This window comes from Denticeps clupeoides, unplaced genomic scaffold, assembly GCF_900700375.1.
Source record: "Denticeps clupeoides unplaced genomic scaffold, fDenClu1.1, whole genome shotgun sequence".
NCBI classification, from domain to species: Eukaryota; Metazoa; Chordata; class Actinopteri; order Clupeiformes; family Denticipitidae; genus Denticeps; species Denticeps clupeoides.
The window spans coordinates 1-118,402 of NW_021629748.1; the positions used below are offsets into that span (position 1 = coordinate 1).

The 118,402-nt window shown below is 44.8% G+C and overlaps 17 protein-coding genes across 19 annotated transcripts; 2 read left to right on the forward strand and 15 right to left on the reverse strand.

Annotated features, from left to right (window-relative positions):
- Positions 1–20,679: 20,679 nt before the first annotated feature.
- Positions 20,680–38,144, forward strand: LOC114773256 (codanin-1-like). The gene is made up of 27 exons (XM_028965779.1): positions 20,680–20,802; positions 20,988–21,685; positions 21,758–21,961; positions 23,738–23,928; positions 26,115–26,222; positions 26,633–26,711; positions 26,778–26,898; positions 26,984–27,093; positions 28,314–28,403; positions 28,569–28,644; positions 29,725–29,930; positions 30,054–30,189; positions 30,368–30,511; positions 31,560–31,726; positions 31,806–31,884; positions 31,960–32,040; positions 32,502–32,556; positions 32,650–32,783; positions 32,881–32,984; positions 33,061–33,210; positions 33,948–34,011; positions 34,751–34,829; positions 34,986–35,161; positions 35,528–35,635; positions 36,810–36,873; positions 36,955–37,118; positions 37,489–38,144. Exons 1-27 carry the CDS (start codon positions 20,725–20,727, stop codon positions 37,654–37,656), a joined length of 3,834 nt encoding a protein of 1,277 aa, XP_028821612.1. The 5' UTR covers positions 20,680–20,724; the 3' UTR covers positions 37,657–38,144.
- A 944-nt stretch (positions 38,145–39,088) lies between these two features.
- LOC114773247 (olfactory receptor-like protein OLF3) lies at positions 39,089–40,033 on the reverse strand. The gene has a single exon (XM_028965768.1). It carries the CDS (start codon positions 40,031–40,033, stop codon positions 39,089–39,091), a length of 945 nt encoding a protein of 314 aa, XP_028821601.1.
- Positions 40,034–43,966: 3,933 nt separating this feature from the next.
- LOC114773248 (putative gustatory receptor clone PTE01) lies at positions 43,967–44,905 on the reverse strand. The gene has a single exon (XM_028965769.1). It carries the CDS (start codon positions 44,903–44,905, stop codon positions 43,967–43,969), a length of 939 nt encoding a protein of 312 aa, XP_028821602.1.
- Positions 44,906–50,574: 5,669 nt separating this feature from the next.
- Positions 50,575–51,513, reverse strand: LOC114773249 (olfactory receptor 51E1-like). Its single transcript, XM_028965770.1, has one exon. It carries the CDS (start codon positions 51,511–51,513, stop codon positions 50,575–50,577), a length of 939 nt encoding a protein of 312 aa, XP_028821603.1.
- Positions 51,514–54,282: 2,769 nt separating this feature from the next.
- Positions 54,283–57,048, reverse strand: LOC114773250 (olfactory receptor 142-like). Its single transcript, XM_028965772.1, has 2 exons — positions 56,379–57,048; positions 54,283–54,399 (listed from the first exon to the last, which is right to left on the reverse strand). Exons 1-2 carry the CDS (start codon positions 57,033–57,035, stop codon positions 54,283–54,285), a joined length of 774 nt encoding a protein of 257 aa, XP_028821605.1. The 5' UTR covers positions 57,036–57,048.
- A 2,567-nt stretch (positions 57,049–59,615) lies between these two features.
- Positions 59,616–60,575, reverse strand: LOC114773251 (olfactory receptor 142-like). The gene has a single exon (XM_028965773.1). It carries the CDS (start codon positions 60,573–60,575, stop codon positions 59,616–59,618), a length of 960 nt encoding a protein of 319 aa, XP_028821606.1.
- Positions 60,576–63,623: 3,048 nt separating this feature from the next.
- Positions 63,624–64,572, reverse strand: LOC114773252 (olfactory receptor 10J1-like). The gene has a single exon (XM_028965774.1). It carries the CDS (start codon positions 64,551–64,553, stop codon positions 63,624–63,626), a length of 930 nt encoding a protein of 309 aa, XP_028821607.1. The 5' UTR covers positions 64,554–64,572.
- Positions 64,573–66,137: 1,565 nt separating this feature from the next.
- Positions 66,138–67,101, reverse strand: LOC114773253 (olfactory receptor 51I2-like). The gene has a single exon (XM_028965775.1). The coding sequence runs from the start codon at positions 67,080–67,082 to the stop codon at positions 66,138–66,140; it is 945 nt and encodes a 314-aa protein (XP_028821608.1). The 5' UTR covers positions 67,083–67,101.
- Positions 67,102–69,337: 2,236 nt separating this feature from the next.
- LOC114773254 (olfactory receptor 142-like) lies at positions 69,338–70,621 on the reverse strand. The gene is made up of 2 exons (XM_028965776.1): positions 70,615–70,621; positions 69,338–70,306 (listed from the first exon to the last, which is right to left on the reverse strand). Exon 2 carries the CDS (start codon positions 70,280–70,282, stop codon positions 69,338–69,340), a length of 945 nt encoding a protein of 314 aa, XP_028821609.1. The 5' UTR covers positions 70,283–70,306; positions 70,615–70,621.
- A 956-nt stretch (positions 70,622–71,577) lies between these two features.
- Positions 71,578–72,754, reverse strand: LOC114773258 (olfactory receptor 142-like). The gene has a single exon (XM_028965781.1). The coding sequence runs from the start codon at positions 72,743–72,745 to the stop codon at positions 71,801–71,803; it is 945 nt and encodes a 314-aa protein (XP_028821614.1). The 5' UTR covers positions 72,746–72,754; the 3' UTR covers positions 71,578–71,800.
- Positions 72,755–76,457: 3,703 nt separating this feature from the next.
- LOC114773260 (olfactory receptor 142-like) lies at positions 76,458–78,020 on the reverse strand. Its single transcript, XM_028965783.1, has 2 exons — positions 78,011–78,020; positions 76,458–77,644 (listed from the first exon to the last, which is right to left on the reverse strand). The coding sequence occupies exon 2, from the start codon at positions 77,634–77,636 to the stop codon at positions 76,704–76,706; it is 933 nt and encodes a 310-aa protein (XP_028821616.1). The 5' UTR covers positions 77,637–77,644; positions 78,011–78,020; the 3' UTR covers positions 76,458–76,703.
- A 2,556-nt stretch (positions 78,021–80,576) lies between these two features.
- On the reverse strand, positions 80,577–81,518 carry LOC114773255 (olfactory receptor 10J5-like). The gene has a single exon (XM_028965777.1). It carries the CDS (start codon positions 81,516–81,518, stop codon positions 80,577–80,579), a length of 942 nt encoding a protein of 313 aa, XP_028821610.1.
- Positions 81,519–86,954: 5,436 nt separating this feature from the next.
- On the reverse strand, positions 86,955–88,091 carry LOC114773257 (putative gustatory receptor clone PTE01). The gene has a single exon (XM_028965780.1). The coding sequence runs from the start codon at positions 88,089–88,091 to the stop codon at positions 87,150–87,152; it is 942 nt and encodes a 313-aa protein (XP_028821613.1). The 3' UTR covers positions 86,955–87,149.
- A 2,024-nt stretch (positions 88,092–90,115) lies between these two features.
- Positions 90,116–91,115, reverse strand: LOC114773264 (putative gustatory receptor clone PTE01). Its single transcript, XM_028965789.1, has one exon. The coding sequence runs from the start codon at positions 91,113–91,115 to the stop codon at positions 90,171–90,173; it is 945 nt and encodes a 314-aa protein (XP_028821622.1). The 3' UTR covers positions 90,116–90,170.
- Positions 91,116–92,523: 1,408 nt separating this feature from the next.
- On the reverse strand, positions 92,524–93,597 carry LOC114773259 (olfactory receptor 142-like). The gene has a single exon (XM_028965782.1). It carries the CDS (start codon positions 93,595–93,597, stop codon positions 92,653–92,655), a length of 945 nt encoding a protein of 314 aa, XP_028821615.1. The 3' UTR covers positions 92,524–92,652.
- Positions 93,598–103,426: 9,829 nt separating this feature from the next.
- LOC114773262 (uncharacterized protein FAM241A-like) lies at positions 103,427–107,180 on the reverse strand. Of its 3 annotated transcripts, none has more exons than XM_028965788.1 (3): positions 106,816–107,180; positions 106,234–106,441; positions 103,427–104,329 (listed from the first exon to the last, which is right to left on the reverse strand). In XM_028965788.1, exons 2-3 carry the CDS (start codon positions 106,318–106,320, stop codon positions 104,084–104,086), a joined length of 333 nt encoding a protein of 110 aa, XP_028821621.1. In that variant the 5' UTR covers positions 106,321–106,441; positions 106,816–107,180; the 3' UTR covers positions 103,427–104,083. The 3 variants fall into 3 exon arrangements, with proteins under 3 accessions (XP_028821621.1, XP_028821620.1, XP_028821618.1); XM_028965787.1 differs by having other exon boundaries at positions 106,234–106,451; XM_028965785.1 differs by having other exon boundaries at positions 106,234–107,180.
- Positions 106,847–110,890, forward strand: LOC114773261 (eukaryotic translation initiation factor 4E-1A). The gene is made up of 7 exons (XM_028965784.1): positions 106,847–106,986; positions 108,560–108,660; positions 108,741–108,836; positions 108,932–108,995; positions 109,106–109,219; positions 109,294–109,433; positions 110,647–110,890. Exons 1-7 carry the CDS (start codon positions 106,969–106,971, stop codon positions 110,759–110,761), a joined length of 648 nt encoding a protein of 215 aa, XP_028821617.1. The 5' UTR covers positions 106,847–106,968; the 3' UTR covers positions 110,762–110,890.
- The last annotated feature ends 7,512 nt before the right edge of the window (positions 110,891–118,402 follow it).

A 118,402-nucleotide genomic window follows, 5' to 3' on the forward strand; every position in this document is an offset into this window, starting at 1 on the left:
AGGGACTCATCAGGGCGTCTTTACTGCATCATCACCGACTGTTAATTATGAGCCCCCTTTCACACTCTGATCCGCTCTTCTAGAAGGCCCTGCGCCTAATGATTGCTTTTCACGAATGAAGATTACAGGCTGCTTATGTGGTTATTTCCAAGAGCCGCAATTAAACTGTCCTCAGACCTTCCCTCAGGATGGAAGCGGCCCATGGACAGTGGTGCTGGGAGTCGGACCCTCCCTGGTCCCATCAGAACGCATATTTAACATGGTGTCTTCCTGTTAGCTTCTCCACGCCTGTCTACGTGCTGATGGAACTAGTTTTCAGTGATTTACTTTGATCATGCAGAGATTAAGGACTTATGATGGGATGCCAGACTTCACCCACTAGGTGAATGAAGAGAAACTAAAACGCTGATAATTATGGAAAACAGTCTCCCTGAGGACACGTCATCCAGCAGCAAGTGACATTACTTGGCTCTATGCGTATATATCAAACCTGATATTCCTGTCAGCCTCATTTATTTTTACTTTTACCCGTTTTTACCAAATTTATTAATGCAGATTATAGCAGAAACTTAGTCCGACTCAGGGTCCCCATCCTGGGCACAGGTCGGGTGACAGCCACACACACCTACAGGTAGTTCAGAGTCACCAACGGCGGGAGGAGACCGGAGAACCTTGAGAAAACCCACATCAGCACAAGGAGAGCATGTACACGAGGTCTGAGCTGGGATTTGAACTGGGTCTGAAGCTTCTGAAACTTCTAGGGATGATATCTGTCCTTCATAAAATGGGACTGCATAGAATGTCTGTAGAAGGTTGCATGAGTCTTGTTGTTGTGTCCGTTTATTAATCTGTGGATCTGTAATAATTTGCATGGACAGCTGGGCACAACATAAACATATCGGCTCTCACCGCACGCCTCAAATCTCCGCGCAGCCAGCAGGAAGCTGCAAACTGGCCCAGGTAGGGCGAGTGTTGACCAATCAGACACGAGATCCTGCTGCGTTCCAGTAAAACCTTTCTGACAGATTCTGGTGTCGAGTCTTCGGGTTTTTTGACACCGCGCACCTCATGGTGGCTTTACAGCAAAAAACCTAATAAGTCTTGCTGTGCGAGATCGCAATTTATTGCAGTTGTGCTCTCTGAGTGTGCTAATCAATTTTTCATGATGATTACCGGAGCATTAAGAAGCAGAATATTAAATTGCGCGCTTGCAACGCATGTTCTTTGAACCCGGCTCTGTTGAATTAATAGACCCGACAACAATATTTCTGCTTGTTATGCAGCAACTGTAACCCCCAGGGTCACAAAAATGGAGGCATTCTGAGCCACTCGTCACCAGACATCAAGCAAAAAAGAAAGTGAAGTGATTGTCACATGTGATACACAGCAGCACAGCACACGGTGCACACAGTGAAATTTGTGCTCTGCATTTAACCCATCACCCTGAGTGAGCAGTGCGCACCATGACAGGTGCCCGGGGAGCAGTGTGTGGGGATGGTGGCACCTCAGTGGCACCTTGGAAGATCGGGATTCGAACCGGCAACCTTCTGATTACAGGGCCGCTTCCTTAACCGCTAGGCCCCCACTGCCCCTAAAACAAGGGACGTAGATGTAGAAAAGTGCCATGGAACCCTTGGTGACACTTTCATTTCTGGTTTTACCACAGTTTGTTGTGACCTGCAACTCGCCAGAGCTGATAGTTCATCTAATTTTAATTTCGATGACAAAAATCCTGAATCTGTTTGCTTCCATTTTGCATTTTACAACATATTTGCTTTTTTTCTGTCCTGAGGTTCAATTTGAAGAACTGTTTAAAGTTCAGTGAAGACTGGGTGTTTTGAATGGTCAACCACTTTAAATGATTATAAATGATAATCCGAATGTCTATCCCCAGCCTCTCAAACTGACATGCTGGTCTTGATCAATTAAACAGTAAAAAGTCCATTCAGGAAATCTGGTTTATCTCCAAGCCGACCTGAAAAGTGGCTTGATTTAAGTAGCGATGTCATTAAGTTGATGAAAGGTGACTTATTAAGAAGCATGTTACTGTAAATCTTTCTAATCGTGTTCCTTGATGCATTAAAACTAGCCAACATTTAGATGCGCCCTCGGAATTGTCCTTCGATACATGATCACCTGACTAAATATGAGACTCAAGATAATACAACTCTACGTACTGGTGCTTCCGTATATGATACTGAATATCAGAATGAATGAAATTAAGCCAGTCAACTTTTGAACAGACAAGTGCTAAAAGGCATCCATCCATCCAGGGGGCGCCACAAACAAAAGTAGGAAAACGAAAAGTAGGAAAAAAGTAGGAAAACAAAAGTATTGGTTTCTTAAAACTAATTGGTATTAATATGTCTCAAAATGAATAAATGAAGCCCACCTCAATTTACCTGCGTAGCAAAGCCTATAAAGTAGAAGTAGTAATAATAATAATGAGCAATAATCGGTCGGTTCACGCGTATTGTTAACACCGCGTGGTCATGTGATCAGAAGGCCCCTCCCCTGTATATTGGTGCTGGTAATAAAACCCGGGGCTCTAGATTTGTATATTTCTGCCTTGATTTGTTACAGATAAACCCAATTTCTTCTTCCATTTCTCCACGCTTCTCACTCCTAGTTTGCAGGCAGGAACATATTAAATGAAGAGTCATGCCGAGCCGCAGCCTTATTTAAAGAGGCGCTCTCGGCGAGCCGCATACGGCAGCAGGGCACCTTCCTGGGGACCAGCCGCGGTGGTGACCACCTTTCAATCCAGGATCAGAGGGTCCCAAAGCACAGAGTCATAGAGCAAATGGGGCAAGAAGATAATGATGTTATAGAATAAGTTCTGTGGATTTTCCTCCCCAATGCACTTATTAGGATCCCATCAGACGTCCCGCTGTGTGACTTCTGGTGTGGCCCCTGACATTAAAGACAGTCGAGATGAATGGGAAGAAACGAGTCAAGCTGAGGGCTTTTTTTTTATAAAATACGTGTTTTCTTCTGTTAAACAGTGAAAGACTTGTCACGTGACGTTTCCAGGACTCCCCATGAAAGATCTGAGGTTGAAAGGCTTGGTGTCCTCTGGGGAGTGAAGTGGGCAAGTATAATATATATATATATTTTATTTTAAAACGGCAACTGCCAGTAATCACAGATGGAGAAAGATTCAGTTCAGTTCAACATTGATGTTGTCATTATTAATTATAGATTTTTTATAGTTATTTTTATTCGTTTTTGCTTTGTCGTCGTTATTATTATCATTTTTATCCGTAGTTTTCAGTGATCTGGCTCGTGTTTATTCCACATGATATTTCCTTCTGGTTTTCTTTCATGTGGTCCAGCTGGCACTGGATCTGCGTTTCTTCAACCTCACCCGGCTCCCCTTGTATCTACAGCAAATAAAATGGAAAGCTGCGTGCTCCCATGTTCAAATGCCTTCTGGGACGAAGCCGCGTTTCCGTACGGAATTTACAACAGAGGAGGCGGAGAACGTGGGTCAGCATCCCTGGTCAGGGTCACGTCTGAGAAGCCGCCGGAAGAGCGCTCGACACATGCCAGCGGGCGGATGAAGCCGTTTTAAATGACAGGTGTTGGACAATTATCCCGTCACTCCCTCCCCGTCACCTGTGCTGGTAAATCAATTGCTTCTAATTAGACGCGGATGATGATTGACAGCCGCGTATCCGCACTGTGACTTGCAGTTCTCTGGCTGTGATTAATGGTGCTGCAGTCACAGCGCAATAAATTACTCTACCGAGCCAATTCTGGCACATAATAACTTGTGAAAATCAATGGCACTCTGAGAATAATGTTAGCTTAATGTATGGATGTAGTGTGTCGATGAGCGAAGATGAATTCTGAATTCATTTATCATCATAAATAAATCAGTCAATCCCTGTGCATGAGGATGGTCATGAAATGCCACAAAATATGAAATCATGTAGGAGATTTGTCTACTAAAACACTTGCTTGAGTGTTTGGGGCAGCGGTGGCCTAGAGGTTAGAGGCCCTGTAATCAGAAGGTTGCCACTGAGGTGCCACCAAGCAAAGCGCCGTCCCCACACACTGCTCCCCGGGCACCTGTCATGGTGCCCACTGCTCACCAAGGGTGATGGGTTCGATGCAGAGGACAAATTTCACTGTGTGCACCGTGTGCTGTGCTGCTGTGTATCACAAGTGACAATCCCGCTTACTACCATCGTGTCCCTGAGCAAGACACTTAACCCTAAATTGCTCCAGGGAGACTGTCCCTGTAACTACTGATTGTAAGTCGCTCTGGATAAGGGCGTCTGATAAATGCCGTAAATGTAAATGTAAATGTAATCACTTTATCCCTTTATTCAACTCTCTTCTCCTTTGACAACTTGTCCTGCTCCATTCGACTAGCTGAGATGACCACCACCTTTAAGAAGCAGCTGAAAAGCCACTTGTGCACACACGCACATGCAGACACACTGCACAAAATAAAAAAATAAAAAAACTTCTTCGTCTAGCGAATTCCCAGCATGTTCTGTTTTCTGACAAGGTCGGACTTATCAGGGCTCTTAGTTTTGTAAACTCAAAATCTATAGAAATCGAACGAGAATTGCTGGTGCCTTCCTCTTCCTCGCTTTGGATAAAAGCGTCTGCAAAGTAGAGCAAAGTAAAGAAACTTTATCTTAGGGCTTTGTCAATATATTTGAAAAACCATCAGGAACTTTAGATGATTCATCCATAAAAGAGGTAGCATATGGAAAAGGTCCAGTGTGTGAACAGCGATCGGCACATGTTGCATCGAGAGAAAGAGAAAGCAGTGCAAACTGTGGCTGGTGTAGTTATATCTGAACGTAACCAGAGGCTGACTCAGTGGGGAAGCCCATTGCACGTCCAAGGTGGGGGTTTTTTTATGGAAAGCCTTTGTGTTTTGGGGCTAATAAACCAGAGGAGAATGGATGGATGCGGGCACACACAGATCCTGGAGGAATATGTGCTGCATGAAGCAAAAGAGCATAAGATTCATCTTCCAGCGGCACGGTGACCTCGTGGCTCGTGTTGGTACGTGTTGCACATGGAAATGGGAATGAGGACATTCGTTATGCAACTCTGATATGTGTCGCCAGCGCAGCCATACTGGATATTGGCATCTGTCACGTTGCGAAGATTCTGCTTTCATCGGCATGCAGACCCAGCCACAGATCTCAGTGATTGATGCACTTTTCAATTCTCCTCCTCATTGGTACACTTTGTACTACAGTGCGCTGTACGCTGTCAAAATGTTCCTCCAAAGTACTAGTCAGGGCTGCAGATACAGAGAATTGTCGAGTATTTAATTACTACTTGAAGCTTGTCAGTAAAGCTGCATTAATGAGATTTCCTTGGGGCGATGTTAAAACAGGAAGTACATTAAGAGAGCAGTTTAATATACAATTTAAATGGACGATTGTTTTATGTAGCAGGGCTTTATAACATCTGCATGTTAAACATTTTCAGAAGCTGCATGTTTAAAGATGTCTAAATGGGCTTTAGGATGATAATGAAGAACCTATGTGCTGCAGAGCTGAGAAAAATACACAAAACCGCATCATTAGGCTTTAACTCATTTACAAAAGATCTGTTACAAGGAAAGTAACAGGAACAAATACACTTTTCCCCGGAACACTTTTCAGGTGCTGCCTAATTGTGAACATGTGAGTTTCCAGAAGTGTGAAGTGATTGTCACATGTGATACACAGCAGCACAGCACATGGTGCACACAGTGAAATGTGTCCTCTGTATTTAACCATCACCCTGAGTGAGCAGTGGGCACCATGACAGGCGCCCGGGGAGCAGTGTGTGGGGACGGAGCTTTGCTCAGTGGCACCTCAGTGGCGGACCGGGATTCGAACCAGCAACCTTCTGATTACGGGGCCGCTTCCTTAACCGCTAGGCCACCACTGCCCACAAAACTGTGCAACATTGTCCCTGTCACTTAAAAAAAAAAGGCAAGAAAAAGCTCATCTGAATGTATAATGTGTCAAATTAATATAATGAAAAATACATATATATCAATAATCAATCGATCTGGCCTCTCGTCCACGGAGGCAGCTTTTCAGGGAACCCATGGGGTTCCAGAGTGCATTTCTGTTCCGCTTTTTTTGTAAAAGATTCTGACATATCAGCCCAACATGAACTTTAACCCCAAACGCGTCCTACACACAACGATGGCGGATAACATGTTCAACTACGAGAAATAGTCACTGTGCTGCACAAAAAACAACTACGCGGAGGACAACGGGGAGTTACAGCGCCACCTACAGGCTAAAACAGCGTTCGGGACGTTCTTTTTGGGGTGCTGGGTGCTCCTCATCAGTGACCTCCTGTGACCCCCTCCATCCCGCCATCACTGTCCCACGGAATCCTCCGGAACACTCGGTCGACAACCACCCCCGCGGCGGCGCGGCCGTACAAAGACATATCGACCAGGCGGTAAAGATGTCAGGCGGCTGTTTATTTACCGGCTGGCGCCCCGAGTGAGTGACGCGGGCTACAGAAGGCCCGTTGTCCCCGCCGCATCGAGACCTAATCGAATCGCGGCGCGCCGCCTCCTCCGTCCATTGATCTGATTCTCGGGGCGAAATTAGCCGGGGCCTCGCTCTAGTTATCATTCCTGGAGTGTGGCGCTCTCCCCCTCGCCGGCGCCGAATATCTGCTCCCCCTTAATGAAGTGCAGCGCGGGAGCATCGACGGCACGGCGGATTTACGGCGCCGGGCCGTGAATTTCAAACCGGGGTCGTTTACTCCGAGATGAAAGCGGCTTCTTTAATTAAACCCGCCGCGCGCGCGGCGCGGGTTCCGGCACGGGTGCCGCTTCTGTGCGCGTCGGGTGGGCCCGGGTTCCGCCGGGACGCCGCACCTGGTGTGTCCGGCCCGGCTTCGCTCGTTAGCCCGGCCGCCACGCGTGCAATCTGTGGCCCGGCCGCGCCCAAATCCATCTGCCGGGGAGAGGGACCTTTAATTGGGGGAGCGTCTCCGGGGAGCCCCGCGGCCCGGGCCCTTAATGAGTGCAGCGGAGCCGGGTTCGATACCGGGGCGTTCTTTGACGAGCTGCCGGGCCGGGCCGGGGCTCCCGGGGGCCCCGCGGGATGCATGCGGCGCATCTCATGGAATGGAGATGCTCGCTGGCAACATGCAGGCGCGGCACGCCGTGTTTACAGCCGAAAACGCCGACGACAACAGCGGCAGCTCCATGGCGGCCGTATTGAGTTGCGTAATGGCGGCTGGGGGGGACACGCCCACGTTTTGATTGCCTCTAAATTGCTGGGCAGGATCTGTAATGTTTGGCTTTGATTAAAAACTGCCCTCATTAAAGCACTCCCCTCGGTCACCAATCAAATGCGCCGACATCGGTGGGAATTGTGGATGTGGCGGCGGCGTGTTTCCTCCTGCAGGCTGCTGGAGCCCCGCCCGTTTCCTACCCGGCCTCCCACCGCCCTGAGATGCCCGGCAGCTCCTGCCTGCTTATTAATATCTCCGATTGAAGTTGGTCTGCAGCCGTAATTGACCTGCGGAACTGGGTCCCTCGGGTTTCCCGCCTCCGTGTTGCGTAACTAGTGAGAATTGCCGTGTTCACCAGGCGGTGGACACTTTAAAACTAGTTCCCTGTCCCTCAGATCACAGGCTGAATATGCTGTCTCCGGGTACCGTGTAGCCAGCGAGGTACGGCGCTCCGAGCCCCTAGTGATTGTGGCAACAGAAAAGTCCCGTAATAAGAAGCCTTATTAAGCCCATCCTACTGATTAATAATTTATAATCAAATATTTAGCTTTTTGCATCACTCAAGATATTCCGGCTAAACTGTATAAACTGAAAACCTCATATAATATATGTGTAAGATGGGACCCCATCTTACCCCCTTCACACCCAAATTTGTGAAGCGTTCCATATTTTTTAGGGGCAGTGGTGGCCTAGCAGTTAAGGAAGCGGCCCCGTAATCAGAAGGTTGCCGGTTCGAATCCCGATCCGCCAAGGTACCACTGAAGTGCCACTGAGCAAAGCACCGTCCCCACACACTGCTCCCCGGGCGCCAGTCATGGCCGCCCACTGCTCACTCAGGGTGATTGTTAAATACAGAGGACAAATTTCACTGTGTGCACCGTGTGCTGTGCTGCTGTGTATCACATGTGACAATCACTTCACTTTCTAATTGTTCCACGTTCAATGCAGCACAGCACACGGTGCCACGGTGAAACGTGTCCTCTGAATTTAACCATCACCCTTCGTGTGTGGGAACGGTGGGGAACCTTGGCAGTTCGGGATTACGGGTCCGCTTCTGCCTGACCATTAACGACCATTCATTTGGACAACACAGACCAAGTTTATCTAACGAAGAATTCACATGGACTAGTGAACATAGCGGGACAGTTCTGCAGCTGTTTGTGTGAAAATCGCTTTTCTTATTTGCTCCCAATGCTCCCAGGTCAGGAGAAGTAATTGTGGATCGGGTGCAGAGTGTCTAGTCCACTTTGGGTCCAGCTGTGCAGGAGTAGCTCAACGGTCAGTCACATTATCAGTTCTCGAATAGTTTCAGGTCCATCCAGACACACATGCAACATTTTCTGTATTAACTGGAAAAGATTTTATTTTTTTTTATTTATTAACCACTTTTTTTTTTTTTTCTTTTTTTTTGCTTGTTTGTTTTAAAACCTTGTTTAATTCATTTTTGGTTATATTCGGTTTGGTTATAAAAAAAAGGAATCAAATTATATTTTAAATATCTAACATTCTCAACAATAAAATGTTTGCAGCTCATTCTGTTGAAACAAGTGAATCGATATCGTGAATGGAATCAAAATGCATGTTGAGTGCATCAGTATAAAATAATGATTACTTTGCTTTAAAGAATAAGACGTTTGATGTTTCAAATGGTATAAACCAGACAGGAGTTTTCATCTGAGCAGCATTCTTATTCCCAGTCATGGTGGTCTGTGAATGACAGGTCAGCGTTTTTCAGAGACCAAGTCCACTGTTCTGCTGACAGGACTGAAGCAGTCATGGTAAGTTATGCTGTGAGGTGGGCAGGAAAGGGATTGTGGGTAGGCGGCAAGGGCGGGGGTACGTCAGGGTGGATGTGTTCCCGAGGCGTGGTGATCATCGCTGACAGCGCTCTGCATGGAGAAACTGAATATTTAAGGGCTTCTTCATCAGGACGATGAAGATGCAGGGAGACGGGGGTTCACGTTGAGGTGTCTCCTTTACTCCACCGTGATGGAGCAGCATGACCACACACACACACTTGGTGATGAGTCACACTTCCTTTTCCCTTTGGACCTGCTGCATGTTCCCACTCTTCCTCCAACACTGATAAGATCTGAAAAATTCTCACCACAGCAGTGACGCTGATTTGATTGGATGTTGCTGTTGGTAGTGGGCGTGGTCACGCTCACTGAAATTAAAAGGCCTGATAACCTGCATATTGGTGTTGGTAGTGGGCGTGGTTAAGATTTAAATCACTTCATAACCTGCATGCTGATGTCGGTAGTGGGCGTGGTCATGTTGACTGGAATTAAAGCGCCTGATAACCTGCATGTTGGTGTTGGTAGTGGGCGTGGTCACGTTGACTGGTATTAAAGCGCCTGATAACCTGCATGTTGGTGTTGGTAGTGGGCGTGGTCATGTTCACTGGAATTAAAGCGCCTGATAACCTGCATGTTGGTGTTGGTAGTGGGCGTGGTCATATTGTCCATTCTCTGGAATTAAAGCGCCTGATAACCTGCATGTTGGTGTTGGTAGTGGGTGTGGTCACGTTCACTGGAATTAAATTGCTGATAACCTGCATGTTGGTGTTGGTAGAGGGCGTGGTCACGTTGACTGAATTAAAGCGCCTGATAACCTGCATGTTGGTGTTGGTAGTGGGCGTGGTCACGTACTAGAATTAAAGCACCTGATAACCTGCATGTTGGTGTTGGTAGTGGGCGTGGTCACGTTGACTAGAATTAAAGCACCTGATAACCTGCATGTTGGTGTTGTAGTGGGCGTGGTCATGTTGGCCAGCGGGTCCCATTAGCAGCAGTTTAGCGCGCAATGTGCTTTCTACGTTCTACGTTCTATGTTCTGTACAGTAGGAAATGAGAGCAGAGTGTTCCCTTCAGCAGCCTCCTGCTGCATTCTGGGAAAAACAGCATCTGGACAACGCTTTCCCACGGGCCTGCCGTCCGCCATCACTTTCACCCATCGCCACCGAAACAAGCCACACAGCTGGCACCCGGCACTGTTAAAAATAGCAAGCAGGACAGGAACTTCCCTGCCAGGAGCTGGAATAAGTGTGTGTGTGTAGAGATGGAGAACTGTGCAGGGGGCGGGTTGGCCAACTCTTATGAAATATTCTATTAATTCCCATAATCGGAATAAGAAAATAACTTTGAATAGAATTTTTTTTGGATGCACAATGAATAACTATGTTTGTCTGGGACTCTGGGAACATCTCTAATGGTCATAAATTGCATGATATATAACGTGTATGATGGGGAAGATGATATCAGGTCCCGCATGTCCGTATCTCCTGCTGAAGTTCAGGAATTTCCTCCCACCATCTCCACTCGTGAAGACCGGGGCGGCAGGACACCGCTCCACTTATCCGGCTGTCATGTCATGCCGTGGAAAAGGGGGACACATCTCATCCATCACTCGAGTGGCACTCTTTGTCCTCTCGAGGTGTGACGTGTGGGTTCAAGGAGAACTTGAAAGAGTGCAGGTAATTGCCACGGCACGGGAAGAAAACAGAGAGAAAAACGACTGAGACAAACAGGCAGTAATTTCACTGCTAAAATGAAATTCCTGATCCGATCTGATCAGATCGGCCCCGTTACAGATTTGGGGTTAAACTGGCCACACGGGGCCCAGGATTAAATTGCATTTGGAGTGGGAATTTTTAATATTATTTATAGTCCAGTCGTGACCTTAATCTGTCGACAGAGGCAGGTCCCTGAGGTTTGTTGAAGGTGCACTTGATGTTTCGCTGCCTGTGTAAACATCAATTGCTCTGAGTGTGTGTGTGTGTGTGTGTGTGTGTGTAATATGTTGTATGAAATGAACACAACAACATCTAGTCCACTGCTTATAAGAATATTAATATTTTTTTAATGAAAATGCCAGGTCTGTTTCTGTTTACTTTAATTAGATGATGATGATGATGATGATGCCAGGAGTTCATCACTCTCTCAAAAAAAGGCATGATTGTCTGTTCTTCATTCTTTAAAAGGAAACCACTCTGTAAAGGTCATGCACTTAACTGCATTTCATTTAGCAGCGCAGACGCTGGATGGTGGAGAAGCGGCGCGGGGGTCCAGCATCGCCGGGACAACTAGCTGTGCGCCAGTCAAAATGCACCGCTGTCTTTATTGGGGACCCTGAAGAGCTGTTGTCACCACACAGTCAGAACGATCTCACCAACCTTCTACCAAGATTAACATTTCAATTCATTCTTTTATTATTCGCTACTTTCTATCTTTGACACTTTTATTGCATGTATTTCATTCACACGAAGGTGTTTATTCATGATTAGGATCATAAATCTAAACTGAATTAGTAGATAGTAGTAGATATTTTTATCTATTAGTAGATATTATAAAGTTTTGTGTAGACTGTGTGATCCTGTTTTACATGTGACAAATAAACTAAACAAAAAAGCTGCATTAAATAAATTCATCTATTTTATAAATTATTTGCAGCATTTAAGTAATACATGTGTAAATTGTGTAAAAATACTTTTCTTCAGTAAAAAGGATCTCAATTGTCAGTAGGATCATTACACTAATTCACATTACCGTAATATTACTATTAGCATGAACCGATGTTCAAATTCAGGTTAATTAGTGTAATTTCATTAGCATTAAATGAACTAATTAATTCAAACCCAGACACGCTCAGTTCAGGGGAAACAAGGACAGCCTCATGCCTGCGTGGTAAAATTCCTACCCGACCCATTAGCTGGTAATAGGTGTAATTCCTGCGTTTTTGGTTTGATGGATGTCCTGCGTCTCATCTCGCTCACGATAGCATCCGCTCACAAATTCGTCCTTGGAGGAACAATAAATCTGCAGAGAACAGGGATGCTCCAAAACTGGGCATGCGCCCCAAAAGCAGATAAAGCGAGAGAAAGAATGACACTGTCATTCCGGGGAAGAGGACATTTGATTCTTTATTGTCTACCTGTGGGTAAATTGTCCTGAATTGCGATTGTTACCCCAGCGTCTGCTGAGTGACGTGGGGGATGCAGCAGACTCCATTTGTGTCATGGCAAGGTTAAATAACCTCTGCACAGCCCCAACACTGCATCTCTGCGCCTCATTAATTTTCTCATAACCAGATGGGGGAGATACGCCTGCACATCTCCAGCCCTCTCCACCGTTCAGGACGTGAAGGAAGGTTCATTCCTGTAGCATGTGCAGGAAACCCCGGACCTGGACGAGGCTGGTTGTCAGGGGAGACCCTGCAGACGCCGAATAAAAGAATGCAATTTTTTCCGTTCATTAGATGAGGAGAAGGTACGGAGCAGTTTCACTTCAGTTCCTCATACATATGTTCTATCCCTGCAGTGCACATTGCATTTTATTCCCCCCGGTGGGCTGACGCATCCTCTCGCTACTACACACCACACCCATTTTCACACCCACCTCCGTCAGTCGATCATTTTATCATAATTCAGGCTAGAACACCTCCTCTGCCAGTGCGGCCGCTGTTTAATTCAGCCACCGTAACAGAGAGCTCTGGGTGTGGAAATGCCGGTTAGAGCATCTAACAAGAGGGGAAAAAGCCCTTCTGTGTAATTCCAGGAAAGGGATTGCAACAACAAAACTTTATTCCTCTCCTAATTGTGTGCTGAAAGAACAGATGCATTCGGCTAACAGCTACATTACCCCAACTCTTCCATACAAATAGGGCTTGTAATGGGACACCGAGAAAAGCGCGGTAAATTGAAGCCTGCGTACGGGAGCCAATCTTCTCTGTAATGAGAACAAATTCAAAACGGCTCTGCATAGGAACATGGCACTGAGGTGCTGAGACACTCTTTCTTTAAAGCCGCTCTTACCTTTTAAAAAATCTGATAAGTATCTTTAATAAGTAAACTCTCAGATATGCAATGTTTGCCATTTGTTCTGTTTATTCGGCTTTTCCATATTCATTGGCCGTTAAGTTCAGTTCATTTGTTTCTGTTGACACCTCCGTAATTGTGTTTGGCTCCTGCGTTCGCTCTGCAAATCCAAAACACCTTAAAAAGAAAGTTGCTGTGAAAAACTCTTTCTAGTGGCATTCGAACAATTGTGATTTACTCAGCCGGATGTTACGTGCACAAGTGGAGTTCCACAGGTTTCCATTATTGGTCCAATGCATTTTCTGTCTGTGGAATATACTGTACTCTCTCACAGATGCAGGACCAGGAACATCAAAGTGATTAAGGCCAAATCACAGAGCACTCAGGACTCCAGAGCATCAGGACCAAGGCCATGACCAAGAGACTCAGGAGGAGGCCATAAGGATGCAGAGCCACACCTCACCCCTCACACCTGAAAGTTCACTGTTGTCATCTGATCATCTGTAATCACCCTGCAATCTGTTTCTGCTACACTGGTCAATTCACAATGGACTTTAGTTACCACCAGTACTATTACCATAACCACACTACCCAATGCTGTCTGTGTCTTTTATTCTATTTATTCTGTTTTATTTTCCCCATTATTCTACTCCATAACTTTAATTCTTTGACTATACACAGCCATAACAGGACGGTTCAGTATGCATTTCTCTGCTTGTTGTACTATCCATGGGACAAATAGACATGTTGAATCTTGAACATATGCGAGCACCTCTGGAACATAACAAACGCACTTTATTCAATCAATTGCAATTACAAGGAAATCTACATCTTTGCAGGTTAGTTCATCCAATATGTAAAATAATTGTTAAGATTATGTAAAAACTGTATAATAGGTTTACTGACCTAAATACAACATGAGTGCTATAAATCCTCACCTGAAAAGAACATTATTCCAGATCTTTCTGAGCGAAGAAGTCAAGATTGATTTTATTTAAAGAGGCAAGATCCTTGAGGTGCTGAGGGGCATCGCCCATTTAAGGGGGCGATTTTAGTAATGCTCAGAAAACATGTTTTCCCCCTGCTATGAATGTTGTTGATTGATCCCAGCGCTGTTAGCTTTAAAATCCCCTTTATCCTACCAGCAGCCGAGAGACTCGGTCAGGCACTTAACCTTTCGGCCTGCTGATCTGCTCCATTCCATAACGCTGTAGTACTGCACTCGCATTACTACATTATGAAGTCATTTTCCGCAAAAAGAAACTGATATTCAAGCAATTTAGACCTGGTTTATCCCAGCTTTTCACACGTTGCACGGCGGTGCTGATGTTACATTGAGAGAAGCGAATTGGCTATTTAATCTTTGCTCGGTGCAAGATTGATTGCCTACAGGAATTCAATCATTTAATCCACTTAATAAGAAGATATTACTGGGTCCGCTGCGAACCTTTTCAGCAACAGGAACATACGTCCTTCTTTTAATTCTGTCATTCTGCGAACTAATGATGGGCTGAACCCAGTTCTGAGTAGCGTTAAACTGGTGAAGGGCGCAGCGGTTATTATGCTGTAAGTCTGCAGCCATTCAACATTCACGAGAGACTTAAATCATATGAAAAGGTCGTCTTGTCACTCGGATAATATCACCATTCTGCTAATGGAATGATGATTGTTTTATTTTGAGTAAAATGCAGATTGCTCGGTACGTGAGCCTGATTTGCATACGAACCGCTGCATAGCTTCTGTTTACTGTAACAGACGACGTGAAATTAAGATACCTGGTAATTAATCACTGCTGAACTTCCCAGGAAATGTGATGCCACGCTTACTATAAAGCAGTTAAGACTAAATATTTTTTGAATAGGGAGCTTCATTAAAGTACTTTGTAGTATTGGGCTTAATCCATGAACAGGAAACTCACCCTTAGTTTTGAAACTTTAGAAAGTTTGTTCTACTCTTTCCTCCCTGTTAGAACTTGATCTGTTGGATCCGATTCGTAGATCTGTGATTGGGCCTTACCAGTCCTTACCCCCAGGTCCGGACTGAGCCCCACAAGCAGAGCTTTTTAAAAGCCGACATTGATTGTGGCGGCGAAGCCAGCCAACCTGAATGTACCAGCATGCACTGCACATTCTACGAGTGCTAGACTTAGAGGTCAAGGAAATGAATGGGTCGGATGTAAATAGTTGAAATATGCATAATGAAATGTGTGTTACATGTGGATTAAACAGAGTTTAGTGAAAGTGGGAGGTTGGACACCGTCTCCATTGCTTGCGTCCAGAGAATAAGAGCAGCTGCGTTCTGGGTGTGTTGTACTTTTGACTCCCCCTACCATCAAAAATCTCTTATTCCACATTCGTGCTGATATCCTTCCGTCCGAACTGAACGTTGTAACCTGTAGTGTTTACTCCAGTTTCCTTTTCTTGAGTGCCAACTGTTTCCTCCTCTTGATTCGGCAGAGAGAAGCCTTCGTTTGACCTCCTCAGCTTCCATTTTCACATCTAAAGGTAGAAATATACTGGCTGTGAGCTACATATGTGTATCTGTACAATTGTTAAAATTTGTGCTGATATACTTCTGTGTGAACTGTACGTCGTAACCTGTAGTGTTTACTCCTCACCACCAGGTGTCAGTCTCGCACACCAAATAAATGAATGAATACCTGTATTTTAAAATAGTCATGTGTTGAGAGCCCCTAAAAAATAACGCAGGCATTGTATCCGTATCCGAGTACGTGCACAAAAACTGACGAACAGAACACAGAACATACGTACGAAGTCAACAGCAAGTATACTTCTGCCTGTACTCACGCTAATCAACCTGACGTCTCATTTACCTCGCAAGCCTCAACCCACCGGGTCCAGTCAGGTTCAGAGGTCAGGGGTCGTTTTACCGAAACATTTCACGGCTACCACATGTAACCCCAGACCAGATCTTGCAGATGGAAGCATATCGGGTACTGACACCACCACCCCCCCGTCATTTCTATAGTTTTGACCGTACTTCCTGGTTACGGTGCATAATACCGGTATACTATTGAAGAAACGGATACCCCTCAAGCTGTTTGGCAAAAGAAAAGAAGACCAATGGACCAAGCCGCTGCTCTGGCATCTTCTGCTCATTAGTTGACCAAATAGCTGAAGCGTCCCCCCTCCCCGGTAATCAGGTCCTCTCAGCCGAAGTCCGACTCTGTGCTCTCATTCATTCTGCGGGGCCGCCGGGCCCTGAAAGGGGGTGCCGAGTGATCTGAAGGTGGCGTGGTGCTACGGGGGGCTGCCAGGTGGCCTGACGAACGCAGACACTCATTTACCGCCCATCCCGAAGGCTGGAGGTGCGACTGGGGCCGCGTATCTTCAGATCGACTTCTGAGATTCTCGCACGAGTGTGGCTTATCACCGTGACAACACGCAGCTGCTAATTACCTGGGTTACGGCGAGATTGACAGGCCCGAGGTGGGAGGGTTGTCACCCTTCATTCCGTTACCATCTGTAATCTAACACACAAAGCGAGGACTCGTACTGTAGGTGTGTGTGTGTGTGTGTGTGTGTGTGTGCGCACTGCCTTTTCACTTCCGTCTCCCTTGAAAAAAGCCGGTGTCCTGGTGTCACCGAGTGTCTTGGCAAAGACACAGAATCTGGCAGAGCAAGTAATTAGAGAGGAATCTGCCTTCAGCACACACACACACACACTGAGAACCATGAAGCTGTTAGAAAACTAGTCCTGACTGGAGAGGATGAAGCTAAAATCCCATTAACACTCACAAGTACCACAAACACTTATGTGTTTAAAAGCATAATTTAATGCAAACGCGGGCTAATCCGAGTCAGAAAATATAAAGCCATGTGCCCCCATATCCATTAGCCAACTGAAATCAACCCAAAAGAGCATGAATTATAATGACAATATTCATATTAGCAACAATAATACCGTAACTGTTGTAAATCACGAGCTGTCTTGTCACAGTAAAATCAATTTTGAAATTTTGACACCAAATGCATACTTTGAAAGAGTAAAAATTAGTTCATAAAAAGAAACGAATTTTTGCTCTTTAAAAGTATGCATTTGGTGTCAGAATTTCAAGGGCCCAGGAATTAATTAGCCACAAATCCCTTTACTTCAATGTGATTCTGCTCAAATGCCACAGAAAATGGTTTGTTCCATTTTTTCTGAAGAGAATTGCTTTAGAATGTGTTGCATCACTTTGCATATTTCTCAAACTGGCCCATCTGCTTCCATCTCTGAGCCTGTATGAATGCATGAGCATTATACTTTATGAACACACACATTTCGTGTGGAAATGGACATGTTGTGGCTGTAGCTGGTCATGCACTGAGCGTGAAGCACGGCACACGGTGACACGGTGAAATGTGTCCTCGGAATTTAACCGTCACCCTGGGTGAGCAGTGGCGCCCGGGAGCAGCGTGTGGGGACGGTGCCTTCATCAAGGGGACCTCGGTGGCACCTTGGCGGGTCGGGGTTCGAACCAGCAAGCTTCTGATTACGGGTACCGCTACACTGATGTCATGGCAGCTGTCATTACTGTACTGTCTATGAAGGATCGAACAAATGACGTGCAGAAACGTACACCGACCTGCCCCTAGCTAACCGAGTCTGGCTCTGCAGATACATATACACATGACCAGAATTTCAGCTGAGCTTTTTACGTTTGGTAGTAGCCTAGCGGGTAACACACCTGAAGACCCAGGTTCAAATCCCACTTACTACCATCGTGTCCCTGAGCAGGACACTTAACCCCGAGTGTCTCCAGTCGCTCTGGATAAGGGCGTCTGGTAAATGCTGGAAATGTAAATGTAGGTTTGCATGTACCATTTAGGCCAGATTGGGTCTATTTCAAGGCCTCGGACCTTTACTATACTTACCAGCTAGTATATCTGGGGCTTCAGTCGTTTTGGTGGGACTGTCCTGCTGCATGAGGGTTTCTAGTGGGGGACCTCGCAGTCACAGACGTACCCGGAGAAGCTTGCTCTACTCCCTGCGGGGCTTTGTTTGCCTTCTGACGTTTCTCTGGCATAAAATATACACGCCTTGCGAGGAGCGACTGTACTAAACACTGGCGTCCTGCCTCCTGTCCTACCTTGTCAGCTTCACTGCTGCGTCCTCAACCACTTAAGCGAGCGGGCGCAGCCAAAAAATGCGTCTTCGGCCGGCAGCTGGGATCTGTCATCCTTTTTTCATGAACCCCCGGGGGCCGGCTTTACTTTATCTCACTCCTCAGGCCAAAAAACAAAGACAAGATGCCATATATAATAATGCCCTGTTTGTTCTGTCCCATTTCTTCTCTGCTTTCCAACAAATGAAACACAGAGGGGTAAATTATCCATGCAAATAAGCGCATGGATGGAATGCATGGATGGGAGGGCGGAGGGCTTGTAGATAAGCTGTTAAATGTAATAATAAGGCCCCCTGGCCGCTGCTGCAGGAATAAATGTCTACAATGGCGAGTCCCCCCTGCATGCAGTTGCGCTCTGGCCAGAGTGGCCAAATCCTCAGATCCCCTCAAGAAGCCTGAAGGGCAGCTCTCCAGATTTGGACGCCATGCCTGAGGGCCTACAGCATGCCAGGCCGTGGCACGTGGTGCCAGCATGATGAGAGCGCTGCCCTTGATGCTGCTGATTTGGCCCCACCGTGCAGCTGCATCTCAGCCCTCGGGGGAGAAGCAGATCGGCCCACCTGTGGCTCGGCCGTTCGGGCGGAATCAGGGAAACTCTTCGCTCTGCCGCCACCCCCTCATCAGTGCCCTAAGATCTGGTGGGCACCAGCGCCCCCTGGTGGTGAGAACATGCAGCATCCTTTAATTCACGATGTGCATTTCTGTAACAGAGAGTAGGTTTTTCTTTTTATCCCTTTAAACTTGAATCACACTATGGAAAATGCTACGTGTATCTAACAACAATCCATCCTTCTTTGGTGTTATGTTCTTAAATGCACCAGCATCCATGACTACGACCGACTACGACCAACTGAGACGTACCAGCTCTTTTTTAGGGTTCCTTTCAACTAACTAATAATGTTTAGTACAGGGCGTTAGTAAAATGGTCTAAACAACAGAGGGTGATCAGCTACTTATACTAGTCATACTAGTTCTACAAGGGGGCCTGGAAGTGCTGTGATTATTTCAACATGATGAAACCCTCCGACTTGTTCAGTATTGTTGCATTTGTATGTCTCACGTAGCGAGAATTCCGCCCACTTATTATGTCGCAGCGTATCGTGGGCCTGAGGCAGCACTGTGGAAGCGAATGAAAAGCGAATGAATGGCCTTTTCGATTAAGAGGTCAGCTCAGAAACACATGCCCCAGCTCTCTATGGTCAAAAGAGCGATTGCGCAGCAAGGCAGAGACTTCAACCAGTCCTTTCCGAACCTCTTCACAAAGACCAGAGTGTCATGCACTGAGCGTCAGACACACACATTTCGACAAGTTCACACGCCATGCATGCCATTTCTCAATGGTAGAAATTATTAGCTTTAATAATTACCGTAACAGCGTGCAAGAGAAGCGCGGCTTGGAAGTGTCAGCCGTGCAACGTTGGCCTCGGCTTAGAACCTGAGAGGAGCTACAGGCCCAGGGCTGTTTTTTGGTGTTCATATTAAACATTGAAAATATTGTATGCATCTTTTTAAGCGTACAGTAAAGCAAAATACTTTCCATATGAAAAAAGGGACAAAGGCACATACAAATTTAAAATTCTAATTTTATTTGTCCCATACACAGTCGTAGACGGTATGATATGCTGTGAAATGCTTGTGCAACTGCTATTGACCTCAATATTACAAATATTGCAAGTAATTACAAGTGTTAAAAATATGCAAATATTGCAAATTTATGTTTTTAAACATAAATTATATGTAAAGAGTAGACGAAGGTGTGCAAATGCGTAAAGTGTGTAAAGTGAAGCTGTGTAAATGACTGGGGGGATAGAGTCCAGAAGTTGTTTGAAAGTGAAAGTGCTGGAGTGTATTAGTGTTGTGGTTGAGATACTCACACGTTTAATGCTCAAACAACAAAATAAATCCATGACGTGGATTTAAAGGGTTAAAGACGTGAACTTGTAAACTTCAGAGCCCTGCCACGATCCGGAGAGTAACGACCTTCGGCGCTCTCATGAATCGTGACCTCGTGTTTCATTCTTCAACCGCGAAACTTTTCCACCAGCGGGTTGTTGCCAGATCTCGTATGAAAATTACACGTCAGTTGCAAAGATAGAATACGTGATTTGGCTGACCACAGGATTCGCTCTTTATTCTTTTGAGAATGTTTTATTTATATATATCTCCCTCTCTCTCTCTCTCTCTCTCTCTCTTTCTCTCTCTCGGAGGTCGTTCACAAACAAACCCATCAGCCCTTCTTTTTTTTTATTATCCCCGAATATGTTGAAAAGGCATTAACGGGGGGTAAACCCGTGCTGGTTGGAGCTTAAGCTTAACCCCAAATATAAAGAGTTGGCTCGTGTTTTAGCTCCTAATTGATAACATAATCTGGCGTGACTATATATATTGTCACACCAGATTATGTTATCAGTTAGGAACTAAAACACGACTCTGGCCACGAAGCAGCCCTGGACGATTTGTTTTAAAATAAGCGAACTTGGCAACACGCACGCAGTGTTTGCCCCGCCCCTCTGGCTTTGACGCGCTGGTGCGCAGTGCGCCTGCGCGGGGCAGAATGGCGGCTCTTTTGGAATCGCTGCTGCTGGGGAAAGTGGAGGCCGGCGAGGCCGCAATCTGGCTACGAAACGCGCAGGTGGGTGCGGCGCTCGGCGCTCTGCGGCGCCGTGTGTGCGCGTAAAAAAGCGGCCGCGTTTCCCGCCAGCGGCGGAGCTCCATGCGTTCCGAGGCCCGTTTCGTGCATAGAACGTTCTCCCTCCGTCTCCGTTTTAGTGCAACCCGAGCTGTCGTAATGTCCTCATGCTTGTGCTTCATCTGCAGGACTTGACAGGCCAGACCTTCTGTAAGCCTCTGGAGTTCGTGCCGTTCCTGCTGAACTTCTTGCGGGACCAGTGCAGCCACACCCTCGCCCATGGCCCTGCCACGCCCGCCAAGATGCCCAGCTGCCCCAAGGCTTCCCTCCGCCCCTCGGGGGGCTCTGGCGGTCGCGGCCGGGGCTCGGGGCTTCGCGGCAGCCGGGTGCAGCTCTTCTCACCCCCGGCTTCGCTGTCGCCCCCGGGTGCGAGCGATGTGGAGGCGTGTGAGGCTGCGGCCACGCCCACCAGGGGCGTACAGAGCCTGAGCGCCTCCAGCAGCCCCTCCTTCAGCTCAGGGTGGAGCCCCGGCCCTCGACAGGCACATCACGAACGTCGCTCCGCCCAGCGCAGTTGCCTGGGCGACTTCTTGCCCCTGTCCCCGCCGGAAGCACAGCAGTCGAGCCCCGCCCCGGCTGGAGGGCATCACCGCGGCGGCGGCCGTAAGCGCAGTGGCGGGAGTGCACCTACGTCCGGGGGGAGGCAGGGAGGGCTGCGTGGACACCAGCAGGATGGAGCTGTGGCATGCTGGGAAAATGTGGGCCAGAGAGGCAGGGGAGGAGGTGGAGCCAAAGGAGGCGAGAGGCAGTCCCCCCCAACACGGGTGCAGGTCAACAGCCTCGAGGACTTCCCGCCGATGAGTGCCACGCAGCAGGCCACGCCCGTGTAAGTAGAGCAGCACCACTCCCAAATGTATTTATTCCAGACTGATCGTTCAAAAGCAAAATGTCCTTCCAGAGCGACCAAGCCTTCTCGCCGCATCAACCCCACCCCGGTGAATGGAGAGCGGCCGCACTCCCGGCCCAAGAGCTGTTTCACCTCCACACCTCTGAGCAAGCCGTGCAGCCCGCCAGCCTTCCCAGAGTGCACTGGGGCAGCGGAGGCCAACGTTGGCAGCCCCCTCAGCCTGCGGGAGGAGAGGGAGATGCTGAAGAGAGAGAGGTAGGGAGGTGACGGGAGGTGACCGCCTGGCAGATGTGTATTTACGTCGGCCTTGTTCTGTGTCTGAGGTCACTTTGATCCAGTCCCAACAATGAGGTTTCCCAGGATGCACCATTTCTGTGTCTGTAGCTTTAAATGCTAATGAGGAGGAGAGGGGCGGAACGAGGAGGAGAGCGGCCTATAGGAGTTGAGGGGGCATTCGAAATGACATCATCAACCCCTTTCACCAAACATAATGTTTGGTATAGACAGGAAGTCTGTACCAAAAAATGAACCCGCTGGTTCAGTCTCGTGTGACGGAACTAAAACAAATTACATTTGAGCTCATTTTTACATCCAATCACCGAGCGACTTCGATGCTTCGCACGTTTGGAAGCTGTGACGGTCGGTGGAGATCATGTTTTAGGGGAGGGGCGGGTAAATCTCCGGGTGGAAAAAGCATGGGAAACAGGGAGGTAACGTTTCCCCTTATGACGTCATAAGGGGACAAATTCCACATCCGACGATCTGAGCTGCCGCTCTCTGAACGGTGAAGCAGAACGACCAAAACACTCTTTATCGCCATTTCTAGCCACTGCAGGGCAATGGACAGGCTGGGGGACCTCGTATTAATTACAACCCCAAATCAGAAAAAACAACAACAACATGTATTTCTTATATAGCCCATAATCACATACAGTATGTCTCAATGGGCTTTGACAGGCCCTACAGTTGACCCCCCACACTTGACCCTTCTGCACACAAGGAAAAACTCCACACAAAAAAACTCTAGGAGAGAGAAAAAAAAGAAAGGAAGAAACGTTGGGAAGGAGTGATACAGAGAGGGACCCCCTTCCAGGGTAGAGGTGAGCCTGAAATGGTGTCAGTGCAGGGTTGGGGATGATATAATAATAAGTCCTACAGTTGTAGGGTTGGAGAAGTCCAGGATGTATTCAGTATCATGGTCTAGATTACGTGTCCATAATGATGTTACTGGTCCATTTGAAGATCCCTGGAGCTGTAGTTGTAATGGTGGTGGTGGCTGTGGTGACCCTCTGGTTTGTTTCATGTTTTGTCCTTGTTTAGCAGTTGTCAGGAACCAGGATTTATTTGCTGGTCTGATCACTGGGGTCTGCCAGTAGTCTGGGTGCTTGATTCCGTGTCTCGGAGAAAAACAAACAGAAGCAGCGGCAGACGGTTGGACTGTACGACCAATACTGAAAAAGTTGGGACAGGGTGGAAAATGTAAATAAAAAAATAAAGAAGTAATTCACAAATTTCCATTAACTTTTGTCATTGCAGACAGTATGAACATAAGATAATTGGTCAACATCATTTGATTTATAAATAAACATTCATGGGAGAAGAATGGGACAAACTAAGAGCCGAGCCTCTTTGTCACGTGATTTCTTCAGTGCCTAAACATCAAGTGTTGTTAAAAGACAGGGGAACTGTACAAAGTGGTAAATGCTGTACTGTCCCAACATTTTTTTGGAATGGATATTTATTCACAAATCAAATTATGTTGACAAGATGTTGACATTTTCCACCGTGTCCCAACTTTTTCTGATTTGCGGTTGTAAATCATCTCACAGAGTCCCTTTTTCATGACAGGGACCTTTAACGCTAGAAGTCCCAGGTTTTTCTGACCCCTCAGCTCTAGCAGAGGTAGGCCAAATGGCCCCTTCCAGTCAATTGACTGTCCTGTGGGTTTTATAGGTAGAAAAGCCAAATGGCTGCTCTCTGGGACTTCTAGTGTTAAACCTGTGTGTTGTTTCTTCACTCGTCCATCTCCAGGACCAAACTGGCACAGCAGATGGGCTCCCCTCTGAAAGCCATGCTAGATCCCTGCACGCCAACCAAAGCTGGGACTCGCCTGGACTCCAGAGTGACCCCTGACCCCCCAGCTCCCTGCCCTGACCCTGCTCAGGTGACTTTGGTGGCAGAGCTCGACTTGCTGGCTGTGATTTACTGCACCTGTATTCGAGGTGAGGAGCAGTTTTTCTTTTGCTTTGTCCATTTGCCTAAAAGGTCGTAATAATTTTGTATGTAAAGGCAGTCGTATAAACTGCTCTCACATTGCAAATAATAATGAATATTATTCACTCGTTAAATTAAATCCCTCTTTAAATATGGACGTTTGAACGGGGTTCTTTTTGGAAAAGTCATTGGAATCTTTAAGTGAAGTGATTGACATGTGATACACAGCAGCACAGCACACGGTGCACACAGTGAAATTTGTCCTCTGTATTTAACCATCACCCTGAGTGAGCAGTGGGCACCATGACAGGCGCCCGGGAGGAGAGCAGTGTGTGGGGACGGTGCTTTGCTCAGTGGCACCTCAGTGGCACCTTGGCGGATCAGGATTCGAACCGGCAACCTTCTGATTACGGGGCCACTTCCTTAACCACTAGGCCACCACTGGCCCAGATTCTGCCCACAGAATCTGATTGACGCCTGAATGTATATTGGACGTACATGGTTACGTAGCGTTTTTCATTTCTGTATCGTTTATATCGCACTTCTCTCTTCAGTGCATTTCAACCGTCTCTTATCTTTGGTACTTGTATTCGGGTTTTCAACAAAATACATTTTCAGGATATTCAGAAAATGTACTTTCGGCGTGAGCACGTGGAGGGGGGGGCAGTAGAAATGGCAGGTAGACCCGTTGCGGGGCACAAACAGCGGTCCAGCGGATCCGTTCCAGGTGCGGCGGCCGAACAGGATTCGTGAGCAGCATGACAAATTTAGCGAAGCGTTTGAAACGCCACCACTCGGAGAGGGGGGTAAAGTTGGCGTACTGTTGAAGTAAGTATCCGCATTGTACAGTTATGAATATTTTTCTCTTCTGTGACATGAGAAGTGAGGTGTCATTTTTTTAGTTTGTTATGAATATTCTTTATTCATTAAAAAAAAATCGAGATCTTTTTGAGTGTAGTGACTAGTATAGTATTTTATTCTTTAATTGAAGTATTGCAGTGACTGTAACCCCCTTCACTGTTCACGGTTGAGCTTTTGCTGTTGGGACCTGTAGTCGGGGGGGACGTGACTGGGATGACATTTTAAGCTTTACTACTTACTGATAATTGGTGGTGTGGTGTTGGTAGTGGGCGTGGTCACGTTAGGAGTATACAGTCGTGGCCAAAGGTTTTGGGGTGGTGGTAGCCTAGCGGGTAACACATTAGTCTATGAACCAGAAGACCCAGGTTCAAACTTACTACCATCGTGTCCCTGGGCAAGACACTTAACCCTGAGTGTCTCCAGGGGGGGACTGGCTCTGTCCCTCTAAGTCGCTCTGGATAAATGCTGTAAATGAGAGTGTTTTGAGAGTGACACAAATACACGATTTCACAAAGTTTGCTGCTTCCGTTTTTATTACGGTAATTTGCATAAACTCCAGATCGTTATGAAGAGCGATCAGATCACAGGCAAGAATATTGCTGCTACTAAGATTGCATCAACCATTTATCAGATCGTCAAAAACTTCAAGGAGAGAAGTTCAAGTGTTGTGAAGAAGGCTTCAGGGAGACCAAGAATGTCCAGCAAGTGCCAGGACCGTCTCCTAAATTCAGCTGCAGGATCGGGGTGCCACCAGTACAGATCTTGCTCAGGAATGGCAGCAGGCAGGTGTGAGGGCATCTGCATGTCCTGGTGTCAAGAAGGGCAGCAAAGAAGCCCCTTCTCTCCAAGAAAAACATCACGGACGGACTGATACTCTGTAGGAAGTACAGGGACTGGACTGGAGTGAAGACATTTTCTCTGATGCAGCCCATTTACGATTTGTTTGAGGCATCTGGGGAAGAAAAGGTGACGCCACCATCAGTCCCGTCTCGTGCCGACAGTAAAGCATCCTGAGACCGTTCATGTGTGGGGCTGCTTCTCGTCCAAGGGAGTGGGGTCGCTCGCAATTTTACCCCAGAACACAGCCGTGAATAAAGAACAGTTCCAAAACTTCTTCTGACTTCTCCCAACCATCCAAGAACAGTTTGGTGAAGAACGGTGCCTTTTCCAGCAGGATGGAACTCCAAGCACGGATTATGAAGGAACAGAAGTTGGGCAGTAATGCCCACACACCCAGAACATGATTAAAGTTCATCTTCTGGTTATTAGGCAACAGAACAGTGCTGGGTGGGTAGTAGTATTTCCGTAAATCTCTTCTGTCCCCTCTGCGTAGAAAACCTGGTGCCCAGCGTGTTCCTGGAGCTGTTCTTCACGCTGCAGCTGCTGACGTCTCGCAGTCCTTCACCAGCAGAGGGAGACAGCGTGGGTGACAACGACGCAGGTCTGTCTGTCCCCGTCTTTATTCATTCACACTCAACTGTTTAATGTCATTGCACGCGTTGTAATAGACTATCTACGGTGGATGATACCTTTTGTAGGTGTTCCCTAAATGACCATTTTTTGCAGCGTTTGTTTAAGTGACTTTATACCCCTTTCACACAGAGTAAAAATTGGCAAAACCAGATATACCTATTAGGAATAGAAAATCTTAGCTTAATCAATGGGGCCAGATGGTTATTGGGGATTAAAAGGTTTTTTGTTTTTTAATGTGAGGTGATTATGTTGCTGGTGGTTAATCCGAAGGAGATCGCTGACCTCGCTCTCTTGTTCGGTTGATTTGCACGGCGCCTGGACTCCTCTCCTCACCGCTCCGCCGCCGTTCCTCCGGAACGTTTATCTCCGCTCCTGCAGACGTGCTGGAGAGGGGCTACTTCCGGAGCGTCCACAACTGTGTGTACTTCGCAGTCAAGGTTCTGGAGGACCTGTTCGAGTGAGTGCTAATTCCCTCTAAAGGGCTCCGCCCTTTCTCTGGTAATTTGACGTTCATGTCCCTCAGGCTGCTGTCCCACATGGACAAGTGCACTCTGCGTCTGCTGGCAGAAAATGAACGGGTGGGCCTGTTCGCTCCCGCGCTACGCGAGCAGCTTTTGAAGGCTCAGGACGTCAGCACAGCGAAGGTGAACGCGCCGAACATCTTGATCGAGCGCGTTGATGTGATTTGTGAATAACCGTGCGTGGTTTTCAAACTCCCTCCACATGCAGGTCTCTTCAGCGCCGCCGTCCTTCGTCCATTCTGTGTCCTTCCAGCCTGCGACTGACAATCGCTCCAACTTCAGCAGTGATAAGGCCTTCCACATTTTTAAGAAGCAGAGGTAATCTGAGCGTTAGACCGTCCCGGTGTGGGAGGGGCAGGCCTGGGGTCAGACCAGCATGTGGACAAGAGATATTGTTGAGAATGGTGTGATGGAACAGAGAGGAGAACAGTAGATAAAAGATAAAGTGAAGTGATTGTCACATGTGATACACAGCAGCACAGCACACAGTGCACACAGTAAAATTTGTCCTCTGCATTTAACCCATCACCCTGAGTGAGCAGTGGGCAGCCATGACAGGCGCCCGGGGAGCAGTGTGTGGGGACGGTGCTTTGCTCAGTGGCACCTCAGTGGTACCTTGGCGGATCGGGATTCGAACCGGCAACATTCTGATTACGGGGCCGCTTCCTTAACCGCTAGGCCACCACTGCCCAAAGTAGGGGTTGGGATGCTTTTTTAATCACTGTATAATCAGGCTGCAACTGATGACTTTTTATTTTTATATGAACAGTACGGGACAAAAGTCTGGACACATCTTCTCATTCAACGTGTTTTCTTAATTTTCATGACCATTTACGTTGGTAGAGTCTCACTGAAGGCATCAAAACTATGAATGAACACGTGTGTGTGTGTGTGTGTGTGTGTGTGTGTGTGTGTGTGTGTGTGTGTGTGTGTGTGTGTTTTTTGTTTGTTTTTTTTGTTTAATATATATATATATAAAATCTCATCTGTCATCAAGTAGTCAGATTGATATTTGGCTCCTATTTAGCTACCAGTTTTTACATTTAGCAAAAGGTTATTTAAATTATGTGGCAAATAATAAAGAAGAAAAAATGCTTCACTCAAAAACATATTTTAATACATCTTTGCCAAGTTAAAAAAACATTTTCAAGCACATTTTATTCATTTTATGGAACGTCAGGTCAGGCTTGTTCTCTTCTGAGAGCAGATTTTTCCCTGCTGCAGACCAGATTCGCTCTGATGGGGTGCATGTTGCAGGAATTAAAAAAGATCTTACCGGGTTCAACGGTGCAAGAGAACACCATCTGAGAGGGACTTCCTTGTTGAAGAATGCTGGCTCTGTGACTAACTGCTTCACTTCTTTTAAAGTTGCACCTTTGCCTTATCTAGGGTGAAATGGTCCCAATGGTTGCTGCTGTGCTTCTACCTGTTGCTGATTTTTACTGCAGCTATTATTACACATTTTCGACTATTTATACTATTTTTTTACCATTTTATACTATTGTACAATACAAATACTTGCATTGTTTTTTGCACAGGGACATTTTTTATGAGCTCTTGAGGGACTGGGAGGACTTCCATAAGGAGCCGGGCTGGCAGTTTGAAGCTGCTCTGGGTGGCCGAGTCAGGTGAGCCACGGCATTGTCAGTATTAGCGGGCGTGGCTTCACTTTAACATTGCTGACGTGTGGCCTCTCCGGTCCCGTATACGGTTGAACTATGTCAGGGCAGCATTGCCAGGGAGCACCCCTACACTCGTCCTGTAACTAAACGTCCTGTACCTTGTGTCTGAAGGGCGATGGTCAGTCAGCTGACCGCTGCAGGGAACCACGCGCACTTCGCAAGGCTCTTCCAGAAGCAGCTTATCCAGGTGAGGTGTGGTGGTCTGGTGTGAACCTTCCTCTCCTCATATCTCGCTTCTGCTTCTTGTTAGACTTCTTTTTCTTCCCTTTGTTACTGCATTTTTACACAATTCATACATGAGTTCAAAATTAAAAATGAAATTTGGTAACAGGCCCATTAGAGGAGTTGGCTGAGGGTGAAAGCACTACACTGTACGCCAGGGGTGGGTAAACTATGGTCCGTGGGTCACATCCTGCCCGCCAAAGGTTGGTACCGAATTGCCCAAATAATGGGTGTTAGTAGCCTAGTGGGTAACACACTCAGACCCAGGTTCAAACCCCACTTACTACCATCATGTCCCTGAGCAAGACACTTAACCCTGAGTGTCTCCAGGGGGAGACTGTCCCTGTAACTACTGGATAAGGGCGTCTGATAAATGCTGTAAATGTAAATGACCCGTAATTATAACTGCATGCCTGGCGTTACAGCAGGTGGAGCTGAAGATCTTCGCCCAAAATCCAACGGCAGCCATGTATGGCAAGCAGTCGTGACTCGTTTTTATAGGTTACAACAGAACGGCGCGTATAAAACACCATCTGGTGCCGGCCCGGCCCGACAATGTGGCCCCCGAGCTAAAACGTTTGCCCACCCCTGCTGTAGGTGATGCCATGATCGAGAAGACCAGAAGGAAACAATGCTGCGGATCGAAGAATTGAGCCAAGTCCTGTCCAGTGAAGCTCCTCGTTTGTCTGCTGCTTTTCCATCGCTGTGGTTGCAGCCGTGGTTATAAGTTAACTATCGCGAATTCATTCATCTTACCGCGAGGAAGAGGCTTTTTTTTGTTTTTTGATGCATTGAACGTTGCTTGTTTGTTGCTCATGTAGAAATATCACAAGGAACAGTTAAAAAATGCACGACAACGACTACTTCTTGAGCCCAAGACACGGAGCATTTGGGTTTTTTTTTATCAGTGATTCAGCGTCCGATTATTTTTAGCTTTGATCCATGAAGACATGAATCTGAAAAGGACGCAGTGCGTCTTATCCATGTAAAATACAGTGAAGGGTCGGTGAGACGCATGATTCGCTATAATCGCTCTCGGCCTCAGATGTGCAAGGACCCTCGCGGCGTGGCGTCTCACGGCGACGCCCCAGACGCGGATCTGCTCGGCATGCTGGGAGCTGACAGCTTGGGGCGCCTGAAACGCCTGCAGGAGCGTCTGATCCAGCCCCAGGGCCTGATGGGACCCTGCCCTCCGCCGTCCTTCCCTGGACACCAGGAGTTCTTCAGGGATTTCCTGCAGACGGCCAGCTGGTGAGAGTGAGCTGACCAAGAAGCATCAGCGCATTTATATGAATTATGGTGCCAAATCGGGTTCACATGTTCATGCGCTTCTCCCCCTGTTCCCCATGGCCGCCTTGGTCCTTCTGGTTGCAGCTGCCAGCTGAACCAGCACCTGAAGGACAGCCTGTGGCAGGAGCTGCTGCAGCTGGATGAGGTGTCCATCCTGGGGCCTGCAGCTGGGACGGGAGGTGAAGGACAGGAAGAGGCGGAGGGAGATCTGGAGCAGCAGGTCCGTTAGATGCCAGGGTAGCAGACATGCTGGAGACACAAGGTCTTGTACTGAAATTTACCGGACTGCTGCAACCAAAAACATCTGTAGTTTTGCAAAGGTTTTTTTTTTCTAAAATACCACCAGTTTTACTCTTCACTCTGTTCTCATTATACTCCGTGTTCTCCATCTTTATCAGGATGAGAAGCAGAGGTTCTCCTCGGTTTTGCTCCTGGCCCGGCTCTTGGCGAAATTCCTGGGATTCATCTCCTTTTTGCCCTACCAGACGTCACAACCTCCATCCAGAGAGATCCAGGAGGCGGCGATAGCAGTCCGCAGCAGGGTGTGTGTGTGTGTGTGTGTGTGTGTGTCTGCCCGCCCGCCCGTGTCTGCTGCGTGTGTTGCTTCCATATTCCAGAACTTTCTTAGCCGTGTGTCTTCGTTTAAAAGCCATGTAAATTTCAGCTGATGATCTATGCCGGAACATGACTGCGCCAACGTGGAAGAAGTTCAGCTTTTCAGGGCTATCATAAGTTGCCGTAGAGTAATTTAAAAGTCATGGAAATTCTTTTCTAAAAATGTGTGTGTGTGTATGTGAGCGATATCGCAACAGTATTTAACGGCCTGATCGGTCAGATCAGCTTTCTGGTGTCATAAGTAATCATTTTGGGTCAGTTCATGCATTTTATGCTCCACTGAGCTCAACGTAATGGTGTCAAAAGGGCAAGTTGGATCGACCCACTACATCAAGTAAAAGTTAAATATTAAGAACAAGCACAGATCGCATTAAACAATTAAGAATATCCCATAACACACACACAGACAGGAAGACATAAGCTGCATTACAGGTGTAACGTTTACTGTTACATGTTAAAACACAGCCAACATGAATGCCAGGGAGCATGGCAGCATCAACCAATCACCAACAGCAGCTTCACGATTAGATTTAAATATGATTATCAAAGCACCAATTGTCGATGCAGCACGATGCATCCCATGAATGTTTCTACTTTGCATGATGTTTTAAATACGTCAGTGAGATGAGAGTTGAACCAGCCGCTTGTCTAGCGTTCGTGGCGACAGGTGAGAGCAGCAGTCCACACAGCCGTTCAGCTCCAGCATTCGTATGCCGTCAAAAAAAACGCAGATTTCTTGCCATCAATTTCTGTTAATTTGGCTGCCGCTGTGCTCAGATCAGGCCGCCAGTCACTACCGACAATTCTTTTTAACTAGAAAATCACGAAGCAACGTCATATTTGATATAATCGATTATGTTCTGCACCATGCATCGCGATGCATTGACTATGAGATTCATTTCGACGCCTCTTCTCGTGTGTATTCCTCTAGAAATACTTATCTCCTGTCTTTAATCTGTGTCCCGGCCGGTGAAGAGCGTCCCCGTGCTGGACGTCTGCTCCGTGCTGCACGGCTGCGTGCGCAGGCGCAGGATGGTGCTGACGGTGCCGTGGCTGGTGGAGTTTCTGTCTATGCTGGACTTCACTGGGCCGTACCTGCCCTGCTACAGAACCGCCCTGGGTCTTCTGCTGCACCTCTACAGGTTGGTACGAGCACAGTAAGTGTAGTAGATGAGCAGTAAAAGATGTCTGTTGGTTTGTAACTCAGTGTGTGTGTGTTAGGCGGATGGTGCTGGGTCGAGGTGAGGTCTGCTACCTGAACCAGATGCTTCTTGTGGCTGTTCTGGGTTGGCTTTTTCAGGTGAGAGCACCTACAGACTGAACATGTATGATGGTTTGCTGTTGCATGAGAGCGTCCCTCTTTCATCTCTTACAGATTCCCATGTTTCCTGAAGATATGATTTTCAGAGAGCAGCTGGATCTGAGCGAGGATTTTCACGCCAGCTCACAGGGACTGGTCTGTTCACTGCTCGCATTTTAAATGCTCTTTACCAGACGTTCCAAAAATGGTCCCCTGACAGGAAAGTTTGGGGCTTTTTATATCGGTCTTATTGCTCCCCTAATACTCTTTCCGAAATTTAGCCTTGGTGCAAAATTGCCATGGAAGCCATGAGGGTCGGTGGAGATAATGTTTTAGGGGAGGGGCGGGAAATTCTCTTTTCCCCCTATGAGGTCATAAGGGGACAAATTCCAGATCAGACTGTCTGAGCTGCCGCTCTCTGAACGGTGAAGCAGAATGACCGAAACACTCTTTACACCGACCACCATTTGTAGCCACTGCAGGACCATAGACCGGCTGGGGGACTTGTTAAATCATCTGACAAAGTCACATTTTCATGATAGGGGACCTTTAGCATTTTTATTACAGTTTTGCTGAGCTATGAGCCATGAGCAGGTTTCTTCATGTTGTTTCTACAGGACAGTCTTCCCCTGGTTGACCAGGAGCTACTGTACACCTGCTGTCCATATTTGGGTCAGTAAAGCTTCTTCAGTGTGCTCTCATTTAAGAATCTGCTATGTTCTTGCTTGTTCTGTGGATCAAGTTCTGCTGATTGATGATTGGCAGGTGAGTTTCGGAAGCTGCTGGCAGCATTCGTGTCAGGAAGCACGGCTAAGAGCGGGGGTCTGGTCCGAAAAATCACGCCCACCTCCGCAGAGCCCAGAGGACCTCCATCTACACGATCCCAGCAGAAGCTGGAGGTGCTTCCAGCGAGCAGGAACCTTCCTGAAGTTCATGTTCCAGTCTGTCTCTGGCCCTTGTCCGTTTGATCGTTCCTTTTTTCTGGTCTTGGTGCAGGTGGAGTTGGAGCAGGCCTTCTTCCACAACCAGCCTCCGTCTCTCAGACGCACCGTGGAGTTTGTGGCAGAGCGGGTCGGCTCCAACTCTGTCAAACACATCAAGTGAGCGCCGCTGGAATTCTTTCTCGCGGCTGGATTCTCTTATTGCTTGTAAAAATATCTATATGTGTACACACAGGGCTACGCTAGTTTCCGAGCTGGTCCGGGGCGGAGAACGAAGCCTCCGGGAGGCGGTTGCTGGTGATGGAGCGAGCGTCCCCAAGATAAATGATGTCATCTGTGCCCGGTTGTGTGATGCAGGGATGCAGGCGCTTGAGGAAGCCACCAGGTGAGCATCTACCTCCGCTTCACGTCTGCTCCACATAACTAGACTGCTTCCCAACATGGCCAGAAATTATACGTCCATTGGAAATTGGATGTTTAAAATAATACTTTTATTAAAGTGTAGTATTATATTATATAATTGGGCACATTATTATTTTGAACATTCTCCAAGGAAAAAAATTCCTCTTTATTGTTTTAAAAGTTATACATAATAATGCGAACCTTTAATAATGTAAGCAAAAAGTTGTAATTAGACATGTTGGTTAGTGGCAGCAGGGCGGCAAAATATGTTGCTGCTCATTGGCCAAAATTAATCAAAGAGCTTAAAGTCGGTCAAAACCGACATATGCAGATTATTATAAAGTGTAGGTGCATCCCTAATTAAAATATTAATACAAGAACATGAATAATTCACCAAACGTCATTATTTCCATTTACAGCATTTACCAGGCGCCCTTATCCAGCGTGACTTACAATCAGTAGTTACAGGGACAGTCCCCCCTTGGAGACACTCAGGGTTAAGTGTCTTGCTCAGGGACACAATGGTAGTAAGTGGGGTTTGAACCTGGGACTTCTGGTTCACAGGCAAGTGTCTTACCCACTAGGCTACTACCACACTGGGCGTCCAGTGTCAGTGTCTCATCACCCAAAGACAGTATACAGGATGTTGTTAAGTTTATTTCTTTTTGTCTTTTGTTTTATTTATTTATTTATTGCAAATTTGTCTTTGTGTCCCTGCAGGTTCTGCAGTGAGAAAGGTCCAGTGGCTTTGAAGGTATTACTGCCAGAGGAAACGTCTCCTGCTGTGAGTCTCCCTTATCCTGCCACAACACAACAGATAGGGACAGTCCCCCAGGTCACACTCAGGCTTAAGTATCCTCAGGGACATGATGGTAGTAAGTGGGGTTTGAACCTGGGACTTTGTGGCCTTTTGGTTTATAGGCGAGTTTTTTACCTACTAACAAAATCAGCATGACACCATGACCGAAATGGTTCTAGAAATGGCTTGACTCCTAAAGAATTATTTCTATTATTTACTTGTTATATGTTACATTAATTTTTAAATGGAAATAATTGTTCTTTTTTTTTTTTTTTTGGCAAGTAATTGAGGAAACATTATCTAATAAATGATTAAAAATGCAACATGGTATTAAATATATTTTGTTTCATGTTTAGCTGTAAATTTCTGCGGTTGGCAGTTAAATGGGAGGGTGGGGTCTTTAGTCCGTTCCCACAGGAGCTCCGCGCTGCACGCCATGCTGTGTTCTTCTCTTTCGCGACTTGTCACGTCAGCTAATTATACATCCGTGGCGAGTTAGATCAGGCGCGAGCTCATTAGGGGACCAGAAAGCCCCGCTGCATCCTGGCTCGTCTGGGGATACAGCATCCAGCCTCATTATATACTGACGCTTCAAAATGACAGATGAAGCGACGTGGTTTAAATTGGCAACAGTTCACGCTTCTTCCACTCTGAATGACAAATATAAAAAAATATATATATATATTTTATATCACTGCATCACTGAAATATTTTTAATTTGCAGGTCCTCAGCACTGCGGAGAGGATCACCAAACGCCTGGCTACAGAGAAGGCCTGTACCTGGCTGTCAGCAAACATCACAGGTACAGCAGGACCCGGTGCATTTACCAAAATCCCCATGTAACTTCGGGTGCCGGAACTGGCCACTTTACGAACCTGCCGTGGTGGTGGACCCCTCTGTGACGGTGACATTGATCTGCAGTGGTCTGAATTCTGAGTATTTTCTTCTTTTATTCCAGTGCTGATCAAGCGTGAGTGGAAAAGCACCTTTGAACGTGTGATGAAGTCGCTCCCAAACTCAGAAGAGGCAAAGGAAAAAGTGGCACAAAGCTGCAACCTGGACCCATGTGGCACCTGCGCCCCCCACTGCACCCATCAAGCCCCCAGGGCGTCCAGTGTCATCAATGAGATGAAGGTAGAGATCAGGCCATTAAAAACTGATGATACTGTGATACGGGTGATACGCATTTTTACATTTACAGTATTTACCAGACGCCCTTATCCAGAGCGACTTACAATCAGTAGTTACAGGGACAGTCCCCCCCTGGAGACACTCAGGGCTACGTGTCTTGCTCAGGGACACGATGGTAGTAAGTGGGATTCGAACTCGGGTCTTCTGGTTCACAGACGAGTGTGTTACCCACTAGGCCACTACCACCCTTATATACGCCCTTCAACGGAAGCCTTTGAGCGGGTCTTATCTCGTCTGTGACGTCCCACTCTTGTCCCCGATCAGCAGTGGGTTTGACCTGACTGACCGACGGCTGCATTGTTCCTACAGGAGGTGCTGAGCGTTGCTGCTGGCCCCCGGGATTCAGACGAGACGTTCACCGTTCCGCAGCTACAGGTCCTGTTGGAGAGAGTTGGGCGGACGCTGGCATGTCGGAAGGTGAATTTAGCCCCACACGCACTACTCTACAAAGTCCTCATCACACGCTTTCATGTGTTCAATCATCTGCTTCTGCGTGGTGGTGACGTTTCGGTTCACTAGAGGCGTTGATGCTTCACGGTGCATCCCATCAATTTTTCTACTTTACCTCACATTACGTTTTAAATCCTACAGTGAGACGAACGTCTGAAACGGGCGTTTTTCTGCCGTTCGTTCGATCGGCACCGGCATTCGGTCGGCTGCGTGTTCAGATGGTGTCAAATAAACACCAAATGCAATGATTTCTTGCCATCAATTTCCATAAAAATCCCAACAAATTAAACAGCAGCGAGCGTTAAATAGCGAACACCAGCGAAACACCAAACCAGTGCGTTCATTTTGTAAGAATGGACATCGCGGGAGCCTGCTTTTGCCTTGCATAACAGCTGTCTGCAGGGGGAGGTGTGGCATTCCTGTGTCGATGGTTGTGCGTGAAGATTCGGCACCACCCCTGTACATGCCTTTTGTCTGACGGCAACGTGTGAGGTATCAGCCGTCAGGACCGCCCACCCTCTTTGTCTTCCCCAAATGGGAGGCACCGGGGGGCGTGACATCAGAAACAACAGGTTCTGATTGGTCAGTGACAACTTCCTGTAGGCCAGTGACAACTTCCTGTAGGCCAGGGGTATAAAGGTCTGCTCACATGTGGAAAAAGGGGCTCTGAGCTTTCTTGCTCAGGGGGTTTTCCATCGGAAGCCGGAAGGCTCCTGAGTCTTTCTCTCCCCCTCCTTTTCTCTTCTCCCTCTTTACTCTTTCTTCTCATGTTTATTTTCTCTGTAACATTGGTACCTTTTTACATTCAATATTCACATGTAACTACAATAATTATTTACCGGTGTTAATAAATTAGAAACTGTTCATTTTTAACCTCTATTGTGCCATGCCTCTTTCTGCCAGGTAACATCAAATTGGAGTAGGTTGAATACAGTGCTTTGTGTGGAGGGAGAAAGAGTTTTTCTACACACTCTATTCTCTTCTCCCACACCACATGGTCTTTTTTACAATTTCGAACGTCCGTGCGGACGTTGCCCAACTTGCGTATAACTAGAGAATGACCAGGCCGCGACATGAACATGGCGACGTGTCGATTATGAGATGGATTTGATCTACTCATCACTCTTGTCTCTCTGTTTAGTTCATGTCTGCGGTTCCTGAGCAGATGTTGCTGCACTGCACGGTGCTGCTGGCCTGCAGGCTGGGTAAGGTGCACACACACACACACACACACGGCTCATGGCGGCGGGGAACACAGCGGTCTGACTCCGCCCGTGTGTGTTCAGTGTCAGGTGAGCTGCCGCTGCGTTGCCCGGCGGGCGGTGACGGCGTCAGGACGCTGCTGGGGCAGCTGGCTGCGCTGCTGGGCAGCTGTTCCTCACCAGGCCCTCTGCAAATGCTGTTCAGCTCCCCCACTCTCGCCGCCATTTCCGCCACCACAGACTGGGAGGTGAGCAGGAAATGAAACATTCGGACCAATCCAAATATGGTCAATCATTCCCTCAATCATTATCCATACTGTAAAGTATAATAAAGACTTGTCAGAATCCCAGCCACAGTGTTGCCAGATTGTCCAAATATACGATATCTAAATTGCCCTGTGAGTCTGAAGACATCAGTGCAGACTGAAGCTTAGCTAAACATTTTTTATTGTACATGTAGAACTAATAAGTGTAATACATATGCAAAAATGAGCCAAATTAGAAATTACCACCTATTAACACTTTTTTTTTTTTTTTTTGCAATTTGCTGCTTCAACCAACACAATTTCAAATACCAATGCTGACCTTTATTTTCTTCCCCCTCTCTCACCACCCCAGCGGAACAACTTCCTGTTCTTGGTGCAGCTCCTACTGGACAAAGGACTTGTGCGTGTGGAGCAGGTGCTGTCTCTCACGCAGGCCAGCAGAGGGAGCCCTCACACCGCCCAGCTCTGCGCTTCACTCTCCAACAGCCTGGACTCACTAAACATCGACCTGGACAACTGATGTCCGAGCTGATCATACGTGATTTAAAATGAAAGCAGATTTTGGGGTGTCAGGAATAGCAGAGTCATGTTTGTTGGGCGCCCTGCACGTTAGTTTATCTGTTTTATTGCATAGGCATAATCCCACATTTTAGCAAGAGTTTAGAAACGCTTTGTAATATTTTATGATGCCATTTTAAAGTACCCATGCACTTGGGTTTTGATTTTTCTCCACGCTTTGCCATTGTTTATCTGCATAGACTCGGTAGCATGAATTGACATGTAAAAGACCGTAAATTATCTGTCTTGTCTAAGATCCGGTGATTGCATTCCAGAATGGGAATTTTTAAATGCAATACACTTTTCACTTGGTACTGACTGTCCTGCTTGAGGACAGGTCGATTTTTTTAATAAATGTATTTTGGTATGCATTTGTCAGATTTTTAGTTCACGTTGGACTTTTATAATTGAAATCTGTTGCTTTTACGACTGTGTTGTTGAGGCCTTTGAAAAATTATTAAATGAATAAAGCAATTTTTCAGCTCAGCTGGATTCAACGTGTCATATTTCATCAGCATTCTGGTCATGTCCCATTAAAGGATATCTGTGGCATCTTCTTTTCTGTCGATGGGTTGGTTTATGGTGTACACGTCCTACACATGTGCAGGTTCCAGGGCCAGCTGTTCTAATCCAGCTATGGATAATATTGTTATTGATATTAATAAGGGCATGACGATTCTGATAAATCATAGTTCAGTTTTTCTCATTTGAGTTTGAGTTCACCTGGAAAAAAAAAGTGACGTAGTGAAGAGCCTGAGTTCTGAAAAGGTTCATCTTACAGTTTATTCTCATAAAAGCATTGAACAAATTCAGAAAATATTTGAACTTTGTTTAATTGCACGCATATTGATGATGTTGTGTACAGTGTTCATGACATTTACATTTTACATCTTCAGCATTTACCAGACGCCCTTATCCAGAGCGACTTACAATCAGTAGTTACAGGGACAGTCCCCCCTAGAGACACTTAGGGTTAAGTGTCCTGCTCAGGGACACAATGGTAGTAAGTGGGGTTTGAACCTGGGTCTTCTGGTTCATGACCAGGGCAGTTTTCTTCTCAATCCCGGTCCTGGAGAGCCACTTTTTACAAACCCCTCCCAGTGTTCAGGAGCCACCACCAGCCTGCAAGGTGCAGAGGTCACGTTCTTCACAACGACAGATAAACACTTTAATTTCCAAGGCCCTGTACCCAACCCTACTGATGGAATCAAACGGAGAGAAATAAGACCATTTCTGCATGAAAAATAAATTACACCATATTTACATTTCTAGCATTTACCAGAGTGCCTTACAGTCTTTAGATATAGGGACAGTCCCCCCCTGGAGACACTCTGGGTTAAGTGTCAGGGACACGATGGTAGTAAGTGGGGTTTGAACCCAGAGATATTAACATATCAAGAGTTAAAAAATGATGTGGGCTTGGTTTTCTGCAGAGCTTTTTTAATCCCTCTGCGCACGACGGGAAAATTCATGCCGTAAATAACGGGGTTTAAAACGGGAGGAATTACAACAAATTCAAGGGACAAGACCACGGCCACAATTCCGGGCAGCTCCCCCTCGTAGCGGCTGAAGGTGATTTCGCAGAAAATGGCAATCGAATACGTAACAAAAGAGACGATGTGAGGAACGCACGTGTAGAAGGCCTTTCTTTTAAACTCTGTCGATCTTTTACGGCAAATGACCAGAATTTTGACATATGTGAACAAAATATACGTGAAGGGAACGAAAACCGTCGTCACGGCAATGAAAATCCCGTACGCGTTGTTCGCGGCGGTGGAGACGCAGGACAAGCGGACGACGGCCCAGTTGCTGCAGTACAGTTTGCCGACCTCGTTACCGCACAGCGGCAGCCTGACCGCCGCCACCGTCCCCATGCTGATGGTGAGCGCGGGGTACAGCCAGGCCATCGCCACCATCAGCGCGACGGCCTTCGCGGTCATGATGCTGTGGTACCGCAGGGGCCGACATATCGCCACGTACCGGTCGTGAGCCATTAGCGTCAGAATGGTGAATTCGCACGAGGCGTAGGTGAACATGGCGAAGGCCTGCAGGATGCAGGCGGAGTAGGACACGGCGGGTCGGGCCGAGAGGAGGTCTCTCAGGAGTCGTGGGAACAGGGCGTTGGTGCCGTAAAGGCCGTTGATGGACAGGCAGGAGATGAATATGTACATGGGCTGGTGCAGCTCGCTCTCGCGCAGTATTACCAGCAGGATGACCACATTGAGCAACACCGTACTGCCGTACGTTATTAATGCAACACCAAAATACACAAAGCTTAAGTAGCCCAGATCTTTAAACATAGTCAGGTAAAAGTATGGCGGCGTCGTCTGATTTTCCATTGACCTTCAAACATAGAAAAGAACATGAATTAAGGAATCATGAATCAGAATTCCGGAATAATACTAAACTGTTCAGTAAGAATATAAGACCCACGTATATTTGCGTGGAAACCCGTCCAAGTAAAAGGAGCTACCTGACGTACCAGCGCCTTGCCCACAATAACCAAGAGCAGCGTTCCTCTCTGCTTATTATATCTCATCCCCCCGATGCTAAGATCACGTGTTCAGCCTACAAATCGGTCACCAAAACCACCTCGAGTTGCATCATCATTTTTCCACACAGCATCTACTGCAGTATATTAATAGCTCTATATTTACTACAATATTGAAGAAACTACGGATTTTTTGGCTTACAAACAAGTCACTTTTAAATGTAGTTGTTTATTGTGATAATGACAATAATGAGAATCTAAAAAAAATACAGAAAATCTGAATGTATTTAAAATATATTTTATTGTATGAGATGAATATTTAATAAAAAAAATATTATAGAAAGCACAGATGGGAAGGGAACCCCGAAGTAGAAGAAGATGGGGGCAAGCGGATGCTGCTCGCTCATCGTTTTGTGAAGGCTTTTTGCCTTTTGGTGACATTTTTTTCACCCCCTGGACTGAGAGCGAATGCTGCCGACTCCTTCGTCCACCCCAGACACCAGACACCATTATGTATGGCCCTCACCTCCGGATAGGGTTGCCGACTGTCTCACCCCTGAATGAGGGACACTTTCTTGCATGCACAAACAGAGCAGCTGACCAAAAATAATGGAAATAAATTGTAGGCTAATACGCCGCCTCGCCTAGTATCTCTCCGACTGCAGCACAGCAGCACCTCACCATAGATAAAGATGTCGCATTCAGCATCTCAGCATGCGTCACTACCGCCGCCATATTTGGACGGGGTTCCAAGCTCATTCAACATGCTTCTCTGATGGTACAAGAAGAAGATGTGGGAATTTAGCGCTGTAATAACACAGGATCAAGGCATAACATTTCATCATCTTTTATGTTACATCATTTTGTGTTCGACAAGTAACATTATTCATGTTACAGACCAGAGCAGTGTTTCCAAACCGTGGTCCTGGAGGAGTGTCTGCCAGGCAGTGGTGGCCTAGCGGTTAAGGAAGCGGCCCCGTAATCAGAAGGTTGCCAGTTTGAATCCCGATCCGCCAAGGTGCCACCGAGGTGCCACTGAGCAAAGCACCGTCCCCACACACTGCTCCCCGGGCGCCTGTCATGGTGCCCACTGCTCACTCAGGGTGATGGGTAAAATGCAGAGGACAAATTTCACTGTGTGCACCGTGTGCTGTGCTGCTGTGTATCACATGTGACAATCACTTCACTTCACTTCAGAGCATGGAGATGCTACCAGGAGACAGGCCGGATGTGGAGGAGGCCGTAGGAGGGCAAGAACCCAGCAGCAGCAGAGCAAGGTGGAACAGGAGGATCCCTGCTAAGGCCCTGCAAAATGACCTCCAGCAGGCCACAAATGTGCATGTGTCTCCTCAAACAGTCAGAAACAGACTCCATGAGGGTGGTATGAGGGTCCAACAGCCCAACACTGTGCAGCACATTTGGCATTTGCCAGAGAACACCAAGATTGGAAAACTCGCCACTGGCACCCTGTGGTCTTCACAGATGAAAGCAGGTTCACACTGAGCACATGTAGCAGACGTAAAAGAGTCTGGAGACTCTGCACGTGTGTTGTGACTATATGGAATCCATGACAAACTTTGGCTTCATGGAAACAGTATGTAGCTTCCAATCTTTTTTTTTCTTGCCTTACTATCAAGTCACCAATAACAATGGTGGAGGAGACACAGGTTGGGGTGGTGGTGGAAGTTGTTTTGTTTGCAGTTGTAAGATGGAAAGTCGCAGGTCCATGACGTTCTGCACTTTTGTCTTGCATAGAGGTTCCTCCATATCTTTGTCAAATGAGCAAGAGGTGTGAAGGCCAGCCATTTGTTTAGGATCCCCCGCTTTGTCTTTGTCAGACTATGACACCCCCCAAACAGGAGACACCAAGGGCGTGATAACAAATTCTGATTAGTCTGTGGCAACTTCCTGGGAGCCAAATGTATAATATCTCATGTGGATACTGGGCACTTCTTTTTCCTTTCCATCGGGAACTGGTGGTCTTTCCCTGTTTCTCCTGGATCAAGCGAGCTCCTTTCTTTTATTTTTCTGTAACTTTGGTACCTTTTTTACATACAATATTTACATGTAACTGCAATCGTAATCTACTGGTTGTCATGGTCCACGGAACCAGAACGTGAGCACGTGTGGGAGGAGACGAGGAATCTCGGTGGGACGCAAGGGGGCAGGTAAGTTCCCTCCGACTTAATATGCGAATGCATATTAAGTCTGAGCGAACGTGGTCTTCAGTTTTGCCACGAAGGCCTGATACGTCAGCGACACGGAAGTGGGGGCCTCCTGCGACAAACAGCTCCTCGTCCAGACAATAGTCATCTCTAAACTGGACTATTGTAACTCTCTCCTGGCTGGAGCCTCTGCGGTCACCATAAAACCCCTCCAGATGGTCCAAAACGTGGCAGCCCGTTTCATCTTCAACCAGCCAAAACACACCCACGTCCCGCCTCTTCTCACCTCTCTCCACCGGCTCCTGGTAGCTGCTCGCATCGAGTTTAAATCCTTGATGGTGCGAGTTTTAAATCCATCGATGTTCCAGGATTATTTTTTTTAGCAACTAACCAGGCAGCAGCCATCTTGGATCGATGCCACCTTTCAATGACATGTGATCCGTCAGGAGACCATCCGCCACCTCCTCAGGAGCTTGAACAGGCGTTGTAGGGAGCTCATACAGTCACGTGGAGGCCACACAGACTACTGAGCTTCATTTCAACTTGTTTTAAAGTTGGATCAGACTGTAGTGTGTTTTTCCACTTCAATATTTAGTGTAACTCCAAATCCAGACCTCCATGGGTTGATAAATTTTCCAGGGATACTTTTGGTGTGATTTAGTTGTCAGCAAATTATTTAATATGAATATTTCATTCAGATCTAGGATGTCTTATTTTTGTGTTCCCTTATGTGTAAATGTATTAGTGGTTATGCTACAGGGCTTATCGTGAAGTTTGCCAGGGTCTTTCTGCTAACATTGCTGGACTTTTCAGTGGTCTTTGCAAGTAGGAGCATAGTTTATTTCAAATGTAAAAAGTACCTATATGCAGATCCCATCTGACAGCTGCTAAATGTGATATTTATCCCTTGTGTGGAGTTCATATTTTTGGTTGGATGAGGCATTGTGTACCGTGTGAAGTCATCGAAAATGTGTTCTGTTAGATGTTCTTCATAGAAAATGAGCCAAGTTCAACGTATTATAGTAATTTTTATTATGGTACTGATATAACTCCTATAAGTCCTGAACACCACACAAGTGAAACAAGGGAGCAAGAAAGACAAATTGAGGAAAACATTTTAAAAGACATTTCAACTGCACATATCAACCATGACAAAGTAGAAGTGGACAATATGTGGAGGAAATGACGTCTGGAGAGATAATAGTGCTGGAAGAAGGGATAAAGTGTAAGATCCCGAGGAGAATCTGCATTTTTACAGAAACAGTAGACTTGAAGTATCCACGGGCCTTTGCAGGTCACAGAAAAAAGCCCTCTTCATGATGGACATTATGAAATATGTGTCTACTGACTGATGTTGAATAGTGACGTTGATGCCCTTGGGCCTGCCAGCCCTGCCAGTTCTGCAGTCCATACGTACACGAGCACGTACAACAGGCAATATGAATTTGCTGGGAATATTTCTCAGATTCACACACATGCTGATAGTTTGCCTCAACGTATCTTCATTGTCCCAGGTGGACGTTTGATGACCTCATCAGCAGTAAACAAATTGCATTAATTTTATGGCCAGTCAGACTGGCATTACTACAGGTATGTAGTGACAGTAGGACTTAGCGTCATTTATGTGGATTTGAAGCATTTTTTAATCTGTTGATAATTTTTTTTCTGATTTCTGGTAGGGCAAGACCATAAATGAGAGGGTTTAAAATGGGAGGCACCAGAAGAACCTCCACTGAAAAAAGAAGTGTCACAATGTTCAGAGCCTGGCCGAGTTCAAAACGGCTGAGTAGAATATCACAGAAAGAGGACAACGAGTAGGTGACAACGGTCACAATGTGAGGCAGGCTTGTCTGCAGAGCTTTACCTCGGAACTCAGACGAGCTTCTCCTACACACGAGAAGAATCCTGATGTACGTGTACAGTATAAAAGCCACGAGCAGAAATATTGTTACGACGGTGAAAAATAATCCCATGGCGTTGTTACCCGCGGTGGACACACAAGAGAGCCGCGCCACCGACCAGGTGGAGCAGTAAAGCCGAGTTATTTCTCTGCCACACAGAGGCAGCCGGGCCGTGAAGTAGGTGACTATACTCTTACAGACTATTGGCCAGGAAACCCCTGCTGCAATAAGGAGGCCTGTTGTCCTCGGGGTCATGATGCTGTGGTAGCGTAACGGGTAACATATTGCCACACATCGGTCGTACGCCATTATAGTCAACATGGTGAATTCGCAAATTCCGTAGGTGTAGATGACGAAGATTTGGGAAGAGCACGCGTCATACGATATGCTGTGAGAGTCTGAAAGAACATCGATGAAAAGCCGCGGGAAAAGCCCGCTGCTGCCGTAGATAGCGTTGGCAGACAGACAAGCAATGAATAAATACATCGGTTCATGCAGAGACCTTTCCTTATAGACCATCCATATAATACTGACATTCAAGAGCAGAATGGCAAGATACACAATGATCAGCAGCAGGAAGAAGAGATATTTTAAACCCCCATAGTCCTTGTATAAGGTGAAATGAAAATAGAATGGAAACGATTCGTTTTCCATTTGGTCGAGGATTTGTTCGCTTCCTGCAAAAAAGAAAACAAAAAATGATGCAATATCAATGCATGGCTGTTTTCAAGAAGGCCACAAACTTAAAGTATTTTAACTTATTACAGATTTAAAATGATCACATTCAATGTTAACATTCTGCTTTGCAGGGTGTCATAATCTCAGGGAAGGACTGTTACCTTCAGTCGCTGTAAGAGTTGTGCTCGTTATCGGGATCTTCTCATGGCTTTTATCAGTCCCACATTTCACCAGCGTGACGTTCTCCAGTGTGCTCCTTGGTTACAAAGCTCAGCGGTGTTCCTGTGATGAAGGAAACAGATTTTCATGCAGAATTGTAGAATATTATACATGTTTGCATGCAAGATAATGATATGGACATGAGGATTGTGAACCTTTTTAACAATGCACACAGAATAGAGAACAAACAAGAGCAGCATAACTCAGTACTTCTATTTCAAAGAAAGAGATTCAGAGGGAGTTGCCTTTGCAGTATATTAAAATTAGAAAAGTGTTTTATATTTCAGCGGTGGGTGGGGTGAAATTGTCATCAATGTCTTTCCAAATCCGGGTTAATTTCATGTGGCCAAGCCACCTATGAATTATAGCTGCACAAGTATTAGTAATTGGCGATGTTTACCTTTATATAGCAGTACTAAACATGACTACTGTCAAACATTTACATTTAAGCCATTTAGCAGACACCCTTATCCAGGGCGACTTACAACATGTAACTCCTCACAATATATGAATTAACATCGTTGTAATTTATCAATTGAATAAAGATATACTGTGGGGCAAAATGTATTTAGTCAGCCACCAATTGTGCAAGTTCTACCACTTAAAAAGATGAGAGAGGCCTGTAATCATAGGTATACCTCAACTATGAGAGACAAAATTAGAAAAAAAATCCAGAAAATCACATCCTCTGGTTTTTAAAGAATTTATTTGCAAACTATGGTGGAAAATTACTTTTTGGTCACTAACAAACAAGCAAGATTTCTGACTCTCACAGACCTATAACTTCTTCTGTAAAAGGCTCCTCTGTCCTGAACTCATTATCAGTATAAAAGACACCTGTCCACAACCTCAAACAGTCACACTCCAAACTCCACTATGGCCAAGACCAAAGAGCTGTGTAAGGACACCGGTCCTGCACAAGGCTGGGAAGACTGGATCTGCAATAGGAAAGCAGCTTGGTGTGAAGAAATCAACTGTGGGAGCAATTATTAGAAAATTGAAGACATACTGGTCCACTGTTAATCTCCCTCGATCTGGGGCTCCACGCAAGATCTCACCCCGTGGGGTCAAAATGATTACAAGAACGGTGATCAAAAATCCCAGAACCACACGGGGGGACCTAGTGAATGACCTGCAGAGAGCTGGGACCAAAGTAACAAAGACTACCATCAATAACACACTACGCCACCAGGGACTCAAATCCTGCAGTGCCAGACGTGCTCCCATGCTTAAGCCAGTACATGTCCGGGCCCGTCTGAAATTTGCTAGAGAGCATCTGGATGATCCAGAAGAGGATTATGAGAATGTCTTATGGTCCGATGAAACCAAAATAGAGCTTTTTGGTAAAAACTCTACTTGTCGTGTTTGGAGGTGAAAGAATGAATGTATCATGTATCGTGAATGTATCGTGTATCGTGAGATTTTGAGTGAAAACCTCCTTCCATCAGCAAGGGCATTGAAGATGAAATGTGGCTGGGTCTTTCAGCATGACAATGATCCCAAACACACCGCCCGGGCAACGAAAGAGTGGCTTCGTAAGAAGTATTTCAAGGTTCTGGAGTGGCCTAGCCAGTCTCCAGATCTCAACCTCATAGAAAATCTTTGGAGGGAGTTGAAAGTCCGTGTTACCCAGCGACAGCCCCAAAACATCACTGCTCTAGAGGAGATCTGCATGGAAGAATGGGCCAAAATACCAGCAACAGTGTGTGAAAACCTGGTGAAGACTTACAGAAAACGTTTGACCTCCGTAATTTCCAACAAAGGGTATATAACAAAGTATTGAGATGAACTTTTGTTAGTGACCAAATAGTAATTTTCCACCATAATGTGCAAATAAATTCTGTAAAAATCAGAGGATGTGATTTTCTGAATTTTTTTTCTAATTTGTCTCTCATAGTTGAGGTATACCTATGATGAAAATTACAGGCCTCTCTCATCTTTTTAAGTGGGAGAACTTGCACAATTGGTGGCTGTCACGTTCCCCTCTAGCTCAGGTGATGAATGGAGGACGCAGGTTGAAAAATGAGAATGGCGTATTTATTTTCAACTTTCAACTTATTTTCAAAAAAATTTAACAACAAACAATGTCCTTTCTTGTAGTGCCACGCCTCTCCTCAAGAGGTCTTGTTGTAGGATCCTCAGCGAGGCCCTCAGTATGAAGATCGCCCTTGTCCTTCACAGGCCTCGAACCGGTGTCTCCGGGAGCTGCGGCGTGGCGGAGCTGTAGTGAGACTAGTTCCTGTCCTACCGTGGGGTTCACAGTCACTGCCATTTAAGGACAGCATGCGGTGCAGCAAGGAACTCTGGTTGTGTGAGGGAGACCGAACGCAGGACTAGAGGGACCGGCTGGTTATAAAGAGGAGTGGACAGACCTGTTACCGCTAAACTAACCAATCACCGATCAGAAGTCATTACCCCACTAAGCACCCGTGATTACCACCACTTACCTGTGATGAAGAACAGGTGGGAATAATCAGGGTGCTAGTGAACCCCGGAAGAACACACACTAATACATGGGAGAGGTCGACCGCTGGGGGCGTGGCAGAGGTGGCACGAACGTTACAGTGGCTGACTAAATACTTTTTTGCCCCACTGTAATTACAGTCATACTTATTCTACTGTAAGCTCGTTCAGTTGTAAACCACTGCTCAATCAAATATTTAACAGTAAAAAGTATTGATGTGATTTGAGGAAGTTCATGATTGGTCCTCTGCCCATTTCACCAACGTCCAGGCAAACCAGCAGCCCTTGTGGTAAGATGATAAAGACGATACGGTTTAACTAAATTACTGTAATCAACTTATAGTCACTCCTATAATAGGTTTTAGAGGCATTTTTGCTTACAACGTGTAACTCCTCACAATATATGAATTAACATTGTTGTAATTAATTGAATAAAGATATACAGATATACAGATATAAAGATATATATTCGACTTATAGTCACTCCTATATTCAACCTCTCGTCCATATTGGCTTTAGAGCCGTTTCAATGCTTTTTTCTATCTGGTTGTGCGACAACCAGAATGTCTATAAACCAATATTTTATACATTTATTTGGAGTGTTTTTCTTTCTTTTTCTGACATCTTATTACTTTATAATGGTGGACACTGACTCTTAAAAGAAATACTGTCAAATGTCCCTTAACGTACGTAACTTGCCTACCAGGCCACCGCAGAGCCCCCCTCCGCCTTCTCCTACATCTACAGGGTCTCAAGTGTTGTAATGAATTCACAACATGCTTGACATGAACAATGCCAACTTGACTGCAGTTAGAGTACGTTGCCCAGATAAATAGTATCAATGCTGGAGTGTCTGTGTCCTAAACTTTTACAGCCTGTTCCCTGACATCACCTGTTCAGGACAGGTTGTCATAACCGTTTGACATGACAAGGCAGGTGATCTGAGATGAGGACAAGACTTGACGATGAAGAAGGACGCATTCGCACAATGTCACGAAACAGGGGTTTAATATGTGATGAACAGGACAGGGGAGACATCTGGTAACAGGTGAACAGGTAACATGTAATAATGAACCGATGGTGAACAGACACAAACAGGGCAGCTTTATACGATCAGACACAGGTGAACATGATCAGGAAACATTACACAGGACGAACGTGAAACTCCGGTCCGGATCCCGGACTGGATCATGAGACATATGTCGTTATCCCAGGATGACATATTCTCGCATTTTAATCATCTCTCTCTCCAGTCAGGCTAAATCATTTTATTGAATTAAAAGAATGTCTAAGACAAAGCTACTCAGTTTCTTGTGAGTAAATCTGCACTAGTAGTGAAATTTACTGTGATGCAAGGGGGTGCCACCCAAAATCTTGCCTATAGGACTCCAAATTTGCCTGCAATGGACCTCACATCAAACGTCCAAACACAATTCAGCAAGGCTAAAACTAAAGATTCTTGCACTGAGCTGGCACCACATTTGTAGGTTTGGCCGATGAGGAGGACTGGGCTGACTTTTCCTGTGCAATCACGTGAACAGGCGTACATCAATAAAATCAGGAAGAAACGGCATTTATCAAACTAAATCTCCTTCCCTCTTGCAAATCCGGCAAACATTTTGGCAATACACAAATTGGCATGCAAAAGCGCCACTTTCACAGGATCATTCTACAGCCCCACCGGTAATGGCAGTGAGGAGCAGTCCTCCCATGTCTGCCCTATCAGCTTTCTCTGGAGCAGTAGGACTAGACCACACTAGTCCCAATGCAGGGTGGTGCTGATGTCCTCAAATATGAAAGAAGCACGTGTCCAACGCAGTCTCTCTGTACAAATGAGTATCGTGAAGAAAAGAGGACACACATAAAACACACACACATGACCCAGGGGTGGAATGACGCTAGACAGAACAAGGGCGGGACACAGCACGGATAAATTTAGTCGACTGTGTCCTGATTTTGGGTGTGTCCATCTGTCTCAGAACATGCAGTGGAGAGAAAGGAGGACACGTATGCTCAACTCAAACAGCAGGTTTTAATAAAGTAACGTGGCACGTGGGCCCACACAAAGACAAAAAGACACAAAGCACGACACTGAATATCATGTCCCTTAATAACAGAGCAGACACAGCGAATAGATGGGCATAAAGGACAGATGATATTCAGACACATGTACAGTTGTTCAGCTCTGTTTTTTAATGATGTCCAGGAAATAGCCAAGATGTGCGCGACCATTAAAATTTTATTTATGCCCATCTGTGTTTCAGTAAGTATGTATTCAGTTAAATTAGTCAAATATAAGGTGTTTTAGCTTTAAATGATAGTAATTGGCAGACCCGAACTGGGTTCATGATTGTTCGTGCATGAATGAAGAGGTGTGTGGTAATTAAGGTTCTGGGCTTGATGGTATATATAGTTATAAATAGCTCTGCACCGATCCAGAAGGCTACACAATACAACAGTTATAAAGCTGTAAAGAAGAAGAATAACCCCAGTTATTACATTTACTTTACTTTACTTTACTTTATTTAGCAGACGCTTTTATCCAAAGCGACTTACAAGAGGAAGACACCAGCAATTCTCGTTCCATTTCTATAGAATATTGAGTTTACAAACTAAGAGCCCTGATAAGGCTCAGACTTGTCAGTGAAGAGCATGCTCGGGGATTGTTAGGTGCTAGATGAAGAAAAATTATAATGTATTACATTACATATTTTTATACATTATATAAAGACATTATACATTACATAAAGACACGGTTGACATATTAACCCATATTGTCTGCAGTATAAAATATGTCCCTACTGACGTTGAAGGCCTGCCCTGCCAGTTCTGCAGTCAGAAAATCTGAAAAATCTTATGCTGCTGAGAATAAAAAGTCTTTCTCAAATAATTTGACCTTTGATGTTTTCATTTGCAAATTTGACAGAGCACCTCCTTTTATGGTCGTTCAGAATTTAGTTGTGTCATTTATGTGGTTTTGAAGCATTTTTTAATCTGTTGATAATTTTTTTTCTGATTTCTGGTAGGGCAAGACCATAAATGAGCGGGTTTAAAATGGGAGGCACCAGAAGAACTTCCAAAGAAAAAAGAAGGGCCACGACAGTCATAGTCTGGCCGAGTTCAAAACGGCTGAGTAGAATATCACAGAAAGAGGACAACGAGTAGGTGACAACGGTCACAATGTGAGGCAGGCTTGTCTGCAGAGCTTTACCTCGGAACTCAGACGAGCTTCTCCTACACACGAGAAGAATCCTGATGTACGTGTACAGTATAAAAGCCGCGAGCAGAAACACTGTTACGACGGTGAAAAATAATCCCATGGCGTTGTTACCCGCGGTGGACACACAAGAGAGCCGCGCCACCGACCAGGTGGAGCAGTAAAGCCGAGTTATTTCTCTGCCACACAGAGGCAGCCGGGCCGTGAAGTAGGTAATAACGCTCATGCAAAATACCGGCCAGGAAACCCCTGCTGCAATAAGGAGGCCTGTTGTCCTCGGGGTCATGATGCTGTGGTAGCGTAACGGGTAACATATTGCCACACATCGGTCGTACGCCATTATAGTCAACATGCTGAATTCACAAATTCCGTAGCTGTAGAGGATGAAGATTTGGGAAAAGCACGCGTCGTGGGATATGCTGTGAGAGTTTGAAAGAACATCGGTGAGAAGCCACGGGAAAAACCCGCTGCTGCCGTAGATAGCGTTGGCAGACAGACAAGCAATGAATAAATACATCGGTTCATGCAGAGACCTTTCCTTATAGACCATCCATATAATACTGACATTCAAGAGCAGAATGGCAAGATACACAATGATCAGCAGCAGGAAGAAGAGATATTTTAAACCCCCATAGTCCTTGTATAAGGTGAAATGAAAATAGAATGGAAACGATTCATTTTCCATTTGGTCGAGAATTTGTTCGCTTCCTGCAAAAAAGAAAAACGATGCAATATTAATATAGTGTCAGTTAATTAATAGTGTCATAACTATTTTCATGCAGTTTGCAACGTAAGTTCACCTCATTACAGAATTATTCATAATCTATTTAATATCATACAAAATATATTGTGTTAAATGTCTCTTAAATCCTCGCAACCCAAAATGTACGAAGTCACATTGTCAGTGAAGGACTGTTACCTTCAGCCGTTGTTAGGAGTTATGCTCCTCATCTCCTCTGGGCTTTTATCCCTCCCGCATTTCTCTGGTGTGACGTTCTCCAGAATGCTGCTGAGTTAGTGGGTGGTGCAGTGATGGAGAAACTCCATTTTACATTCAGGATTTCTAGATCCTGCAGAGCAGTACATGTTTGCATGCAAGATGTATCAGGCTTTCCAACGATCCTTAAAAAGCCTTAAATTGGATTTTGGAAAATTAAGGCCTTAAATATCATGAAAAAATGACTAGTAATCCTTAAATATACATTTATAGGTCTTAAAAATACTGCACAACCAATAAATGTATTTAGTGGCATCCTCTGGTGTCATGGCCAACGCGCCTCCAGCCCGCTAGAGGGCACCTCACCAGCCTGGGAGACGACGTCCCGGAAGAGGAAATGGAGGTGGGCGGTGGCAAGTATAAAAGTGAGGTAACCCCAAGGAGACACGCCCGCTCTTTGTATGAGTTTACTCGCCAGAGACGCTAGCTCTCTCACCCACGACCCAAGATAATTGTGATTCCTGAAATACGACCTTCGCCTGCCCACGACTTCGAGAATTGCCTGATCCCCTGGAAACCACGAAAGGAACCCCGACCGGAACTTCCTGGCTACAACCTCTACCTGCCCCTGACCTTGAACCTACCCGACCCATCGGTTAAGACGGGATTTCATGCTCCCCTACCTTCCTGCCGCCCAAGACCTACTCCCGTCCTCCCAAAGATACCGAACCATCCTGAAACCCGCCGTCTTCCAGTTCTCCTCTGCCCCGGTCCTTCCCAAAGATCCCGAACTGACTCCCTGCTGCGTTGCAGCGTGTCCATTGCGTCCTCATTCCTCGCCGGCCAGGCGCCTCCGGTCCTCTACCGGTACGACGGCTTATCCCCACGCCCAAAGTATGTCTGCAAGTACGTCATCGAATTCCCCCTGTGACATCTGGGTATTCTCCTTATATTAAATATTCGTCGGATATTTCTGATTCTTGACTAGTGAGGAACGGAAATTAGGAAGCCCTCAATCTGACAGTAATCCCGTTTGATCATATGATGTCCGATATTGTGAATACATGAACACAAAATGATACGATTTATATTATAAGTACATGGACTGAAGCGACAATATATTATGTTGTAATGAAATTAATTACTGTTATTTCAGTCGGGTCGCAGTCGCATGGTAAATGATCGGTCAGCAAATACAAACTTCTGGTCTATAGTACCTATGTTTTCCCTATGATTCGCTCCTTGTACATTTGTTTTGGTGATTGGATAGGTGTAAATAAATGCATTAAATTGATAAATTGTTTGTTTGATTCGTCGTCAGGTATATAGAACTCTGGGTCTAACTCCTGTTCTTCCGTGGCAGGTTGATGACATTTTTGTTCGCACAGAATTTCATGTTCACACGTTTCGTGTGACGTCACCATGACAGCTCAGGTGGGAGTGGATATGGAGTCGGGCGACGGTGAACTTGTAGTGAAAAATGCAGCACAAGGCAAAGCACCAAATTTGTATCAGCAATCAAAAAAACCCAAACCTATACTACTCATATGCAGCAGTTTGTATATACTACTATATATATGTAGCACATCTTTGGTAAAATGTACCTGTTTTTGAAAATATTCTTATAGATTTGTTTGTTTTTAATTTTTATGAAGCTGCAGTATTGGGAAAATATTTGCAGTGATGTAAGGATTTAGTAGCTTTTAATTTTATGTGATTTTTATTTTTCTTATTACATATCGTAAAATTACTCTCAGTAATCACAATATCACTTTTTCCCCCGAATCGTGCAGCTATCAAGTAAGAAACAAAAAAAAATCTCAGTTGTCCCCTTTCTAACATCAGTGCACCAAAGCACACAGGATAGAGAACAAAGAAAAGATCCAGTGACAGAGCATCAGTTAATGAACATTAAAGCAATTCAGAGGGAGTTTAAATTTCAATCTGCGTATTCTGTAGAACTGCTTTTATCCTTCAAACCAGTTATCAAACCATTTTCCCCTCAATCCCATAAAATGTTCCTGTTATATTTCAAGACATAATGGTGAGATGTACCATACGAAAGAAACAATTAAGACACATTTGCATTCCGTAAATGTCAGTTTAAATACAGTCATATTGTTCAAGCTCACATAGAATTTTTTTTATTATTCACCCTTGTTGCACATAGAGATTTCTGCCAAATAATACTAATCAATCTGTAAATATTAATCAATCAAACTGATGCATTTAAGTTTACTGCAAATTTCATTTTAATGTTTTGAAATAACAGCAATTTTGGATGAGTAGGACAAGATCATATTCTTTTTTCGTATCTCTGGTAAAGTGAGGCCATAAATTAGAGGGTTTAAAATTGGAGGAATGACAAGAAACTCCAGTGAAAATATGAAAGCCAAAACATTGAGAACTCGGTCAAGTTCGTGGCGACTGAGAACAATGTCGCAAAATGAAGCCGTCACGTAGTTGACAAAAGTGACAATGTGGGGTAGACACGTCTGGAGCGCTTTCCCTCTGAATTCAGGCGAGCTCCTTCGGCACACTATTAATATTCTCACGTACGTGTACAGTATGAAAGCTGAAGGCAGAACAAGGTTGGTTGTGGCGATGAACAACCCCAAGATGCTGTTGCTCGACGTGGGAACGCAGGAGAGCCTGGCGACCGCCCAGGTGGCGCAGTAGATCCGCGTGATCTGTGTGCCACACAGCGGCAGTCTCGCGGTGAGGAAGGTCACGACCGCCATGCACAGCAGTGGCCAGAGCAACGCAGCGGCTATGAGCCAGGAGGTCGTCCTCGGGGTCATGACGCTGTGATAACGCAGCGGGTGGCATATCGCCACATATCTGTCATACGCCATTATGCTCAGAATGGTCAGTTCACATATCGCATACGTGTAAATGATGAAAATTTGCGTGAAGCAGGCGGCATGGGAAATGGCATGCGATTCGGAAAGGAGGTCCACGGAGAGCCGCGGGAATAGTCCAGCGCTGCCGTAAAGAGAATTGAAGGACAGGCAGCATATGAAAATGTACATGGGCGCGTGGAGGGATTTCTCCCGGATTATAACAAGTATGATACTGAAGTTAAAAAGCAGAACGACAAAGTACACGGCTACGGTCAGCAGAAAAAAGGGGTATCGCAGGGGTCCCACGCCACTAAACAAGGTGAGATAAAAATGAGCTGGCAGCGTGGCATTTTCCATTTTAGGAATCTCTGGAATAAAACAGACAGCAACAGTCTGAGGTTATATCACACATCCCATATTTTAGCAGAATACTCATAACATTAGCACTTTTATCTTGATACTTGAAAAAAATATTCAAAATGCATGACATTACCAAAACTGGTCCAGATAATAACTCACATTTATTTAGTCACATTAATAAGTCACATTTATTCTACTCAGCATGCACTTTCATGTATGGCTGGTGTACTTGTCACTAGAACGCACCTTTAAATAATGTTCCCTGTGATGGCGTCAGGTTTCTCTACATCATCTGAATTTCCCTGGACTTTTATCTCCTCCACACACGTTCCTCCTGAGCTATAAAACTCAAGGGTACGTTGATGGGGAAAGAGAAATGTGTCATTCGTGGTTGTGGAACCATTGTCACACACTATAGGCCAGCAGGTTCAGATCCAGTGAGGTCATTGAGGGCGTTGACCTCTCGCTGGCAACTCCCATGACCTCCGTTACACGTGCACAACTTTCTCTAACTATCACACGTGTGCACCTTCAGGCTGATGACAAGGGGGACGTTCCTCATTTCCACTTTTATTAAGATATATCTTGAAAATTTCTAACGGATGTCATGTTTGACAATCTTTTCTTTCCTACAACTTTTATTTCCTTTGTTCATGATAAACATTAACATAATGCATACTGCACTGACATCATGACTATTGCATTATTACATGATGTTAATTCACATTTTTAACACAAGCTTAGCATATAGAGCTTAAAACCACCATCACCAGAAAGCATTTGGTTTTCTTTATTTTTAGTTTTAATACAAATGTTAGACTAATTCATTTTCTGTGTGTTAAAGGAAAATACCATTTCTATACGTTTAAGCAGCAGAAAAACTCAGTTTTTATGTTTCAGCTCTAACATCATGTTGCATATTTAAATATGATTCATGTTAGTAATTATACTAGATAGTGATACTAAACCTCAGATGTACGGATGGCTTTAAAATGACATCACAATTTTTATTAAAACAGTTCACAGATGATTTTCTCACACTCTTTAAAAATGTAATTACATATGATTACATGCATATATATAAAATATTTCAATTGTTTATTGCACTCATAATCATTTTGAGGGTTTTGAAATCGCTGCGATTTTTGCTGTGCACCTAAACAGAGGATTTTTGCGCCGTATTTCAGGCAAAGTAAGGCCATAAATGAGAGGATTTAGAAGAGGAGGAATCACAATGAATTCCAGAGAAAAGAAATAAGACACGATTTTCATGGCCAGATTAAGGTCGAAGCGACTGAGAACAATGTCACAAAAAAAAGATAAAGAGTACAAGACAAAAGTTATGATGTGGGGCAGGCAGGTCTGGAGAGCTTTCCCTCGGATTTCAGACGAGCTCCTTTTACACACGATCAGAATGCGGACGTACGAGAAGAGGGTGAAGCCTACACAGAGACCAATGGTCATTACTACCACAGACAAGCCCATGGCGTTGTTAAAGCCCGTTGGCACACAAGACAGCCTCACCACCGACCAGGTGGAGCAGTAAACCCGTATGATTCCATTTCCACACAAAGGCAGCCTGACCGTGATGTACACGATGATGGCCTTCCAGAAGAAGGCCCAGGAGAAGGACGCGGTTATGAGGGCGGCGGTCATCCTCATGGTCATGATGTTGTGGTAGTGTAGCGGCTGACAGATTGCCGTGTATCGATCGTACGCCATGGTAGCTAGGACGGTCAGCTCCGACAGCGTATACGTGTAAATGACGTAAATTTGTGTGAAGCAGGCAGGATAGGTAATAAGGTGATAGTCCGAGAGCAGATCGATGGAAAGTCGCGGAAAGAGTCCGCTGCTGCCATACAGAGAGTTCAAACATAGGCAAGATATAAATATGTACATTGGTTCATGGAGAGACTTCTCCTTGATGACAACCACAATGATGCTGGTATTAAAGATTAAAATGGCCAAATACACAATGATCGTGAACAGAAAATAGACATATCTTATGCTTCCTTGGTCCTTGTACAGGGTCATGTCAAAATGTGTCGGAACAGTTACATTTTCCATTTGGTTGATCTCCTTTTGGTGGATTCTGGAAAATGAGAAAAACACATTTTCAGTTCAGTTACGTTTGACAAAGCAGTTCAGCGCATTTCTATCTATTTCAGCGAAACCTTTATTATGAAGATGAAACAATCAAAACATTCAGCATCTCACAACTCTAGCCAATTTTACCCCACAACATCATGCAGAATAAACTGAATCAAATAAAAATATACGCATGACAAATATATGCATTAACAATAACAAAAAAAAACACATTAGATGTAATGACAGCCAATCAATAAATCATGGTGCACAGTGTTACCTTCACTCAAAGCCTAATTCCTCCCGTCCAAATCTTCCCGAGCCTTTTATCTCCATCAAACAGTCCTTGGCAGTGACGTTTCACAAATTCCCAACGGGAGATGCTTTTCGACCAGTAAAAAATATTACACAACATGACCCTTTATTTGGCAGATGTGAGTTCGCATCTGGCCACTGTGCCTCTATATCACATGTCTGGTTTTTAGTTCACCGCTATGGCTGTTATAACACTGTTATTATGTCAAATAATTAATTTAATTATGACTTATTTTGAGTCTGGAGAGAACTCTGCATCCTCGCCTTATACGAGGTGTAATGAACTAAATATGTGGATTCAGATTTTTTGGTTTGGTTACTTGCTGGCCTGATGACTTTATTTAGGTATTTTAAATTGTTCTCTTTCTAATAAAAAATGTACAGTTAATATGTGAAAGATTTGTACCATGCGTTTCATCTCTTTGGTTCATATTTTCATATCTCGATACTATTCAGGACAAATCTGAATTTAAAAATATGTTCAAAGAGCAACCCAATCTCCCCAAATAATTTTTAATGGACTTCTGCTTCACCAATTTTCATGTGAATTTTTATGAACCCAAAAGCCACAGTGTATTTTTTATGAAAAAATACATAATATAACCAAAAAATTCACACTTGTCAAATAATCTTAAGAACACATACTTGGACTATATAATGAATAATGTTTTGGGTGTGGGTAACTGTTTCCTTCTACTAAGTTGTGTTTACAGTGCGTTTCCACCACAAGATCTCCCCTGGTGATGGCCCTGTTTACAGTAATGGCCTCCTAATCGGCCCTTTGTGTCTCCATTGTGATTTACTGGCCACTCACAGTCACCTAACGGTCATAGCAACTATGACATAAACAAGCTAGGACATGTCAAAGTGTACAGCAGCACATATGACATGCAAAATTATTAAAGACAAAATATCTCTGACCACTGTTAGTTGATTTTTTTAGTCAATCCCAGGGGGGAAACTATGATATAATTTACTTACATTTTCTTAATTTATCTTTTAAATCAGCCTCATGTCACATGTGATACACAGCAGCACAGCACACGGTGCACACAGTGAAATTTGTCCTCTGCATTTAACCCATCACCCTGAGTGAGCAGTGGGCATCATGACAGGCGCCCGGGGAGCAGTGTGTGGGGACGGTGCTTTGCTCAGTGGCACCTCAGTGGCACCTTGGTGGATCGGGATTCGAACTGGCAACCTTCTGATTTCGGGTCCGCTTCCTTAACCGCTAGGCCACCACTGCCCAGAACCACAATTAAGTGGGTACGGCAGTGTGGTACCACAGGGTTCAATATTAGGACCTCTGTCATCAGTAATGGGAATAACGGCATTACTTAGGTGAAGGTAAAGATAACATCATAATTGGTGATGATTGACTAAGGTTGAGTTAAACTTCATGTTAAGGCAATCGAGGTGGGCGGGTCAAAACACAAACACACACGAGCAGGAGACACAGCAATATGGAGTTTTTACAATGAAAATACAAACATTATTATTCCTTGAAATTAAATTAATTATCATGTATTAAATGAACATGTATTTTTAAAAATGACATTATGTCCTGGAACTCTGCTGAGCTAACAAAGGAGAAGACAGACCCATTTTTAAAAAAAAATTAAGTTACTTTCAGTGGTAACTAGTTACTTTTACAATGCTGCCACTCAGTTAATGTTTGAAAGAAGTAACTATCTAGCAGTCTAATGCATAATTCATGCTGTCTGATCAGCAACTTGATATGCCACACCTATGACTTGAGATGGATCATCTCGTCATAGGAGACATGGTCACAATGTGCTCAGATTTAGACAGATTCGTCAACAATATTTGAGAGTAATGGGTCTTTTGCGTATGTAGAAAATGTTCTGCTCAAGACAAATGCAGATTATATAAATATAATTTGATTGCATTAAGATGGTATAAGGTTAGAAGAGATTAATTTGTTTACCCTTAGATACAGGAGGCTAAATTGAAATAAGAAACAGGTCTACATGCACATAACCAGCATTTTATTAAAAAAAAAAAAAAAAAAAGGTTTTTCTGAGAATTTGAAATTTTATTCCTAATTCCTAACATTTGTATTAAATAAACAATGAATATTAAATTAAATTAAATTAGGTTTCAAATAGATTCATACAAAAAATCTACATTTCTTCAACAATGTCTGGATTACAATGATTCACAGATTCGAACAGACTCAAACTCAAACAGTTTGTTGCATTCAAATATATGCCACCTGCTTAACTACTTTGCAATAGATGATTTGAGAATCACAGCGATTTTTGCTGATTTCATAAATATGGGATTTTTCCGCCGCATTTCTGGCAATGTTAGCCCATAAATGAGTGGATTAAAGATGGGCGGAATTACAAGAAATTCCAGTGAAAAGAAAAGAGCTAAGCCCTTCATGACAGGGTCCAGTTCAAACCTGCTTAGAATTATATCACAAAAAAAAGATAAGGAGTAGGTCACAAACGTAATGATGTGGGGCAGGCACGTCTGTAGAGCTTTACCTCGGATCTCAGAAGAGCTTCGTCTACAGACAACAAGTATTCTTGTGTACGTGTAGAGCGTGAAACCTACACATAGAATGATGTCTGTAGTTACGACAAATAATCCAAAAGCGTTGTTAATTCCTGTTGGCACACAGGAGAGCCGCACAACCGACCAGGTAGAGCAGTAAAGCCTCATAATCAGATTTCCACACAGCGGCAGCCGCACGGCCAGGTAAAGAACCAGAGCCTTCCAAAACAGGGACCAGGAAAATGCCCCGGTTACGAGGAGGGCCGTCATCTTCGGGGTCATGATGTTGTGATAGTGTAATGGGTGACATATGGCCACGTATCTGTCATACGCCATCGTAGCCAAAATGGTCAGTTCTGACACCGAATACGTGTAAATAACGTAAATCTGGGTGAAGCAGGCTGGCCGGGATATCACGTGAGAGTCGGAGAGGAGGTCGATGGAGAGGCGCGGGAAGAGTCCAGCGCTGCCGTACAGAGAGTTGAAACATAGACAGGATATGAAAATGTACATGGGCTCATGCAGAGACTTCTCCTTCGTGACAACGACTATGGTGCTGACGTTAAAGACTAAAATTGCAAAATATACAATCAGCATTATTAGAAAAAGGACATATTTGATATCCCCTTGGTCCTTGTACTGGGTGAAGTAAAAGTGGGAAGGAAGAGTTTCATTTTCCATTTGGTAGAACTTCTTCACAAGCTTCTGAAAATTAGAAAACGTATAGATTTTAGATTTTAGGAAAGTTTAACAAAGAAGAAGGATAATTAAACCTCATTACCTTATTCATATGCATCATGTTACAAGAGATATTTAGTGTTAAAATAATTATTTTCAGGGCTTTTATTATGTCTGCACAGTAGTTATAGCTATGGGACAAATAAAAAATTATAAATAGAAGTACAGTAGCATAATGTGCTTTACAAGCAAATTATCATACTTTTACAAGACATACAATAATGCACTGAAGTAAATACATGCATGAAAATGGAATAGCAGTGTGTATGCAATGATACGTTAAAGCTCCATATTTACCTGTCAGCAGCGAACGTTTACTGCTCCTCATCAGTCTTCTCCGATCTTTTATATGCTTGCACATGCCTCTGGTATAACGTTTCGCAAATACTCTAGAGTTTCAAAGCTCTAAGGTTTTGCACGGGGAATCATTTTTTTGGTTTGTTGTTTGCTTAAAAAAATTATGTATAATAATAACTGTTTTATTTTAGTCTAATATTTAACTTGTGTGTCATTGATCAGGAAATTATATAGAAAATGACCTAGAAAATTACAGTAAAGTAATTTACTGTAATCCCCACCAATTACTCTCACTCTCTCTCTCTCTCTCTATATATATATATATACACACACACACACACACACACACACACACATCTAAAATTAAACTCGATTTTAAAATATATATATATATATATATATATATATATATTTTTTTTTTTTTTTTTTTTTTTTTTTTTTTTTTTAATTTTAGATGAGTTTAATTTTAGATGAGTTTAATTTGAGTTTCTGGTCTTCCCCAAGGGACCTGCAACTGAATGGGTTTAAGTATGCATGTTGCTGGGAGTTTTTTGTAAAATGTACCCGTGGCCCAGTAATGTAACTCAGAAAGGAGACAATGTTCGACTCTGTTCTCCTTCGTTGTCCCTGGCTGGTGGGACAACTTGTCCTGCTCCATTCGACTAGCCGAGACTACCACCACCTTTAAGAAGCAGCTGAAAACCTGCTTTTTCAAAAGGTTTTTCAGACGAGTCCAACACTAACACACACACACACACACACACACACACACACTGGACATAATAAAAAAAATTATAATAATTTTTGTCTAGCACTTAACAATTCCCAGCACGTTCTATTCCTGACAAGCTCGGCCTTATCAGAGCTCTTAGTTTTGTAACTCAAAATCTATAGAAACCGAATGAGAATTGCTGGTGTCGTCCTCTTGTAAGTCGTTTGTAAGTCGTTGTAAGTAAAGTAAAGTAAAGTAAAGAAGGTCTATAAACAGCAGTATTTTGAGCACAGCAGGCCATGCATTTCATGCAGCAGCCTTGATGAAAGCAATATTCTTCTTAAAGAAGTGAGACATTTTGCATCAGTGTTGCTGATCCTTGCCCAACAGCTGCTGAGGTTGCACTTATGTTCTTAATGGCACATGTTTTTCAGTGCATGATTGCTTAGGAATAATTTAAAAGCAGTGCAACATCACCCTGACATAATGATTGACATCTGCCCTCACATGATTGCATGGCCACCGTTTGTGGGGAGTAAGGGCGCCCTCATTTTTCGAGGTGCGCCTGCTGCTTCGACTGGCTGGAGCGGCTTGTCTGGCCCAAGATTGCTTTCACGGAACATTTCACATGGGAACTGTGCATTGGATCGATGGGGCAGTGGTGGCCTAGCGGGTACAGAGGCGGTCCCGTAATCGGAAGGTGCCACTGAGCAAAGCACCGTCCCCACACACTGCTCCCCGGGTGCCTGTCATGGCTGCCCACTGCTCACCAAGGGTGATGGCTAAATGCAGAGGACACATTTCACCGTGTCACCGTGTGCTGTGCTTGCTGTGCATCATAATGACAATCACTCCACTTTCACTCTGGGGTACTTGTAAAGTGTAAAATAGGATGTGTAGAAATAGTATGAACTAATACCTTTCTGGCCCAAAACATTTTTCACTGTAAAACTGACCTGGGAACTTTGCTCATGTGCTCACAGAGCTTTATGATGAATATAGACAGTTCCATGCAAAATAACTAGTATTGCAGCCTGCAGTATTTCAGGTGGAACAGGGACGAGAGTGTGAGGTCCTCGGTGTGCCTGCTTACTGCTGCTGTGTAATGGGGAGGGATGGGCTGCTTCCAAATAAAGCACATTTCATTCATTCATTCATAAGATTGTAAAACTGAGCTCATTATGTCACAATTAATATTTCCTGGGTTTTCTAATGTGTGCATGTATGTGTCTCATTCATTTGCATTGGGGTGATCCTCGGTTTGGAGGATGGATGTTGATACTGGAGTGCAAAATCAACACCGATGGGAGATGGACAAGAAAAGCACAAGGCCCTATATATGTTTACCTGGTTAAATTCAGTATGGTTCCTGCAACAGATGTTATAAAAAAAACATTTTAAAGCAGAATTCGTAATGTCTTATGATGTGTGTGTGTGTCGTGTGAGGTGGGGCTCCAGAGAGGGTATTCACCGAGGGCACCAAACAGGCGAGGACCGCCCCTGCCCCCTCGACCCCAAGACATGACAGTGAAGCAGATAGTGACGTGCAATGGAGATCATTTAACTCTCAGATGAATTTTGTGAGGAAAAATCTGAATGTTGATGTCATTTTTGCGGGGTTTATTAAAGAACAGAACCTTTCCTCGCTGTTAGGATGTTTGGTGGGGACTGTATTATATGGGATTTTCAGTGTTCACAGTCTGATTCTGATTAATGATTTGATCCAACTTTTAGTTTTAGAATAAAGACAAAGTCCTCACATTGAGGTGGGATTAGGGCTTTTGCATTTTAACATACAGTGTTGTGGGGTTTTTTTTATTAAAACTAGCCATCGTAAATTAATCTTCCAATTTAATCTTTCAATTTATCACATTCCAGAAATGAGCAAGAAAAAAATATCCCATTGGTCACCACAATTAGAAAACGATAAATGAAAAGTATACAACAAAGAAGCAGCAAAACATCTGCGTCTGTTAAACGTCTTATTTCAAGACTGCGTGCGAGAACACCTGATTCCTTTTCCGTATTTCTGGTAAAGTCAAGCCATAAATGAGAGGGTTTAAAACAGGGGGAACCACAAGAAATTCCAGTGAGAAGATAAGAGCCAAAATGCTGGTAATCTGGTCAAGTTCAAAACGGTTCATTACAATATCACAAAAGACTGTTATTGAGTATGTCACAAATGTCACAATGTGGGGCAGGCAGGTCTGTAGAGCTTTACCCCGGAACTCAGCCGAGCTTCGCTGACACACCACCAATATTCTGATATATGTATAGAGGATGAAACCTGAAGGCAGAAAGTTACTTGTTACTAAAACAAACCAACCCAAAGCGTTGTTACTTACGGTCGGCACGCAGGACAGCCGCACCACTGACCAGTTGGAGCAGTAAAGTCGCGTGATCGCTCGTCCACACAGAGGCAGTCTGGCTGACAGGGTGATCACAAGAGCGATGGAAAAGAACGGCCACGTGAAGGCCCCGACTATCAGGAGGACCCTGGTCCTCACCGTCATGATGCTGTGATAGCGTAACGGCTGACATATGGCCACGTACCGGTCGTACGCCATCACTGCCAGTATGGTTAGTTCCGATACCGAGTAGGTGTAAATAACGTAAATCTGGGTGAAGCAGGCAGGGCGGGATATCATGTGAGAGTCGGAAAGAATGTCGATGGAAAGGCGCGGGAAGAGTCCGGCGGTGCCGTACAGAGAGTTGAAGGATAAACAGGATATGAAAATGTACATGGGCTCATGCAGAGACTTCTCCTTCATCACAACCACAATAATGCTGACATTAAAGACTATAATTGCAGAATATACGGTGAGCATAACTAGGAAATAGACATATTTCAAATGCCCTTGGTCTTTGTAGAGAGAGAAATAAAAATAAAATGGAAGAGTTTCATTTTCCATTTCCAAGGCCTGCTGTGTTGCTCCTGCAAGTGAAGATCATAAAAACGGTTCAGTTCAGTCATATCTGTAGCAATAGATATTGAGTTATTCTAATTATAATAGTTATTTTGCTCCAGGTTTACATTTTAAGAATAAATATTAAACATTCTATTAGAAAAAACATACATTTATTAGTGTATTTCCAAAAGGGCAGCACACAGAAACAAAATGTATAAGCAACAAATATGAATATTTAAATGTAAAAAGTAGCCTTTTTTTTGGAAGCTATGAACAAATATTGTATCAAGTAGCAGCTTCGCTGTTTACCTTCAGAGGCTGTGAGATTTCTGTTGTTCACCAGGATCTTTCTGGCTTTTTATCTCTTTCAGAGCTCTCTGGCGTGATGTTTCTAAATGCTCTAGAGTTGCAAAGCTCAGGGGTAGGGGCAGTAAAACCACATGGTAGTAAAAACAAGTGTATACGTTTATCTGTACTTAACAGTCACTCATGCTGTATCAAATTAGTGCTGCAAAATAGGGCCCATGGGAATTATTGGTGGAAATTTATGGGAATAACAGACTGTTTCAAAATTGAAGGTTTGGGATTATGTGTACTGCATGCTAATCTTGAATAAAACAACCAGATATGGAGCAAATATAATAATCATTATTATTAATAATAATAATAATAATGATAATGATAATAATGACTGCACAATCTGCAGACCAAAGAAGGTTATTAAATACACAAAGATCAGTTGTCTGTCTCAGTGCTGTGCTGTGGACAAAGGCTCATATATTGCATTGTGATTTGGTGTTCATTTCAGCATCGTGCACTGATTAGGACTGTGAGTTCTGAATATTTAATTATCATTAGCATTGTGCTCACAACTAAATAATTTATATTTTTCTTTCATTAACACCATGCAGCTCTAAATTGCCTCAATATCAGTGACATCAGACTGTCTGGCCACCTGGGTATTATGAAGTAGTGTGAATTGCTGCCATCGTGGGATTTTTCTATATTCTTTATTTACTGCTTATTTATGTTCACGTATTACATAAAACTGTTAAAATTAAAATGTTAAAATGATTTTTTTCTGCAAAGATCGATTAGCTCTACTTTCTTTGAGTCTCTTTCTAACAATAACTTTTACTTTCACTATCCTCTAAAGCAGTCTGTGGCCTTCAGTGTGGAGTGTGAAATCACTGCAATATCTTCCACTTACGACTATTCCGGTATTTTCAGGTAGCGCTTGAGATACAACACCTCCAAACTACAAGCTAGTTTTCTATCTATGATGCTGCAGTTCCTAGTAAATCCAATGTGCTGGTAAATCACATCATAGCCCTTGTTTTTATTTCCAGTGCAGTTCTGTCTCTCAAAAAAAATATTCCATAATGTCTCAGTGAACAATTCTTCTAGTTATACACTAGAATCCATAACTTCATGACAACAGTAGTGCATCACAACAGAATGGAATATGGACATTTTCAGTTTATTTAGAATCATTCTTGTCACTTGATCACTAGAATTAGAATCCCGCTGATGATGACATTAAAAACCACATGAGATTAATCTCGGTTTAAGAAATATAGAAAACGTCTATTTTGAGATCACAGAGATTTTTGTTGCACGTGCAAACAATTGATTTCTTTTTCGAATTTCTGGTAAAGTCAGGCCGTAAATAAGTGGGTTCAAAACAGGTGGGACAATAAGAAGCTCTATAGAAAAAACAAGAGCTAAAATACTTGTAATTCTGTCAAGTTCAAAACGATTCATTAAAATGTCACAGAAAATGGCAATGGAATATGTCACAAATGTCACAATGTGGGGCAGGCAGGTCTGCAGGGCCTTACCCCGAAATTCAGCCGAGCTTCGCTGGCACACGATAAGTATTCTGATGTAGGTGTAGAGGATGAAGCATAAAGGCAGAAAATCACTGGCTATTAAAACGAACAAGCCGACCGCGTTGTTACTCGCCGTCGGCACGCAGGACAGCCGCACTATTGACCAGTTGGAGCAGTAAAGTCGCGTGATCGCTCGTCCACACAGGGGCAGTCTGGCTGACAGGGTGATAACCACGGACATCCAGAAGATGGGGCAGGAAATGGCTCCTGTTATGAGAAGAATCATGGTCCTCGCCGTCATGATGCTGTGATAGCGTAACGGCTGACATATGGCCACGTACCGGTCGTACGCCATCACTGCCAATATGTCGAATTCTAATATAGTGTAGGTGTAAATAACGAAAATCTGGGTGAAGCAGGCAGGGCGGGATATCATGTGAGAGTCGGAAAGAATGTCGATGGAAAGGCGCGGGAAGAGTCCGGCGGTGCCGTACAGAGAGTTGAAACATAGACAGGATATGAAAATGTACATGGGCTCATGCAGAGACTTCTCCTTCATCACAACCACAATAATGCTGACATTAAAGACTATAATTGCAGAATATATAGTGAGCGTAACTAGGAAATAGACATATTTCAAATCCCCTTGGTCTTTGTAGAGAGAGAAATAAAAATAAAATGGAAGAGTTTCATTTTCCATTTCCAAGGCCTGCTGTGTTGCTCCTGCAAGTAAAGATTATAATAAAAAAAAGAGTGCAGAATTATTTCAGAACTCATTTAAGAAAAGACCACGATTACTGGAATTCAAAAAAGACATTTAAATGATCTCTAGCTATTCCAAGATATTAATATCCAGAAATATTAGTAATATTAAATTATAATATTCAATATAATATAATAAGATAAGATAAACCTTTATTAGTCCCACAAGTGGGAAATTGCACAAATTGCACTAATATTGAAAGCAAGTAAGTAAAAATTCAGTTTTTATCAGTTTAAACATGAAGTTATTCCATCAGATCAAAAACTGAGGCAGTTAACTGTATCAGAAAACAATTCTGTGCCGCTGTTACCTTCGGTGGCGCTGAGATTTCTCGTCTTGAGCAGGACCTTCGCTGGCCTTTTATTTGTCCCAGAGATCTCTGGTGTGATGTTCTGTAAATGCTCTGGAGGGGTAGTGCCGAGTCGAATCATATGACATCAACCTCAGAACAAAAAGCTGGCTTTTCACTACTGCGTGTCTGTCAGTGGTTACGTCAAATAATGCAGCTGCGCCTATTTATTTTATTGACAGACAACTACGTCTTAAATGGTGAAATATTAACAACACACATTATCATTTAAAATATTTATTGATTCCGTTACATTAAAATAATATAGCAATTCAATGTGTCATAAACCTGACTTTCTTGGTCTTCCTGAATTTTGTGTTTGTCTGATATTGTGATATCTGTGTTCATGTGTATAAATGTATCCTGATGTGTCGTGTCCCGTCATTGACGTTTTAACTCTGTTCTGTACCACTGCGGCACTACGGTTACGTCTGTGTATCTATAAATCCTACCGTCCTTGACCCTCCAGCCTTGATGGATTCCTGACAGAATGACGGCACCACATATTTCGACACAGCTGACGTAGGCCCAACGCTGACTAAACATCTGGATTTTTTCTGCATGTTGAAGGACATCGCCAGTCCCTTCCCAGGCCAAATATTTTCTACTAAGTTCCCATGACTTACTCCGGTGGGGTCATGGATACCTGAACCATGGTTCCCTAGCCGGGTCGTTGGAATTGTGTACGCCCGATAAGTATGGCAGAACCTGGTAGTAGGGGTGGTAGTAGCCCAGTTGTTAACATGATCCAGAAGACCCAGGTCTTCAAACCCCACTTCCTACCACTTACTGTCCCTGTAACTACTGATTGTAAGGTGCTCTGAATAAAGGCTTCTGATAAATGCCGTAAATGTAAATGTATTTGGGCTGTATATACTGTTATGAACACAACTTGATTTTTAGAGGATCACGGTGATCCTCTATTGGTGCATGCACAACTTGTTTTTTCACATATTTCTAGTCAAGTGAGGCCATAAATAAGATGATTCACAACAGGGGTAATTTCTAACATATGGCTACATATATGTCACTATAGATTATGTCTTTGTACTAAATGTAAACATTCACAATCACAACAGAATGCATTCAAATGACGCAACTTTTGAAATGAGGTTTAAAGTAATATGGCAATAAAATTGTTGCATACAGTGTTTTTGCTTCAGACACAATGTACCACAAAGCAGTGCTATTCTGTGAACAATGTCTTATGATTATATACACACACTCACATACACATATACACATATTGTGTCTGAAGCAAAAACATTGTACGTAACAAATTTATTGCCATATTACTTTAAACCTCATGTCAAGTTGCGTCATTTGAATGCATTCTTTTGTGATTGTGAAGGTTTACATTTAGCACAAAGACACTATCTATAGTGACATATACTCTATGTATCACTCGGATTATCATTATTGTTGTTTAAAAGTATGGACACTTTATTGATATGATCACTATTAAATATCTAAATATCTATGATCACTATAAAATTGTATTTCCAGAGCACCGGCATAATCTATTATATAAATAAGAATAGAATAATGATTTAACTTCAACAAAAAATAAAATAAAGATATACTCTTTATACATGTTTGAAAGCTTGAGACACATCCACCAAATCCCATAATGCAATGGTTAGGTAAAATTACAACCATTTTTCTGATTAAACTAAACATTACAAAGATTGTAGTTACATGAACTAAATAGAGTACACAAAGTATACTAATATATCATTAGTTCTTAACAGTTTGTTCACATTTTTCAGACGTATGTCAGCTCATGCAATCACTTGAACCTGACAGTAAGGTCAAGGACAGCAGAAGAAGAAACATGCATGTGTTATTTCGAAACTGCAGAGATTCTGGTTGCATGCGTAAACAGTTGATTCCTTTTTCGTATTTCTGGTAAAGTCAGCCCATAAATGAGAGGATTCAACACTGGGGGGACCACGAGAAATTCCACTGAAAAGACGAGAGTCACAATATTCATAATCTGATCAAGTTCGAAACGGTTCAGCAAAACGTCACAGAAAATTGCGATTGAATATGTCACAAATGTCACCATGTGGGGCAGACACGTTTGCAGAGCTTTACTCCGAAATTCCGCTGATCTTTTATGACACAAGACTAATATTCTAATGTATGTGAAGAGTATGAAACCTGAAGGCAGAAAAACGCTGGATGTTAACACAAAGAGTCCCAGTGCGTTGTTACTCGCCGTCGACACGCAGGACAGCTTCACGACTGACCAGTTGGAGCAGTACAGTCGAGTGATCGCTCGTCCACACAGAGGCAGGCGGGATGCGAGTGAAACCACCATGGCGATCCAGAAGAAAGGCCACGTGAAGGCTCCTGCTATCAGCAGGGCCGTCGTCCTCATGGTCATGATGCTGTGATAGCGTAACGGCTGACAAATGGCCACGTACCGGTCGTACGCCATCACTGCCAGTATCGGTAATTCTGATAGCGAATACGTGTAAATAACGTAAATCTGGGTGAAGCAGGCAGGGCGGGATATCACGTGAGAGTCGGACAGAATGTCGATGGAAAGCCGCGGGAAGAGTCCGGCGGTGCCGTACAGAGAGTTGACGGATAAACAGGATATGAAAATGTACATGGGCTCATGCAGAGACTTCTCCTTCATCACCACGAGGATGATGCTGGCGTTTAGCAGTAAAATGGCGAGGTACACAATAAGTATGATAAGAAAATAAACATATTTGACATGCCCTTGGTCTCTGTACAGCGTGAGGTGGAAGGACACCGGGAAAGTATCATTTTCCATTTCCCAGGCTGTGCGGAGAGATTCCTGGAAATGGGAGTTACAAAATACTGGTTAACATCACTATCTATACTATAACCTGTCAATGTACAACAATAAACTATACTAAAACCACTGGGGAAAAAAATGCATTTTAAGAACAAACATTGAAATACAAGATGTGTATATGAACATAAAAAGCTCGATAATATAGTCATAGGCTAAACTTTTTTAAATTACAAAAGTAAAAAATATTAATATAATTGAAAGAGTAAATATAACGCAGTGCTGTAGATGTAGCACTACAACAACGGTTCTGCAACTACGGCACAGTAGTAATAATGTCTCATGGTTACCTTTAAGTTGCAGTAAGATCTCTGCTTCTCATCAGAACATTCCAGGGCCTTTTATCTCCACCAGATTGCTCTGGTGTGAGGTTTAAACAAAACCGGGCTCATGGGACGTCGATTGCATGAGATTTTTTTCTCCTCTACGTCCTCTACTTCCTCCACTGCCACACCGACCTCACCTCTGACTGGGTCTGAGCTGGTTGTCATGGGTTTCGCAGTTAGTGGTGCAACGGGTCAATCCGGGGATGTCACACTTTTCTTGTTAAATACTATTTCATGAATCCAGCAGGTGTGGATTAAAGGAGAACTGTGCACATTTCTCCTCTAATCCACAGCTTGCCCGGTCCTACATAAAATCAATTCATGTAATTATGGCAATAAGAGATCATTTTGCTTTTGGTTATTGGTTCAGGTGCCGTATTCAGGCCCCACATTCTATTTTAAAAATGTTATACCTGCTCACTGGTGAGAGCTTGTGGCTCAAAACATCAACTGTTCAGCCTTACATAATATACACGTTTTTTAACTCAGTAGTATTTATTTCGCAGTGTATTATTTACTAATGTTACAATAAAAAACATTTATTGATTGAGTTATTTACTCACAATCATGATTTTTTTTCAAGTCAGTCAGGCTGGCAACAAGGTGAGTTTTATATAAATATATATTAAATACACTTAAAGGTTTTTGGAAAAAATGGATTACAGATGTCAGTGTTAAATTGTTTTACAATAGTAAACAATTTAACATGGTTGATAATAATATTTCCAATTATATTTTTCTACCTTATGCTAATTTCACAGAATTTTCAGTTTGGATAATATTTCAAAGGATACAACTACAGAGATATAGTCATGTTAAGTATCAGAATATAATGGATCACCTAAAAACAACAGAGCTGGGACGAAGCAGAAGGCTGTCACTCTTCAAAGTCTTAATGTGTCTGTCTTTGTTTTGACAATCAGCATCTTCCAACATATTTGAGTGCATCTCATTATTGAGTACATAACATTATTCTTATGAATTATAGAACCACACAAGAAGAATGGTACTGGATTTTCTTTTTTTAAATTCAATTCTTCACCACACACATAAAGAACGGCTTAATATCTTGGGTTATACCTTTTCACTTCAAATCCATCATTATATAAAAGGAACATAGTTTTGTTTAAAATTCTGAAATTCCTATTTCCTATTTAGACATTATGGAGATTTTGCTTGAGTGTGTAAAAATAGGATTCTTCTTTCGGATTTCCGGTAAAGTCAGACCATAAATGAGAGGATTTATAACAGGAGAAACAACAAGAAATTCCAGGGAAAAGACTAGAGCCACAATGGTCATAATCTGGTCAAGTTGAAATCGATTTAGCAAAACATCACAGAAAAGAGCCACTGAATATGTCACAAATGTGACAATGTGGGGCAGACACGTTTGCAGGGCTTTCCCCCGGAATTCCGAGGAGCTTCTCTGACACACGATAAGTATTCTGATGTAGCTGTAGAGGATGAAGCCTGATGGAAGGAACACACTGGTTGTTAAAACGAACAAGCCTAAAGCATTGTTGCTCGCCGTCGACACACAGGACAGCCTCGCAATCGACCAGTTGGAGCAGTAAAGTCGTGAAATTGTCCTTCCACACAGAGGCAGTCTGGTAGCAGGGATCACGACCAAGGCGATGGACAAGAAGGCCCAGAAAAGTGCTCCTGCTATCAAGAGAGCTGTGGTCCTCACCGTCATGATGCTGTGATAGTGCAACGGTTGACATATGGCCACGTACCGGTCGTACGCCATCACTGCCAATATGGTTAGTTCTGAGTGTGAATAGCTGTAAATAACGTAAATCTGGGTGAAGCAGGCAGGGCGGGATATCATGTGAGAGTCGGAAAGAATGTCGATGGAAAGGCGCGGGAAGAGTCCGGCGGTGCCGTACAGAGAGTTGACGGATAAACAGGATATGAAAATGTACATGGGCTCATGCAGAGACTTCTCCTTCATCACCACGAGGATGATGCTGGCATTAAATATTAAAATGGCGGCGTACACAGAAAGCATGATGAGAAAGTAGAGATATTTCAAATGCCCTTGGTCTCTGTACAGAGTGAAATAAAAATAGAGCGGAAAAGTGTCGTTTTCCATTTCACAAGACTTTGGTATTATTCCTGAAAATGAAGAATGTAACATTCATCACTCTCAAATAACAGAATATCTATAAAGCATGCAAATAGAATTACACTAAATTGACGAATTTTATAAAAATATACATTATAGGCTAAATATGCATATTTCAGTGCCATATCAATAGAAAATGTTGCACTGTTACCTTCAGTACTGATCTGATTTCTGTGCTCAGTCAGAATCTTCTCTGTGCTTTTATCCCTCCAACATTTCTCTGGAGTGGCGAAATGACATGACATCAGAGATGTGGGAGTGTTCTACTCCTTTTTTCATTGGTTGAAGAGTGCAAGATTTTAGCCCTGCTTGTAGGAAAGGAGATGGACTCCTGGCAAAAAGTAATTGCATTTAAATAAAGCTTACTAATCAGTTATAGTGCCATAGCAGCTTCCCCAAGCAGCTCCCCCTACTGTGTTTGAAATTGACTGTATAGCACCAGATTCAGCCTGAAAACAATGTTCCAATAATCATAAACTTACACTAACACACAATTTATATTAGAATTATTGATCCTTTTCAGGGCCAGCATTGTGAGGTGCTGGAAGAGCGGGGATGAAGGTGGAAGCGGGAGAAGCAGTGCGAAGTTGTGGAAGGTGGCGTTTAGCGCTGCAGAATGAGACGGGCCAGAGAGAAAGATAATTAATGTGTGTAATTCCTGGAGAGGAGCGTGTAGGAGAGGAGAGTCGAAGCCTGGTTCTTCAGCAGTCATGCCTGGGAACCAGGTCAGACGCCCAGGTACAGGTACAGGTACTGGGTTCAATTGCTTGGTTTGTCCATTTAGGGTTGTGAAAGGGAAAGTGAAGTGATTGTCATTGTGATATACACTGCAGCACAGCACATCGGGCAACCTCGATCCAGCAACCTCCTTAACAGCTTGGCCACCACTGCCCAGCATACGGTGACACAACGAAATGTGTCCTCTGCTTTTAACCATCACCCTTGGTGACAGTGGGCAGCCATGACAGGCGCCCGGGCAGCAGTGTGTGGGGACAGTACCTTGCTCAGTGGCACCTCAGCAGCACCTTGGCGGATCAGGATTCCAACCCACAACCTTCTGAGTACTGGTCCACTTCCTTAACCACTAGGCCACGACTGCCCCTACCAATGACCCCAGCGTGATACCCAGAGGTCAGACTCACCTTCACCCCTAGTTGGCCTCAGAACTGATGCCAGAATCTGGCCCCGAATTGAGGTCCTCAGTCAGAGAGTAGTTCAGGAGGGCCATGATGCCTGAGCACCTCTCTTATGATGATTGCTCTTGTCTGAGGTGACTTGGGGAGACCGGGGAGAATTTGGAATTGCCTGCCATAATTTGTTAGACTGGTGATGAACTCCATGGATACATGGGACAAAGGGCGATGGGTAATGAGAAGACATGAGGTCATTGGTTCTCCACCTTCTGTGTAGTGCAGGTGGGGCATGCGGTTATGCGGTTGTGGCAGTGGTGGCCTAGCGGTTAAGGAGCCACTGAGCAAAGCACCGTCCCCACAAACTGCTCCCCAGGCACCTGTCATGGCTGCCCACTGCTCACCAAGGGTGATGGGTTAAATGCAGAGGACACATTTCGTTGTGTGCACCGGGGAGCCTGGGCGATGAGAAGATTTCGACAAGCTCCTGTGTTCTGGTGTGTCCTGGATATCCGGACAGTGAGTCATCATGGCCCCATTGGAGACCCTGAGTACGCACATACGTGTGATCTATGGTATGAACAATGACTCTCTCTACTGTAGTGGAAGCAAAGGCCCCACAGTGAGGCAACCTGGGAACTTAGTTACCACCTTCTCGCGTGTCTACCTGTCTAACAGTAAGCCAACCTCGGATGTCAGTTACAAAATCACTGCGTGTCCATCAGTAAAGACAACCTGGGAACCACCTCCCCACTTGTTCTACAGTAAGGTAACCTGAAACTCAGTTGCCACCTCCCCACGTATAAAACAATGAGGCAACCTGGGAATTCAGTTACCACCTCCTCACGTGTCCAGCAGTGAGTCAACCTAGGAACTCAGTTCCCACCTCTCTGCGTGTCTAGCAGTAAGGCAACCAGGGAGCTAATTTGCCACCTCCTTGCGTGTCCAGCAGTGAGGCAATATAAGAAATCAGTTGCCACCTCCCCATGTGTCCAGCAATTTGGGGCAGTGGTGGCCTAGCGGTTAAGGAAGCGGCCCCATAATCAGAATGTTGCTGGTCCGAATGCCGACCCGCCAAGGTGCCACTGAGGTGCCACTGAGCAAAGCACCGTCCCCACACACTGCTCCCCGGGCGCCAGTCATGGCTGCCCACTGCTCACTCAGGGTGATGGGGGCACATGATGGGGGCAACCTGGGAACCCAGTTGCCACTTCCCTGCGTGTCCAGCAGTGAGACAACCTGGGAATTCAGTTACCACCTCGCGGTTAAGCTAGGCCACCCTAATTAGAAGGTTGCCGGTTCGAATACCGACCCGCCAAGGTACCACTGAGGTGCCACGCCCCTGCCTGTCCAGCAGTAAGGCAACCCGGGAACTCAGTTGCCACTTCCCTTCTGTACGTGTCCCGCAGTGAACCCAGGAACTCAACCTAATTCCCTGCATACCCAGTAGTGAGCAATGTCTAGCGGGTTTGGTGAACTGGTGCATTGGAGTCTGGAGCATCGTGGCAGGAGCTTGTTCAAGCTAAATCTCAAGTTTATTCATAAAGCACTTTAAAACAACGCAGTTGACCAAAAAAAAAGAGCGAGACAGCGAATAAAATAATAACAACCAAGAAATGATTAATAACCAGAATAAAACAGTAAAAACAACATCTCAGACAGATTTAAAAGCCGAGGAGAAAAAAATGTGTTTTTTGAGGGAGCTCTTAAAAGCAGGAAGGGGTTTGGCCTGCCTGATGTTCAAGGGCATTGCGTTCCAAAGTCTTGGAACAGCGACTGAAAAAGATCGGTTACCCCTCAGTTTCCGCCTTGTCTAAGGGACAACTAACAATTAATGTTCTGCTGACCTGAGAACCCTTGGATGAGCATACGACAGTGGCAGATCAGACAGAAACTGTGCGGCAAGGCCATGAGGACATTTAAAAGCAAACAAAAGAATTTTAATATCCATCCGATAGCGAACTGGGAGCCAATGTAATGAATGCTAGAACTGGAACTGTGTTTCTGTACCAGTTTAAAGCCGCATTTTGGACCACTCTGGTTAAGCCCAACATAAAGTGCATTGCAGCAGTCCAGACGATTCGTAATAAAAGTGGCGCCGAGAGAGAAGTGGCCGGACTCTCAACAGTTGTCTCAATTGAAAAAAGCTGGCTTTGACCACTGAGCTGATCTGTGCATCAAATGTCAATTGTGGAGTTAAAGAACCTAAGTTGATTTTAACTCTATCACTTGCTCCAAACAACATAACCTCTGTCTTTTTTTTTTTATTATTAAATTGTAAAAAATTCAGTGACATCCATGCTTTAATTTCTGCAATACACTCCAGATACACTACAGATATACTCCAGATATACTCCAGAAAATGTGTTTTCTTCTTTTAGTGTATATAGATTTTACTGTCATTTTTCCGAAGCATTGACCCTAGAGGAAGTAAGTACAAAGAGAAGAGACAGCAAGGGAAATGACCACATGACCACACAAGAATGAACAGACTGAACAAACAATGCCTGCAGTGATATTTAACAGCTCAGCGAAGGAACATTGTGCTTTTTTAAATATTTTTTTACCAATATTCTGTTTCAGTGCTGGTTGTAAATAGAATTGATTTGCTCTAACACATCAGTAGGCTTAAAATAAAAGGATAAAAGAATAAAATCATAATTACAGAAATAAACACATAACTTTTGCCTTGAAATAAATCCACCCACAACATTTCACTGTTTATGATTTTGAATGAAGCATGTTCAGCTCAGAAACTTCCGTTCTTATGATTTGTGACATGCCATATTACAGCCCTATTTAAAAGTGACAGAGATCTTCGGTGATTGCATCAAAAATGGATTCTTTTTTCGCATTTCTGCTAAAGTGAGTCCGTACATGAGAGGATTTAAAACTGGGGGAACCACAAGGAACTCCACAGAGAAGATGAGAGCCACAACATTCATAACTGGGCTCAGTTCGTAACGACTGAGTAATACGTCACAGAAAAGAGCGATGGAGTACGTTACAAACGTCACGATGTGGGGCAGGCAAGTTTGCAGAGCTTTACCCCGCACTTCAGCCGAGCTTCGCTTGCACACGATAAGAATCCTGACGTAGGTGAAGAGGATGAAGCCTGAAGGCAGAAAGACGCTGGTTGATGCTACAAATAACCCGAACGCATTGTTAACGGCTGTGGACACGCAAGACAGCCTCGCCACGGACCACGTGGAGCAGTAAAGTCGGGTTATGGCTCTGCCGCACAGGGGCAGCCGGGCTGCCAGGTAAACGACGAACGCCATCCAGAAGAAAGGCCAGAACGCCGCCGCCGCCATGAGGAGGCCGGTCGCCCTCGCCGTCATCACGCTGTGGTAGTGTAACGGCCGGCATATGGCCACGTATCGGTCATAAGCCATTACAGCCAAGATGGTTAATTCGGATATGGAATAAGTATAAATGATGTAAATCTGGGTGAAGCAGGCCGGACGGGATATGGCATGGGAGTCGGAGAGGAGGTCGATGGAAAGGCGTGGGAAGAGTCCGGTGGTGCCGTACAGAGCGTTGATCGACAGACAAGAAATAAAAATGTACATGGGCTCATGCAGCGATTTCTCCTTAATCACAGTCAGAATTATGCTGATGTTGAGGAACAGAATAGCAACGTACTCAAGGAGTATTGTGATGAAATAGACATATTTTAAATGGCCTTGATCCTGGTACAGGGTGAAGTAAAAAGTTTCGTTTTCCATCCGCGTTCCTGGAAATGATGGAAAAGACACAGCTTCAGATTGGTTAGAATCAGGGTGTTTTTTTTCCTTCAGTTAACATTAGCATACAACATGTACCGAATGGCTGAAAATGAACCGAATCAATTTCATACTGCTTCATACTTTATGATTAAAGTATCCATCCATCCATCTAGCCATCTATCTATGTATCTACAGTTAAAGTACAGAATTTTAGTCTTGTTCCTGAAACTACTAAATCCTTCTAAATTCTAAAGCATTTTACAAAAGCATTTTTCTTAACAATATGTGCAAATATTCCATTTTTAAAAAGGCCCTTCTGTACGCCTCCTGTGCTGTCTGCATTCATGTCACATGAGTAAACACTGCAGTGTTACCTTCAGTGATGGCAGGATTTCTGCTCCTCCTCAGAATCGTCCTGCGCTTTTATCTTTCCCCTCATTTCTCAGGTGTGATGGTTCCAGATGCTCTGGAGCTATAGGGCCCAGGGGCAGTGACAGGTGACATTACAGGGTTTCAGACAATAAGAACATTCTTTGGGAAACACCTTGTCAGGGATGCAGAAAACGACTCTGTCTGTTCACACATGAAAAGTCTGCAGAAGGAATATAAAAATATATATTCAAATAATGATGAAGGTTGTATGACTATTTGTTTGAGACCCATAAGTCCTGAATCACATCCGACCCATGCATTAAATATGTGATTAAATTTGTCCATTTGTAAATGCAAATTAATATCAACGGTTGTAATAAATATATCAGGAAGATTACTTGCTCTTTATCCTAGGGGCACTAGGGGTGTAATCTTATAATCGATGCATCATGATGCAGACGTGGACGATTCTGCATGGATGCAGTGCAGAACATAATCGATTATATCATAAAAACGTTGCCTGGTATAAAAGTTCTCTTTAAAAAGTAGGGCCGGCAGTGACTGTGGCGGCCTGGACTGAGTACAGCGCCACTCCGGGCACTTCCACTCAGCGGCCTTGTGCAAATTTAGAAATTTGTAAACTGACCTTATCAGTCTCTGAGTGTACGGAAATCTACAACATGGTGGTGGTAGTAGTCTAGTGGGTAACACACTCGCCTATGAACCAGAAGACCCAGGTTCAAATCCCGCCTACTACCATTGTGTCCCTGAGCAGGACACTTAACCCTCCAGGGGGACTGTCCCTGTAACTACTGATTGTAAGTCGCTCTGGATAAGGGCGTCTGGTAAATGCCATAAATGTAAATGTAAACATGACATTATCGCCTTACCTGGAGTTTCTAAAACCAAACCTATTTATTCGTCCTGAGGCCGTGGGGCACGTTGAGCTCAACTCACAGTTTAATAAGAAGAAGCATGTTCAGTCCGAAAGAGGCTATAGATTTGCTCCAAACAGAAGAGATAATTTTGCCGTTATAGTAAAATTCAGTCACCTGAAGCCACGGACGTCTGAACCAGGCGTTTTTTCTGCCATTTGTGGCGTTAATGGAGCGCAAACTGAGCACTTGACCGTTTTTCTGCTCATTGTAGCAAATCGAAATCCCCACGGATGAAGGAGACCTTAACTCTTGTATTTGAAACCATCATGTAAAGTGATGTAGAAAATGTATGGAATGCATCATGATGTATCCATAATGCACTTATGATAGTAATCAAATTGAATTGTGAGACAAGGTTCACACCTCTACATTTACATTTACAGCACTTACCAGACGCCTTTATCCAGAGCGACATACAATCAGTAGTTACAGGGACAGTCCCCCCCCTGGAGACACTCAGGGTTAAGTGTCTTGCTCAGGGACACGATGGTAGTGAGTGGGTTCATAGGTTCATAGGCGAGTGTGTTACCTACTGGGCTACCACCACCCTACCACCTCTACTGTGGTTGGAATACTGATACAAATAACATTTACATTTATAAAGGTTTATAAATGTGAAGTGGTAGTGACAACAGTGTACGTTCACGTCTTCATGGCGCTCTGGTGGTGACACATCCTGATCAAGGAGCCTGATTGCCTGAGGATAAAAATATTGGCTAAATTTCTGAAATTGTTCAATTTCGAAGGTCACTGATGATTGCACGGTTACCAGAATCTGTGTTGGTTATAGAGAGGTGATAATCTGTGTCGGGGTTGTTGTGTATTATTCATGGTCAAGCAACAAAAGCATAATGTTTTAGGATCTGTGTTGAACCAATTTTTAAAGTAACTGGAATATACTGATCGTTGCAATAACGTTGCAAAATATCTTTGGACAATTCTTATTCTAAGAAATCTGCAGGTTTGTAGACTATATAGATTAATAACATTAATAATCACATTTTCCCTTGGCTTAAATGCAAAATGTAGCATAATGTAGCATAATATACAAATGCACAAGATTATACTGTATTATCAATATACTGTACAGATCAATTCAGTACATAGAGCATAGTAAAATGTTGTGATTTGTAGACAAACCTTTTATTATATGATTTGCACAGAGGTCTGGCCAAAAACAGTGACAAATTATAACTCAAATTAAACTCAAAGATTTTCATATTTTTATACCTGAAAGTCTTGTATTTCACTGCATTTTGAAATATGGCATAAAGCACCCACTTTATACTTATAACACATGACAATGTGGGTGAAGAAATAAATCCACATAAATGACAAACAAGAGCATTTACTCAGCGATACTCATTGTTACATTAATACAATCCAAAATTCATATATGACTATATGACCATTCATAAAATGCTAACATTTTAACATAACATATTTTTTAATAAGTCTGAATTAATTTAGTGCATTTAGTTCACATTATTAGTTCTGGTTACCATTTATTTAGTGCTGTTCTTTATGGAGACATAAAAAGAATTACATAAACCACCATACATTTGCACTACAATGACAATTTATATACAATATCTTGTAGTTATGAATATTATATATAGTTATTATGTTTTTATTGCTTGGAAAACATTGCAGCTCGGGGTAAATACCTAAGAAAGGGGTTCTTTTTTCGCATTTCTGGTAAAGTGAGGCCATAAATGAGGGGGTTGAGGAGCGGAGGAATGAACAGAAACTCCAGTGAAAAGGCGACGGCCACAATGTTCATGATGGCGTTGAGTTCGAAGCGGTTGAGTAGAATGTCACAGTAGAAAGCTAACGAGTACGTCACAAAGGTCACGATGTGGGGCAGGCATGTCTGAAGGGCTTTACCGCGAAATTCAGACGAGCTTTTTTTGCACACTGACAGAATTCGGATGTAAGAGTACCAAATGAAACCTGATGGCAGGAAGACGCTTGACGAGGCCACAAACAGCCCTAAAGCGTTGTTACTCGACGTGGACACACAAGAAAGCCTCGCCACCCCCCAGGTGGAGCAGTAGAGTCGCGGAATCGCTCTGGAGCACAAAGGCAGCCTGGCAACGAGAACAACAACGGAACCGATCCAGAAGAACGCCCAGCCGAACGCCCCTGAGATCAGGAGGGCAGTGATCCTCGGTGTCATGATGCTGTGATAGTGCAGCGGCCTGCAAATCGATGCATATCTGTCATATGCCATCGTAGCCAGTATGGTCATTTCTGAAATTCCATAAGAATAGATGACAAAAATTTGTATGAAGCAAGCAGTGCGGGATATAAAATGAGAGTCTGAAAGGAGGTCGCCAGAAAGCCGAGGAAAAAGCGCGGTGCTGCCGTACAGAGCGTTGGCAGCTAAACAGGAAATGAAAATGTACATGGGCTCATGCAGAGACTTCTCCTTAATCACAGCGAGTATAATGCTGATGTTCAGAAATAAAATGGCAACATACACAATCAGGACTATCAGGAAGTAGACATATTTTAAATTCCCTTGGTCTTTGAACAGAGTGAAGTAAAAGGGAAGAGTGTCATTTTCCATTTCCTCGGGTGGATCTGGTGGAAGAAGAACAGTAAAGAGACATTAAGATTTTTTTTACACGTTTTACACAAGTAAACATACATTTACAGTCTGAAACAAGAAAAAAAGAACTACATTAAATTTTACTGAAATAAAAGTTTTCATTTGGTATTGTAGTCATTACATGAAGTACACTTGAGGCATTAAAATAATAATACAACAATTGTAATAATAATCAGTCATATTATTTTACTTGAGGGTGCATCTATGAATTGAGGTGAATCTATGAGAGAATCTTCATGTTCTCCTGTTACCTTCAGTGACAGTGTGAGCTCTGCCCATGAGCTCAATCTTTCCTGGCTTTTTATCTCCCCCACATGTGGTATTTTTTTTTTCTCAAAATGGTCTGAGGACATAAGACCCCTGGGTAAAGCCGTGATGTCATTATATTGCTGTTTTGAACTTCTGTTGATTTGCAATAACGAAAAAATATATATATTTTTAGGTTACATTGTTGCTTAATTACATAGACAATCCAAAAAAAGTCCATAATACATTCTTAATAAAAATGTGAATATTCAGCACTGATAGTTGATGTTATGTGAGGTAGGGGAATGCACAATCGCGGACAAGCAGGTTGAACTAAGCACGAGTTTATTAGGGGAAGGACACAGTGAGGGAGACTGGGAAATTGTTCAGGGTTTTTGAGGCAATGGGCACGCTGGACACCTGTTCCGGTTGATGGCCCGAGCACTGAGGCGAGTGCGATTGCAGTTGCAACACCATCGGGATAGGGGACAGAGCAGAGAGAGCCACGGATCAGTCAGAGGCGTGGGACAGAGCAGAGAGAGCATAATCATTGCAACGCACCGGTCAGAGCAGAGAAAGTAATTAGCGTGACCGGGGTCTTTACCGGGGTTCAAAGTCAGGTGGCTGAGTGAGAGAACTACAATGAATAAGCGAGAAATCGCCGTCCAGGTTACTTTGCTAGTTGTGTGGTATCCAGTGTTCTCCAGTGGTGTCTGTGCCCGCTGTGCTGAGTGGATATGGGGGCTGTGGCTGTGACAGTACCTCTTCCACTAAGACTAGGTCTGGACAGCTCCATGACATCAGGCCATTGGATGGAGGCCTTGGATGAGGGCTGAGTTGAAGATGCCATGGCTGGGCACGTAGAAATGTTTCTCCATAACCATCCCAATCAACCAGGTACTGTAGGAGGCAGCCCCAGTGTCGGACATCCAGCAGCTGATGGGTGTGACAGAGAACCCCAGCTGCTGCCAGAACTGCCTACAGAACCTGGTGATTAATGAGGTCCTCCGGTGTCGAAATACCTCCCTTAGGACTATTTCTGCAGTATGAGCAACTGACAGTAGATGCGGCAGGACGGCAAAATGGACCATCGTGATAAAGCGGTCCCTGAGAGCAAGCCAGAAAAAAATTCCATGGATACATGACCAGGGCCGACAGGGCTCTGGAAATGGCAGAAGTGATGAGAGTTGCCTTTGTGGGGGTAAGTGGCCACATAGGTGCAGACATCAATCAGGATAGAGGGCCACCAAGATAAACACGTAGGTACGGAGACACAATTGGGGGGAGTCTCAGGTAGAGGTGCTCTGTCTGGTGACCACCACATACTTCATGTCGACCCACTGTACAGAAGCAACTATGCATGGGGCAGGCAGGGTGGACTCAGTCTAAGTCTCGGGCAAACTGCCATGAGAGGGGGTAGGTTGGGGGTACCAAGTCATGGTAGGTGGGAACAAGGTTTAAGTCAGGGCTTGGGGCTGAGGTGGTGCCAGTCAGAGTGGCAGGCGCAGGAAGGCCAGAGGCTGTCATGGCCACATGGTTTCCCAGCACTCCTGAATCTTTGGGAGAGTCTATGAGAAAGAACCATACTCAACCCTATCCCAGGGGCGAGATATTCAAGGGATGACAGTGGTGGCAGGGAAGACAAAGATTTCATGCCAGGCCCCAGTCAATAAGGTTGACACTGGTGCCTGAATCCACTATCACCCAACTATCACCCGAGTTGGTTCCCGAGGTTCAGATGAAGGTAACAGGCAATTCACGGCAGAAGAATGAACAGGGGCCACCTGGTGAGCACTGGCTTTTATTGGGAAAAGCCAATGGACATGTTGGTCATCGGAGTTGGTGCAGAGATGTCCCAGCCTCCCACAGTAAAGAAAGTGAAGTGATTGTCACTTGTGATACACAGCAGCACAGCACACAGAGCACGCGGTGAAATTTGTCCTCTGTATTTAACCGTCACCCTTGATGAGCAGTGGGCAGCCATGACAGGCACAATGTGTGGGGGCGGTGCTTTTGGATCAGGATTCGAACCGGCAATGTCAGGATTGGCATCAGGTGGAGAAATCTCCTGTGCCCCATCAAGACAGGAAATAAAGGGGCCATGATTCCGCCCCTCTGCAGCAATGGCATTGTAGTGAACTCTGTGATGAACTTGAGGTTCTTTTGTGAACCTGTTTGTGTTTTTGGTTCTGACAACCGCCACACGCCTGCAGGCTAGTTTATGTTGATCCTCTTAATTCTGCGTTTTCGGCCATCGCGCCTTGTTTTTATTTCTATTCATAAATAAATCCTTGTTTCCCAGAATGCGGCCAGCTGGAGTGAACTTAGGTGGCAGCGGGGAACGCTGGAGAGACGCCGTGGGGTTGGGAAGATCCACGGCGAGACGCGCTGGGACCGTGTTACAAACCCCCTGTGCTGGTAGAGCGCTTTCTTCTCTGTGATGACGTCGACCCCTGGAGATCAGTGAAACCTGGAAGCAGCAACGGAGGCGTTCCTCCAGTGGAGAGAGGGGCGGGCTCCAGCCGGAATGGCTGGAGTACTGCCCGTGGGAGTTGATCGCACCCTGGGTCCGGGATGTCAGCAGGGTGGACGACCCTCGGGACCGTCCAACATCATCGTGAAGTCCGTGACAACCCACGTGACTTCCGGGGGTACGAGGAAGATGAGGGAGACATGGACTACGATGAGAACGATGATGACACAGGTTTGGTGGTCGGTGCCAGGATGGCTCCGCCCAACGTGCCCGTCCAGGTTCGTCACGAGGTGGAAACCCACGTCACTCCCAGTGGTGTGAGGACAGCAAGGAGCCAGCAACTGCGCTGCCAGGACTGCCTTGCGGGGAATCAGTCTCTCCCATTCCGGTCACCGACCTGCCTTCCCTCTGCCTGGACAGCCCAGCACCAGCGCCCCCGCCTGCTGTAGTGGAAGTCAACTACCCTCCACGCCACACACCCACCGCCATCTCCACCAACGCACCAGGCCCCATGAGGGACATCACTCTGGTCCCAGGACCCTTTAGTGGGGCAGCAGGTACATGCCAGTCTTTCACAGCATCCTGTGGCGTGTACTTTGCTGCTCTTCCCTCAGATGTGGAGAAGATCACCACCATCCTCACGCGTCTGACAGGGTCAGCATGGGGCTGGGGCACAGCCCTGTGGCAGCAGGGAGAGATGGACCGAATGAAGACCAAGCAATGGTGGGCGGCGAGAGGGTCATACCTCATGTGACCCTGGCTGTGCCCCCTGAGGAGGTGACCCTCTATTCTGTCTGTCTCTCTCTGTGTGTGTAGGGCGGTAGTAGCCTAGTGGGTTACACACTCGCCTATGAACCAGAAGACCAAATCCCACTTACTACCATTGTGTCCCTGAGCAAGACACTTAACCCTAAGTTGCTCCAGGGGGGGAATGTCCCTGTAACTACTGATTGTAAGTCAGATTGTAAGATAAATGCTGTAAATGTAAATGTGTGTGTGCTTGTCATTTGTGTCCGTATGTCGCCCCGTATGTCACTGCCCTTTTTGTGTCCACCAGATGGCGACCCAATAGCGGAGCCAAACCCCATGGAGGAAGTTCCTGACCTGACTGTGTGGTTCCAGGACGAGCCCCAAAGTAACCCTTAGTCCAGTCGGGGAAGGGGGTGCTCACCCAAATAATTTTTTTGTAGTTCGGATTCCTCCTGAGGGGAGGGTGTGTGGGGAAGCAACAAAGCTGGGTCTTCTGGTAGCCGGAGAGGAGGGCGGACCGGGAATTGGCCTGCGTCCGCCTCCAGAGGGGTGGAGCACCATAGAGCCCCCTGGAAGGCATGAGGACCCAGCTGGGACAGGCAGGAAGAGGGCCTGCTTGTCCCAAAGGCGCAGAAGGGGCTGCCTGGATGGTCTGGCAAAGCCCCCACAGGGGCTGCATGTGCCCAGAAGGCATTAGCTAGGGGTGCCATGAACAGTAACCGGAGGTTCCGGGACCACCTCCCTGTGCGGTGCAAGGAGAGAAGCACGTGCCTGCAGGGATGTGCAGCAAGAGGGGCTGCATGTGCCCAGAAGGCACCAGACAGGGGTGCCGTGAATGGTCCGGTTCTTGAACCGCCTCTATGCGCGGTGCAGGGAGAGAAGCTGGTGTAAAAAAGAACCGTGTGGTGATGAGAGAAAAGAGTGTAGAAAAACTCTTTCTCCCTCCACACAAAAGCGCTGTATTCAACCACTCTAATTTGATGTTACCTGGCAGAAAGAGTGGTAGTAGCCTAGTGGGTAACACACTCGCCTATGAACCAGAAGACCCAGGTTCGAATCCCGCTTACTACCATTGTGTCCCTGAGCAAGACACTTAACCCTAAAATTGCTCCAGGGAGACTGTCCCTGTAACTACTGATTGTAAGTCGCTCTGGATAAGGGCGTCTGCCAAATGCCTTAAATGTAAATGTAAAGAAAGAGGCATGGCACAATAGAGGTTAAAAGGGAACAGTTTCTAATTTATTAACACCGGTAAATAATTATTGTAGTTACATGTGAATATTGAATGTAAAAAGGTACCAAGGTTACAGAGAAAATAAACATGAGAAGAAAGAGTAAAGGGGGAGAATGAGAGAGAAAGAGGCAGAGCCATGGGAAATAATAACTTATTATTATATCATCCCCAACCCTGCACTGACAGTATTTGCAGGCTCACTCTACCCTGGAATGTTTATAATGTTGCAAATGAGCAAATCAGCTCCATTGTAACATTTTTACTATTGTAACTATTATAATGCTCTATAGATATATTTATATATAAATTCATATATATGAATATATATACATTTTATATATATATATATATATATATATATATACACACACACACACACACACACACACACACACACAGTACAGGCCAAAGGTTTGGAGACACCTTCTCATTCAATGTGTTTTCTTTATTTTCATGACCATGGATTGGGTTCAGGTCCGGTGACTGTGGAGGCCAGGTCTCCACTTTTTGTTAAGCAAATAACACATTGAAGCCTCCGTGTCTCCAGCATTAATAACATTCATAATGGAAATTATTTCATTTCAGTTCCCCCAAAAATTGTAAGAAATTCAGTGAATAACTTAAATGACAAAGTTTATTTTGGGTATGTAATTTCTGAGGAGGGCCCAGGGCTTGAAATACTGCTGAGTGTGGTGGGCTGGTGAAGTCCCAAATCTTTACAGATAATTCTGTTTATTGCCTAGACGGTTCAAAAAGCCTCTGTAATTTTACAGTCTGATGGTGTGATGACAGAGCACTGTGTTTTGCATGTCACAAAATGCACATACAAGTGTTTAGCAAATTTAACACGTCAACCTCCAAAATTCATTTAATAAACAGAACACATTTATGTTTTACAAGCAATTTTACCTGAATGCTTAATTAAAGGATTCCGTTTTCGCATTTCTGGTAGAGTGAGGCCGTAAATGAGAGGGTTAAAAATAGGAGGGATCACAAGAAACTCCAGTGAAAAGATGAGAGCCACGACTTTCATAATGTCCTTGAGTTCATAGCGACTCAGCACAATGTCACAAAATGAAGCCAAGGAATAGTTCACAAAGGTTATGATGTGGGGCAGGCATGTCTGCAGAGCTTTACCTCTGAACTCCGACGAGCTCCTTCTACACACAATAAGAATTCTTACATACGTGTACAGTATGAAGCCTGCGGGCAGGAAGACGCTTGAGGCTGCGACAAACATTCCTAAAGCGTTGTTACTCACTGTTGGCACGCAGGAAAGCCGCACAACTGACCAGTTGGAGCAGTAAATCCGGGTAATCTCTCGGCCACATAATGGCAGATTCAGAGTGATATAAAGACCCGCAAACATCCAGAAAAAGGACCAGGAAAATGCTCCGGCGATGAGAAGACCCGTCATCGTCGGGGTCATGATGTTGTGGTAGTGTAGCGGGTGACATATCGCCACATATCTGTCATACGCCATTACACTTAATATGGTGAATTCAGATACTGCATAAGAGTAAATTACAGAAATCTGAGTGAAGCAGGCAGGACGGGATATAATGTGAGCGTCGGAGACGAGGTCGATAGAAAGTCGTGGAAACAGTCCAGTGGTGCCATAGAGAGCGTTGATCGATAGACAAGAAATAAAAATGTACATGGGTTCATGCAGAGATTTCTCCTTTATCACAACCAATATGATGCTGATATTAAGAAGTAAAATGCAAAAATACACAATGAGCATTATTACTAAAAACATATATCGTAAATCCCCATGGTAACTGTATAGGGTGAAGTAAAAATGTGTCTGAAGAGATCCATTTTCCATTTGAAAAGTCTGGAAGGGTACGGTTTGGTTTAAAAATTATGTTTCTTTGAAAAAGTTCTTGTCATTGTGCATTCAGGTGATTTTTCTCTGTCTGTATTCATGTTATCATTGCATATTAACATGTCATACAAACTTCATTTATAAAGCACTTTAACATTCAGTCCTGGGACCCAAAAGTGCTGTTCGGGAAAAAATGTTCATAAAATAAAGTAAAATAAAATAAAAACAATTACAGTCAGCATCTTACAGAAAGCCAAAGAGAAGTGATGGGGTTTCAAACGTGACTGAAAAGGTGAGAATGAGGAAGCCTGTCTCACACACACAAGCAAGTCATTCCACAGCCTCGGAGCTGCAGCACTAAAAGCGCGGACCCCTCTATGCCTACGATTCGTTTTTGGCAGACCAAGGAGCCACTGACCAGGAGACCTTAGAGACCAGGAGGGTGTGTAAGCCTGTAAGAGCTCTGAAAGGTAAGGAGAGGTAAGTCCATTCAGAAAATATAATTGCAGCCAAGTTTTAAATATATAATTCCATACAGATACCAGAGGCTGGAGTGCAGCGTTCTGGTACCTTCAGGAGCAGTTAGATTTCTGCCCCTGGACGTGAGATTAGGTCCTGGGCTTTTATAGATGCACTTCTGTGGAGTGACGTGTCTGAAATACTCTGGAGAACCATTTAGTCAACACAGATTTTATTGTTCACTGCATCACATCCATTCGTGCAAAAAAAAACCTATTAAGTTAAAAAAAATTAAACCGAACACAAAAAGTACAAAAAAAAAAAGTACACACACACATATATATTTGAGATATCTTGTAGAATGCAGATTCCCCCCTCCTCTTTCTTGGATGTAGACGGCCTGGTCTACATATAACATTACATGACAAAACCCTCATTTCTAGGGCAGGTCCAACCTGCACAACCTTTTTACCGAACATTTAGACTTTAGCTACGTGTTCGATAGAATGATTATCTGAATGATTATTCTGCAGGTTGCCTATAAGGACAGTGGTGGATAGGGACAGTGGTGGCCTAGTGGTTAAGGAAGCGGCCCCGTAATCAGAAGGTTGCCGGTTCGAATCCTGATTCGCCAAGGTGCCACTGAGGTGCCATTGAGCAAAGCACCGTCCCCACACACTGCTCCCCGGGCGCCTGTCATGGTGCCCACTGCTCACTCAGGGTGATGGGTTAAATACAGAGGACAAATTTCACTGTGTGCACCGTGTGCTGTGCTGCTGTGTATCACATGTGACAATCACTACACTTTACACTATTAATAAAAAAAACTTTACGATGAGTGTTAGTTATTGGGCTCTCTGAATAACATATGTGATATTTCTGCAGGCCTTCGTTCCTAATCCATCCCTCTTGTTACACAGGAGATGTGGTGAAACGAGGTTGAGGTTTAAATTTATTGTCATATGTACAAAGTACAGCGTTCAGAGCACAATGAAATTCTTACTTGAAAACTCCTCCCACGCAGACAGAACATAGGACATGATACACAGAGGACATATAAGACAAATAAAAGTGTTCAAAACAACAAAAAAAACAATAAAAAGTGTTCAAAACATTGATGAAACAAAATGAATCAGCTTTTAAACTTTCTAATTAAATATTAACAATAAAAACCACACAATTTCCATTGTAATGGACCTGAGGTCACAGGACTCCGGGTTTTGTGCCATGCTTTGTGGCATTTGACTAGCCAGGACTACCACCACCTTTAAGAAGCAGTTGAAAACCCACTTGTTCAAAAAGTATTTCAGACGAGTCCGACACTAACACACACACACACAAAATATATATATCTATATATTTTTTTTTTTCATCTAGCACTAAACAATTCCCAGCATGTTCTATTCCTGACAAGATCGGCCTTATCAGTGCTCTTAGTTTTGTAACTATAAAATCTATAGAAACCGAATGAGAATTGCTGGTGTCCTCTTGTAAGTCGCTTTGGATAAAAGCCTCTGCCAAGTAAAGTAAAGTAAAGTGGCAATTAAAGAAAATCAGTCATCCTGGCACTGAAATATCAATGACATCATGTGATCTGTAAAAGCAAAGCAAGTTTCTATGTTATTTAGAAATAACAGCAATTTTACCTGAATGCTTAATTAAAGGATTCCGTTTTCGCATTTCTGGTAAAGTGAGGCCGTAAATGAGAGGGTTAAAAATAGGAGGGATCACAAGAAATTCCAGTGAAAAGATGAGAGCCACAACTTTCATAACGTCCTTGAGTTCATAGCGAATCAGCACAATGTCACAAAATGAAGCCAAGGAATAGTTCACAAAGGTTATGATGTGGGGCAGGCATGTCTGCAGAGCTTTACCTCTGAACTCCGACGAGCTCCTTCTACACACAATAAGAATTCTTACATACGTGTACAGTATGAAGCCTGCGGGCAGGAAGACGCTTGAGGCTGCGACAAACATTCCTAAAGCGTTGTTACTCACTGTTGGCACACAGGAAAGTCGCACAACTGACCAGTTGGAGCAGTAAATCCGGGTAATCTCTCTGCCACATAATGGCAGATTCAGAGTGATATTAATACACACAGCCGTCCAGAAAAAGGACCAGGAAAACGCTCCGGCGATGAGAAGACCCGTCATCGTCGGGGTCATGATGTTGTGGTAGTGTAGCGGGTGACAAATCGCCACATATCTGTCATACGCCATTACACTTAATATGGTGAATTCAGAGATTGCATAAGAGTAAATAACATATATCTGAGTGAAGCAGGCAGGACGGGATATAATGTGAGCGTCGGAGACGAGGTCGATGGAAAGTCGTGGAAACAGTCCAGTGGTGCCATAGAGAGCGTTGATCGATAGACAAGAAATAAAAATGTACATGGGTTCATGCAGAGATTTCTCCTTTATCACAACCAATATGATGCTGATATTAAGAAGTAAAATACAAAAATAAACAATGAGCATTATTACTAAAAACATATATCGTAAATCCCCATGGTAACTGTATAGGGTGAAGTAAAAATGTGTCTGAAGAGATCCATTTTCCATTTGAAAAGCCTGAAAGGGTACGATTTTGGTTTAATCAAGCTTAACAATTCAGTTTCTTTAAAAAGTTCTTGTCATTTGCATTCAGGTGATTTTTCTCCGACTATATTCTGTATTCATGTTATCATTGCATATTAACATATCATACAAACTTCATTTATAAAGCACTTTAACATTCAGTCCTGGGACCCAAAGTGCTGTACAGAGAGTAAAGGAAAAAATGTTCATAAAATAAAAACCACAAAAAACACAACCACATAAAAACAATTACAGTCAGCATCTTACAGAAAGCCAAAGAGAAGTGATGGGGTTTCAAGCGTGACTGAAAAGCTGAGAATGAGGAAACCTGTCTCACACACACAAGCAAGGTTTTCCACAGCCTCGGAGCTGCAGCACTAAAAGTGCGGACCCCTCTATGCCTACGATTCGTTTTTGGCAGACCAAGGAGCCACTGACCAGGAGACCTTAGAGACCGTGAGGGTGTGTAAGCCTGTAAGAGCTCTGAAAGGTAAGGAGAGGTAAGTCCATTCAGAAAATATAATTGCAGCAAGTTTTAAATATATAATTCCATACAGATACCAGAGGCTGGAGAGCAGCGTTCTGGTACCTTCAGGAGCAGTCAGATTTCTGCCCCTGGACGTGAGATTAGGTCCTGGGCTTTTATAGATGCACTTCTGTGGAGTGACGTGTCTGAAATACTCTGGAGAACCATTTAGTCAACACAGCTTTTATTGTTCACTCTATCAATGCATCACATCCATTCGTGCAAAAAAAACCCTATTAAGTTAAAAAAATTTAACCGAACACAAAAAGTACAAAAAAAAAAAGTACACACACACATATATATTTGAGACATCTTGTAGAATGCAGATTCCCCCCTCCTCTTTCTTGGATGTAGACGGCCTGGTCTACATATAACATTACGTGACAAAACCATCATTTCTAGGGCAGGTCCAACCTGCACAACCTTTTTACCGAACATTTAGACTTTAGCTACGTGTTCGATAGAATGATTATCTGAATGATTATTCTGCAGGTTGCCTATTAATGAAAAAAACGTAATGATGAGTGTAAGTTATTGGGCTCTCTGAATAACATATGTGATATTTCTGCAGGCCTTCGTTCCTAATCCATCCCTCTCATTACACAGGAGATGTGGTGAAACGAGGTTGAGGTTGAAGTTTATTGTCATATGTACAAAGTACAGCGTTCAGAGCACAATGAAATTCTTACTTGAAAACCTCTCCCACGCAGACAGAACATAGAACATGATACACAGAGGACATAGAAGACAAATAAAAGTGTTCAAAACAAAAAAAACAATAAAAAAGTGTTCAAAACATTGATGAAACAAAATGCGTTTAAACTTTCAAATTAAATATTAACAATAAAAACAACACAATTTCCATTATAATGGATCTGAGGTCACAGGACTCCGGGTTTTGTGCCATGCTTTGTGGCAATTAAAGAAAATCAGTCATCCTGGCACTGAAATATCAATGACATCATGTGATCCGTAAAAACAAAGCAAGTTTCTATGTTATTTAGAAATAACAGCAATTTTACCTGAATGCTTAATTAAAGGATTCCGTTTTCGCATTTCTGGTAGAGTGAGGCCGTAAATGAGAGGGTTAAAAATAGGAGGGATCACAAGAAATTCCAGTGAAAAGATGAGAGCCACGACTTTCATAACGTCCTCGAGCTCATAGCGACTCAGCACAATGTCACAAAATGAAGCCAAGGAATAGTTCACAAAGGTTATGATGTGGGGCAGGCATGTCTGCAGAGCTTTACCTCTGAACTCCGACGAGCTCCTTCTACACACAATAAGAATTCTTACATACGTGTACAGTATGAAGCCTGCGGGCAGGAAGACGCTTGTGGATGCGACAAACATTCCTAAAGCGTTGTTACTCGATGTTGGCACGCAGGAGAGCCTCGCCACTGACCACGTCGAGCAGTACAGCCGCGATATTCCTCTGCCACATAATGGCAGTTTCACCGTGACATACACAACCAGAGCCATCCAAAAAAAGGACCAGGAAAACGCTCCGGCGATGAGAAGACCCGTCATCGTCGGGGTCATGATGTTGTGGTAGTGTAGCGGGTGACAAATCGCCACATATCTGTCATACGCCATTACACTTAATATGGTGAATTCAGAGATTGCATAAGTGTAAATAACATATATCTGAGTGAAGCAGGCAGGACGGGATATAATGTGAGCGTCGGAGACGAGGTCGATGGAAAGTCGTGGAAACAGTCCAGTGGTGCCATAGAGAGCGTTGATCGATAGACAAGAAATAAAAATGTACATGGGTTCATGCAGAGATTTCTCCTTCATCACAACCAATATGATGCTGATATTAAGAAGTAAAATGGCTAAATATACAACAAGTATTATTAGAAAAAATAGATATCTTAAACCCCCTTGGTCTCTGTACAGGGTTAAAAGAAAATCGGTTTGAAGTGTGTAATTTTCCATTTGGCAAGATTCTCCTGGGTTTCCTAAGAGGTAAGAAGTAAGCAGTTATATTTAATCAACATTAACAAAGAAATAAGTCCTTATTTAAAAGAATTGTCGCATGCATGCAGTACACTAGATATTCTTTAACAAACTATGTTATTTACAACCTGATATTTTACACTAAACTCTTTTATCCATTAGAGGCTGTGATTAGAACCTGGAGAACCCAGAGCTGCATTTACCTTGAGGAGCAGTAAGATTTTCGATGGTCAGAATCTTCCGTGGCCTTTTATTTTGGTCTCAAGACATCTCTGGTGTGATCTCAGCAATGCTCTGGAGTTCCAAAGTACTGAAGCATGATGGGTAGACCGCATGATGTCAGACATTTGATTCCTCCTTTGCGGTTAGGCGGGCAGCAGAAATCTGTCTTTGACCGGAAGCAGTGTCTTAAGACACAGTGCTAAGACACTGTGTCTAATATTGTGGACAAAAGGACATTTTACCACTGCATGAACATGAACGCAAGTTAACTCTGTTGTGTTTGAGACAGGACTTGACAGCAGATAAGCTTTGTTTGAAATGGAACCATAGTGAGTGGCATAGCAATGGAAGTCGAGGTCAAAGGGCACCAATAATGGACCGAGGACAGATCCCTGTGTGACCCCGCATGTTACAGCAGAGATGGTGGACATTCAGTGCTGTCCTGCTCTCACAAAGCAACCGAATTGGAAGTTCTTCTAATGTTGTTAGGCTCATATCTCAATGTGATGTTGCATTGCACCAGCCAGGGCGTGGAGCTTTCTTTTCATGTCTATTAGTTTCCCTATCAAAATGATAATCATCTCTGTTACAGTGCTGATGTGACATTGTGATATGTGACATGTAGACCTCTAGGACACAAATCATACATTGGATACATTCAAAGCAAATGATTGTTCTGTAGGCCTCTGAAGAAAAGCCTCAAATGTCCTCCGATTGTCCCTTTGTCTGCATGATGCAATTCGGTGGACATAAACATGTTTGCTACAACTAATTAATGAGTTTCAAAACTCTTCCGATCCCTAAACCCTGAAGGTCAGTTTACAGCATGCGTCTCTGAGGGGAGCGAGGAGTGGGGACTCATTATCAGAGGAAGCTTTAATGAAGTCCCTTTGGTCATGTGGTCAAGTTATTCCTGCGTGGCCAAATTAAGTCCTGTCTGGAGAGATCTGGCGAGATGTTGTTCATCTTTCCTTTTATTACTTCAGATAAAACAGAAAAACAGTCCATAAATATGTATTGTATGTTCAAATATGTCAATAGAGTCCCAGGTTCAACCCCCACTTACTACCATTGTGTGCCTGAGTGTCTCCAAGTCACTACTGTCCTGACTGTCCCTGTCACTACTGATTGATAAGGGCGTCTGGTAAAATGCCATAAATGTTACTTTAGTTGTCATACAGAGAAACTAGAAATGACCTGCGAACATGCTTCAAATTTAGAATTGCATCATCCACGGAACCCATCACCACGTGCGTCCCGATTGTGTTTATTCGTGTTTGTGATTATTAACTTTCTGGCCACTAAGGATCACAGTCTGTTTTCCTGTTGACGGCCTGGCTTTCATCAGACCAGGAGGGACACATCTAGAGTCCACAGGGAGGACAGTAATGACACGCTATACCTCGGTGCATATTGTTGGACACCACGGCAGCCTTCCTGCTGACTTAATGAGCCAAAATGAGGCACATTAGCACATTATTTGCACATTATTTGGTAGTCTTTAAATTACCTGTAAAAATCAATTAGCAATTTGTTCTGTGACAATCTTAATTATTGGCTAAACAGAGATTGTTGATCAAAGTGCTGCTAAGTATAAAACATTTAAGAGGAACGATTCTGAAAATACACAGATAAGAAATAATTATCAAAAGGAATAAAATTTACATGCATGAAATCAGAGATTGGAGAAAATGAGTTCAAATATAAAAGCATGGAAGATAAAAAGCACCAGTAGAGAAGACATTTTGACTTCAGCTTGACAGAGACGCCGATGTTAGCAGTTGGTCTCAGGCCTGCAACACATTTTGAGCAAAACCTGCACAATTGTCCCCAATAGTTGTCAACGCAAGTCCTGGCATTTTAAATCTGGTACGTTTGCTGGTCACTGCTGGTTGGTTTGATGCTGTTTCCAGCGTAATGACACATGAAGGCCTGCATGCCCTCGATATGTAGACATGCATACGGTATAAATCTGGTTGTACAGTTGTTTTTGTCGGCCTGTCGTCATTTTAGTTTTAGTCTAGAATTTGCCTCAAGATGACATTTTAGTTTTTATTTTAGACTCATTTTCTTCTACTCAAGTTTCTACTCAACATTTTAGTCTTATTTTTAGTCTTTATAATAACTGAGAATTATCCATGACTATTTTAGTCTAGTTTTAGTCAGTGAAAACTGTATTTTGGTCTCTTATATTTTAGTAATACAGTTCTATTTAACCCAGTCAGTATAGTACAAGTACCTGGTAGAACCGACAAAACCAGCATTTTCTTTTAGTCAAAACCACTTCACAGTTAAAACAAGGTTATCTAAGCACATTATTTGCACATAACTAGGTAGTCTTTAAATTATCTGTAAAAATCTTCCTTATTTGCTAAACCTTCAGGAGAAATTGCTGATCAAAGTGCTACAAAGTGTGTAAAGAGATTGTAGAAACGAGTTCAAACATAAAAGATAAAAAGATAAAAATCACCAGTAGAGAAGACATTTTGAAGACAGCGTGTCCAGCTGTCCTGTCTGGTATTTTGAAGACAGCTGACCTGCCTGGTATTTTGAAGACAGCGTGTCCAGTTGACCTGCCTGGTATTTTGAAGACAGTGTGTCCAGCTGTCCTGTCTGGTATTGTGAAGACAAAGTGTCCAGCTGACCTGCCTGGTATTTTGAAGACAGCGTGTCCAGCTGACCTGTCTGGTATTGTGAAGACAGCGTGTCCAGCTGACCTGACTGGTATTTTGAAGACAGCGTGTCCAGCTGACCTGACTGGTATTTTGAAGACAGCGTGTCCTGCTGACCTGCCTGGTATTTTAAAGACAGCATGTCCAGTTGACCTGTCTGGTATTTTGAAGACAGCGTGTCCAGCTGACCTGCCTGGTATTTTGAAGACAGCGTGTCCAGCTGACCTGACTGGTATTTTGAAGACAGTGTGTCCAGCTGACCTGTCTGGTATTTGAAAGACAGCGTGTCCAGCTGACCTGTCTGGTATTGTGAAGACAGCGTGTCCAGCTGACCTGACTGGTATTTTGAAGACAGCGTGTCCAGCTGACCTGACTGGTATTTTGAAGACAGTGTGTCCAGCTGTCCTGTCTGGTATTTTGAAGACAGCGTGTCCAGCTGACCTGCCTGGTATTTTGAAGACAGCATGTCCAGCTGACCTGACTGGTATTTTGAAGACAGTGTGTCCAGCTGACCTGTCTGGTATTTGAAAGACAGCATGTCCAGCTGACCTGTCTGGTATTTTGAAGACAGCGTGTCCAGCTGTCCTTTCTGGTATTTTGAAGACAGTGTGTCCAGTTGACCTGCCTGGTATTTTGAAGACAGTGTGTCCAGCTGACCTGCCTGGTATTTTGAAGACAGCGTGTCCAGCTGACCTGTCTGGTATTTTGAAGACAGCGTGTCCAGCTGAACTGTCTGGTATTTTAAAGACAGCATGTCCAGCTGACCTGTCTGGTATTTTGAAGACAGCGTGTCCAGGTGACCTGTCTGGTATTTTGAAGACAGCATGTCCATCTGAACAGTCTGGTATTGTGAAGACAAAGTGTCCAGCTGACCTGCCTGGTATTTTGAAGACAGCGTGTCCTGCTGACCTGCCTGGTATTTAAAGACAGCGTGTCCAGTTGACCTGTCTGGTATTTTGAAGACAGCGTGTCCTGCTGTCCTGTCTGGTATTTGGAAGACAGCATGTCCAGCTGTCCTGTCTGGTATTTTGAAGATAGCGTGTCCAGCTGAACTGTCTGGTATTTTAAAGACAGCGTGTCCAGCTGACCTGCCTGGTATTTTGAAGACAGCGTGTCCAGCTGACCTGCCTGGTATTTTGAAGACAGCATGTCCAGCTGACCTGTCTGAAATTTTGAAGACAGCGTGTCCAGGTGACCTGTCTGGTATTTTGAAGACAGCATGTCCAGCTGTCCTGTCTGGTATTTTGAAGACAGCGTGTCCATCTGAACAGTCTGGTATTGTGAAGACAAAGTGTCCAGCTGACCTGCCTGGTATTTGGAAGACAGCGTGTCCAGCTGACCTGTCTGGTATTTTGAAGACAGCGTGTCCAGCTGTCCTGTCTGGTATTTGGAAGACAGCATGTCCAGCTGTCCTGTCTGGTATTTTGAAGATAGCGTGTCCAGCTGACCTGCCTGGTATTTTGAAGACAGCGTGTCCAGCTGTCCTGTCTGGTATTTGGAAGACAGCATGTCCAGCTGTCCTGTCTGGTATTTTGAAGATAGTGTGTCCAGCTGACCTGCCTGGTATTTTGAAGACAGCATGTCCAGCTGACCTGTCTGAAATTTTGAAGACAGCGTGTCCAGGTGACCTCTCTTGTATTTTGAAGACAGCGTGTCCAGCTGAACAGTCTGGTATTGTGAAGACAAAGTGTCCAGCTGACCTGCCTGGTATTTTGAAGACAGCGTGTCCAGCTGACCTGTCTGGTATTTTGAAGACAGCGTGTCCTGCTGACCTGCCTGGTATTTTAAAGACAGCATGTCCAGTTGACCTGTCTGGTATTTTGAAGACAGCGTGTCCAGCTGACCTGTCTGGTATTTTAAAGACAGCGTGTCCAGCTGACCTGTCTGAAAATTTGAAGACAGCGTGTCCAACTGAACAGTCTGGTATTTTAAAGACAGCGTGTCCAGCTGACCTGCATGGTATTTTGAAGACAGCGTGTCCAGCTGACCTGTCTGGTATTTTGAAGACAGCGTGTCCAGCTGACCTGCATGGTATTTTGAAGACAGCGTGTCCAGCTGACCTGTCTGAAAATTTGAAGACAGCGTGTCCAACTGAACAGTCTGGTATTGTGAAAACAGTGTGTCCAGCTGACCTGTCTCCCTGCAGTGGACAGTGAAGACAGCAGAGCGCATCATCGGGGTTCCACTTCCACCATCTCCCAGCTCTACGAAAAACACCTCATCCATCGAGCTCGGAACATAGGGTGGTAGTAGCCTAGTGGGTAACACACTATGAACCAGAAGACCCAGGTTCAAATCCCACTTACTACCATCGTGTCCCTGAGCAAGACCCTTAACCCTGAGTTGCTCCAGGGGGACTGTCCCCTGAAACTACTGATTGTAAGTCGCTCTGGACAAGGGCGTCTGATACATGCCGTAAATGTAAATGTAAATGTAAACATAATGAAGGACGCTCACCACCCCTCACACGCCTGGTTCTCCATCCTACCGTCTGGGAGACGTTCTGTAGCATCAGAACTGTAACTGCCAGACACGGCAAGAGCTTCGTCCCCCGAGCAGCCAGAGCTCTCAATACACCTCCATCACCAGAACATGAAACTCAACAATACACCTCCAGCCTTATACACCTGATCTTTGCACATCTCAACTGCACCTTGAACATTCCTGCACATGTTTGTCTTGTCTTGTGTGTCCTGTCTGAAATATCCAACTTATCCACTTACAAGCGTCCTACATGATGTTGTCCAGTTATGTCCTGTTCAACCTGTTCATTGTACAGAAAAGTTCTACTTTTCTCCTATAGAGATAACTTGTACAGTATTTAAGTTTTAGTTTTAGTTAGTATAGTTTAGTGTGTATATACATATATATTTTTCTTTTATGATTGTATTATGGGGGGTCTGTGTGAAACATTATTTCAATACACGGTATACGGTGTATACTGTTATGCTGACTATAAACCAATCTAGAATCTTATTATTATAATTAAAAAGTGAATTGATTGTCATTGTGAAACACTGCAGCACAGCACACGGTGACACAGTGAAATGTGTCCTCTGTATTTAACCGTCACCCTTTGTGACAGTGGACACCATGACAGGCGCCCGGGGAGCAGTTTGTGGGGACGGTACCTTCATCAAGGCACCTCAGTGGCACCTCGGCGGTTCGGGATTCAAACCTGCAACCTTCTGATTACGGTGCCGCTTCTTTAACCACTAGCTTTAATGCCCCTAACATTAATAATAATAACCTTATAGACTCAACATCCTTTCCAGTGCCCGCATTTCTCCTCAAGTTTTTCTTTTCCACATTGTAAAGAAAGTGTACAAACGTCACTTCATCTTTTTCTCCCTAATAACCCACCACCACATATCTATAACCCACCACAAGCATTATGAAATATTAATAAATCACGAATGGGAATTGAGGAAGTGACGTCATCTGTGCGGCCAGATGAGAGGGACAAACAACAGAAATACTGCATAATAATAATAATAATAATGTAACTAGAAAACAAAATTCCATGGAAATTTTGAGGGGCCTGTCCGGGTGTTGGTCGCTGCAGCGGGCGTGGCCTCTAGAGCTGGTTTCAGCTGTAAGAGCAGACTTTAAAACTACATTAGCCGAGGAAACAGGCAGTCACATGACTTTAGGTGATGTTTGGAACATGTTTAATAACAAATGATATATAATTATAGCTAATGCTAACATGTTATGATCAAAAATGCTAAAAGGCCGTGGCCAAGATATAACTAAAGTGGCTGAGGACAGGGCATCTCTAATGAAGTGCCCGAAGGACAGGGTGTCCCCAATAAAGCAGCCAAAGGACCAGGTGGTCTTAATAATGTGTTTGATTGTCATCCTAATGAAGCTGCTGGTTTAATCTGCCATTGAATTACAGTGCTGGCGCTGCTGCTGTATCAGTACCCCTTGTAGGACCCCCTTTGCTGGCAATGACACAGTAGCAGTACCACTTAAAAGGGGCCCCATTTTACCAATGCTACCAGTGCTAAAACTAGCATTCAATGCGTTCTAATGGGAAAATGACCCTGACGTTTTTTTCTCACCCATTGACCCATTTTTTGTTTTTCCAAAATTTGAAAGTGAAGTGATTGTCACTTGTGATACACAGCAGCACAGCACACGGTGCACACAGTGAAATTTGTCCTCTGCATTTAACCCATGACCCTGAGTGAGCAGTGGGCACCATGACAGGCGCCCGGGGAGCAGTGTGTGGGGACGGTGCTTTGCTCAGTGGCACCTCAGTGGCACCTTGGCAGATCGGGATTCTGATTACAGGGCCGCTTCCTTAACCTCTAGGGCACCACTGTACGTGATCTGTAAATCAGACAGAGACAAACCATATGTCAAAATGTCAGTCTTGCCAAGACTTTTTTTGCATATCAAACCATCTGGACACAAAGTCCAAAGTTCTGAAAACGCTTTTTGGTGAATTGCGCGCAGACCATAAATCCCACTGAGCCAAGCCATATATCAAACCGTACGGAATGAAAATGGCCTTTTTTGCTTTTTTCCTATTTTTCCAGGTTTTCCTGAGCCCTGTTGGGGGTAGCGACACAACCAATATATCGGATTGTGTGACTCGGCGAGGCCTTCGGTCTCGCCTCGACTCCCGAGTCTCTAGCATTTACGGCTGGTCCCAGGGAGCTGAACACGTCTTCCTCTACACAACAGTAAACGGTACTTTTTACACTTTGAACCTGATTTGTGGGCGGCCCGTACGACCTACCTAAACAAACAACATGTCATCTTGTTTCTGTTCGTTTCACAGTCTTAGCGTTGCAGCCTTGAATGTAACACGTCCTTTTTTGTCTTTTTCACAGTTTTCCGGGTTTTCCCGGGTTTTCCAAACCCCCATTGGCGGCACCATTTCGTCCCAAAAACGTATCCCCAGCACAATAGTAAATGGTCTGTCGTACTGACCGGCCCAAATTAAACATTTCATTCTCATAATAAACATTTTTGACATTTTAGTCTAGTTTTTATTTTGTAATCCACATTTAGTCTCATTTTTCGTTACGTGACCAGCATTTACGTCTTGTTTTTTTTTGGACCAACACTAATCAGAAGGTTGCAGTTTGGAGTCCTGAACCGCCGAGGTGCCACCAAGGTGCCCTTGATGAAGGTCCTGTCCCCACACACTGCTCCCCGAGTTCCCACTGTCACCAAGGGTGATGGTTAAATACAGAGGACACGTTTCACCGTGACACCGTGTGCTGCGCTGCAGTGTCTCACAATGACGATCACGTCACTTTCACTGCATCAGTTTAATATTTCCCTGAATGACAAGTTCAAGGGCTAATCTTTTTATAATTCAGTACAAAGACAAATCAATTACTTTGAAATCCATTGTGGTTTTCAAAGAAGCCACACGTGAAGACATCTTGGTACAACACACAGCAATAAATGCAATGGAATAGGTTCATATTTATCAGGGTACCTGATATTATCTGTAATATTATTTTGTTGTGGGCCAGATGTGAGGTGCAGGAGAGGGAAGAAACACGGAGCAATCTTCAGCTCGCTAGTGAAGAACACCAGCTGATACGTGGACAAAGTTCGTCTGGAAGAAACAGGGATCTTCAGCTCGCTAGAGAAGAACATCAGCTGATACGTGGACAAAGTTCGTCTGGAAGAAACAGGGATCTTCATCTCGCTAGTGAAGAACATCAGCTGATACGTGGACAAAGTTCGTCTGGAAGAAACAGGGATTTTCAGCTCGCTAGAGAGGAACACCAGCTGATACGTGGACAAAGTTCGTCTGGAAGAAACAGGGATCTTCATCTCGCTAGTGAAGAACACCAGCTGATACGTGGACAAAGTTCGTCTGGAAGAAACAGGGATCTTCATCTCGCTAGTGAAGAACACCAGCTGATACGTGGACAAAGTTCGTCTGGAAGAAACAGGGATCTTCAGCTCGCTAGTGAAGAACACCAGCTGATACGTGGACAAAGTTCGTCTGGAAGAAACAGGGATCTTCATCTCGCTAGTGAAGAACACCAGCTGATACGTGGACAAAGTTCGTCTGGAAGAAACAGGGATCTTCATCTCGCTAGTGAAGAACACCAGCTGATACATGGACAAAGTTCGTCTGGAAGAAACAGGGATCTTCATCTCGCTAGTGAAGAACACCAGCTGATACATGGACAAAGTTCGTCTGGAAGAAACAGGGATCTTCATCTCGCTAGTGAAGAACACCAGCTGATACATGGACAAAGTTCGTCTGGAAGAAACAGGGATCTTCAGCTCGCTAGTGAAGAACACCAGCTGATACATGGACAAAGTTCGTCTGGAAGAAACAGGGATCTTCAGCTCGCTAGAGAGGAACACCAGCTGATGGACAAAGTTCGTCTGGAAGAAACAGGGATCTTCAGCTCGCTAGTGAAGAACACCAGCTGATACGTGGACAAAGTTCGTCTGGAAGAAACGGATCTTCAGCTCGCTAGAGAGGAACACCAGCTGATACATGGACAAAGTTCATCTGGATCAGGTTCAGGTTTACAGAAGTGCTTTAAAATGTCCCTCATTAGGATGATCTGTAGATACCATTATTTTAACAACTCGGAATTCCCAAGACTTCCATAGAAGTCTTCGTTTATTGAATAGATGTCAAATTTATCAGTGATCTCATGAACTGGGAGAATTTAAATCAAAATGTCCATTATAAGTTGGCCCTTTTGGATGCTCCTTATTAATTTATTTTCATGATGTCTCTCGTCCTGCTTTAGCAGTGGAACGACGACACCCCCTGGTGATCTCTTTACGTATTTATTCACTTGATCTTTGATGACTCTTCTATAAATGTGCATTTCTCAGCTGTTTCATTGCACATTTTTTGGATAAATATCTTTGGTGAGAACGACACGGAAACACAATGACAGAACAAAACCAGGTAACTGCAGCTCCCCGTGAGAATTTAACATTTATTCATTAACTGAATACAGCATGGTGTAGTAATTCATCAATAAGGAATAACGGTTCAATAAAAAAAAAGGAAATAATTACAGTAACTTTTCATTTCATTTTCATTCAGAATGCAGAAAATAATCACAAGAATTTAAAATCCACACAATGCAATAAATGGCACAACACATGATATAAGATCATGAACAGCAGCCAGCGCATCAATACATGTCTCGTTGGAAGTACCATGCACAGCCAATCCAGTGGAATTGTGTTCCGTGGCACTCACGTTTTCATACGTTATCCGCTCGTTCTTCTAGCATAAATTCACTAGATCCTGAAGGCATACAAAAGCAATTCGGCAAATTTCCATGGGATTTAATTCACCCCGGTTATGATTTTCCATGCGGCATGCACCCCCATCAAGCGGGAACTGGGGGGAAAAAATAAAAATCTCCTCTTTCCGTCGCAAAAAAGTGGGAAAACGGTGAGGTCACTCGGCAATACTTTATACAAAAAAAAATTTTCCAATTCCAATTACTGGGTGGTACAGTAGCAGTCCAGCACAGGTGAACCCATTCTTTTAATCTTCCGTTGGCATGTCTGTTTAAAGTGCAAATTCCGAAACATTCATGCACTCCTGAACGCTACTTCTGCATGTAGATGATGATGATGCACAGCGTCCCCACCAGGCCAAGTGCCTGGATTCCCAGGAACCACAGCAAAGCCCAGAACACCAGAACCACCACCGGCTCCACGATCTTCTCGCCGAAGTACAGCTGCACGAAGCCGACGCCGCGCAGACACTTGTTCAGCTCCCCGAAGAGCGTGCCCAGCCGCTCGCAGTCGTCCACCTCCGGCGGCGCCGCCTGACCTCCGACCTGCCGATCGGCCTGAGGAGAGAACGGGCGTTCCACGGTTACCGGGGTTCAAACAGAACAAGAAAAAAAATGGCTGACAACCACCCCCAAAACCCACCAGGACAATAAAGAAAAATGATAATAATAAAAGCCATTTTGTCTCCTCTCAGTTCCGCAGTATTACAGCACGTAGTGTGTACACATGGGTAACGTACTCAGTAAATGGTGACCGTATCGCGGCAAGGAGAGCGTTTCCCGGATCCAGCTATTGAAAGATGAGGCGAAACAACAAGCCTTCTGGACATCAATGAGGCAAAAGCTACCGCCTTAGCTTGGGACGCGGTAAAAAGAATGTAAAAATTCTATACAAAGAAAAAAAAACTGATTGTCACATGTGATACACAGCAGCACAGCACACGATGCACACAGTGAAATTTGCCCTCTGCATTTAACCATCACCATGACAGGCGCCCGGGGAGCAGTGTGTGGGGATGGTGCTTTGCTCAGTGGCACCTCGGTGGCACCTTGGCGGATCGGGATTCGAACCGGCGACCTTCTGATTACGGGGCCGCTTCCTTAACCGCTAGGCCACCACTGCCCCATTTACAGCATTTACCAGACGCTCTTATCCAGAGCGACTTACAATCAGTAGTTACAGGGACAGTCCCCCCCTGGAGACACTCGGGGTTAAGTGTTTTGCTCAGGGACACGATGGTAGTAAGTGGGGTTTGAACCTGGGTCTTCTGGTTCACAGGCGAGTGTGTTAACCGCTAGGCTACTACCACACTGAGCACTGGAGCTCCTCAGGGCTGTTCACCCTGCTGACGTATTCGTACCGAGCAGTCTGTTGTTTGTTTTCAAGCTGACCATCGGTATAATATTTATGGGGAGGAGCCACCCAGGTCGTTGTGACGTCACATTTATTATGGTGCAGTGGTGGCCTAGCGGTTAAGGAAGCGGCCCCATAATCGGAAGGTTGCCGGTTCGAATCCGTGCCTGTCATGGCTGCCTACTGCTCACCAATGGTGATGGTTAAATGCAGAGACCACATTTCATTGTGTGCACTGTTTGCTGTGTGGTGGGAGGGAGTGGCGGATCCTGTCAGTCCAGGCTACTTCCGTCCAAAGTACACGGTGTGACGTGGACAAGTGTTCGGTCCCCCTTGTGCTTTCACACTGGTGACACACACATGTGCACTCAAATTTCAGATTCCAATTTTATTTGTCACGAACACAGTCATACACGGTATGATATGCAGTAAAATGCTTTAGCGACTGTACAGACCACAGTGTTGCAAATATTGCATCTATTATAAAGCATGCATGAGGAAAGCCCGTCTCCCACCATCCATCCTCACCACCTTCTACAGAGGGACCATTGAGGGCATTCTGACCAGCTGCATCACTGTCTGGTTTGGGGACAGCACCGCATTTTGCTTTTCTTATCTTGCTCACACGACACCGTTAGTATTTCCTGTATTTCCTGAATGTGAAATATTAGCATCATTAAAGTGCTGACTGGCCTTGTACAGCTTCACAATACTAAAAACAGAGAATTTTACTCCTGCAAGCTTGATGAAAACGTGGGATCGTACGAGCAGCAGACACACGCCACACACCCTGTTCCTCGGGGAAATTCACCAACGGAACCAACTGTGGGTGCAAACAGGACAGTCCGGTTAGACGAGATAAAGTACAGGAATGTCCTCGTATCTGATATAGCATCATATATAATCATGGGGGTAAAAACTTTTTTTGATAAGAGCCGCAGGAAATTTTGTGACACAAGCCTGTGGAATTTAATATTATAGCAGCTATAATAAACGTGGAACGCGCCCTACGTGAGGACGTCCTCGTTCAAACTTTGTGGCTGTAATAAAGTTTTGGTTTTTTTCTCTCTCTCTTTCAAGCGAGGGGAAAGGCGCTCCGCACAGGTACCTGTTCCCGGAGCCTGGAAGTGGCAGGGCGGCACGGCGACCCCCGGCCCCCGGGCTCGGCGCAGCTCCCGTCGGCGGCCGCGGACATGGTGGCGAACGCTGGATCACGCAGAGCTTCTTCCGGCCTGGAGCGTCCGGAGGGCCGCGGCTCCTCCCGCAGCCGAGAGCGACGACTCTCCCCGCGGATAGTGAGAGTTCATCTGGCAAACCTGAGGGATTCTATCAGATTTTTACTTCAACTGTGTAATGAATGTGTAATTAAAAGCGTAGATATTTTGTAATGGCTAATTAAATAAAGTTTGATGTAGTTCTCAGAGCACCTATAACATCCGGGTAAAAAAAAAAATCGGTTCGCTTGGAGTTTACATCATGTGACTCGAAGCCGAGTCGCACGTCTTCGTCGAACAGAGACTCTTGGCTCAAATTTTTGTTTTCACTTGCGCTGCTATGTATAGAATCAAAAATCGAGTCGTGCTTTTAAGTTTCTATTTGCACACTCGGTAAAGTATCCATAAAAGAACGAAATGTGCATCTTTTACATCTTATCGTATGGATGCGTTCACTGTAGGTAAATACTGATTACCAGAGTTTCAGCTCCTGAACGGAGGGCCTAGAGCTACACAAAACGCGGCGTCCGGTGCCGTGCGCAGGGGCGGGTGGCGTCGATCTATGCGCCGTAGGTCTATGCGCGCCGGGGCCCAGCGGGGTTCGCGGCCCGTGACTCAGTCGCGGTAAGATGGCGGCGGCGGAGCCGGTGAGTTCGTCAACTTTATTCTTTCATCGACGCTCCCGCGTGTTCGCTGACTGCGGCGGCGCGGCGTTTGTGGTGAGCGCGTCCCGCGTCCGTCCGCGGACTTGGAGGCGTTTGTCGCGGTCCGCCGGCGCTGGACGCGGACGGGAGTTGGTCGATGCGGCGCTGATGCGCGAACGGCGCAGGCGCGTCTGTGAATCGCCGTAACGCGTGTTGCCAGATCCATTCTGTTTATAACCCGCAGAGCTGGAATCGAGCTTTCCAAATTCACCAGGCGGGGTCAGTTTTTACTGCTCACCAGTGGTGATCGTTAAATACAGAGACCATATTTCGTTGTGTGCACCGTTTGCTGTGCTGCAGTGTACCACACTTTTCACTTTCACATGCGCTGAAAAGTGTGAGGTGATGTTTGAAAATCTCTGCGTGCATTTTTCGCGAGATCTGGCAACACGGCGGCGTTCTCCTCTCAGTCCCAGGCTCGGTTAGCCGCCGCGGTTAGCTCGGCTAAAGCGGCTCCACTGGAGCTCTCCAGCTGCCCGAGTTTATCCGTGCTGGGTGGGAGGGAGTGGCGGATCCTGTCAGTCCAGGCTACTTCCGTCCAAAGTACACGGTGTGACGTGGACAAGTGTTCGGTCCCCCTTGTGCTTTCACACTGGTGACACACACGTGGTGACCCCATGTGCACACTTCATCTCTTATAAACCACGCATGGTGACCCTCCATCAGCGCTCTTCATCTCTTATAAACCACGCATGGTGACCCTCCATCAGCGCTCTTCATCTCTTATAAACCACGCATGGTGACCCTCCATCAGCGCTCTTCATCTCTTATAAACCACGCATGGTGACCCTCCATCAGCGCTCTTCATCTCTTATAAACCACGCATGGTGTCCCTCCATCAGCGCTCTTCATCTCTTATAAACCACGCATGGTGACCCTCCATCAGCGCTCTTAATCTCTTATAAACCACGCATGGTGTCCCTCCATCAGCGCTCTTCATCTCTTATAAACCACGCATGGTGACCCTCCATCAGCGCTCTTCATCTCTTATAAACCACGCATGGTGTCCCTCCATCAGCGCTCTTCATCTCTTATAAACCACGCATGGTGTCCCTCCATCAGCGCTCTTCATCTCTTATAAACCACGCATGGTGTCCCTCCATCAGCGCTCTTCATCTCTTATAAACCACGCATGGTGTCCCTCCATCAGCGCTCTTCATCTCTTATAAACCACGCATGGTGACCCTCCATCAGCGCTCTTCATCTCTTATAAACCACGCATGGTGTCCCTCCATCAGCGCTCTTCATCTCTTATAAACCACGCATGGTGACCCTCCATCAGCACTTTTCATCTCTTATAAACCACGCATGGTGACCCTCCATCAGCACTTTTCATCTCTTATAAAGCACACATGGACACCACGCAAAGCTCCTGTGATTTAAATATTGTATTGGCCTGGCGGTCCCAGGTTCAAACCCCACCTGAGTGTCTCCAAGGGACTGTCCCTGTCACTACTGATGGGGACACAGGGCTGTAGTTCTGGATGGTTGATGTCCAGTTGATGTCTGTTTGTAGGAGAGCAGCCCGAATCCCCCGCAAGATGCAGAAGATTCAGAGGAGACGCGTCAAGAAGTTGTCTGCTCCGAGGCGTACATCAAACACCCACTGCAGAACCGGTAGGCGTCCCTCCGCTCATCACAACGTCCTGAAAAATGTATGTTCTTCTCACTGTCATCCGCTTGAATTGTCCCTGTAGCTGGTCTTTGTGGTTCTTTAAAAACGACAAGAGTAAGACGTGGCAGGCGAACCTTCGGCTCATCTCCAAGTTTGACACGGTGGAGGACTTCTGGGCGTAAGAGTTGCTTTTCCTCTAATTCGGATCAGTCGGTCGACCTCAACACCTCAGTTTCAACCATAAATGGATTTTTCTCTCCCGTCTGATGCCAGTTTGTATAACCACATCCAGCTCTCAAGCAACCTGATGTCTGGCTGTGATTATTCCCTGTTCAAGGTACGTTGGGCTCCACCGGATTACGACCTGCTCTCTGGTTGAATGCGGTTTATACTGTAGTTGGAGATGATTTATCACGACTTGTAGGATAATCTGCCGTGTTTGTGCAGGACGGCATCGAGCCCATGTGGGAGGACGAGCGGAACAGGAAGGGAGGTCGCTGGCTCCTCACCCTCAACAAGCAGCAGCGGCGACTCGATCTGGACCGCTTCTGGCTGGAGACGGTGGGCGGCGCTCTCTTCCGCTTCTTTAAAGCTCCCTGTGCCGCCGATGCTGATGCTGCTTTGTTCGGATGCAGCTGCTCTGCCTAATAGGAGAAGCTTTTGATGACTTCAGCGACGATGTCTGCGGCGCTGTCGTCAACATCCGGGCAAAAGGGGACAAAATCGCCATCTGGACGGCCAACTACGACAACAGGGATGCTGTCACACACATAGGGTAAAATCCCAGCGATCCGACTGGCCGTCCCGCGTTCAACCTGTAGACGAGGGAACCGAAGTCACGCGTGAAGGCCGTGATCCGTAGTCCCTTCACACTTGCATTTCATGCTCATTTCAGGAAGCAAATAATACACTACAGATTCATAACACGCCATGTAAAATATATTAAAATGAAAATACTGTACAGGACAAAAGTTTGGACACCTTCTCATTCAACGTGTTTTCTTTATCTTCATGACCATTTACGTTGGTAGATTCTCACTGAAGGCATCAAAACTATGAATGAACACATGTGGAGTTCTGTACTTAACAAAAAGTGGAGACCTGGAGACCTCCACAGTCACCGGACCTGAACCCAATCCAGATGGTTCGGGGTGAGCTGGACCAACAAGTGCTAAACACCTCTGGGAACTCCTTCAAGACTGTTGGAGAAGCATTTCAGGTGACGACCTCTTGAAGCTCATCGAGAGTGAAAGTGAAAAAAAAAGTAAAGTGAAGTGATTGTCACATGTGATACACAGCAGCACAGCACACAGTGCACACAGTGAAATTTGTCCTCTGCATTTAACCCATCACCCTGAGTGAGCAGTGTGTGGGGACGGTGCTTTGCTCAGTGGCACCTCAGTGGCACCTTGGCAGATCGGGATTCGAACCCGAAACCTTCTGATTACGGGGCCGTTTCCTTAACTGCTAGGCCACCACTCACCACTGAGAGAACGCCAAGAGTGTGCAAAGCAGTAATCAGAGCAAAGAAACTAGAATATAAAACAGGTTTTCATTTATTTCACCTTTTTTTGTTAAGTGCATAACTCCACATGTGTTCATTCATAGTTTTGATGCCTTCAGTGAGAATCTACCAACTTAAATGGTCATGAAGATAAAGAAAACACGTTGGATGAGAAGGTGTCCAAACTTCTGGCCTGTACTGGATATCTTCTGGTTCATAGGCAAGTGTCTTGCCCACTAGGCTGCTATATAATAAATGTCTTTACCTCTTGCAAAACAGTCAACAGAATAAAAAGAATGCCAATGACCCAACACGTCTACACCCCTCACGCTGGGTCCTTTATTGCTTCCATGTAAATTAAGAATGGCGTGACTTGGCAGCTCCAAGTCGATCGGAGTTTGAAGACGGCCAGTTTCGGTGTGATATTCAGTGTTGGTGTTTGTGCAGCATGTGGGTCAGTTAACCGTGTTTTACTGACTTCTAGGAAAGTGTATAAAGATCGATTGGGACTCCCTATGAAGATGACGATTGGCTACCAGTCCCATGCCGACACGGCCACCAAGAGCGGCTCCACCACCAAGAACAAGTTTGTGGTCTGAAGCATTTTCCATCTGTAGAACCAAAGGACTTATTCTCACAAAATCACATGTAGACACACACACACACACACACACGCCGTGGCATCTTTTACACAGATACACACTCTATAAACACACTAAAACACTCAGGCCTGGACTCTGTGTGCTCCTTTCTTTCCTCCATCTTCCTGTTGGCCTGGGTGCACTTCCTGTTTCTTCCCTGCTGAAAAATGTCTTCCGAGGCTTCAGCTGACCACCTTCTTCCGGTAGCCTGTGCCAATTAAAACCGATTCTAATTAAATACGCCGACGGTGCATGTCAGACAGACACGAAAAGCCCATCGGTCCTTCCGACACCATCAACCCTTAAATCCGGAGTTGCCGCCGATGGGAGGACTGTAGCCGCGCCGCGCCGCGCCGGAGGAGGAACCGGGCGCTGGAGCACGATTGGTTGAGAAGCAGTGAAGAAGGCTGGAAGCCTGGAGACATCTTCACTTGAACTACATTCACGGAGAGAGCAAAACATATGCATATGCGCGTCATGTCAATTTCAAATTGTAAAATATTCTCTCAGCTATTTTAATTTTCGAACAGCAGATTATTGATGCCATATCAGACATTTTAATTTAATATTAATCTTGATAAGCCTTTCATATTTCATTTAGAGTGCATGTAATCATGTTATGAATAAAGATTGTTCTCCTGCCTTATTAGCATCATTTTAGTTTTTATTATTGAAATATATATATATATATATTTTTTTTATTGTAGGTTGATTTCATGCATAATTTTGTCTGCATTAGATGTAGCTTATGCCACTTTTAAAGACTCCGTATGAAAGTTGTCTTGATTGGTTGTGAACAGGCTTTGGTTTTAATAAATTTATGTTTTTGAATTTATGTTTTGCTGATACACATTACGCTTCTATGTCTTTCTTTTCAGTAAAGCATCACACAATTTCAATGAGAATATCCCAAAGGAAAAATGAAAAGCCAATAGAGCATTAAAAAGTATTAAAACATGCTAGGGCGCTGTAGTATTGGAAAGTGTCCACCAGGTGGCGCAAGTGCTATTTGGTTTTTAGCCTCAGCACCCATTTCACAGCTCAGGGGCCAGAAATCATGTCCAAACTTCCAACCAAAGAAATGAGTCGATCAGTCACATCTGCAGAACGCCGGGAAAATCATTCCGGCAATTGTAAAAGCCGCGTAACGGTTCTGATCCGTGTCGCCGTGCTCGGCCTGCCGGAGCAGGGCCCGGACTCCAGCCGAGTGACGGGATGGAAGCTGAGCACCGAGTGATGAAGTGGAACTTCGCCACAGTCGGACAGCCTAGCGCTGACACTTCCCACATAAAGCAATAATGTCGGCCGCGGGCCGCCGGGCCGGAACAGGGGATCCGATTTCATGTGAGGTCTACAATATCAGACGAATCCGCCCTGACCTACCAACACAGGCCAGATCCTGGTCCAGTCCTTAGTAATCTCATGACTGGACTACTGCAACTACCTTCTAGCTGGTCTACCTCTATGTACCATCTGACCTCTACAACTCATACAAAATGATCTTCAACCTTCCCAAGTTCTCCACACCGCCCCTCTGCTACGTTCCTCCACCGGCTCCCAGTAGCTGCACACATCAGGTTCAAAATACTGATGCTGGCCTACAAAGCCAAACATGGAGTAGCACCATCCTACCTCACAGCCATTATTACACCTCGCACTGCACCTCGTATACTCCGAGCCTCCAGTACTGCTCGCCTGGTCCCTCCATCTCTGAAGGTAAAAGGAAGACGCTCATCTAGACTCTTCTCCATCTTGGCCCCTCGGTGGTGGAATGAACTTCCAGCTCAGTCACTGAGCACCTTCACACGGCAGCTCAACACCTTCCTCTTTAGAGAAGATTTAGATGAACTTGTGACTTTCTTCTTGTCTGACTTCTGTATAGAAACTAGAACAGAGTGAATAAAAAGATTGTATTCATAGTTGGGGGTCCTGGTGAACCAGAACTGACCACTTCATCCATGGTGACATGGAAGCACGTTGCAAGTCGCTCTGGATAATGTAAATGTCAGGTTCAGGGAGAAGGTACCGAGACCCCGATCTGCTCTTTACATGCAGTCACATGGCAGCATCTCAGTGCATTTAGTGAGGTTCAAACTGAGCACCAGAATGGTTATTGGTGCCAGACAGGATCTACTGAGCTCCGTATGAAAATGAGAGAATATCCAGGGAGCAGCAGATGTGTGGACAAAAATGCCTTGTTGGTGTTGGCCAGAGGACAGCGGGTTCGAGATGAGAGTAGCTCCAGTAACCGCTCATTACAACCAAGGCATGCAGAACACCATCTCACACCACATCGAACAGGAGAAGAAGAACCTCAGAGATCTGTGAACTCACCAAAATTGGACAATAGAGGATTGTCTGGTCTGACTGAGTTTTGGTTTAAAATGCAACGTTCAGATGGTATGGTCCACGTTTGGTTTAAACGACGTGATGGTATGAATCCATCCTACCTGAAGGTGAAAGTGAGTTTTGTGAATTTCTGTTGCTGTTGGTGTGATGGTGTGAGGGACACGTTGGATCCGTTTGTATCAGTTGAGCACCGTTTAATCTGCACAACCTACCCGAGTCGTGTTGCTGACCATGCAAAACCACTCTTCTGATGGCTACTTCCAGCAGGTAATGCACCCTGTCACAAAGCTCAAATCATCTCAAACTGGTCTCTTGAACAATCCAATAGGGCATGTTTTCAATGTTTTGAAACATCATGGACGTGCGGCCGTTGTTTGATTTGTGAGGGACGTTTCCAACACCTTCTTCCAACATCTATGCCATGCAGCGTTACATCACAGTACCAGCAGAGTGGCCAGCGAGTGCATGGTGTTGTCATCAGTGTGCAGCACACTGGCGCATTAATGCTAACTGACATTTCAACAAGTGCGGTCCACATGATCTGCTGGGGGGTCCATCCCTCCTCGCCCCACTAAACATCTGGCCTGCAGCCCGAACGTGCCGTTGAAATGAAGCGCATCGCTGCGCAAAACCACCGCTGGGCTTCCCGTTACATTTCCATTCGTCCAGTCAGTAGTGACATGGACAGTCCCCCTGGAGACACTCCGGGTGAAGGTGGTGGTGCACTGGTGCCAGTTATCACTGTCTTTGTCATGTCATACCTCGCCTGATATGTCTGGTCACCACCGGCGTGTTTCGGTTTGATGTTCACTATTAAAAATAGATGCTTCCTCCATTCTTCTCCATGACATGACAGGTAGTCAGTGGGGTTTGAACCTGGGACTTTTATAGGTGAGTGTGGTGTTGCTTTCGTGAATGAAATTTATGACTAAATATCTTCATCAACTAACCTTTTTGATGGGATTGAAAGGAAACTCAACAGTCATGTGACAATAACAAAATATATCATGTAATATAGTTCCATAAATGTATTTAGTCTGCATTTAGCCATCACCCTGAGTGAGCAGTGGGCACCATGACAGGCGCCCGAGGAGCAGCGTGTGGGGACGGTGCTTTGCTCAGGATTCGGGATTCGAACCGGCAACCTTCTGATGACGGGGACGCTTCCTTAACCACTAGGCCCCCACTGCCCCACAAGACGGGCCATTATTCAATCATGTTAATATGTTTATTCGGCATTTCAGCGTCGTCCATCCGGTTGGCACTGATGCCACTTCCCCAATGCGATGACATACCTGAGATACTAGGGGCAGTGCTGGCCTCGCTGGTAAGGAAGCGGAAGGTTGCCGGTTCGAATCCCGGACCGCCAAGGTGCCTCTGTACCGACCCCTTACACTGGACACGTTTCACAAGGAAAATCACTTCACTTTCACTTCCGTATCGGGTAGAAAATGACGGAGGAGACAGAATGACTTGGAACAAATCAGAGCGTCTTCCGACCCTGGAATGGATGTCGAGTATTCCTGAGTCTACAAGGCAACAGTAATATATAATAATCAGATAACCTACTGTTAATTGAGAGATGGGTTTGACTAAAATAAATTGTTCTTTTTGTCTGTTCTAATCGGTACTTGTTCTGTATTGACTTTGTTAAACAGAATTGTAAAAAGAGACTAAAATACCGTTTTCGTCGACTAAAACCAGACTTAAATATCATGGATAATTTTGACTAAAATGCTCGTACTTTTAGTCGACTGAAACTTGACTAGAATACAATGAGTCTGGATGAAAATTGAAATGACGGCTTAAAACAGCGATAGGTGAGTGTGGGGTGGCTGGCATACCATCGCCCTCCAATCGCGGGGACCCTCAACCACTTAGACCACGTTAGCATTGATCCGAGAAAAGCTAATCTTGTAATGATCAGTGTAACACTTGCGTATGGAGATCAGGTCCGAGATCAATGGAAAAGGCCAACGGATATACATTCATTCAGCAGGACGCGAGCACGTCCCAGAATGCACAGTTTATTGATCGAGCGGTGGGTTGTGTCCACCCTTACGCCGAGCATTGATTAAAGCGCAGGGCCGATTCGGCGGAGCATTGCGAGACTGCGGCCCTGCTTCCCGTCCAGGATTAATTAAACACCGTATTCGAAGGCAATCAGGAGCCGTTTGAACTGGGCTCTGGCGTGGACACCGGGCGCGTGGCGAATCAGCCACATTAGGTGGCATTACCATGGTTACCGTGTAATGGCTGCTCATTCGAATTCCGGAGACCTCGGGCGACTGGCACCAAACACCAGGCTGGAGTTATCTGGATAATACTGGTGCATATTCGTTACCCCGCATAATAACAGAAGATGGTTGACAGTCTTTATGGTGCAGGAGATTTTGTGCAAAGTTCTGCGTTCGTCTGGATTCATTCATGCCTGACTTTGTACCACGTGCCCGAACATCGTTCTGCGCGGGTCACAGATATTCGTTCGTCTTTAACAGCCAAAGCCTGCCGCGTTTCATGCAGATGTATATGATATATATGTGCAGTCACAGATATATACAGATATATATGTACAGGGGGGGCCATTTATATGGATACACCTTAATAAAATGGGAATGGTTGGTGACATTTAACACATTTTAAGAGTGGTCAGAAACTTGTAAATAACTCAAGCACACCATTGTTTTTCTTGTGAAATTACCAAAAAATTTGATGTGTCACATGACCCTCTTCCTATTGAAAAAGTTGGATCCAAAATGGCCGACTTCAAAATGGCCACTATGGTCACCACCCGTCTTGAAAGGTTTGCCCCCTCACATATACTAATGTGTCACAAACAGGACGTTAATATCACCAACCGTACCTGTTTTATTAAGGTGGATCCATATAAATGACCCACCCTGTATATACATGTATATTAAATTCGCCAACGCTGCCAACTCGCTATGTCCTACACACGCCTCCCCAAATGATGACTTCCAAAACCGTACCGATTTAGAAGATGCTGGCACGCAGGAAAACAGCCTCGTCTCTCCGGCTCTTACAGAGAATGTGAGTCAAGAGGGCAGGCAGCCAATCACCACAGGAACATGGACTTCTTCCTTCTTTTTAACCGGGGTCAGAATGCTGCGGCGGAAGCAGAAGAAGAGGCCGCGGCTCGAGTGATTGATGGGTCGCGCGCCGTAATCTCATTGGCGGGACCATTACTGTGCGGCGTGTCCAGGTGCGGGCGGGGTCGGGAGCAGGAGCTCTCTGTGCGGTGAACGCGGACCGGCGGCTGTCATCCTCCGCGGAACCGCCCTCGCGCTCCTGCCCTTCAGGAAGCACAACCGCCCAGAACATTACCTGTTTCCCAGAATGCCACCTGGCGCACGCGTCCAGAAGCAGCAGGATAAGAACCAGCTTTGACCTGACGCGGGTCTCCGGGTTCCTGCTCTGTGGTTCTCCGAGGTTCTGGCCGGGCTCCTGCACGACCAGAAAAGGGGTCAGCAGTTCTGTGGGTGCTCCAGTTCTGTGGCCGGCGTGGGAAGAAGGTTTCTCCCCCTGACTGAGGGCCTTCTGGAGATAATCCAGCTCCTCGGTTCCACTTCCAAACGGACGGAACCGGACCGATGGAAGTGAAACCCTCATCATTAAGGAACCAATTTCTTCTCCTTCCAAGCCGCAGTTAAAGTCTCTAAAGTGAAGTGATTGTCACATGTGATACACAGCAGCACAAATTTGTCCTCGGCATTTAACCCATCACCCTGAGTGAGCAGTGGGCAGCCATGACAGGCGCCCGGGGAGCAGTGTGTGGGGACGGTGCTTTGCTCAGTGGCACCTCGGCGGGTCGGGATTCGAACCGACAACCTTCTGATTACGGGGCCACTTCCTTCACCGCTAGGCCCCCACTATGCTGCAGGGTGTGAATATAAGCCAGCAGGGAGGTGCGTTTGGAAAGATTCGACAGAGGAAGTGTCTGCCGAAGGTGGCGGGAAGGCCTGGAGCCGGATGGTCTCCCATGGCAACCCCGGGCACGTGCGGGGTGAGGGACCGGCGCGCCGTGTGATCTCCGCCGTGCTTCGTCTGCGCGGTTCTCCGGCTGCGAAAATAAATCGCTTTTCATTATTTACGACATCGATAACGAACCGCTTGCCTTTTTCTTGCTGACGTCTTGACTCCCTTGATGTCCTCCCGGCTTTATTATGGCGGTGACGTCCACGTCAATGTCCACGGTTTAGAGGGAATTCTGCGCTGGGACAATTCATTTAGTTTCATTCCTGGTGACATTCCAACATAAATGGCCGTTTCAGGGCCCCCTGGGGACCCCAGGCAATAAGGCCCGCTGTCTGAGGGACATTACCTCTTTAAATAAAGTAGACATGGATCTACTACAGCGCTCAGGCAGTAAAATATAATAAACACATAAACAGAATCAGTATTTTAAAAAGGGAAAATGTCCCATCTGGCCTTGTTACTTTCCCAAATGGGTTCCACCGCGAACGTCTCTTTTCCGCGTATCCGTGTGGACGGCAGAGTGGCGCCGACATATTGGTCCAGACTCCAACCTTAAAGGAACCGTTTTCGAGAAAAGCGTCCTCGTGTGGCTAGTTTGGTCCGATTTGGACATTTCCACTTGGGGGTGTCGCCAGCGGTTTAGACATTAACGTGTGTTTAGTTCTTTCGAGGAAACAGCAGATCTGGACACTGTGAGTCTCATGTCTTCAGGGTGGGTCCCAGAGAAAGTCGCGGTATATCGTATATAATACGATAGTATATAATACGCTCCAGTCTCCATTTCTACATTTAATCCGGCCGTCCCTTCCCACCACAGCCACAGAGCCACTGACCTGTCTTCTCTGCGGAGAAGCGTCCCCAAACACACACACTCAACACAGCCCAGAAATAGGACACACACACACACCCACACGCTGTCACAGAGGACAGGAATACGGAAGCTGCATTTCACCGGGAGGTGGGGGGGACGTGGGTTTACGCGAGGTGAGTCCCGGACACAATTATCCTCTCACAAATCGCGTTTATCCCTCCATTAACCCCGGTCGGCGGAGACGGAGCGAGCGACACATGGTTGAAGACAGCAGGACGGCCGCTCCTGTCCTCCCCTTCTCCCCGTCTCCTCGGCGGGACGAGGTGGAAGTTGGACGTGGTGGACGCGTGCGCACGCACGCCGCTTTATATTTAGTATGCATTCATCCCGAAGCGCTCCTCCTTCATTCACTTCCCCTTTCACTGCCTATCTCCATGACAACC

Excerpts from the sequence above, each read along its gene's own strand:
- LOC114773256 (XM_028965779.1), top strand. The coding sequence starts at position 20,725 with ATGGCGGCTCTTTTGGAATCGCTGCTGCTGGGGAAAGTGGAGGCCGGC. Across the intron at positions 33,211-33,947 it reads GCGCTTGAGGAAGCCACCAG|GTTCTGCAGTGAGAAAGGTC; the intron begins GTGAGCATCTAC and ends GTGTCCCTGCAG. Across the intron at positions 34,012-34,750 it reads CAGAGGAAACGTCTCCTGCT|GTCCTCAGCACTGCGGAGAG; the intron begins GTGAGTCTCCCT and ends TTTAATTTGCAG.
- LOC114773255 (XM_028965777.1), bottom strand. The coding sequence starts at position 81,518 with ATGGAAAATGACACTCTTCCCTTTTACTTCACTCTGTTCAAAGACCAA.
- LOC114773261 (XM_028965784.1), top strand. Across the intron at positions 108,661-108,740 it reads AAACACCCACTGCAGAACCG|CTGGTCTTTGTGGTTCTTTA; the intron begins GTAGGCGTCCCT and ends TTGTCCCTGTAG. Across the intron at positions 109,220-109,293 it reads ACCGCTTCTGGCTGGAGACG|CTGCTCTGCCTAATAGGAGA; the intron begins GTGGGCGGCGCT and ends GTTCGGATGCAG.
- LOC114773254 (XM_028965776.1), bottom strand. The coding sequence starts at position 70,282 with ATGGAAAATGATACTTTCCCGGTGTCCTTCCACCTCACGCTGTACAGA.
- LOC114773250 (XM_028965772.1), bottom strand. The coding sequence starts at position 57,035 with ATGGAAAATGTAACTGTTCCGACACATTTTGACATGACCCTGTACAAG. Across the intron at positions 54,400-56,378 it reads TCTCGTACGTCCGCATTCTG|GTCGAGCAACAGCATCTTGG; the intron begins ATCGTGTGTAAA and ends CTGCGTTCCCAC.
- LOC114773249 (XM_028965770.1), bottom strand. The coding sequence starts at position 51,513 with ATGGAAAATGAATCGTTTCCATTCTATTTTCATTTCACCTTATACAAG.
- LOC114773258 (XM_028965781.1), bottom strand. The coding sequence starts at position 72,745 with ATGGAAAACGACACTTTTCCGCTCTATTTTTATTTCACTCTGTACAGA.
- LOC114773251 (XM_028965773.1), bottom strand. The coding sequence starts at position 60,575 with ATGGAAAATGAAACTCTTCCTTCCCACTTTTACTTCACCCAGTACAAG.
- LOC114773260 (XM_028965783.1), bottom strand. The coding sequence starts at position 77,636 with ATGGAAAACGAAACTTTTTACTTCACCCTGTACCAGGATCAAGGCCAT.
- LOC114773247 (XM_028965768.1), bottom strand. The coding sequence starts at position 40,033 with ATGGAAAATCAGACGACGCCGCCATACTTTTACCTGACTATGTTTAAA.
- LOC114773257 (XM_028965780.1), bottom strand. The coding sequence starts at position 88,091 with ATGGAAAATGGATCTCTTCAGACACATTTTTACTTCACCCTATACAGT.
- LOC114773253 (XM_028965775.1), bottom strand. The coding sequence starts at position 67,082 with ATGGAAAATGAAACTCTTCCATTTTATTTTTATTTCTCTCTCTACAAA.
- LOC114773259 (XM_028965782.1), bottom strand. The coding sequence starts at position 93,597 with ATGGAAAATTACACACTTCAAACCGATTTTCTTTTAACCCTGTACAGA.
- LOC114773262 (XM_028965788.1), bottom strand. The coding sequence starts at position 106,320 with ATGTCCGCGGCCGCCGACGGGAGCTGCGCCGAGCCCGGGGGCCGGGGG. Across the intron at positions 104,330-106,233 it reads CTTCCAGGCTCCGGGAACAG|GCCGATCGGCAGGTCGGAGG; the intron begins GTACCTGTGCGG and ends TTCTCTCCTCAG.
- LOC114773252 (XM_028965774.1), bottom strand. The coding sequence starts at position 64,553 with ATGGAAAATGAAACTCTTCCATTTTATTTTTATTTCTCTCTCTACAAA.
- LOC114773248 (XM_028965769.1), bottom strand. The coding sequence starts at position 44,905 with ATGGAAAACGAATCGTTTCCATTCTATTTTCATTTCACCTTATACAAG.
- LOC114773264 (XM_028965789.1), bottom strand. The coding sequence starts at position 91,115 with ATGGAAAATGGATCTCTTCAGACACATTTTTACTTCACCCTATACAGT.